The sequence below is a fragment of the Trifolium pratense genome, linkage group LG5 (genome assembly GCF_020283565.1).
Source record: "Trifolium pratense cultivar HEN17-A07 linkage group LG5, ARS_RC_1.1, whole genome shotgun sequence".
NCBI classification, from domain to species: Eukaryota; Viridiplantae; Streptophyta; class Magnoliopsida; order Fabales; family Fabaceae; genus Trifolium; species Trifolium pratense.
The window spans coordinates 8,441,844-8,585,208 of record NC_060063.1 but is presented as its reverse complement, the minus strand read 5'-3'; the positions used below and the strand labels follow the sequence as shown (position 1 = coordinate 8,585,208).

At 33.2% G+C, this 143,365-nt stretch overlaps 8 protein-coding genes, 2 long non-coding RNA genes and 3 pseudogenes across 16 annotated transcripts; 9 read left to right on the top strand and 4 right to left on the bottom strand.

Annotated features, from left to right (window-relative positions):
* Positions 1-37,753: 37,753 nt before the first annotated feature.
* Positions 37,754-45,460, top strand: LOC123885039. 3 transcript variants are annotated; one of them, XM_045934260.1, is made up of 13 exons: positions 37,754-37,916; positions 38,045-38,172; positions 39,405-39,563; positions 39,658-39,788; positions 41,241-41,474; positions 41,811-41,989; positions 42,526-42,626; positions 43,412-43,564; positions 43,812-43,867; positions 43,982-44,039; positions 44,648-44,768; positions 44,838-44,951; positions 45,074-45,460. In XM_045934260.1, exons 1-13 carry the CDS (start codon positions 37,901-37,903, stop codon positions 45,166-45,168), a joined length of 1,545 nt encoding a protein of 514 aa, XP_045790216.1. In that variant the 5' UTR covers positions 37,754-37,900; the 3' UTR covers positions 45,169-45,460. The 3 variants fall into 3 exon arrangements, with proteins under 3 accessions (XP_045790216.1, XP_045790218.1, XP_045790217.1); XM_045934262.1 differs by having other exon boundaries at positions 37,789-37,916; positions 39,411-39,563; XM_045934261.1 differs by having other exon boundaries at positions 37,789-37,916; positions 44,838-44,948.
* Positions 45,461-57,251: 11,791 nt separating this feature from the next.
* On the top strand, positions 57,252-58,025 carry LOC123885984. Its single transcript, XM_045935323.1, has one exon. The coding sequence runs from the start codon at positions 57,252-57,254 to the stop codon at positions 58,023-58,025; it is 774 nt and encodes a 257-aa protein (XP_045791279.1).
* A 150-nt stretch (positions 58,026-58,175) lies between these two features.
* LOC123885189 (peroxidase 7-like) lies at positions 58,176-60,791 on the bottom strand. The gene is made up of 3 exons (XM_045934455.1): positions 60,439-60,791; positions 59,505-59,847; positions 58,176-58,710 (listed from the first exon to the last, which is right to left on the bottom strand). Exons 1-3 carry the CDS (start codon positions 60,721-60,723, stop codon positions 58,304-58,306), a joined length of 1,035 nt encoding a protein of 344 aa, XP_045790411.1. The 5' UTR covers positions 60,724-60,791; the 3' UTR covers positions 58,176-58,303.
* A 13,994-nt stretch (positions 60,792-74,785) lies between these two features.
* On the top strand, positions 74,786-80,191 carry LOC123887437 (LRR receptor-like serine/threonine-protein kinase GSO1). Its single transcript, XM_045936753.1, has 2 exons — positions 74,786-78,836; positions 79,435-80,191. Exons 1-2 carry the CDS (start codon positions 75,440-75,442, stop codon positions 79,806-79,808), a joined length of 3,771 nt encoding a protein of 1,256 aa, XP_045792709.1. The 5' UTR covers positions 74,786-75,439; the 3' UTR covers positions 79,809-80,191.
* A 787-nt stretch (positions 80,192-80,978) lies between these two features.
* On the bottom strand, positions 80,979-81,731 carry LOC123887436. Its single transcript, XR_006801490.1, has 3 exons — positions 81,517-81,731; positions 81,218-81,290; positions 80,979-81,018 (listed from the first exon to the last, which is right to left on the bottom strand). It is a non-coding gene; the product is annotated as an uncharacterized LOC123887436 (long non-coding RNA).
* A 256-nt stretch (positions 81,732-81,987) lies between these two features.
* LOC123885650 (60S ribosomal export protein NMD3-like) lies at positions 81,988-84,350 on the top strand. Its single transcript, XM_045934951.1, has 2 exons — positions 81,988-82,089; positions 82,511-84,350. The coding sequence occupies exon 2, from the start codon at positions 82,523-82,525 to the stop codon at positions 84,092-84,094; it is 1,572 nt and encodes a 523-aa protein (XP_045790907.1). The 5' UTR covers positions 81,988-82,089; positions 82,511-82,522; the 3' UTR covers positions 84,095-84,350.
* Positions 84,351-90,434: 6,084 nt separating this feature from the next.
* LOC123885603 (putative uncharacterized protein DDB_G0292292) lies at positions 90,435-95,491 on the top strand. 4 transcript variants are annotated; one of them, XM_045934888.1, is made up of 8 exons: positions 90,435-90,682; positions 90,935-92,165; positions 92,436-92,557; positions 92,775-93,365; positions 93,484-94,009; positions 94,100-94,244; positions 94,914-95,007; positions 95,104-95,491. In XM_045934888.1, exons 2-8 carry the CDS (start codon positions 91,014-91,016, stop codon positions 95,219-95,221), a joined length of 2,748 nt encoding a protein of 915 aa, XP_045790844.1. In that variant the 5' UTR covers positions 90,435-90,682; positions 90,935-91,013; the 3' UTR covers positions 95,222-95,491. The 4 variants fall into 4 exon arrangements, with proteins under 4 accessions (XP_045790844.1, XP_045790842.1, XP_045790846.1 ...); XM_045934886.1 differs by having other exon boundaries at positions 90,918-92,165; positions 95,104-95,464; XM_045934890.1 differs by having other exon boundaries at positions 94,100-94,234; positions 95,104-95,242.
* Positions 95,492-98,708: 3,217 nt separating this feature from the next.
* On the bottom strand, positions 98,709-100,299 carry LOC123887021 (fasciclin-like arabinogalactan protein 4). The gene has a single exon (XM_045936293.1). It carries the CDS (start codon positions 100,060-100,062, stop codon positions 98,842-98,844), a length of 1,221 nt encoding a protein of 406 aa, XP_045792249.1. The 5' UTR covers positions 100,063-100,299; the 3' UTR covers positions 98,709-98,841.
* A 4,619-nt stretch (positions 100,300-104,918) lies between these two features.
* LOC123885543 lies at positions 104,919-108,384 on the top strand. Its single transcript, XM_045934823.1, has 3 exons — positions 104,919-105,046; positions 106,386-107,802; positions 108,205-108,384. The coding sequence occupies exons 1-2, from the start codon at positions 104,952-104,954 to the stop codon at positions 107,359-107,361; spliced, it is 1,071 nt and encodes a 356-aa protein (XP_045790779.1). The 5' UTR covers positions 104,919-104,951; the 3' UTR covers positions 107,362-107,802; positions 108,205-108,384.
* A 1,108-nt stretch (positions 108,385-109,492) lies between these two features.
* On the top strand, positions 109,493-110,428 carry LOC123885544 (annotated as a pseudogene).
* A 1,057-nt stretch (positions 110,429-111,485) lies between these two features.
* Positions 111,486-113,865, bottom strand: LOC123885542. 2 transcript variants are annotated; one of them, XR_006801183.1, is made up of 4 exons: positions 113,366-113,865; positions 113,082-113,242; positions 112,858-112,999; positions 111,486-111,711 (listed from the first exon to the last, which is right to left on the bottom strand). It is a non-coding gene; the product is annotated as an uncharacterized LOC123885542 (long non-coding RNA). The 2 variants fall into 2 exon arrangements; XR_006801182.1 differs by having other exon boundaries at positions 113,082-113,862.
* Positions 113,866-114,972: 1,107 nt separating this feature from the next.
* On the top strand, positions 114,973-116,161 carry LOC123883377 (annotated as a pseudogene).
* A 26,362-nt stretch (positions 116,162-142,523) lies between these two features.
* The window catches only part of LOC123884218, a 9,670-nt pseudogene continuing 8,828 nt past the window's right edge, over positions 142,524-143,365 (top strand).

The window sequence follows — 143,365 nt, the reverse complement described above, 5'->3', positions numbered from 1 at the left end:
GTGCAAAACATCAAAGAGGAATTGTGGGAAGTTTTGCAGCAGCAAGATTTCAAGTTAATTGATCAAGATCACGTGTCTCACTCCTTGAAGAAAATCTTGAATGCTGGTTCAAGAATGCTCTGAGAACATTCTACAGTTTATGCTTCATTCTCTCCAAGAACGAGCTTCATAGCAAAAGTACTTATTTCTTTAAGTCAACTCTGTTCAAGACTAAGAAGCACTTTTATCTTGGTTTTAACTCACAAGATCACAACAGTTTATGATCAATTAAGGCAAGGAATATTTGGGAGAAAAGTGACTTTCCCCTTTGGCCATAGTTAAGGATCAAGCATGTGCAACATGATAAATTCTCAAGGCAAGATCTCATCAGGTGTCTCAAGTGTGTTTAGACAAAGTTTACATAGACCAATGAGAATGGGACAACACATCTTCAACTCATAGTTGTCATGTACTTTCAATTTGATTATTAAATGAACATTCTCCAAAGAGATTAATTTTTAATCAAGAATGAAAGTACTTGGAAAGGACATCATGAACAGTTCCAAGAAGGACAATACAGCTGCTTCCTCTACATATTACAGCTGGTTTCTGTCATGCATTAAATCTGCTTCAAAAGAACAAAGTCATATATTACCCAGTCTGGAGAACACTCTGAGAACGATGCTGAGAATGACTGTCCTTTACATTTGAAGATGCAAACTCATCTACAGCTGGCCAAAACGTGTTTAAATGATTTGTAACGGCTATACTTGGTGGAAAAGCAATGGACAACTATCTACAACTCACTGCAAGCTGTCAATACTGGCTCTTTTATTTGAAAAGTTGAAGAACTGCCTGGAGAACATTCTGAGAAAGAACAGTCAGCACTTATCTCTTCAACAAATCATCATGAGCTATCTTATTTGAAGAAACTAGCCGTTAGAGACTTCCTTTGGGACCAAGGAACTGAAGACACAACCTCAACTTTAAATAGAAGACATTGGTGCCTTTGAAGAGCAAGAGTTGAAGCTACAAATCATCAATCACTTGTTTTTGTCTACAAGTCATAAAACTCTTCTTTTATCACTCACACTCAAGATCTACATTCTCATCATACTTCTGAGTTTAGAGTGTTTTTATTTGCTTCTCAAACTAACCTTTGAGTTTCTAAAAGCAAATAACTCAAGAGACCATTTTTCAACATAACCCATTTTTAAGTGGTTACATCTTTGTCTCTTTATTTAAATCTCTCTCACTCCAAACATTGTAATCTCAATACTAGGATCAGTATATCATTTGAGTGAACTGAGAGTTTTTTCCATTGTAACAAGCTTCTCAATTGTTTGAGTTTTTGTAAAAGCTTGAAGATCCAAACCATCATCATTTGTAAAAGATTGGCTCAAGTCAATACGTAACTATTGATTGAGTGACACCTTATAAAGTCTGGAGGACTTAGGTAGATCAAGCGAGTGAAGCTTGGAAGATTATGATCTTGGACTAGATCAAGGAAGAAGTGTAATATGAGATCGGTAGTATCTCATAGTGGATAATCTCACAGGAGCGTGAGGACTGGAGTAGCCCATACTATTAGGGGGTGAACCAGGATAATTGTTTGTGTGTTGTTTCTCTTCCTTATTCTCTTTTATTTACTGTAAACACACATCACACAAAGCACTTCATTATATTTAATTTGAATTGTCACGCGGTAGAGAACGTTCCCAGAACAATCTATTTTATAGTAAAGAACGTTCTCAGACCAAGCTGTTCTATAATTCACTAACATTTATCCAAGTATACACTTGAGATCAATTTTGTAGAATGCAGGATTAATTTTTAAAAAGGGTCACAATTCAAACCCCCCCTTTCTTGTGACTATTTCTTCCACTTCAGTTTTACCCCCCTGAATTGACAACATGGATTTGGAATCTTAATTTTGCTGACATGACAACCATACGTGGTTTTTTTTTTACACATGGCTTTTTTTTTTTTACTGTTTTTATTTATTTAATTTTTATTTTGCCACATATTAAGCTATGTCATTTAAAAAAAATAAAAAACAAAAAAGGGGAAAAACAAACAGCAAGAAACATCAACAATCTTCACCACTCTCATAGGAAGAACAAACAACAACGAACTTCATCTTCAATCTTAAATTTCATCTCATCAATTCAATCTCAAACCCATAAATCCAAAACCATAAAAAACTCATAAGTTTCTCAAAACATAAAATCTCACAGTTCATTCTCCACCACCAGCCACCACCACCGTCGTCCATCTCTCTTTCCCACCAATTGCATCTCTCTTCCTTGCAACATCACTCTCAATTTTGTTGTTTGTTGATTTTCCAAAAAATTAAAATTAAATCAGAATTAATGATGTTTGGAGAACATGTGTTGTTGTTATTTTTCTTGAACTTGTAATTGCTAACCCAACCCATATCCTTCACCAAGATCAAAGGAATGAACACGTGAGAGGTAGAGACCAGGAAGGAGAGGGATGAAGGAGTTGATTATGTTAGGGTTGTTGGTGGTGGTGGTTGAAGGGAAATCGTACTTATAGAAAACAGCGGAATTTAAAATTTTTTGGATTTCCTTTCCTTAGATCATTACGAACTTGGAATGAATCAGTGATAGAATTGTTACCTTGGTGAAACAGAAACAGCAAACTCTTTGCTTTGGTTAACGATCACAAGCACCACACGATGGCAGCACCTCTAGCCGGTACACACGAACAGCTTCCTTCAACCTTCAGTGCTAGCTACTATAAGATGAAGGCTTTTGGGAGTGCGGTTTAGGGTTTCAGAGAACTAGGGTTATTCTCTAAAATTCGGCTGTGAAGGAGCAGTCTTACAATTGAACTACACAAGCTTCTATTTATAGAGTTTCTTGTGTGGTCAATTGGGTCACACGGTTTTGGTCTTCATAAGCCCAATAACCGCCTTTTACTAATCGCACCCTTTCTAATAAGTCTTACTTATTTCTCCCGTCTTAATTGTCCTTATGTGTGTGACCCTGTAGGTTCTTATGACGTTGGCAATAATATTAATCTTAATATTATAAACAGTGAGCGGTATCTAGCAACACATCACTGCTACCCAAGTCACAAGAATGTCACGTGATTTGACAAACCTTTTTCCGTGATAAATATCTTGTGTATAATTACCCTTTTGCCCCTATGTCTATATTAAACACAAGGCATACACTGTGTCACCCTTGTTCGATTCAATATTGGGCCCTTAGACATTTATCCTGTTATGCAGGACGGGCAAATTCCATCTAGGTCACTCATGTCCCTAAGCATGCTTTGTGAAGTACCCATTAACTGTCTTTATGGTTATCCTGTTACGGACAACGTTTGATCAGCAACAAAGTACCTGACTCTACATTTAGGGTCCATAGTGGTTTCAGGTCGGAGGGTGGTATACACCACTATCACCATGAGAGCAACTTATGACATCTTGCATAACATTATATGTAGTACTCTCATAGCGGGTCAATCCAGTATAAATATTACTCCTAATATTTATACCTATGTCAAGACTTGATAACTCCTTATCCTATGATCCATGAGATGTGATCATCAGTCTATCTTCATAATAGTCTCTATGTTTTATTATTATCCCAATTCATAATAAAACTCGACTACGGATACTTTAAGAATAGTTAAATGGATTCAACTATTCTAGGGACTTTATCATTTTGGACATACAAACATAATAAAGAAATGCCTTTTAATATATATTAAATATATATATATATATATAAATCAAAGTCATCATACAAAAGACGATTCTATCAAAATAGATTGGCTTTTAGGGCTTACTCCAACAATCTCCCACTAGCACTTAAAGCCAATCAGAATTTAACTCAACATCTATTGGACTAGTGTCATCATCAAGCATCTTCTATGCAAGATTTTCTATTAGTGGATAAGGAACTCTTTCCTATGTTGGTACCCGATACATCTTCCAATTTACATTTTTGATCTTCTATCAAAAGGAAATAAAATGTCAAAACTTGTATTTGAATCATTGGTGAGATCTGGTTTTCCGTTGCTTGCAAGATTAAACCATTACCATCTTTAATGAGGTCAAGGGAATCTGCAACGTAAGGAAAAAACAATTTTCTTCCTCATCTTATGAGACAAACGATTCAAATCATATATTTGACATTTGTAATAGATATATCAATCTTCTGAAGCTTGTAAGCTTACAGAGTTGACATCCGAGCATAAAGTTTATTCCAGACTACAATTTCGGTATACTGTTCTTCGATTTGGAAAATCAGTATCATTGTAACTCATTTACAATGATCCTTTCCAGATCCTATCAAGAAGCCATCATTAGTCCTTTTAAGATATCCATGGATATTCTTGATGGTGATCTAATGACAATCACTAGAAATAATTTGGTACATGTTGTTTATGCTAATAACATATAGTACATCTGGTCTAGTACATATCATGATGTACATGATCAATCCAATTGCCAAAGTATTTGGATACTTCTCATGCATCCCTTTCTCATCTAATGAGGTTGGATATTGTCTTTGAGACAAAATATATCATGTGACGTATGCAATAATTTCAATAAAATTAAGCACACGAGGTGTCTGTATACTTCATCAAATATGTATGTAGGCTAAGGATGAGATATGTCAACAATCTATCTCTATAGATTTTGATTCCTAAATTTTAGGAAGTCTCACCTAAGCATTTCATCAAGAAATAATTACCTAATCATGTCTTACATGTGTAGTGTATGAAAATTGTCTTGATGATCAGTATGTCATCCACATATAATACCAGATTAATTTAAATACTCCCACTGAATTTCTTGTGTGCACAAGATTTCCTTTATTAATCTTAGTTTTCATAAAACTTGATCAACAAAACCGATAATTCAACTTTGAGAAATTTGAACAAATTCATAAATGAATTTTGTAATTTTTACACTTTCTAGCATCCTTTAGATTAACGAAACCCCATCCATATGTCAAATATATATGTAAGGTCATTCCAATTAAGGAATGTAACCTCGTTGTCCATCTGTCAGAACTCGTAGTAAAAGATACAACAATTGCAAGTGAAATCAAATGAGTTTAAGTACTATGATTGAAATAAAGGTTTCATCATTTGTGTGAAACTTTTCACATCCAATCACACCTTAAAGGTATTCACAACCATCCATGTGAGTAGGCATGGCAATGGGTACCCGCGGGTACGGTTTTTACCTTCCCCGTTCCCCATACCCGAATCATTGATAAATAACCGTTCCCCGCCCATTACTCGACGGGGATGAAAAATTGAACCCAAACCCCATCCCAAATGGGTTCGGGTTTACCCAAATGGGTTCGGGTATCCCCGAACCTTGCCCTGTCCTGCTGAACCTTACCCGAACCCAAAATTTTCCCGAACACTGACATACATACAATACAAAAAATTTCAAATAATAAAGTACAAACCAAAATTTCAATGCATTAAACATACAAATGAAATGATATTCCAAAATATCAAACCAAAATTATCAAAACCATAAATGAAACATAGCAATATAAGATGTGTAGAACTTGAAAAGTTTGGAATGGAATTGAGAGAGAAGGAATCATTACTGCTTGTTGGGAAGTGAAATTATTGGAAGTGAGAAAGAGAATTAGGTGGAGGTGGGAAGTGGCAAAGACGTGAAGTGGGAATTGGGAAGCGAGAAGATGAGTCATGGTAAAACCATGTCTCTCAACCGTGTGATATGACATATCCGACTTATATAGGTCTAGTGCTACTCGAATTGGTGATCCAATAACAACCCTTGTGGAACTGATTCCATGTTCATTCTCAAAAGATATGTATTTTGTGGTACTTGAATTTACTCAAGTTCTACATTACTCCTACTATCTCTTCTAGAGACACATTCCTTCTAAAGGAATATTTTAGTTTTAGTAACAAAACAACTTTTGTCATAGTGAGCATTGTAGAATTAGTATTCCTAAGTTTCTTTAGGATACCTCCACAAATACACATTCATCCAAGTCGGAATTAAGTTTATCTAATAAACCTTACAATCCAAACTATCATAAAGTCGAACTAGGTACTCTTACCTCCATATCAAATATGGTGTTTTTATGATTTCTTTAATTGGAACTTTTGTGGGTAAAGAATAACTCTAATTAAAATAAATTTTCGAAAGAGTCGCCGGAGATATAAACGAACTATCTTATTTGTAATCATGTCGAACATGGTGTAATATAAATAGTTGTTACTATACTCCTTATCTAAGTATTTACCACTACGACTTGTTCGTATGGTCTTGATACTTTTCAAAATTATTCCTTTACTTCATTCATAAATTCTTTGAACAATTTCAAAGAATCATACTTTGTGTCAACCACACATATTCACATCTACTAAGCTAATTAGTAATGTAAATGAAGTAAAAGAAATAAAATTATATCTAGCAAATAATTAGTTTAGTGGTTCATATACATCTCATATGTATATATTTCAAATAGATCAAATGTCACTTTGCCTTAGTTGGTAATTGACATACTGAACTAATTTCAAAAGTGGAACTTACACCCTTCAAATGATATAAATCAAATGAGTCCAAAATTTCTATCTATGGAATCTAGAAATGTGTGTCTCACTTATTAGTACTAAACAATATTAATTGCCACTAATTTACAAGGTTCAAATCTTATTTGATCCTTATTCATCATTGTTATAGATAAGGTTATCAAGTTGATGGAACTCAATTCCATTACTCAATTAGAACACTAGAATAGAAAACATTATTTGGATAATGAAACAACACTTGTCTATTATACAAACAAGTAGTCCTTTTTCTTGTCAATACAAGGTTTAGGTCCAATGTTTCTATTATTAAATGAAACTTAATAACAATTATTTGGTTCCATGTCAAACTCAACTTCTACGATCAATGAAACTATTTCATTCTAAACGTAGGTTGACTTTATCTATAGTCAAATTTTCACTTCTTTAAAACAACTTTCAATATTTCAACAAATATGAAATTAACATCTAGTATCATATACCTAAGTTAAAAAGTGGATAATTTAACTTTCTATAACAAGGTCTATGAAGAAGTCTTACTTCTTTTTCAACTTTAACTCTTTCAAAATCATTAGTAGTTTTTCTCGTATTTGAGAGAACGATTCTCAATACATGTACCAATTCAGAAACTCCTTTCTGAACCTTCTGTCCTTCCTAAGGACATTTTACAGTAAAATATAAAATATATGCCAAATATATCTAACTACGAAAATAAGAATATTTGTATCATGATTAAAACATATTTAACTAGGCCTTTAATTAAATACGCTCCCACTATTTTATTCAAAACAAATGACCCTCATCATTTGATTCGGAAAATCCCGTTGGAAGATCTTCTAATGGATCGAGATCCATATTTCACTATGTCTTGAGTCAGCGTTGGCTGATCACCCAAAACATAGTTATTTAGGTAGGAACTCCTTCCAATTGTATCTTATACAATTCTCGAATATTTCAATTGGGTGAATAACTCCTTATTCTAATCCATCTTATGGATCATTCCCAATTCTTGCTTCTAAACATATATAATCTCATTATATTTTAGCTTAGTTAAGTTCGACCCGATATTTTAGAAATTGGATATTACTTTTATCCCATCGCGCCTTACTAATGTAAAACATGCACTTCACGTTGGACGAACCCACAATATTTGACACTAGTCTTGACGAGTTCTAAAATACGGAAAGCATAAACTTAATATTAACCTTGAGGGAATTTTAATTAGTTTGATCTCACCTCACCACGTCTTATATATCACATATATTCGCACTCCAATCATTCAAGCATGCATAACAATTATACAAAGTAAAAGTGACATGATTATGGCCCCTAACGCAATGATTTTCTCAAGCCAATGAGAAAATCTTAAACTAACCCTAGGAACGACCTTGCTTCTCCAAGCTTGACTTCCATGGTTGCTTTAACGTCACTTGTCCTATTGTCTCCTTGTCATTCTAATTACATTACATAAATAAGAAACTCGTTTTACATACGAGGGATTGGATGAGAAGAGAATGTACATATAGAATAGAAGAGAGAGGCACGACACACATGCCGTATTTTAAAATTCCAAAATTTAAAATAAAAGACTAAGGCCATAATCATTTACCAAAACAATAACAATAACAACAAACATACTTCATTATTATTATTATTATTATTAGCACTTCTTAATTAAATAAATAAAATTAAAACTTGGCATTATTAGATTTCAAGTAAATTAAAAGGTTAGCAAATCAAATATTTGCTAAAATAATATCTTTTAAAACAATTTTAAAGATAATCTCGATCTTTTAATTTAAGAGGAAATCTTGTCCATATTCTTGGCTTTATTATTTCCAAAACAAATAAAGCTAAAATTATGCAAATCTTTTATATAAATTCAAAAGATCATATCTGATATTGAAACTATTTCAAATCATAATCTTTTAAACTTAAAATTAAATCTGGTCCAAATTTTAGCTTTATTATTTCCAAAACAAATAAAGCTAAAATTATGCAAATCTTTTATATAAATTCAAAAGATCATATCTGATATTTAAACTATTTCAAATCATAATCTTTTAAACCTAAAATTAAATCTGGTCCAAATTTTGGCTTTATTATTTCCAAAACAAATAAAGCTAAAATTATGCAAATCTTTTATATAAATTCAAAAGATCATATCTGATATTGAAACTATTTCAAATCATAATCTTTTAAATTTAAAAGGAAATCTTGCAAACCCTAATCGGTACCTCATAACGGCACAACACTTGCACCATAATGAGCCCTAATGTGACTGAGCGTTCATCCTCTCAATAGTACGGTGATTGTGTAATCGTTATGGTGATTTAGTGGATGCTTCACCAGATACGGTTCCGAAGTATCAAACACTAATCATCACAACATATACCAAGCACATGACTATTTAATTAGATGATTGTTCATCATATCAACATTTGATATAATCACATCACAATTATATATATCATATATATATATTCATGACCGATTGATCATGTTACTACCATAGCAACATTTAATATTATCATATTAGAATTATATATATTGTATATATAAATATAGGACCCATTAATCATGTTACTATTTGTACAGATAATCACCCATTCGTGATGCTTCACCAGATACGGTTCCGAAGCTCAACAAAATTGGATCATCATTAACAAAACAAACACGATGCCAATTTTAATTTACTTGATTATTTAATTGATTCAAATATGTTTAAACAGAATCGCAATTTAATCATAAACATGTTTAAACAATTTAAACATAAGTAAACAAAACAATCCGATTCAAGGTTTCGTAATTGGCTCTGATACCACTGAAGGGAAATCGTACTTATAGAAAACAGCGGAATTTAAAAATTTTTGGATTTCCTTTCCTTAGATCATTACGAACTTGGAATGAATCAGTGATAGAATTGTTACCTTGGTGAAACAGAAACAGCAAACTCTTTGCTTTGGTTAACGATCACAAGCACCACACGATGGCAGCACCTCTAGCCGGTACACACGAACAGCTTCCTTCAACCTTCAGTGCTAGCTGCTATAAGATGAAGGCTTTTGGGAGTACGGTTTAGGGTTTCAGAGAACTAGGGTTATTCTCTAAAATTCGGTTGTGAAGGAGCAGTCTTACAATTGAACTACACAAGCTTCTATTTATAGAGTTTCTTGTGTGGTCAATTGGGTCACACGGTTTTGGTCTTCATAAGCCCAATAACCGTCTTTTACTAATCGCACCCTTTCTAATAAGTCTTACTTATTTCTCCCGTCTTAACTGTCCTTATGTGTGTGACCCTGTAGGTTCTTATGACGTTGGCAATAATATTAATCTTAATATTATAAACAGTGAGCGGTATCTAGCAACACATCACTGCTACCCAAGTCACAAGAATTTCACGTGATCTGACAAACCTTTTTCCGTGATAAATATCTTGTGTATAATTACCCTTTTGCCCCTATGTCTATATTAAACACAAGGCATACACTGTGTCACCCTTGTTCGATTCAATATTGGGCCCTTAGACATTTATCATGTTATGCAGGACGGGCAAATTCCATCTAGGTCACTCATGTCCCTAAGCATGCTTTGTGAAGACCCATTAACTGTCTTTATGGTTATCCTGTTACGGACAACGTTTGATCAGCAACAAAGTACCTGACTCTACATTTAGGGTCCATAGTGGTTTCAGGTCGGAGGGTGGTATACACCACTATCACCATGAGAGCAACTTATGACATCTTGCATAACATTATATGTAGTACTCTCATAGCGGGTCAATCCAGTATAAATATTACTCCTAATATTTATACCTATGTCAAGACTTGATAACTCCTTATCCTATGATCCATGAGATGTGATCATCAGTCTATCTTCATAATAGTCTCTATGTTTTATTATTATCCCAATTCATAATAAAACTCGACTACGGATACTTTAAGAATAGTTAAATGGATTCAACTATTCTAGGGACTTTATCATTTTGGACATACAAACATAATAAAGAAATGCCTTTTAATATATATTAAATATATATATATATAAATCAAAGTCATCATACAAAAGACGATTCTATCAAAATAGATTGGCTTTTAGGGCTTACTCCAACAGTGGTGGTTATGGAGGAGGTGGAGGAAGAGTTTGAATTGGAGGAATTGTGGAGATGATGATTTTTTATTTTTTTTTTTATTTAGGGATTTGAGATGAAAGTTGCTTCCTGAGATTTGATATGAAGGTTGTTTTTTGGAAAAAAAATTTGTGGGATTTGAGATGAAGATTTTTTTATTTTTTTTTATTTTAAATAACAACGATTTGGAATAATTTCGCCTGAGGCACAGAAACTTCCGCCCTAGGCGGCAAAACAGCAGCAGGAAAGCTTTTGCAGTGAAATTTTCGCCTCAGGCACAGAAATTTCGCCTGAGGTGGCAAAACAGAGAATTTGGCTAATTTTTTCCTGCATTCTTCAGCTACTTTCTTCCTTTGCATATATCTTCAAACTAGTGCATTATTCCTCCATGAAATAGGTTACAATTCTTCTATAAACACTTGAAATTGGTCTTATTTTCATGTAATGATGCATGTCATCACCCTTGTGTGGTGGCAAACCCTAATCCTTGCATTTACATCTCTACTCTCTTGAGTTGCTCTCTTATTTTTCTATGAATAAAGCACTCCCTATTTATAGAAAAATATATGTCAAAAAATTAGTAACAAATCTGTTTTAAAATAAAACAAATCCAAATCAGAGTGTCTTTCAAGAAAATATGTTTTTTTCCCAAAAAAATCATCAAAACATCAAAGATGCAAAAAGATTCAACAAAGATTTTTCTGACTTTTTGTAACTGAAATTTCAAGGCATATCCAACAGACTTCTTGAATCAAATGACGGGCATGGAGAAAGTGAGTTCAAGGGGAATTGCAGGAATTATATTTGGGATCTTTTGCATATAAAAGATGATTTCAATGTTATTGATGGAATGACATATGACTTCGGGTAATTAAATTAGTGATTTCACTTTTGTCAAATTACTCTGTTAATTTTGTTAATTTGTCGTCTTAATAACATATTTTGGATGATTTTGAATGAGTGACTTTATTATTATAGCAACAAATGAACCACCACTTCCTCATATGTAATGCTATTAATTAGTAATTACTTATTGTGTTACATTATATATATTTGATGTTTTATGTTGTGTTATTGGTATTATGCTTCAGGGTGTACTACCGTATCTTTTGCTTTTGAGGAATGATGGACTCTTTTCACATTGGATCATTCACCTACAGATGTTAATGTAAGTTTTGTATTTCTACATCATTTTATTCTATTTATTTCGAGTTGAATCATTTTAAAAACTTGGATGTTCACTTTAAAAACTCCCTATAGTTTATTTTTGATAGATTAGGTAACCATATGCAATGAGCAGGATGGACTTACACATAAATGCAGATTGTATAATTATGTTCATCACCATTGGACCTAGGTTTGAAGTGAGAACCATGACAACAAAAATTGTAGTTGGCAGTAGTATATGTTGTACATAAAATAGAAGTGGGATAACAAACATAATAATGGTAGTTCATATCTTTTGAGAAAAAATTGATTTATTGGTGTGTTGTTCATTTTGCTGGTGCAGGGGCTGTGTTGTATGCAGTAAAATATGTTAACTTCTTTTGTTTCATTGATGCAAGACATTATTTAATGTTGTCTTCCCAATGACATTGTAAAAATAATGTTTATTTCTATTTCTTTTTCTTAATTACACATGTTTTTATCATTTTTTATAAAATTTGTCCCACTATTGCTAAGTTCTTTTTTTAAAATTTTCCATTTATTTTAAGATTTAAGTTCTTTTATTATGTGAATTTGTTTTCCTTTAAAATGTTGATAATTATTTGGCGACGAAAATGGTCAAATAGATGATACGGCGAGTTAAAGTGGACAAAACCAAAGGCCAACAAAACAGAAAATAGTAGAATAAAAATAGAATTTGGACAGGTGGTCGGCGAAGTGTTGTGGAGACACTCTGAGGTGGTGGTTGATGAAGTGTTGTGGAGACACTCCGTGAGGTAGTTGTCGAGAATTTTTATTTCAGCTTATATGTATTTTGGTCTATGAAAATTAAGCATGTGTTTGTGCTAGAGAGTTCTTCATTTTTGTTTAAAACCTGAGCAAAGTTCTAGGATGTCTTAAGTTTAGCGTAGTCTTTTGTATGTTCTTACTTGATTTCTTCCCTCTATATATTCTTTTTTCTCATAAGTAGCAACCACATGGCAATGATTCTACCAACATATTCAATGAAATCCTTTGTTGCAGATTCCTAATATAGGGTTTCATCATCATCATCGTCATCATCGTGTCGTCGTCTCTTTCAACTCGGCAATAGCTCTATTTTGTTGTTTTACCATGATTGTGCTGAGCTATTTCAGGTATATGATTTGATATATGATAACTGTCTCTTAAACAATCCTCAAAGTTTTTTACTAGGGTGGCCTTCAATTCTTTGCTAGGATGTGCATACCAAACATATTCAACATAAAATATCTTAGATGATAAAATGTGGGATTGTTAAAGGGAATCTTTTAAGCAACTTAGTTGAAGCAAAACCAAATGGCCTCTATCCATTAATGTCTGATGAGGTGAGAATATGGTTGAGACTTTAGATAAGGCTACATTTTTTAATTAAGAGTTTAGAAAAGTTAGTGTGAACAACCTATAATTGCTCCATCAAGAGTTTTGAAAAGTCATTGATGTAAATCAGATTCTTATATAATGGTAAGTATGAAACAAATTGGTTTGTCAACAAAGCAATAATGTTATGTTTCGACTTTGTTGTGTGTCGATTTCTAACTATTGTGACCTTCGAAAAAATAATATATTACTTTCAGCTGACCATTCATGTCCCAGAGAAAGAAACAAAACTAGCACATGATTTTCAAGAAATTGAAAAATATATTGGGATCAGATAAATGAAAGAATTGAATTGTTCAATGGTTTGGAATACACTATATTTAATTCAAACCTTCAATTTGGTATTCAATAGTCCACTGCAGTCTTAAGGAATATGAACTAGAATGGAATTGTGGTGTTTTGGCTGCAAATCTTCCTCACTACCTAATATGAACTTTCTCTAATAAATTCAGACAAGGAAACACAATAAGACATCCTATAATAAGCAGACATACATAATGTATTTATAGACCAGCTAAGAAGCGAAATGGGAAATAAGAAGAGTTAACTACAATTTCTTAGTTGGAATGATTTTATTTTGTGTTAACCCTGACATGAATGATGTTTATCATCAATTTTGTTAGCAAGTTTAACATTTTTTTATATAAAAAATAGAGTTTGTGTGTATGATGTAAATTTTTACGAAATTATTAAATAATCACGTTAACTTGTGCTTTAAGGGCACTAGATAAAGTATCTAAATATAGAAATTTTGTATAAAACACTAGAGTAAAAAAATTTAATTTAAAAAAAGTTGAATGCACAAATTTCAAAAGATTATTTCTACTTTTGGCTTCTTAGAGGCATATGGTATATAGGTGTATGAGTCAAATATTGCATTTCAAATTATATATAAGTCGTTTTGACCATTCCATACAAATTAAAAAAATGTAATTAATTTTGTATGAAAAAAAAATTATGAGTTTATTTGACAAGATTATCGTTCCTTTATGATATAAGAAAGATGAATTAAATAATTAAAAGAAGATGAAGTAAATTAAACATAGGGTAGGCGTTTTTTAATTCATCTTTCGAAACTCTTGATGTAAATCATATATTCCTATAAGAAGATATGTCTTTTAAGGATTTATCTATCATGTGCAAATTTACATATGTTAAGAAGTTTAAAATAGTAAAGTTGTATTGGAACTTGTGCATTTTATATTAAATTTATAATATTTTAATAAATAATTATTGTTTTTTAATAAGAAGTTACTACTTATAGTTATCTTAACATGTGCAATGTTGCACATGTTAGACAAACCCGTCTTTTAAAGATGAATTAAGAATTAATAGATTGAAAACACACATGTAAATCTTCTCTCGGTAAGTTTAAAAGATTTTTCTTTTACAATCCGGAATAATAAATCAATATAAACAAAAGTCATGATTGAATACCACAAGATTTTATCATAAACAAAAAGTCCTAACTAAGTCCCTTATTTTGCTTTTATAAAAAATAATCGAATACCACGAGATTTTTTTTGTTGGCGCAGCTTAGGCTTAGCACAAATCACTTTGGCCTGCACAGGCTTGGCAAGCAGGCAAGAACACACGCGCGCGCTGCACTGTCACTTGGTTTCGCCAATGAGCACAGATGCAGGATCTACTGTTCTTGCTGCAACAATGGCGTTTGAATGGAAAGAATGAAAGGCTTTTGTGTAATTGAAGAAGAAGATGATTATAGGGGAAAATAGCTCAGATTTTATTCATCCACTTTTGGGAAAATTAGTTAGTTACACACACTAATATGAGCCAAGCTCTTTTTATACTAGATCACCACAAAGTTGGTGATTCTCTTAGGCTCTAACCAACTAATAACTTCCTAACACACTCTAACAACCTAGGTAGAACAAAATCTAACTGACTCTAACAACCTTCACTAACAAACTTCACTAACAAACTAACTAACTTGCTTTAGAAGCAATTAGTTACACTTTCACATTTGTTGCTTGCACACCAAGCCAACTTATTAACAATATGAATTAGCTCATTAGAATCATTTGGATTTAACACTTCCCCTTAATTCATGTTGTCCACTGTCTCAATTCCCATTTCACTTCTCAATTTTTCAAACACCTGCACTGTTACAGCCTTGGTTAACAAGTCTGCAACTTGCTCATCACTTCTGCAGTACATTAGAGCCAAGTTGCCATTGCTTACCTGCTCTCTTAAGTAATGGAACCTCAGCTCTATATGCTTGCTTCTTCCATGAGCAATAGGGTTCTTTGCAAGATTGATAGCAGACACATTATCAATCTTCAAAGTAACTGTTTCACACCTGTCTTGACTGATTTCTTCAATTAGGTTTTTCAACCAAATGGCTTGACAGGTGCTGAGTGATGCTGCTATATACTCTGCTTCACAGGAGGATAGGGCCACTACAGGTTCCTTCTTTGAACACCATGATATTGGTGATCCACCATAGAAAAACATATAACCAGCAGTTGATTTTCTATCTTCATAATCACCACACCAATTTGAATCTGTATAACCCACTAGCTTGCATTCTTTGTCTCTGTCACTTGCAGGGAACATAATACCATAGTTTATAGTCCCTTTCACATATCTAAGTATCCTTTTCACTGCAATCAAGTGTGAACCTTTAGGCCTTTCCATGAACCTGCTAGCAATCCCTACACTGTAAGCCAAGTCAGGCCTTGTATTGCACAAATACCTCAGAGAACCAATCAGCTTTCTATAGAATGTAGGGTCTACATCCTCTTCTTCTGCACACTTTGTTAGCTGTGATCTTGGCTCAGCAGGTGACAATGCAACATTGCATTTGTCCATCTCAAACTTCTTCAAAATCTCTGATGCATATCTAGTCTGGTGCATTAAGATTCCTTGCTCATTCCTCAGAAACTCAATGCCTAGAAAATATGTCATGAGGCCTAAATCTGTCATTTCAAACTCTTCCTTCAAGTCACCCTTGAACTCACTAGTATAAGATTCATTGCTTCCTGTGATAAGCAAATCATCTACATATAGACAAATTATAATAACTCCTTTTGCAGCATCTTTCTTGACATACACTCCATGTTCTGTGACACATTTCTTAAACCCTATTTCATTTAAGAACTTGTCAATCCTTTTGTTCCAGGCTCTTGGAGCTTGTTTCAGACCATAGAGTGCTTTCTTAAGCTTGTACACCTTAAGCTCTTGACCTTTCACTTCATAACCAGGTGGCTGGGCAACATACACTTTGTAACACCCAAACCCGTTATTTAATTAACTCTGCCTTTATAAAATCTTTTTCGAAAATACGCAGCGGAAAAATTGAAAATATGATTATAAAGCGCTGGTTTGAATACTACAAGCTTCATTCAAAGATAATACTAATACAATTAATTAGTAAAATGTTTGAATAAACAACACAAATCTTCGCATCGACACGATGCGTCATTAGTCATACAAAACGGATACATTTTCAAAATGAAACTAAACCAAACAGAGTGTTCTCAAAGGACTCTATATATATATAAAACCCCATTTTCCCGTGTCTCAATCAGAGCAGAGCTTCACCATTGCACTCGGACGAGGCTAACACATAACCTGTCAACCTGGACCCCCAAAGGTCCAGCAATTAACACAAAGCAGAGAGTTAGAAAACATAAACATAAATATAAGTGTGAGTAGTATACTACACACTTCACACGCTATCATACATTTCTAACTCACGCACATACATCGTCAAATACGACTACCAATTAATCATCCATTTACAAACACACCAATCATATAGTTTCACGTCTTCTCGGACACTACCAAAGTATTCGTTTTATAGTCATGACGGACTCTACGCTTGTTCATTTTATAGTCATGACGGACTCTACTCTTGTTCATTTTATAGCCATGACGGACTCTACTCTTGTTCATTTTATAGTCATGACGGACTCTGCTCACATACCAAGACATGGCAACAATCACGGTATTAAACAATTAGTAAATACCAAAGCTTAACACATACGGAAAACACATTACAATCCAATCAGATATTGTCACATAACAATTATCAAATACATGTGCATTTACCCTAATGCATCTAATGCCAATTATCCAATGTCATGTCATCCCTAGACACGACTAATGCATGTGGTACCAATTGCCTTTTACCCCTCATGGATAAGTTAAACAGTTTTACATCTTGCCGGATTGTTCGGAACTTACCAAACCTTCATATCCCTCATGGATAAGTTAAACAGTTTTATATCCTGCTGGATAGCAGCTCTAGATCTTATGGATTCATCTAATCCGATCCTCGGCTTCCTTATGGACTCAAAAATCCATTTAAATCTATTGGAACCCAAGTTTCCAATTTCAACATATATATACATGAATGCATGTATGTTTGCACATATCATCAATATGATATTTCTAGCTTGAAGCTACTCATTATGAATGCGGGAACACAATTCCAACATCTAACACATTAGGATAACACAATATCCTATCATTCCAATCATAATTATTCACATGATAATTATCTGCATAACCATTTTTATACACATAAGGTTTCATTTACACTTATGTCATAAAACACACATCATTTCCTTAACATTGCAAATTAATGCTAAAATATCTCATTGCTCACTTTAAGCTACAACTTATTGCATACACGTTTATCAATCATATAACGATTAACAATAAGCATTAATAGTATCAACATGTATCAACAATCATGTAAGGATACCCTTAAACCATGTTACAAGTGCCTAATCACACTTACAAACATCAACAAAAATTGCTGTCACAGAGGCCTTCGCTAAGCGAGGGCTTAGCGAGACATGGCGAACCTCACCAGGAAGTCACCTGCTCATGGCGAGCTTTGGCGAGCTTCAGCGAACATGTTCGCTACAGCGAACTCCTGGTCGCTTAGCGAACTACACCAGAAAGAAAATATCTGTTCTTGAGTTTCTAAGGCGGTTTAACCTTGAATCCACTCAAAAATCCATCTAGACATGTTATAAATTCTTATAAACAGCTAATTCAAGCATATATGGTATCAAGGAACATTAATCATCCCTTCTAAACATCCAAATACATCAAACAATCAAAATCATGCCAATTTCTTGCAAAATAAGCAAAGTTGCATAAACATGCAAATCATTGATCAAACATCTACATATTCCCATTTTCAACTCCCCAAAGTTGTTTACGTCATCTACCATGAGTTCACTACACATGTTAGGATCAAAAGAATCCATTTTTCATTAAGAAAATCACCCACAAAACCCACAAGAAAATAGAGTGGAAAGAGTTTGGGAATGGAGGAATCGACATCCTCCCCTCTTTCGAATCACTCACGAATATGTAATCTAACTCTCGTACCTTAGCTCGACGAATCCACAAGCTTGCTCTTCTCTTTCTCTCCCACGAGCTCCTCTCTTCCTCATGAGCTCCTTGCCCTAGCTAAGCTCTTGAACTTCTCATGGATTTGTAACTTATGAGACTATTCACCCAAACTTATGCTACTTATAGAGCTCCCATTGTTCTCATGGATCCAAGCCCACTTGGCTTAGGCCCAATGCCTATCCCACGCCCAAAGGCCCAACAACATAACTTCTCGCTCATTAACTTACGTTCTCGCTAAATGATTATTCGCCGCTTAATAATTTAATTATAAATCACGCCCTCGCGTAATAAAATAATTAAATAACGAATACTAAATTTTGGGTCGTTACAACTCTACCCCCCTTAAAAGATTTTCGCCCTCGAAAATTACCCGACTAAAACACAACTCCGGATAAACTCCCTCATCCGACTTTCTAATTCCCAACTTGCATTCTAACCAACGGGTTTTCTAGTCATAATACCTTAACCGATACGGTCTCTCACACAAACTCCGATTCAAAATCACACTTCTTCCGAATTCGTACCGACAAAACATACAAACTCCAAACCAAACCAAGTTTGACAAAATCAGTCAATCCCAATCGACACAATCTCGCCTACTCATCAACAATAGATCAAGGACAGCTAATCCCTTGATTTGTCGATAGATAGTCAACAATCGTGATGATGGCATAAACCATTCTCATCAAACTACTTAAAATTTTAACTTAACCTCTTACGGTACTCGCAGCACTACTCCAAAACAAAACCACTCCACTCGAAATACTCCGAAAGACCCTTCCGTTGCATACTTCACAACTTTTCAAACTCCATAAGTTCTTAACTGCGTCGAATCTCACTCCAACCATTCATTCGGTAGCACAACTTCTACACTCATTTGTTGTCCAACTTCTCAAAGTTCTTAACACCTTCCAAAAATATATTATCTCCAACCGTCAAATTCTTTTCCTTCGCAATTCCCAAATCGTTGCGTCGAACCCCATCATAACTGTTTTATTTTCCAAACAATCTCTTATCCAAATTCTGACTTCCTTAACATGACCTTCCCGATATCATTTCCCGTCGAAATATTCTTATCCAAAATATTACCTTAAGTCACTCGTCGACTAACTATCATTTCATCGTCCATGATGAAGATATCCAAAATATTTTATTTCCTTACCACATAGTATTACTATACTACTCCAACATATACGATGTTCCCAACATCACTTAGTCTCCACCGACTTTTTCCATTACATAAAAAAATTTTCCAATTGCTACAAAACATCTCTGATACTTACTTCAAGCATCACTTCCAAATTCTCAACACACATTTTCCTAACACAACAATCACTTATGTGTGAGATAGTCCTTTCCGCAAATTCTTACTTGACATAAGTCACTTTCTTACGTCTCTCTAATACTCGTGCTCGACACGTTTCCAAGGGCTAACTTTCTTATTCCCAAACATCCAAAGGTAACACTTCGCACTTAGCTTCTCAAATCCTTCCAAGAAATGACTACTCGGTTCAAACATACTCAACCTTTATAAATCCTTCCTAGGCTCTTCTTGATCACCTAGTAATTCTGTATTTAAATCTCAGCTACTAACAAAAGTTGATTTCCAAACAACCATGATCTCTGTCTTGTTGATTCCAACACAACTCTCATTAGATTCCTCTGAAAACTTTTCATCAACAAAGCTTCCACTGAAAACTTTTCATCAACAAAGCTTCCATCTTTATCACTCTTCCTCCTCTTTGAGGATGAACCATCAAGTGAAAGACAACCAAACAATGGAACATTCTTGCTACGAGTTCCGCTAGAAACACCACCAGTCCCACTTATCGTAATCGGGTTTTCAGTTCCCTAACCACACCTTCCATCCTTGACATCAATCTCCCTCTTAACTTAACCCTCAAGGTATCCAACATTCGCATACTCGTCGTATGATCATCACTAGGTTTTCTTACCCTCGACGCACACGTCTTCTCCGTTTCCCAGCAACGGTTTTCACTTAACATTCAATCTGCTCCATCGTTCCCCAATGGCCACATTCTCCCTACGGCTAAACAACTTCATTCCGACTCACTCCGAAATGATCATCCGATACTTCCTCCAAGATATTCTCCAAATAAGAACTCCACTTCGAACAACACTACTCAATCTTAAACAATCCACTTCAAGAACATCTCTATTCGTCCTTACTTCTCGCGTTCAAAACATCTTGGAGAGACAGAATCTTCTCCCCCACTTATCTCAAACCCACCTTTACACTTCCACTAGAACATTCGGTGTAAGCACCTAACCGTCCTATCGATTCCAAATTTATTCCTCCCAAGAGAAATCTAATACCGACAGCATTCACATGCATGTCGTATGCAAAGGGTAAACATAAGGTAAGATATCTAAGCATCTACTCAAAACCCCGGTGCAGTCCTCTTGACATACACACCACTACAAAATACATAAACACACTATTCCCATCTATGCTAATGTAACAACCTACGTAACAACTAGCATACATAATTACTACCACATGTCTATACATATATTTATAACTAAACTATATGTAAGACAATGAAACATCCATGTACACAAGACATCGAGTCAAGTACATGCATTACATTTCATATCACTCACAGATATGAATCCCACAAAATCAATTCAAACATGTATATATATATACATATAGAATATAGCATGCTTTCAACAACTTCTCAACACGAGAATACATTCACACTTAAGTAAACACTCAAGCTATAAACATAATAATACACAACAAAAACAGACAGACACAACTGGCACACATGCTCACTCGATCTGAATGCACAGACCGGCTCTGATTGACACCTAACCTCACAGTCCGAAGACGACCTGCTCTGATACCACTTTGTAACACCCAAACCCGTTATTTAATTAACTCTGCCTTTATAAAATCTTTTTCGAAAATACGCAGCGGAAAAATTGAAAATATGATTATAAAGCGCTGGTTTGAATACTACAAGCTTCATTCAAAGATAATACTAATACAATTAATTAGTAAAATGTTTGAATAAACAACACAAATCTTCGCATCGACACGATGCGTCATTAGTCATACAAAACGGATACATTTTCAAAATGAAACTAAACCAAACAGAGTGTTCTCAAAGGACTCTATATATATATAAAACCCCATTTTCCCGTGTCTCAATCAGAGCAGAGCTTCACCATTGCACTCGGACGAGGCTAACACATAACCTGTCAACCTGGACCCCCAAAGGTCCAGCAATTAACACAAAGCAGAGAGTTAGAAAACATAAACATAAATATAAGTGTGAGTAGTATACTACACACTTCACACGCTATCATACATTTCTAACTCACGCACATACATCGTCAAATACGACTACCAATTAATCATCCATTTACAAACACACCAATCATATAGTTTCACGTCTTCTCGGACACTACCAAAGTATTCGTTTTATAGTCATGACGGACTCTACGCTTGTTCATTTTATAGTCATGACGGACTCTACTCTTGTTCATTTTATAGCCATGACGGACTCTACTCTTGTTCATTTTATAGTCATGACGGACTCTGCTCACATACCAAGACATGGCAACAATCACGGTATTAAACAATTAGTAAATACCAAAGCTTAACACATACGGAAAACACATTACAATCCAATCAGATATTGTCACATAACAATTATCAAATACATGTGCATTTACCCTAATGCATCTAATGCCAATTATCCAATGTCATGTCATCCCTAGACACGACTAATGCATGTGGTACCAATTGCCTTTTACCCCTCATGGATAAGTTAAACAGTTTTACATCTTGCCGGATTGTTCGGAACTTACCAAACCTTCATATCCCTCATGGATAAGTTAAACAGTTTTATATCCTGCTGGATAGCAGCTCTAGATCTTATGGATTCATCTAATCCGATCCTCGGCTTCCTTATGGACTCAAAAATCCATTTAAATCTATTGGAACCCAAGTTTCCAATTTCAACATATATATACATGAATGCATGTATGTTTGCACATATCATCAATATGATATTTCTAGCTTGAAGCTACTCATTATGAATGCGGGAACACAATTCCAACATCTAACACATTAGGATAACACAATATCCTATCATTCCAATCATAATTATTCACATGATAATTATCTGCATAACCATTTTTATACACATAAGGTTTCATTTACACTTATGTCATAAAACACACATCATTTCCTTAACATTGCAAATTAATGCTAAAATATCTCATTGCTCACTTTAAGCTACAACTTATTGCATACACGTTTATCAATCATATAACGATTAACAATAAGCATTAATAGTATCAACATGTATCAACAATCATGTAAGGATACCCTTAAACCATGTTACAAGTGCCTAATCACACTTACAAACATCAACAAAAATTGCTGTCACAGAGGCCTTCGCTAAGCGAGGGCTTAGCGAGACATGGCGAACCTCACCAGGAAGTCACCTGCTCATGGCGAGCTTTGGCGAGCTTCAGCGAACATGTTCGCTACAGCGAACTCCTGGTCGCTTAGCGAACTACACCAGAAAGAAAATATCTGTTCTTGAGTTTCTAAGGCGGTTTAACCTTGAATCCACTCAAAAATCCATCTAGACATGTTATAAATTCTTATAAACAGCTAATTCAAGCATATATGGTATCAAGGAACATTAATCATCCCTTCTAAACATCCAAATACATCAAACAATCAAAATCATGCCAATTTCTTGCAAAATAAGCAAAGTTGCATAAACATGCAAATCATTGATCAAACATCTACATATTCCCATTTTCAACTCCCCAAAGTTGTTTACGTCATCTACCATGAGTTCACTACACATGTTAGGATCAAAAGAATCCATTTTTCATTAAGAAAATCACCCACAAAACCCACAAGAAAATAGAGTGGAAAGAGTTTGGGAATGGAGGAATCGACATCCTCCCCTCTTTCGAATCACTCACGAATATGTAATCTAACTCTCGTACCTTAGCTCGACGAATCCACAAGCTTGCTCTTCTCTTTCTCTCCCACGAGCTCCTCTCTTCCTCATGAGCTCCTTGCCCTAGCTAAGCTCTTGAACTTCTCATGGATTTGTAACTTATGAGACTATTCACCCAAACTTATGCTACTTATAGAGCTCCCATTGTTCTCATGGATCCAAGCCCACTTGGCTTAGGCCCAATGCCTATCCCACGCCCAAAGGCCCAACAACATAACTTCTCGCTCATTAACTTACGTTCTCGCTAAATGATTATTCGCCGCTTAATAATTTAATTATAAATCACGCCCTCGCGTAATAAAATAATTAAATAACGAATACTAAATTTTGGGTCGTTACACACTTCCTCTTCTATAGGACCATTCAGAAATGCTGACTTCACATCCATTTGATACATTGGCCAATCATTTAGGTTAGCAATAGCAGTTACTAACCTAATTGTTTCCATTCTAGTAACAGGTGCAAACACTTCATCATAGTCAATACCTTCTTTCTGAAGAAATCCCTTTGCCACTAGTCTTGCTTTATATCTGGTTATTTCACCCTTTGAGTTCACTTTCAGCTTGTAAACCCACTTCACATCTATTGCCTTCTTTCTCTGTGGAAGATCCACCAGCTCCCATGTTTGATTGCTTTCAATTGAATCCAATTCTTCTTTCATAGCACATCTCCACTTTTCACTTTGTAGAGCACTATGCACATCAATTGGTTCAGATTCAGCCATGAATGCTAAATGGATCAACTCACCATCATTGTTCACTTGACCATCTGAGTTCATTTCACACTCTTGTAATCTTGCTGGTAGAACTCTAGGCCTATTTGATCTTCTCACCTCAGGCACTGGCTGATTTACTTGTTCTTCACTAACTTCTTCAATCATTACACTAGTTGACTTCTTTCTGTCATTAGTGTTCCAGTCCCATTCCTTGAGTTCATCAATTATTACATCTCTACTGATCACCACATTGTTGTTGATTGGATCATAGAGTTTGTAACCTCTAGTTGAGTGATAACCAACCAATATCATCATTGTTGATTTATCATCCAGCTTCTTTCTCAATTGATCTGGTGTGTGTCTAAAAGCTAGTGAACCAAACACTCTCATATGATTCACATTTGGCTTGTGTCCTGACCAACATTCTTCTGGTGTGATACCCTTCAATCTCTTTGTAGGGCATCTGTTCAATGTGTAAGTAGCAGTAGACACTGCTTCACCCCATAACTCCTTAGGTAAATGCTTCCCCTTCAGCATACACCTCACCATATCCATTATTGTTCTATTCTTCCTTTCAGCAGTCCCATTTTGCTGTGGAGTATATGGTGGGACTATGTCATACACAATGCCTTCATTGTCACAGAATTTTGCTAATTCATGTGATACATACTCTCCACCCCCATCTGTTCTTAGGGTTTTGAGTCTCTTACCACTTTGTCTCTCAACTGTAGCTTTAAATTTCTTAAAAATTTCAAACACATCACTTTTCTTACTTATCAAGTAAGTCCATAGTTTTCTGCTAAAGTCATCTATGAAACTTACAAAGTACCTGTTACCTCCATTTGAATTCACTTGCATTGGACCACATACATCTGAATACACCACTTCAAGTACACTATTAGTTCTACTTGCTGCATGTTTGCTGAAACTCCCTCTGTGCTGCTTTGACTGTACACACTCTTCACAAATCTCTTCAGGAATTTGCAGGCTTGGCAAGCCTGTCACCATCTTTGATTTTTGCAGCAAGCTGAGGTCCTTGAAATTCAAGTGCCCCATTCTATAGTGCCATCTCCATTCTTCTCTGCTTGATGCAGTCATCAAGCACTTGTGATTCAGAACATTGAGCCCAATCTTGAATGTCCTATTCTTTGACATTTCAGTTTTTAACATCAAGTTACCTTTAGTGTTGTACACTTTCAGCAACCTATTCTCCATTACAATTCTATAATCTTTCTCTAGCAATTGGCCTATGCTGAGTAGATTACATTTCATACCTGGTATGTACAATACACCAGAAATCACTGAACACTTGCCATCCTTTCTTTTGATGGTTACATCACCAATAGCTTGTACTGCAAGGCTGCTATTGTCTGCAAACTTTACATTGTGATTCTGAGTAGCTTTTAGGCTTGTGAACCAGTCTTTCCTCCCTGTCATGTGTGTTGTACATCCAGTATCAAGATACCATTTCTCTTGAAGGTCACTTTCATCTTTTGTAGTTACAAGAAGCATCACTGAGCCTTCATCATCATCATCATTTCTAGCCATTTTGGCTTCAGCATCACTTGATTCCTCTCTGAATCTACATTCATCTGCAAAATGACCATAATTTTGGCAATTATAGCATTGGATGTGTTTCTTGTCAAATTTTCCTCTTCCACCTCTGCCACCTCTTCCACCTCTTCCACCTCCATTGTAACCACCTCTACCACCATTGAACTGTTTCTTCTGATTTCCACCTCCTTTGGTATCTTGATTCTCTTTTCCATTTCCATTTCCATTCTGATAACTATCTTTTCCCTTATTGCCTTGCCATTTTCCCTTTCCTTTCTTATTCTTATTACCCTGCTGAACTTGTAATGCTATCTCCCCATTGGATTTATCAGAATTTCTCTGATTCATCCTTTGTTCATGTGCTTCTAAAGAACCTTGCAGTTCCTCAACCTTGATACTGTCAAGATCCTTAGATTCTTCTATAGCAGCTACCACATAGTCAAACTTAGGAGTTAAAGATCTCAATATCTTTTCTACTCTCATTGTACCAGACACAATTTCTCCACAAGCTTTCATTTCATTAACTAATTTTGCAATTTTAGTGAAGAATTCACTTACAGTTTCTTTCTCTTCCATTTGTAGCTGTGCAAACTTGCTTCTTAGGGTTTGTAACTTCACTTTCTTCACCTTCTGATCTCCAGCATAAGTTGTAGCCAAGATATCCCAAGCTTGCTTAGCTGATTCACAATCTCCAACCTTTTCAAAGATATCAGGACTTACACTTTGATGAATTATGAACAATGCCTTGTAGTCTTTCTTCTTCAATTCTTTGTGTTGTGTTCTTTGAACCTCTGTTGCACCTTCTGAGAGTGGTTCAACACCACTAATCACTTGTTCCATCACATCTTGATAATTGAACAAAACTTTCATCTGTTTGCTCCAATTATCATAATTCTTTCCATCCAAAATTGGTAGATTCGCAGGGAATTGACCATTGTTAAAGGTTGCCATGGTTAAAGCACGAACCAGGCTCTTGATGCCAGATGTTGGCGCAGCTTAGGCTTAGCACAAATCACTTTGGCCTGCACAGGCTTGGCAAGCAGGCAAGAACACACGCGCGCTGCATTGTCACTTGGTCTCGCCAATGAGCACAGATGCAGGATCTACTGTTCTTGCTGCAACAATGGCGTTTGAATGGAAAGAATGAAAGGCTTTTGTGTAATTGAAGAAGAAGATGATTATAGGGGAAAATAGCTCAGATTTTATTCATCCACTTTTGGGAAAATTAGTTAGTTACACACACTAATATGAGCCAAGCTCTTTTTATACTAGATCACCACAAAGTTGGTGATTCTCTTAGGCTCTAACCAACTAATAACTTCCTAACACACTCTAACAACCTAGGTAGAACAAAATCTAACTGACTCTAACAACCTTCACTAACAAACTAACTAACTTGCTTTAGAAGCAATTAGTTACACTTTCACATTTGTTGCTTGCACACCAAGCCAACTTATTAACAATATGAATTAGCTCATTAGAAACATTTGGATTTAACAATATGAACTAGTACACCGTGTAAAACTCCATCTTTCCCATTCATCTCTTTGTCTCTTTGACCATCGCACTTTCATGAGCAGTCACACGTCAGTTATTCTTTTATGTGCAAGTCTAAGAGATTTTCATCATGCAAATTCAGGTATTAACACACTGACAATTCTGAAAAGACATAAAAAATATTCAACTTGATAATAAACAAAGTAACATAAGGATGAAACATAGGAGATTGTCACTAGACGACATTCATGACCGACTCTTTTTTTTTTTTTTTTTTTTGAAAAAATTAAAGACTGAAAAAAATAAAAACATATCTGATGGGTTGCCTCCCATTAAGCGCTTCTTTACAGTCATTAGCTTGACTCATCACCAATCGTTAGGGTGGCATATATGACAAAAAGAACACATCATCCTTCTTCTTCCTCTTGTTTGGTAGGAATTCCATGAACTTGACATAAAGAGTCAAGTGCTCCCATCCTCTAACATTCAAGCCTTGGTAATATGTGCTCTTCCACTTTAGAGAAGAATAATGCTCCTTTTTCAAGTGACATTCCTTTTTACTTTCCATTGGTGGAGACTCACATGTCGCATAGAGATCAACATTCTTCACTCTTGAATTCTTTTTCATGCCATTATTTTTGTTTTTTGAATTTTCTTCTTCTACCACAATAGCATGATGTTTCATCTCCATCTCAACCAACTTCTTCTCACACTCATTTGCTTTCTCCATGAGATTATCACATTGCACTTCAAATCTATCAAAGGAAACTTGATTGGACCTCCAGAATTCATCCAGAATACTTTCGAGTTGTGAATTGTAATTAATCATGATCACTTGTGGCTCTTCATCTTTACTACAAGGTTTTTTATTATATTCGCAATCATGATTTTGATCACAATAAACACACCTCTCCTTTAGCTTCTTTATATCTATTTCCCTGTATTTTTCCTCAAGTCTTGATCTCAATAATTGATAACGAAGAATGCCTATTTCTTCACTATCGATCAATATATTCTCATACCATACTCCTGTCATTACTACAAAACTCAAGGAAACTTTTCAGTAGCAGAGCACAATGAAATAAACATGAAGTGTAAAAGATTTTTTATATACAAAATAAAATAAAAATAACAGAAAAAAATTAAATAAAAATCCTATATACAATAAATTGTTTAGTCAAAATTAATCAACAATCCCCGGCAACGGCGCCAAAAACTTGATGACAATTTTAGCAAGTGAACTAAATTCGTCGTTAAGTAATAAAATTTATAAGATTCGTATCCACAGGGATTGTTCTTATTTCAACGAAACAATTCAATGAATTTAGGATTAATTAATAAATTGCAAAGGGGGGTTTTTAGATTGATTTGTAGTAACAATGACAATAATTAAAATTGCAAGAAAGTTGAAAAGTGAACTTTTATGAGAGAAAGACGATTAGGAATTATTTTGAATCATCTCTTTGTCCCTATCTGGTACTCTAGGTTCTAGCCCTCAACAATGAAATTCTTATAATTACGACAATATAACAAAATAGACCGAGTCCAATTCCTTGGCTCATCGATCCCATTTATCTAATAAAGTACCCTAATTCCTTAGGCGAAACTAATATTATCAAAAGCTTTAACGAATGTTATATTAACAATCATGCCAATTAATTCTATATTCCTATAGCAATTACGATTGACAAACAATTAATCTAGTTCCAGTATAAACCCTAGGGTCAATAGTGATTTATAACTTAAAATCAATTCGAAAGTGATCAATTAACGAAAAGCAATAAACACAAAATTAACTGAATAATTATAAGTTTTCATTGAATAAACTAGAACACGTAGTTACATGGTTCAGATAGTTTCAAAGAGAATCATCTATAATTCCTAATCTAATGAGATTAGTTACTCATAATAATAATTGACATAACAAAAGAGTTAAGAAAATTATACATGAATAACCGATGAAGACCGCGACGACGAAACCCTTGAATTTTCTTCTCTTCACTGCCGCTGCCGCACGTATTTTTTTCTCCCCCAGAAGTTATGCGTGATTCTCCTCTGGTTTCTCCCAAGTCTGCGTTCCTTCCTGGTTTCTAGGTTAAAGAGAGCTGCTTTTTATATCCTCCAAAGAGGGATAAATCGTTCCACTAATGAAGGCATCCAGCCTGTAGCATTGTGACACATCATCAAAGAATAAAAAAACAAATTGCACGTGTCACTATGGCACACGTCATTATCATGTAATGAAATTCAAATCGCGCCACATAGAACTTGTACAGTGCTGCGAAAAATACAAGAAGTGCAGGCTTAATTGAGCTTCAAAACTTGTATCTTTCTAAGTCTTTTTTTTTTCTCCTTTAGTCTTTAGGCTTCAAACTCTTTTACATGTTAATTTCTTCCTAAATTCTTCTCTTTGACTATGCAATTCTACTAAAAACTAATTAAAATACTTAAAATAATAATAAAAAATACTCAAATGATCGAATGTCATCACAACCCCAAACTTAAACTGTTACTTGTCCTCAAGTGACATGCCTGTCAAAACAAAACTGTCAGGGAATTAACAAATTAATTTGAATGATAAAAATCTCATAAACCTTTTTCTCTTCATCCGGCAATAGAACTACCGGTGTTAACTTCAGTGATCCTGCTCAATCAACACTTTGGCTTCCAAGACTTGAATCAAATTTGGTCCGATGATCGTTCCACACAATGTACAAGGTTCAACCTTATCTCTCACTCACTAATTCACTCAATTTTTGATAGGGTATTCACTCCATCAACATGCAAATGTTATTTTACCATAAGCTTGAAAAAATTCTAAATGTCAATCAAGGTAAATACATCGCACACATTTTTGAGGTCTTGAGGGTTATAACTTGGCTTGGGTAAACGGTGGGATAATTTTGGAAAAAGTAGGCTAAATTGGAGTTAGATATCCACTATTATTCCTTGTTGAAGCATTACCATTATCGGGGCTCAATTCATTGTTAATAAGGTACTTAGAGAACTTATCTTTCAAATTTTTTTTTTCTCTTTTTTTTTTTTCTTTTGAAGATGCCACTATTTTTCATGATTAATGGCTCTTTATTTTTTTGAAGAAAACTCAATTATTTTGGTGAGTCTCTTGTTATTATTATCATCATTTTTTTTTTGTTCTCTAGTACCCCTACCCCAAACTTAAGATGTTGCTAATTCCATAAGCAACCCCAAACTTAAAATGATGTCATGACAAGGAAATTTAAAGCTTCTACCTAACTCCAAGGAGGGCAAACAGATAAAAATTTTCAGGTCTTAAAGGCTTATAATTTGGTATGTCACCGAAAGAAAGGGGAATATTTTTTTTTTTTTTGGCTCAAAATGGTTTAGCAACGGATAAATAATAAACATGGTAGCTTGAAAAGGCTCAGAGTACCAAACAAATGTGCCTCTATGTGTGAAAATGTAAAACCAATCAACAATAAAGAATAGTCGCAAGTTCTAGAAAATATACAAATCATGGATACTCTAATAAGATGTGAAAGAAAAAGTATACCGTGGAATTTCTTTGGCTCAATATGCTCACCAGCTGAGGTATCTGAAGATTGAACTAGTACACCGTGTAAAACTCCATCTTTCCCATTCATCTCTTTGTCTCTTTGACCATCGCACTTTCATGAGCAGTCACACGTCAGTTATTCTTTTATGTGCAAGTCTAAGAGATTTTCATCATGCAAATTCAGGTATTAACACACTGACAATTCTGAAAAGACATAAAAAATATTCAACTTGATAATAAACAAAGTAACATAAGGATGAAACATAGGAGATTGTCACTAGACGACATTCATGACCGACTCTTTTTTTTTTTTTTTTTTTTGAAAAAATTAAAGACTGAAAAAAATAAAAACATATCTGATGGGTTGCCTCCCATTAAGCGCTTCTTTACAGTCATTAGCTTGACTCATCACCAATCGTTAGGGTGGCATATATGACAAAAAGAACACATCATCCTTCTTCTTCCTCTTGTTTGGTAGGAATTCCATGAACTTGACATAAAGAGTCAAGTGCTCCCATCCTCTAACATTCAAGCCTTGGTAATATGTGCTCTTCCACTTTAGAGAAGAATAATGCTCCTTTTTCAAGTGACATTCCTTTTTACTTTCCATTGGTGGAGACTCACATGTCGCATAGAGATCAACATTCTTCACTCTTGAATTCTTTTTCATGCCATTATTTTTGTTTTTTGAATTTTCTTCTTCTACCACAATAGCATGATGTTTCATCTCCATCTCAACCAACTTCTTCTCACACTCATTTGCTTTCTCCATGAGATTATCACATTGCACTTCAAATCTATCAAAGGAAACTTGATTGGACCTCCAGAATTCATCCAGAATACTTTCGAGTTGTGAATTGTAATTAATCATGATCACTTGTGGCTCTTCATCTTTACTACAAGGTTTTTTATTATATTCGCAATCATGATTTTGATCACAATAAACACACCTCTCCTTTAGCTTCTTTATATCTATTTCCCTGTATTTTTCCTCAAGTCTTGATCTCAATAATTGATAACGAAGAATGCCTATTTCTTCACTATCGATCAATATATTCTCATACCATACTCCTGTCATTACTACAAAACTCAAGGAAACTTTTCAGTAGCAGAGCACAATGAAATAAACATGAAGTGTAAAAGATTTTTTATATACAAAATAAAATAAAAATAACAGAAAAAAATTAAATAAAAATCCTATATACAATAAATTGTTTAGTCAAAATTAATCAACAATCCCCGGCAACGGCGCCAAAAACTTGATGACAATTTTAGCAAGTGAACTAAATTCGTCGTTAAGTAATAAAATTTATAAGATTCGTATCCACAGGGATTGTTCTTATTTCAACGAAACAATTCAATGAATTTAGGATTAATTAATAAATTGCAAAGGGGGGTTTTTAGATTGATTTGTAGTAACAATGACAATAATTAAAATTGCAAGAAAGTTGAAAAGTGAACTTTTATGAGAGAAAGACGATTAGGAATTATTTTGAATCATCTCTTTGTCCCTATCTGGTACTCTAGGTTCTAGCCCTCAACAATGAAATTCTTATAATTACGACAATATAACAAAATAGACCGAGTCCAATTCCTTGGCTCATCGATCCCATTTATCTAATAAAGTACCCTAATTCCTTAGGCGAAACTAATATTATCAAAAGCTTTAACGAATGTTATATTAACAATCATGCCAATTAATTCTATATTCCTATAGCAATTACGATTGACAAACAATTAATCTAGTTCCAGTATAAACCCTAGGGTCAATAGTGATTTATAACTTAAAATCAATTCGAAAGTGATCAATTAACGAAAAGCAATAAACACAAAATTAACTGAATAATTATAAGTTTTCATTGAATAAACTAGAACACGTAGTTACATGGTTCAGATAGTTTCAAAGAGAATCATCTATAATTCCTAATCTAATGAGATTAGTTACTCATAATAATAATTGACATAACAAAAGAGTTAAGAAAATTATACATGAATAACCGATGAAGACCGCGACGACGAAACCCTTGAATTTTCTTCTCTTCACTGCCGCTGCCGCACGTATTTTTTTCTCCCCCAGAAGTTATGCGTGATTCTCCTCTGGTTTCTCCCAAGTCTGCGTTCCTTCCTGGTTTCTAGGTTAAAGAGAGCTGCTTTTTATATCCTCCAAAGAGGGATAAATCGTTCCACTAATGAAGGCATCCAGCCTGTAGCATTGTGACACATCATCAAAGAATAAAAAAACAAATTGCACGTGTCACTATGGCACACGTCATTATCATGTAATGAAATTCAAATCGCGCCACTATAGAACTTGTACAGTGCTGCGAAAAATACAAGAAGTGCAGGCTTAATTGAGCTTCAAAACTTGTATCTTTCTAAGTCTTTTTTTTTTCTCCTTTAGTCTTTAGGCTTCAAACTCTTTTACATGTTAATTTCTTCCTAAATTCTTCTCTTTGACTATGCAATTCTACTAAAAACTAATTAAAATACTTAAAATAATAATAAAAAATACTCAAATGATCGAATGTCATCAGCAGGTGACAATGCAACATTGCATTTGTCCATCTCAAACTTCTTCAAAATCTCTGATGCATATCTAGTCTGGTGCATTAAGATTCCTTGCTCATTCCTCAGAAACTCAATGCCTAGAAAATATGTCATGAGGCCTAAATCTGTCATTTCAAACTCTTCCTTCAAGTCACCCTTGAACTCACTAGTATAAGATTCATTGCTTCCTGTGATAAGCAAATCATCTACATATAGACAAATTATAATAACTCCTTTTGCAGCATCTTTCTTGACATACACTCCATGTTCTGTGACACATTTCTTAAACCCTATTTCATTTAAGAACTTGTCAATCCTTTTGTTCCAGGCTCTTGGAGCTTGTTTCAGACCATAGAGTGCTTTCTTAAGCTTGTACACCTTAAGCTCTTGACCTTTCACTTCATAACCAGGTGGCTGGGCAACATACACTTCCTCTTCTATAGGACCATTCAGAAATGCTGACTTCACATCCATTTGATACATTGGCCAATCATTTAGGTTAGCAATAGCAGTTACTAACCTAATTGTTTCCATTCTAGTAACAGGTGCAAACACTTCATCATAGTCAATACCTTCTTTCTGAAGAAATCCCTTTGCCACTAGTCTTGCTTTATATCTGGTTATTTCACCCTTTGAGTTCACTTTCAGCTTGTAAACCCACTTCACATCTATTGCCTTCTTTCTCTGTGGAAGATCCACCAGCTCCCATGTTTGATTGCTTTCAATTGAATCCAATTCTTCTTTCATAGCACATCTCCACTTTTCACTTTGTAGAGCACTATGCACATCAATTGGTTCAGATTCAGCCATGAATGCTAAATGGATCAACTCACCATCATTGTTCACTTGACCATCTGAGTTCATTTCACACTCTTGTAATCTTGCTGGTAGAACTCTAGGCCTATTTGATCTTCTCACCTCAGGCACTGGCTGATTTACTTGTTCTTCACTAACTTCTTCAATCATTACACTAGTTGACTTCTTTCTGTCATTAGTGTTCCAGTCCCATTCCTTGAGTTCATCAATTATTACATCTCTACTGATCACCACATTGTTGTTGATTGGATCATAGAGTTTGTAACCTCCAGTTGAGTGATAACCAACCAATATCATCATTGTTGATTTATCATCCAGCTTCTTTCTCAATTGATCTGGTGTGTGTCTAAAAGCTAGTGAACCAAACACTCTCATATGATTCACATTTGGCTTGTGTCCTGACCAACATTCTTCTGGTGTGATACCCTTCAATCTCTTTGTAGGGCATCTGTTCAATGTGTAAGTAGCAGTAGACACTGCTTCACCCCATAACTCCTTAGGTAAATGCTTCCCCTTCAGCATACACCTCACCATATCCATTATTGTTCTATTCTTCCTTTCAGCAGTCCCATTTTGCTGTGGAGTATATGGTGGGACTATGTCATACACAATGCCTTCATTGTCACAGAATTTTGCTAATTCATGTGATACATACTCTCCACCCCCATCTGTTCTTAGGGTTTTGAGTCTCTTACCACTTTGTCTCTCAACTGTAGCTTTAAATTTCTTAAAAATTTCAAACACATCACTTTTCTTACTTATCAAGTAAGTCCATAGTTTTCTGCTAAAGTCATCTATGAAACTTACAAAGTACCTGTTACCTCCATTTGAATTCACTTGCATTGGACCACATACATCTGAATACACCACTTCAAGTACACTATTAGTTCTACTTGCTGCATGTTTGCTGAAACTCCCTCTGTGCTGCTTTGACTGTACACACTCTTCACAAATCTCTTCAGGAATTTGCAGGCTTGGCAAGCCTGTCACCATCTTTGATTTTTGCAGCAAGCTGAGGTCCTTGAAATTCAAGTGCCCCATTCTATAGTGCCATCTCCATTCTTCTCTGCTTGATGCAGTCATCAAGCACTTGTGATTCAGAACATTGAGCCCAATCTTGAATGTCCTATTCTTTGACATTTCAGTTTTTAACATCAAGTTACCTTTAGTGTTGTACACTTTCAGCAACCTATTCTCCATTACAATTCTATAATCTTTCTCTAGCAATTGGCCTATGCTGAGTAGATTACATTTCATACCTGGTATGTACAATACACCAGAAATCACTGAACACTTGCCATCCTTTCTTTTGATGGTTACATCACCAATAGCTTGTACTGCAAGGCTGCTATTGTCTGCAAACTTTACATTGTGATTCTGAGTAGCTTTTAGGCTTGTGAACCAGTCTTTCCTCCCTGTCATGTGTGTTGTACATCCAGTATCAAGATACCATTTCTCTTGAAGGTCACTTTCATCTTTTGTAGTTACAAGAAGCATCACTGAGCCTTCATCATCATCATCATTTCTAGCCATTTTGGCTTCAGCATCACTTGATTCCTCTCTGAATCTACATTCATCTGCAAAATGACCATAATTTTGGCAATTATAGCATTGGATGTGTTTCTTGTCAAATTTTCCTCTTCCACCTCTGCCACCTCTTCCACCTCTTCCACCTCCATTGTAACCACCTCTACCACCATTGAACTGTTTCTTCTGATTTCCACCTCCTTTGGTATCTTGATTCTCTTTTCCATTTCCATTTCCATTCTGATAACTATCTTTTCCCTTATTGCCTTGCCATTTTCCCTTTCCTTTCTTATTCTTATTACCCTGCTGAACTTGTAATGCTATCTCCCCATTGGATTTATCAGAATTTCTCTGATTCATCCTTTGTTCATGTGCTTCTAAAGAACCTTGCAGTTCCTCAACCTTGATACTGTCAAGATCCTTAGATTCTTCTATAGCAGCTACCACATAGTCAAACTTAGGAGTTAAAGATCTCAATATCTTTTCTACTCTCATTGTACCAGACACAATTTCTCCACAAGCTTTCATTTCATTAACTAATTTTGCAATTTTAGTGAAGAATTCACTTACAGTTTCTTTCTCTTCCATTTGTAGCTGTGCAAACTTGCTTCTTAGGGTTTGTAACTTCACTTTCTTCACCTTCTGATCTCCAGCATAAGTTGTAGCCAAGATATCCCAAGCTTGCTTAGCTGATTCACAATCTCCAACCTTTTCAAAGATATCAGGACTTACACTTTGATGAATTATGAACAATGCCTTGTAGTCTTTCTTCTTCAATTCTTTGTGTTGTGTTCTTTGAACCTCTGTTGCACCTTCTGAGAGTGGTTCAACACCACTAATCACTTGTTCCATCACATCTTGATAATTGAACAAAACTTTCATCTGTTTGCTCCAATTATCATAATTCTTTCCATCCAAAATTGGTAGATTCGCAGGGAATTGACCATTGTTAAAGGTTGCCATGGTTAAAGCACGAACCAGGCTCTTGATGCCAGATGTTGGCGCAGCTTAGGCTTAGCACAAATCACTTTGGCCTGCACAGGCTTGGCAAGCAGGCAAGAACACACGCGCGCTGCATTGTCACTTGGTCTCGCCAATGAGCACAGATGCAGGATCTACTGTTCTTGCTACAACAATGGCGTTTGAATGGAAAGAATGAAAGGCTTTTGTGTAATTGAAGAAGAAGATGATTATAGGGGAAAATAGCTCAGATTTTATTCATCCACTTTTGGGAAAATTAGTTAGTTACACACACTAATATGAGCCAAGCTCTTTTTATACTAGATCACCACAAAGTTGGTGATTCTCTTAGGCTCTAACCAACTAATAACTTCCTAACACACTCTAACAACCTAGGTAGAACAAAATCTAACTGACTCTAACAACCTTCACTAACAAACTAACTAACTTGCTTTAGAAGCAATTAGTTACACTTTCACATTTGTTGCTTGCACACCAAGCCAACTTATTAACAATATGAATTAGCTCATTAGAATCATTTGGATTTAACATTTTTAACGTAAAAAAAGTGTTTTAAAATCCTTTAAATAACATATTTTCACATTTGGTTTAGGACACAAGCATGGTTCACAAAAATAAAACTTTGATCATTTTATTCTAAAAACCGATCTTTGAGTAGTAAATTATTTATTTTTGGAATTTTGAATCATTTTTAATGATATGGAATAACATTTTTTTATTGGCATTATTATTCATATTTTATGTGATAATTTTTATTTTGTCAAAAAAAATATATTTATTTTTACTCACATATTTTATCCGTACTTGGCACAGGTTCGGATACCGAAATAAAGAGACCCAACTAGTTTGGCATCATAATTTAATACGGTTGTGTAAAAAAATAGAGTTTTACACAGTTAATAAAAAAAAAAAAATAGAGTTTTACACTGTGGCTTGTAAATAAATTAGAAAACCAAACAAAAATCAATAAACAATAGTAAAATTCATAAGATCATCAACATTTTCCAGACCTAAATCCCACTGAAACACCCTTCGCTCGCTTTTTCTCTGGTTTCTGCGGCGACGACGACGACGACGACGACATGCCACCAGCACGAGGTGAAACAATTTCTTCCATATACATATATCTGCAAAACTTTTGTTTATTGTTTTTGTTTTTCTAATAATGTTTAATTAACAATGATTATTAATGCTAATTAACTAATGATTATTGTTTTTTGAGACAGAGCTTCCGGGGTTCTACTTTGACCCAGAGAAGAACAGGTATTTTCCGATCAAAGGTCCCATTCCTGGCTCTTCTTCTTCTAAAACCAAAATCACCACTCCAAACCCTTCCCAAACCTCTTCCTCTCAGGTATATTATTATATGCTTTATAGAATTTAATTAATAGGTATACATTATCAATATAAACTAGTTTTGCACTAATATCCGATTGAATTTCCTTTTGGATTCTTCATGTCATACCATTAATATTTTTTTTGTCGGGTAGCCTAGTGGCTAGAATTTTAGGTTTTTAAGGTGAAGAAGTGGGAGTACAGGGTTTGAACCTCGGTCATGCATATCACATGCAATGTCCCCGCCAAGCGCCAACTTAGTTATGCTTACGGGGACACTTGTATTTTATCATATCATTAATTTTAAAATGAGTAAATCACCACATTTGTGTGCTCTCGAATAAGTACATGACTTTATGGATATGTCAATAAAAACAAAAAAAAAAAAAACAGTTTGACTCTGTCAAATTTTACTCATATAATAACATATTTGTCATTCTCAGGATATGCTAGGGACTAAATTGATTGTAATGAATAAAGTTAATGACTGAAATGTTAGTAAGTTGTTGAAGTATATGAACTTAATTGATAGTAAGTGGTTGGTTGAAATATATGGACTTTTTTTGAAAATTGATAGTAAGTGGTTAAATATAGGGACCATTTTTACGGTTTAATAGAGTCAGACACCTTTTTGAAATATTTATAAAGTCAGGGATCTATTTGAGAGCGTGTTACAAATTTATGGTATAATTTGGTGGTTTACTCATTTTATTTAGTCGTTAAAGTGGGGTGATGTGTGTAAATGATGAATTTTGATTGGATGTTAGTGTAAAATTGATTTACATTGGCAATGCATATCATTGAAATCATAATATATATGAGTGGGGATCAGCTTACTCCATGAGTAACTCTTGATATAGTTAGTTAGTCTGCTTTATTACTCACTTCATTGAATTTCAATAATCCAATCGTCAAGTTCATGAATTTTCAAAACTATTTCATACTTCAAAAAAAACTTCAACTGAATGCATGATACTTTTTTTGTTTGAAAAATATACGAGTAAATATTGACTCTTAAGATAAGATTAGTCATGAATGTCGATTTTTTCCTAAAATTTGGTTTGCATGATGATTAATATACTATGAACATATTCAATGGTTGGATTATGAAATTTAGTGTCTACGGTGATTTATTTAGAGGAATAATTATACCAAAAGTTACTTTGTGTATAATACATAAATGTTTTGGTGTTGTCCTTTTGCATGTTTGCATAAAACTTTGAATTGATTATAAAGTTTGAATGATTTTAGTTACAGGAAAAGAATAGAAGTTCTTGTAGGAAGCTTAGAAACAGAACGTCTAAACTGCTTCAGATTAGAGAGTTAGATGGTCGTCATGTTAATGCTTCACACTATTGCAAGTGTAACTTCACGGAGGAATTTCGGAAAATACAAACATCTCAACCTAATGTATGTTTATTTCTTCGACGATTTTGGTTCCATTTATTTTGCAAATGTGGTTTGTTGTGTTTGAGTCGAGTCTAATGTAAGATTGGGTTTACAGGTTTGGAAGTATCAGGGAACTGATAGGATAGGTATTAGTGCTTTGGAACATTTAAATGTTGATGTGCAGACAGTAGATGGTAGATTTCGAACTGATGTTTTATTGAATGGAAGCATAAATGGATCACTGAGGTAATTTATAGTTTTTATTTCATTTGTGTTTGTGTTAGTTTGCACTTTTTGAAAAATTCTAGGAAATTGGAGAGAATATCTAATCTAACCATTGAATTGTGTCTTATATGAGCAATTCTTGAATTTTGATATTTGAGTTTTCACATTGTAATTTTATTAGTGATGGAATGAAGATATGCGTGTGAGAGTATTACGATCCTCGTTAATTCAGTGCCGTTTTTAGATTCTGAAATGGTATTATGTTTTGATAGAGCTTCCGAAATGCTTTACATATTCCTCAATGCATTACGTTTTCTGTTCCCCTGCCATGTTAAACTGTGAATCAGTTTGGCCCTGTTTTAGGCTTCTAGAAAGAAGAGTAGCTTTTGCAAAGAAGAGTAGCATAAGTAGTAATGGTATAAGTTTTCGGATTTGTGTCATCTTATGTTGTAACTTGTAATAAGTAGTGTGATTTCACATTAAACTAGCCTTGTATGCATTAGCTTATACCTTTGAATAACTTTTCAATTGAAATAAATATCTTGTTTCTGTTATAAACTAAATATATAAATGGAGGTTGATCCAGTTTGCTAGAAGTTGGCTCATACCCCGTGAGGGCGTAGGTTCAACTCTTGCTGCCTGCCAGTGTGAGGAACTCGTTCGTGGATAATCTGTATGTTCCTCTGTCAGCTCTCTTTGAGCCTTGGGGTTTGCCCTGACTTTGGCAATCCCCTGAGACCTAACTCACCTTTTTTTTTTTTTTTAATTTTTATAAAACTAAATAAATATAGAAAATGACACTACGAGATAAACTAAGATACCCTCACTCTCACATAATATCAAGATATTATAAGATATATTTTATTACATTTCTAACAACTATTTCATTAAAATGTAGAAAATAATAAATTCATTCCATTGCACAAAAGCATCCGTGCTTGTTATTTTGGATAAACCCTTCCAAGTTAAAAATATACTTGTCTGAACTGAAAGCAGAAAAAACTCTTAATACAATAAGGAATACACGATCTTCAGTTATTATCCTAGGGAAAGAGGATATAGATACACTTTCACTGCATAAACAATATTGAGAGATGGTTTTGTAGCTTTTAAGTTGATCACCTACCCTACTAATAAAACCACTGATGGTTAAATATGTTCGGTGTTAATCATTCAGTTTGTATTTTTTCATCTTTACATTAATATTATTCACTACCAGTTTCCATTTTGCTTTGATCTTCTTTTTCCAACATTATCATATAACTCTTAAGTGACAACAAATGTCAATATATACCTCCAAATGTTTTGAATACTTTGATGATCCTACAAATTGATTGGATCAAATTGGTTGGACTTGAACTTTTGAACCTAAAACCATGTTTACTTTTAAATTGATTCTGGTGATGGTGAACTATGATTTATAATGTTGATTACTATTTACTAGTTGTTGCTTGTGAAGTTCGGTACACACAGTTTTTCTGAAGTTGGAAGGATTGGGCATAATTTTGATGATGGGGTAAAGTGGATGCCAGATTGTGTGAAGAGTCATATTAAAGGGGATACAAATGTGCATAACGAGGTGCCAGGGCCGCTTTTCAGACCTAATGGAGCTTCACTGATTATGTCGTCCAGAATATCTTGTATAAGATTGGGTCCAAATTTATCCCCTCATGCTCCAAATGATAGTCCAATTGTTGGAAATGTGTTGTATCCTTTAATTTATTTATTTTTTAAAAAATTTATCATTCATTATTTAGGGTTTACATTTTGCTATTGCCCCGTAAGCATTACTTATATATAAACATTCAATTATGCATGCATTATCAAGTTTAAAATATAAAACCATGGGACCTTCAACATCTAATCTTAAACGATCAATGAGATTGAATTGTCAAAATTAGCACTTCTCACTTTTAGTTTTAAACTTTTAATAATATACCATTTTCTTGTATAATCCTGTCTATCATGGATATTGGGACATCCAATTCCGCTTATTTTGGATAAGATTGCACGTGAACATAAAGATCTTAACATGCAAAATAGATTTACTACACTGGGATCAGAAACATCAGGTGGATCTGTTTATACCCTCAGTCTTGTTGAGCCAATAGATCTTGGACAAGGAATACTTAATACATGGAGTCGACTAGAGGAAATAACTTCTTTCAAGTGTACCCTTTGGACAGCTGAGTATGACTATAACCGACATCGGGCTATAATTGGTAAGTTTTATACTGCTTTACTTTTTCTTTACTCTCTCTTTCCTTATCTCTCTTTTACACATACACATGCTAAGTTGCATGTGCTTATGCCAAATTATATTAAATTCAGAGACAGCCCCATGTCATTTTGAACATAATTTGGACCTGTTAGAGTTAACTCATTGCCATACTAATATAGTATTTGTTGTGTTCTCTTGTTAGCACTTTCCTTCCCTGTATAGGTTCCAAATTTCCAAACCCAGATGAGTTTTGATTAAGAGATATTCATTTTAGGCAGTAACGTGCATACTTTTCTTAGTGGCTTAGCATGAATTCTAGATTATTGAGATACAATGTATGTTTATGTTTGCTGCACAGATTCATCATATTTTGGTAGTGAAAAATGGGCCATTATTTGATTTAATAACTAGAAGTCTTGATAGTTCTGAAAGATGACAATTGCGATATATACCCTCTTCCTTAAGAAATATCCCGTGTTAATTTTATATCTAATCTTTTGTGAGATATTCATTTGTGTTACTCTTTATCTTTCTTAGGTACTAATCAGGGAGGTGTTTCGGTGGATCTGGAAAGTGGGACAAGGTCATGGTTTTTACGTTGTAAAAGTGATGTTTTTGCACAACAGATTGTTGATTCAGTAAGTTGCCGCTAATAAAAATATTGTCTGGTACATCTTCATTAACCTATTATTGTTATTAAATTTACATTATTATTGTGTCTTGGTGAAAATTTTATTGAGTGTGATTAGTGAATATGATTAGTTTTGCTATTAAATTTACCACAAAATGCAAACAGACAGAATTATTTAACTACTAGTGACTCTTTGAAAAAGATTATTAACAAGGTTCAAAAGAAAATGCTGTGCCGGATGTAGCCAATATCTACTAAGTGGGATAAAGTTTGGTGGTTGTTGTTGTCATTATTTTTGTTGTTGGATGTAAAAAAGGACCCATTTGTAGCAGTTAGATAATGTATTTGTGTTAAAGATGAGGATCCTCGGTAATTTTCCTTTCAGAGGTTTACATAAAGATGAGTCTTATGTATATATATTTTTCCTGGTCTTATTTCAAGGGAGTATTTTCTTCCATTGATGATCATATTTATTTTTTCGTTATGTTCATTTTATATTGGTTTGATCATATAAATATCTTTCCTCCCGCTTAATTTTATTTCATCTTTCCTCTCTTTAATATTTTTTTTTTTTTTTTTTTTTTTTTTTTGATAAGCTTCCTCTCTTTAATATAATTTGGTCTATCATTTTTTATTGTTTCAGTTTTTATTTTTTTCATAGTATATGGTTTTAGCTTTCTAACAAAACCATATGATAGTTTTTTATATATATATTTTCAGGTTGTAACTTCTAAAATATATTATAAATTATTTTTTTTTTTTTATGGTATGAATTATTTATTGTTGTTGCAGGGAAATGTGATTTTATGTGGACTCAGAAATGGGGCAGTTATTTCTGTAGATTTTCGAGAGAAAAGATTGCTTTCTAGTAGACTTACCTTGCATAGGATACCACACACATCTTCCGAAAAGAAAGCTGGAAATTCTAACAAAGATTGGTTTAAGGTATTTTCTAAATTAAGAATGAAAGACTCGGTAGATTTCAAGAAATAATCAAAATTTACCATTATAAAATATTGGAAAGAGATACAGTCTGTATAAAAATTGTTCACTTTTATTTTATTTCTGTGGAGCTTGTTATATTTTGTTCTATGATGGTATTCTGCGATCTTCAATAACCTCACTTTGTGAATGTTTTCGCTATTAGCTGTAACTATTGTTGATATGCTTATGTCCCCCTCTCGTTTTGCAGCTTGAAGGAAGCATCTATCCTTCGCATACCATTAAGATGCCTTCATCTATATCCTGGTTAGTAAGCCTTTTCCTTCTAAGTTGTCTACTTGACTTATAATCTTAATTGATTTGATTTCTATTGATTCTGACTGACTGATTTCTGTTTTTTTTTTGTGGGTTTGATACTAGTTTGGCATCGCTTAAGTTTGACGATCAGTACTTCTTGGCAAGCTCCATGGATGGATCGGTTAGTTTATTATTCAGGAAACTTCTACTTAGATTTATTGTTAATGTCACATTTACATGGCATATAATACTGATAATTCACCGCAGAATCTCATGTATAGCCATTTCTGTGAACTCGTCGTCTATTCCTTATATTTACATTGAAGAGAATTTTTTGGTATTTAAAGTGAACAAACCAAGTCTAATATAATAGATTCTATATAGTTGAGTGTATATTTCCACGGGGAATCATAGAATTTAAGTTAGGGTATAATTCAACCCCTATATAATTTGGTTGCAAGGTGAGGACTACCCACCACTTATAAACATATTTTCGGGCTTTATTTCATCCAATGTGAGATTCTTAAAACATCCCTCACACCCACGACTAGGCATCTCGAGCGTGAGCCTAGTGCACTGATAGTGGGTGACCCAATGAATTTTGTCTTGGATAGGTTCTAATAGCATCTTATATTTTGAGTTTGGGCCTAACTCTTTCTGATGAAACCATTACAAGCACAAACCAAGTCACTCTTTCTGATGCATCACCTTATCTGTAGCAATTATTTATTGCTGACTTTATATAATGAAAGAAATTACATCTTAATTACTGGTTCTTTTCTTTTTTAGATAAAGCTATATGACCGTCGCATGCTCCAGAGGGGTGCTGTTCAATCATATGAAGGACACGTGAATTCCCATACTCAAATACAACTCGGTGTTGACCCAGATGAAAGATATGTTATGTCAGGTAGATGTTATTTCAATGAAGTTATTTCTTTAGCATTTTTGTTTGAAAATTCTGACTTAGTCATCTCAGGTGGAGAGGATTGCAAGCTACGGATATGGAGTATCAAGTCTGGCGAATTGCTTTTGGAGGATAAGTTCTCTAATTCAGTTCTCTCCACCGTATGCTATCAAACATTTAAAAGTAGTAAGCACGCATGATTTTACCCTTTTCTGCTTTCAATTTTATATATTCTCCTGTGTTGTTGGCAGCACTTTTAGGGTCGTTTTCTTGTAACTGATGTTAGCATGTGTTATTTTGGCGTCTAGAATTTGAAGCAGAGGAAGAAACTCAATACACACACAACTCTTCGGGTGCATGGCTTGGATCACATGAAGGGCTATTTTATATGCGCTGGTTATGAGTGTAAAAGGTCTTGATACCACAGCCTGTAGCTGCTGCAGGTCTAACCCGGTCTTAGCATGAGGTGATTAAAATTAAATAGCTTGTAGATATGCTGATTTTGTTTAATTCCCTCTTAAAGTTTTTTTGTTTGATTAGAGCTAGAATTTTGATATAGCATGTAGCAGAGACGGCGAATTACTTTCTAATATAAGTATTGATATTTATTTAGTATTTACAAATGCACACAATGAAAAGGAAAGAGAAGGAAAAAAACATAAAAATATAGTATTGCTGTGGCTTTTTGGCACCAAGGTTGTTTCTATGTTAGACCATTTTGTTCATGTAATTTGAGATTCATGATTCATCATTTATGTGGGCCAGCCATTGCTGTAGTGGAAACAATTGTGTTGTTCGCCGCAACTGCATTCGCTGAGCGACTGACTGTGTGAATGCAGGGGATCTCTCTCTGACTTACGGAATTTGGATTTTGTTAACTAGCTCATTATATTTTGTTGTGCTTATGGAAGGTCTGATTTTTTACCTTTTAATTTTTTACAACAACCGGGTTGAATAAAAAGGAGCAGCAAATAAAATATGTTTTGTACCGGTGTTAAAAATTATGATCCACAATAGACTTGTTTAAATCTGTTGGATTCTATGGTGATGAAAATTGATTTTGATTAAAACTTGAAAGTGACTTGAATGTAAAATTTTTTATATTTGGATGAATTTACGGAAAACTACTCTTGAGCTGAGTGTGTAATCATGAAATCGAAATAGTTTTAACATGTATATAAAACATTGTAAAAAGTTAGAATTAATTGAACCTCAATATAATTTATTCTACTTAGACTTGATTCTAAAATTAAAATTACTTCTCAAGATAGGAACAAAAAATCAACCATTTTTGACTATTGCAAACTCAAGTTGGGGGACTTTCCACTGCAGGTTGGGACAGTTTTTCATCTACATGAAAACCTTATTTCAATTTCTTGTTCACCTGTCTTGACCACTTGATTTGCATACATGTTATAATAATCCTGAGGGGTTGGTTAGGTGGTAGTTGGCATGGAAATAACTTACATGATCAATGAAAGAAAATATTCCTAGCCAAAATCATCCTTTTAGACTTTAGATATACTAAAATTTCATGTGATTGTGTTTGTCTTGGTCGGTTTAGTTCAGTTTGTTAGGGATATCACATGTATTTTGCAGGAGTCGGGATTCGAATCTTGTGCACTCAACTTATTCACTTTTAAGGTAGAATTTTTAGTCACGGGAAAAAAAATTCATGTGATTGATATATATTTTTCATGGTGTAACAATGACAGAAAATAATCCTAGCCAAAATCATCCTTTTGTGAAATCAAAACCCAAGAAAATCACAGAAAAAGAAAAACCAATCTTGAAAAGAGATAAGGAATAATTAAAAAGGAAACCTAAATAACCAAATAAAGAAAACAGTATTCGTTAAAAGGAAAGCTGTCAAGGCACTTTGGTTGCTTTTGTCAAAGCAGCAAATAACAGTTCTTTTAATATCTTTTTTTTGTTTGAAAAAAACATTCTCTAGCCATACTCTTACAAAGCAATTTTTAGTTGAGTCTTGGTAACAAAGTAAAGTATTAGACAAGACCCCTTAAAATCAAAGGTGTAGGCAAAATCATGTACAACTATTGTTATCCACCCCTCTTTTATTAGCTCCACTTTCAAATATAAACCTCTGTATTTTCATTATTATTTAAAAAAAAATTATTTTGATACACTATCAAGTTAAAAAAAAAAAAAGTAAACAAAATTAATTTTTTTGACGGTGTAATTTTATGGATGTGACTTCATAGTGACAATGATCAGACAACTATGATTAATTGACGGTGTAATTTTTTTACACTATATGAATTAAACTCTATTTAAAATAGATGGGAATATGAATTAAACTCTATTTAAAATAGATGGGAATAGAAGAAATATGATTTGGTGAAAAATATTAATCGATAAATTTAACTTTTTTTTTATCATATCATATACATACTAAGTTTTCGCTCTTAGTAGTTACTAATGAATTAGAGATCGAAGTCCCAAATTTGTTACTACTCGAATCAATCTATTACTGATTAAATTTAACATTTGAATTTAGTAAGTAGTACCTTGACACAGCTTTTCTAATGTGAATGTTTTTCATTTCATAGAATGCTAATAAAGAATATTATATGATGATTAACAATAAGAATCTTTGTAGCTAAAAATCCCAAAATTTTAAATGATGACCAAAGTTGTCACCAATAATAGGGCAAATAAAACAAAGAACTTGAATATTTCATAGTAATTACTCCAAATCGGGTAATTAAAAGAGGAAAGAGACAGTGGATATGAACTTTATAAAAAATATTGAGTCAGCTTGTAATGTTTTGTTTGGGTTTAAAGTAAAGAGACAAAGTGATGAGGATATTTTGGGTAATTGAGGAAGAAGGATATTGACCCTTCAAACACTGCTTTGAATGCCAAATTGATGTAAACTTTTTCACGCAAAACAATGGTGGATGAAGAGATTATTTTTAACTCAAATTCACATTTCATTATTGTGTTCAGATAGTAACTCCTCGTCATGAACAAAAGCTTTCACTAAAAATATTTGAAATCATTGGGTCACTTCCCCAAGTGATTTTTACTTTGGATCCTTGCCAATAGGAAGATGGATGTCCTTTCACAAAACCAAAGTACTCATTTGAAGAGTTTTTCTTCAAATGAATGTAATTTGGATAAAAAGAGTTTTTCTTTTCGCACTCTCACTGTTTTTTACGGGCCCTTTGAAATGATCACAATACCCCTTCATTATTTAGGTATGAACTCGGTTCGCATTCTACGTAGTGAGTTACAATTTTATTTTTTTACTCAACCCTGACGTCTGCACCCTACACGCCCCAATGAATGAAAATATTATGAAGAAACACAGTTCGCTAGAGCGCTAACTCAAATACAGTTCGCTACCTAGTGTACGAACTGAAACACAGTTCGCGTTTAACTAGTGATCCTTATAAAAATACGGTCACCGTCCATAACCATATTTTGATTGCCTATTTAAGCGGTTGTGATAGTACCGACCAATATCACACACACATACACACACCTTACAATTCTATAAATTAAAACCTTTTTATTTTCTTTTCATTTTTTAATCACTAGCTCATACACCGTTTCAAAATATTTTCATGAAAGTGAACGAAGGGTACACACTTTAATTTGCGAACCGTGTCTCATTCGAAATTGTCATGGGAGGTGGGAGAAGGATAAAGAAGATTAAAAAAAATTGATTTTTATAAGGTCTGCATTCTAATATACGAACTCAGTTCGCATCCTAGAATGCGAACTGTTTTTTTCCTTAGTTTTTATTATTTACACACTCACATCCTACGTTGCAATGAGGTAAAATTGAAAGGTCGGTCGGGAGTACGTGAAAGACTCGAGGGACACAAAAGAACTCTCGATAAAAACTAGTATACCATAATATTTTGAAGTTTTAATAAGATTACTGTGTCACTATAATTTTGTCAAATTTATATTAGTGTCATATTTATAATATTTATTTTTCATATATATTACTTTTCATTTTAAATATCAATGAAATATTAATTACTGTTTTATCTAATACTAATTATTTCTTAATCTATACCTTATTAATCCAGTAGCTTCTTAAGTACTAAAAGTATTTTAGTCAAAATGAAGCTTATCTTATCATATGAAAATAAGTGATTAAAGAAAATCATGAAAAATATTAGACTTAATAAAATATTAAAGACGTATACATAATCTTAAACAACACATAATATGAGACAGAGGAAGTGTAAATAGATAGAAAAATATGATATTCACTAGCCTTTGTTATATTTGAGGATCCAGAACTTATCCTTATAATAAGGAGAATTAAGTCGATCAGATGATCTCTTCCATGTATGATAAATAAATGTGAAAAGCAACAACCAAAAATATATACATTTTTTAGGTAAATTAAGAGCATTAAGAGACATCATAGAGACTAATAGACATCAGAGAGACATCTAGTAGACTAATCCTATACCTCTTTGCTCATATATAATAATCTCTTTGCTCATAGAGAGAAAGTCCAAAATACATCTGTCAAGATGGGACTAATGCCTATGAAGTGAATTACTTATGATGGTAACCCAACCTAAAAGACCGGAGATCCCAAGAATTAGGTTCCAATGGGTAAACAACAAGTTGTGAGTAATATGAGATGAACATGCAAATTAAGAGGCATGAATCCTGTAATGATAAAGGTTGAGTTAGCAAAACTCTTAATGAAATCTATACTCTATAGGAGTGGAGTACATCAGGAGTACTCTTGATAGAATCACCTATATGAATGTGGAACTGAGGCCGGTTCCTCTGGAATTTCGGGGCGAATTCCTAGAGCATTCATGAAACTGGGATAGACGTGCAGGGCCATTAATGCACGGGCCTTAGAAAACACCTTAAGAAAGGTTGTGTGCTGGTTTGAGGAAAATCTGAGATAGAGTTCCAAGACTAAACGTCACTCTTGCTTAATCAGGCTCTTACTGGCTACGTGAAGGTTCCAAGACTTAGCTCACCTTCGCTTATGCACAATCTTACTGAAACGTTTAACGTTATGACTGAAACAACTTTTTTAAATTCAAGTGGGGGATTGTTGGAACATGATGAAAGAATTTGGAGGGAACTTGGTATTGAAATAAACACAAGTGCAAGAACCATGTGTAGTGTGAATTGAAAAAAAAAGACTCTTTGAGTCCCACATTGGAAAAATCACACCACTTGGTAGTGTTTATATATCACAAGTTGGCAACCAAGGGTGTGCCCTTGGGGTACCCACTTTTGTAAGAAAGGGAGACCACACACAATGTCGAATATCACACACGCGCGCGCCGCCGCCGCCGACCGGCTCGGCTCGGGCCGGGCTTGGGCTTGGGCGATATATTAATTTTTTAATACTAAGGAAAAAAAGAAATTTTGAATTTAAATTTCTTTTAAGTGTGTCCCTTAATTCGCACATGTTAAATGTGCTGAGACCAAGTCTGAAACAGATTTTCGAATCTGTTAACGGTCAAAAACGTGTCCCTAATTTTTAGCCACGTATTGAGATTTGACTGAGCTTTAAACGGTCAAAAACGTGCTCCTGAAATTGCTCTGATTCCAGCTCCCTACTTGCCTATAAATACCACTTATTTTCTTCAGTTTTTTCTCACTTCTTTTTCTCTGCATTCTGAGAAAACTGCTTTTTTCCTTCTCTCATTTTCTTCTTCGAAATTAATTTTTGTTGTTTCAAAATTTGAACGGTTGTTGCCGTAGAATTGATATTCGTATATCAATTAGAGTGGTTCGAAATTTTCGACCATACTTGGTGTTATTCTGGCCGATACTACAGTGCAGTTGTTTATCGGTATTTTCATTGAAAACGACTGTTTTATCCTGGGGACTTCGCGGTTGATATACTACAGTGCACTTCTTCGAGTAGTTCCGCGAAACGTCTTAAAGAAAGCGACCTAGTACGCGACTCAGCCAATAATTTGTTTCGTTGCCAATTTTTGAAAATTCGTTTTTCTGTTTTTTATAAAGTCAGTAAACCGTTTTACAACAGTTATATTTGAGGATCCAGAACTTATCCTTATAATAAGGAGAATTAAGTCGATCAGATGATCTCTTCCATGTATGATAAATAAATGTGAAAAGCAACAACCAAAAATATATACATTTTTTAGGTAAATTAAGAGCATTAAGAGACATCATAGAGACCAGTAGACATCAGAGAGACATCTAGTAGACTAATCCTATACCTCTTTGCTCATATATAATATATAAAAAAAGGGGAAACTATACAAAGTGGGGGGACCAAACCTTACCCAGATAAAAAGCAAAAGAAAGATAAATAAAAGAACAAAAATAACAAAAGCAAAAACAAAAAAAAGGAACAAAAACAAATCCAAAATTAGGGAGACTATCCCTAAACTAGTCCTTAAAGAGGACATGAGGCAAGGTTTCCCCCCGAAAGAAAACCTCTAGATCGATCGAACCCAAGAGAAGTTGACTAGCCATACTTCCATGTTTGACTAGAAAACCAAAAATATATACATATATGATAAATAAATGATGACTAGAAATAGAATCTCATATACACAAATCCTCAAGTTTAAATGATTGGTACGTACGTGCGGCGGTTTCATGACAATAATAAAATAAATGGACAACAAAATAATAATACAACAAAATAATAATAATGATTGACTAGAAATTCCATTTTTTTAGTCCCTGGATAGATATAGCACCCCAAATCCCAAATCAATTCTATGCATAAATGGACAACAAAAAATGTACAACAAAATAATAATATAAAATATTACAAAATTAAGGGAACACAACATAAATACTCCCTCCGGATATAAATATAAACAAAATTGCATTTTTCAGATTCAATATATAATTTATGTATTTGGTCTGTATTATAAACCAAATACATCAAATATTCATTGAATCTAAAAAAACAATTTTGCGATAGATAGTCGGAGTGAATAAATTACAAACCAAATTTATCTTCTATATTATTCCCTCTCTCTTCTACAATATCATATTGAATAATATTTACCTGTTTGAAATGGGGTTTGGACCACTAGGAACTTCATGTTCACTAGCATTGAAGATCTTGTTTTTCCATTGAAATAGAGGCCTTGAAGCTCTAGAGTTTCTTCCTTTAGGAGTACCCTTTTGAAGATTAGGAACATGGTTACTTTTAGTGGTTTGTTTTGGTATGATATTGGTCTTGTAATTTTGTGAAGTAGTTACCATGTTGTTTTTCTTCTTAGCATCATCTTTTGTTAAAGTGTGTTCTTGGATAGCCATAGTAAAGTGAAAAGCTAAGAGCAAAGAAAAGAAGAGGGTCATGCAAGTAATATTAGAAGGAGGAAATGTTGGATCACAAGCCATGCAAAACTAAGTAGTGGCTTGTAAAAATCATCCAAGAAATAATAATTATTTGGTTTGTAAATAAAACATAAATAAAAGGGAAATGGGTTGAATATGAATATGCATGAGGATTTTTTTTTTTTTTTTGAAAGATGGAGATGACAAGGTAAAGAAGTGTTCTTGGTAAATATGTCCTATGTGAATAGGGTTTGATTATATTATAATCATAAAGAGAAAAGGAGAGAGAGAGAGAGAGAGAGAGAGAGAGAGAGAGAGAGAGAGAGTCTAAATATGAAAAGGAGAGGGGAGATTGGTGAAGTCTTCTTTTTTTATTGATTTGAACTCCTCCTTTTGATTATTAGGTATACAGCTTTATATATCAATATCTTTTTTTTGGTTACAACTTTATATATCAATATGTTGTGTCGTATCAAGCACGATGTACATATTACTATAGCAATTAAATTACCAATTAAAATTTATGAATTTACAATTCCCTATATATAATATACTGCTGGGATAAATTTTGATGATATAAAATAATTCAAGTGTAATCTCTATTTAGAGCTGAAGTTCGAATCCCGACCCATATCACTACTAAAATAATTAAATTTAAGGGTACATTTTTGTCATTAAGGTCAAGAAGTTGATATGGTTTTTTGTTTTTTTGTATTGCGGAATTTGGTGAGATATAAATTTAGGGAGAAAACCATCTCTCCTCAAATATAGGGTTATATGAAGAATACTAAAGTTCTTATTTTATTCATTATGCTTATGGCTCTATATATAGAGCTATATAAAAACAAATTATATATTTTTAAAACAAAACTAATCCTATAATAAATTCTAAACAAATCTTAAATATTCTAAATAGAAATATAAATCATAAAACCTAATATTATCATATTTTAAATATAAATCTAAATAATATTTAAGTATAAAATTTTCCAAAAAAGATATTTAGGCATTATTCCCAACACTTCTCCTTGACTGAATATCTTTTTTGTTGTATCCAATCTGAGATTTGCACTGAAATTTTATTGTATTTTTTTGTTTATCAAGCCTCTCCTCTTTGACCGAATATCTTTGTGTTGTATCCGACCTGAGATTTGAGTTGAAAAAACTTTTTTGAACACTCCTCTTCGACTGAATATCTTTGTCTTGTATCCGGCGTGAGATTCATGTTGATTTTTGTTTTTGTTTTTGTTTTTGTTGTTGTCTTCTTTTATTCATCTACATTCTTTACGAATGATTATGTTTCTTGTAACAATAGGATGTTACCCATGGATGTTGTTATTTTCTACATTTTCATATGAGACTTGAGCTTTTTTCATGTATTTGTTATGGTTATGGGTTATATAATACATGAAACTATCTCGCATATAACATATGAAAGATGCAGGTTATGGTTATGGTTTTTCTACAACTTCATATGAGACTTGAGCTTTTTTCATGTATTTGTTATGGTTATGGGTTATATAATACATGTGTAAGTATCATACTTTTCATGTATTGATTTTGGTTTTGGTTATGGGTTATTACATGTGCATATTTCATGTAACACATAAAGATGTAGTTGTGGTTATGATTTTTTGTTATGGGTTTTTGTTGATTTTTTCATCTTCTTCTTCATCATCTTCATCTTCTCCTTCTTCCATCTTTACGGGTCCTTGTGAACGACGACGCTCTGATACCACTGATATGGTTTTTTGTTTTTTTGTATTGCGGAATTTGGTGAGATATAAATTTAGGGAGAAAACTCTCCTCAAATATAGGGTTATATGAAGAATACTAAAGTTCTTATTTTATTCATTATGCTTATGGCTCTATATATAGAGCTACATAAAAACAAATCATATATTTTTAAAACAAAACTAATCCTATAATAAATTCTAAACAAATCTTAAATATTCTAAATAGAAATATAAATCATAAAACCTAATATTATCATATTTTAAATATAAATCTAAATAATATTTAAGTATAAAATTTTCCAAAAAAGATATTTAGGCATTATTCCCAACAGAAATTCCATCAGAAACAACTTTAGTGATAGATTTAGTGACAATACTAAATCCGTAGTAAAAAATGGCGTTGCAAAATATCAGTGAGGGAATCTCAAATTGCGACAGAAGATATTTGTCACAATACATTATGTTCCGTTGCTAATAGTGAATGAAATTTTGACTCGTTAGAATTGATTTTCTTTCTCCATTTTTTAATTTTCAACTACATTATTTATTTTCAAACTTTGTGGTTAAGTTTGTTAAGCGACAAACGAATATGATTGCTCATACGCTTGCTAGGGCGGCCATTTCTTGGTCTAGTCGCAATATCTTTGATATGTTATAACCTCATTGTATTACTACTTTATTGCTTAATGAAATAGTTTGAGTTGTTGGTTGTCAAAAAAAAACTACATTATTTATTTATGGCTTAAATATGTCATTAGTCCCTGCAATTACACCAAATTTTGGTATTGGTCCCTGCACTTTTTTTTGTTGGGTTTAGGTCCTTGCAATTACATTGAGTTTTGGTATTAGTCCTTACTGTTAGTTGACAGTTACAAAAATGTTAAAAGTTAACGGAGTGCCACGTGGCCCAATCAATATATGCCACGTGGCACTGTAAAAGGCTCTTTTTTTTTGTTACAATTCACATTTATTGTTTTTACTTTTACCATAGTATTTACTATTAATTATTATTATTATTGGCTCTCTCTCTAAATATTTTTATCTTCCCTCTCTCTAAGCAAATACCGCCCACCACCAACAACTCCGCCCTGCTCCGCCGTAAAATCCAAATCTGGCCGGCAAACATGTAGATCCTTGCTCTTGGTGGTGCGATCGGGTCTGTTGACATCGCGACACCAACCTCTAACCCGGTTGGGTCTTGCTCCAAATGGTGGTCTATTGTACTCTGTGAGAGCTCGCCGTCGTCATTGCTATTCGCCATCGTTGTTTCTGGGTTCTTCTTGTTCGCGTTTCTGGGGTGTTGGCTCTGTTGCTGTGTTCTTCTAATAATAGTAATTACAAACTAACGCAACATATTCAAGGTTGTTGGTTGTTGTTGATGAAGATGAAGTTATTTGTTGGTTGTTGATGAAGAACATAAATTGGTATTTGACTATGTCATGGTGGTTTCATGTGTAGAAGAAGATGGGTGTGACGTGAATACGTGATCCTTTGACACCTATATGTTTGTTTTTAATTTAATTTTGGAGTTATTTTTTATTAATAATAGTAATTAATGGTAGAAATAACGGTAAAAGAAAAACAAACAAAAAATGAGCCTTCTACGGTGCCAAGTGGCATAAATTGATTGGGCTATGTGGCACTCCGTTAACTTTTAATATTTTTGTAACTGTCAACTAATAGTAAGGACTAATACCAAAACTCAATGTAATTGCAAGGACCTAAACCCAACAAAAAAAAGTGCAGGGACCAATACCAAAATGTGGTGTAATTGCAGGGACTAATGACATATTTAAGCCTTTATTTATTTATTAACATATTTCTAATAATGTTGGATTTTTTTTGCAACCTGTAATAAATATTTTAATAAACTCTCATAAAAAACATAAATTATAATATACGCATAAACAAATTATCTCCCCTATACAGTAAACTATCATAATTTACTGGCCAATGACTCATTATTATTTGTATTTATTGATAGAATGATAAATACCCAAAAAAATCATACACGTAAATGAAAAATTCCAAGTGCAAATAAACACCACATATATCTAACTTAATAATTTCGATATTTTCTATTTTGGGACGAACATATTAATTTTAGTTATCACAATAGATAACTCTTACTAACATAAAAAAAGAATTTATCATTTTTTTTTTTGCAATGGCAAAAGGAAGAAGCTCTCATACAAACTAAGCTGAACTAAGCATCTATACAACAGACAAAACAACTTAGAAAAGAGTAAAAGAAGCACAACATAGCAGCATATTTTCAACACACCCAAATGATACTCCTGACTATGTTTGGATTGATGATACAAAACGGAATGAAGCGGAATGAAACATAACGGAATGAAGTGGAACGGAGCGGAATGGAGTAAAGATACCATTCCATAGTTTGGATATATTTTATAAATATTTATTTCATTGCATACACCCCAATTTGGAGGGGAAAGAAAAATAGAAGATTGGATGGTATGCGATGAAATGCAACTTAGTTACCACCCCATTCATTTTCTGCAAATCCAAACAATAGAACTTAGTTAGTTACCACTTCACTCCATTTCATTCCATCCTTTACCACCAATCCAAACATAAGTATCTTGAACATCAATACAAACACAAAGAATTTATCATATTGAATCAAATACTCAATTCTTTTCTCGTATATTAGTGTAAATTCATGTAATATTTTCCCTAAAAAAAGCATGGGAAACACTTGGGAGGAACCTAGTGAATGATTAATTCGTTTTGGTGAGGGTCCAACAAAGCATCTGATGGGTTCGTGTATGAAATATATGAATGAAAACAGTAATATGAATGGAATTGAAATGAAAATACTGTAATTGTATTAGAATGGATGAACAATTACAAGAGAAAAAGTAATGGAAAAGATAAACTGATAACAATAGCTATCAGCCCCAAGAGCTCAAAGGCTCCCCCAATCACCAAGATGGTGACCCATTCTTTCAAACAAAATCCTTCGATGATTTATTTTCTCTCTATGGAACAACTTATATAGCCATGCTCTCCATATCTTAGGTTTGGGCCTAAAGTCAAGGCCCACTTCATGATCCATGTTTCTATCAGCATCCGGAAGAGGAATTAATTGGTTAAGATGGAAAAATTTGGTTATGAAGAAAGATCATGGAGGATTGGGTTTTCGTCATTTTTATGGGGTCAACTTAGACATGCTAGGGAAGCAAGGTTGAAAGCTTTTGACCAATCATGATACATTGATACTATATTATCAAAGATCTTCAAAGCTAAATATTATCCGAAAGCGGGATTTCTTGATGCAACTTTGGATCATAATCTAAGTTATGTGTGGCGTAGTATCCATGCTTCGCAGGTAGTGGTTAGAAGAGGCTTGAGATGGCGGATTGATGATGGCTCGAAAATTAATGTATGGCACTTTCAATGGCTTAGGGACAATGACAACCCTTGTGTTACATCGATGACAGTGGCAGATTATGAAGGGATGCGAGTTTCAGAATTGATGCAGCCTAATGAGAGGAAATGGAACGAAGCTTTGATTCATCAATTATTCAATTTGAGAGATGCAGCAGAAATTTTAAAAATACCAATCAGCTGTATGCAAGATGAAGATGTTCCGATTTGGAGGTTTAGCAAGAACGGCATCTACTCGGTTCGTTCAGCATATTACCAACTCATGGAGGCTATAATAGACAACACTCATCTCAGAGTCGAAGGGGACTCAATGAAGATATGGAGAACACTTGGAGGTTGCTTGCCGGTTCGGTTGCTTCAGAAAGGAGTTCAATGTGAACCAAACTGTCCTTGTTGTGCTTCAGCCACTGAAAATGAATGTCACTGTTTTATTGGTTGTGATGTAGCTCAAGAGGTTTGGAGAGAAATGGGAGATAGGGAGACAATGGAGCAATATGTATGGAATGCACAAGGGCATGTAGAGCTGTTTTTTACATTATTGCAGGACCTGGACAGCGAAAGAATGGCACGAAATGTCATGACGTTATGGATGATTTGGTGGAGACGCAATCAAAAATGTTGGCATGACAATCTACACTCAACCTCTGAAGTTAAACAACGAGCTACAGAGTCTCTAGACGATTGGTTGCGCGTGCATTGTCGACAAGAACACAGCAGCTTAAACGCTAGCAGAGTTGTGCAGCAAAATTGGACAAAGCCACAGCAAGGAAGCTTTAAATGTAATATGTGGATGAATCTAACTGAATTTGGTAGCTCGTGAGTTAGCTCAAGTGGCTCGATCTTATGCTAGTCACTATGTCTTTGATTATTGTCTACCTTGTATTGAAACTAAATTGATTAATGAAATGAAATAAGTTTTTTTGTATCGAAAAAAAAAATACAGGAAACAAGAAAAACAAAAAAGGGCAAATCAATTGACATAAACAAATTCAAGTATTAATATTATATAATCCCCGAGATAAGAAAGTGTGACATAACAATATTAAATTACAATTAAAAATTGTTGAAATTTAAGCAAACAAAGTAATTAGTAGTAAATCAATAAGCATTAACAAAATTGCAATTGGTCCTGATTTCTCCTTCATCCTCGTCAGTAAGAACATCAATGACACCAAATTTTGACATTGAAGCAGAAAATTGATGTTCAAAAACTGATGGTGATGTAGTCAATGCTGAAACCAATGGAGAAGTTCTTGGATCAGATTGTAACAATTGATCTGTTGATAACAAACCCATGTTCTTTTTGAGATTTAAATAGTACATTCTATCAAAGGTTTTTGGTGTTGTTCCATCAAGATCAACATATTCTGAGGCCCATCTACATTTCCTTTGCAAAAAGTTTAAGTATTTTGGATCAATTGATGGGTCTGGTTTGCCTGTTCCTTTGTAGTTGTATAGTCTGTATTGAATTGAGCCACATGTAGTCCTTCCAATAGTATGTGCCCCTAAATAACAAACAATTGGTTTAAATGTATCTTTTTTTCATAAATAATTGAAAATTTAGATTAGAGGAGATTCATTTTGTTTTTTTAGTAGCATAGTGACTAGACGCACACATTATAAGTGTGAAAATATTGAATGGCTTATATTGAATGACTTATACTCATTGTTGAGAGACTAATGAAGAAGCGTGAGAATGAGAGAATCAAGATTCCTCCAATAATGCTCTTAGTAGCTACCAACTGAACTACACACGTGAAATTCATTCTATCTCGGGTTAAAACGAACCACCAACTTTATACATTATGATACATACACTCAAATTGTATCAAAATGCCATTTGTTATAGGTATGAGTTTCCACCGCCGTTTAGCAGTGATTAATCTCCGTTGCAGAAATTATGGGGCACACAAGATGAATTCTCTCTTTCGAACCAAATCTTTTCTATAAGCCGAAGTCAAAAACTGAATCCTGACTATCTGCTTAAGGTCGAATTCAAGTATTTACTACTTGACCAATTCACCGTTGTATGTATAATAAAAGTTTTACACACGATAGAACCAATTTTCGGTTAAAGAAGTCTTTTGTTTTTTGTTAGGTAGCCTAGTTGTTAGAAATTCTACCATTAAAGTGGATAAGTGGGGTGTCAGAGGTTTGAACCTCGTCCCTGCATATAAAATGCGATATTCCTACTAACTGAGCTAAGCTCTCGGGACCGGTTAAAGAAATCTTTATTAACACAAAAAACTAAAAATAACCATAAAACAATGAACATATTAGTTGGATTAAATTTATTTACCTGAGAGAACAACCAAGTCAAGAACAGTCAAGCCTTTGGATTGGAAAAACTCAACCAACGAAGTAATGTTCTCATGACCCTTAGGAATCATTTCAGCTTCATAGTCAAAAGAGATTGTCCCATCTTTCCTACCATAAGGGACTGTCCAATATGGTCCACCCACTTCAACTGTGGCATCCCTTGCAGCAGTTGTTAGAATGTCAGCACAAGACACTTTCTTAGGACAATGTTTCTCTAACTCTGCCTTTATATCATCAATAACTTCAAAACCTCTTAATGTCTTGCTTGCTTGTGCTGCCCTTTCACTTCCTTCATGTTTCAATAGAATGGAGCCATCACATCCCTTAAGAAATACAACAACAAAAATGTTCAAATGAGTGCATACTAACAAGTGGGTTTGGATTCCTACAAAAACTCAATGCATCCGTAGTGCACGTTTTAAATTGTGATGAGTTTGATGAAATTACGGTGACACTATAATTTTGTTGAAGTTTTCAAATGTATTTTTTGTCAAAATTGCAGCAGAAGGTTGTGATTTTGACAAATTGTTCGTTAGTCCAAATATGTACTAAGATCAATTGGTCTAGTCTTCATGTTTGGTAACTTATATTAAGAAAATATATTTATATCTAAATCTACACTTTTTGTGAGACGTCCGATCAAATTTGATTTCAAAGCACAAATTTCTTGACTATAGGATTCCCCGACTAGAATAGAAAATCCAAATCCATGAGAAATCAAGTAAAAGAATATGGATACGTGGATAACAAATTCTCTGTAATCTAGATAACCATGTATTCACATGGTCAGTAATCTTAGTCGTTAAAACGACTCACATTTTGGCTTAGAAAAAACGAAAACACCAAGTAAAAATAGAAATAGTCTTAACAAGAAAGATTTATAGCTGCAAATTATAACTATATTATTTACCCACCCTAACAGAGCAATCATGGAAATGCAACCTTAGGAGACTAGCTGCTAAAGTGTCATCCTTCTTAATCCATTCTTTGACTTTGTTATGCAAAATGGACTCAAATTGAGGACAACTTTTATGGTAGTAACCAAAGGATAAGAGATTATCCAAGTTGTTTTCCTCTAATGTTGGGACTTGTAGAGTGAACACAGCTTCACCATAGTTTCCCTCATAAGGTTGAGCTGAATTAGCTGAAATTATGTAAAGAACCAACAGAAGCAACAATTGGAGGTAAGAATTGGACATTTTCAAGTCTAAATTTTTATGACACCCCAAATTGAACCTTATAATTAATATAAATCTAATATATGATTAGAGACTTTGATGTGTGAGATTATATAGATTTAGTAGGGAGGGAAATTTATACATATATAAAAGAGAGGAAGTAGACTTTGATATTGTGAATATGTTATTAAGATGGAACAAACGTGGGACGCACCTAATGACATGCTAGCATGTTGTTTCATTTTGTTTGTAGCAAAATCTATTAGGACTCTTCTTTATTTGATTTTTCTCTCATGTCATTAGGGAACAACTTCATAAAATAAAATAAAGTATTAATCATAATTTGGGTGCATACCCCTTTGAGCAAATTGATTGAACATATTTGTTGTGATTGATATATTGTTTCAAACATTCTACTAGATCTATAGTTACATCAATATCAATACACATATATAAAAGAATCCTCAACATTTATCAAAAAAAAAAAAAAATCCTCAACAAACTCGATTAAAATAATAAAAATAAAATAGACAAAATTACACATGTGGGTCTTTAACTTAAATTCAGGTAATAATTTAGTCATTATCTTCTTTTCTTATTTCATTTTCGCCTTTAAGTCTACTTGTCGCCGGCTCGTGCGTTGCATGGATTCGGCGGAACACCAAGTATATCTCAATCATGGATGTTGTTTTAAATTAACGGTATGATATGAGGTAATTAATTATAAGTAACTGGTCTAAACATAAACATTTTGAAAATATAAGAAACTAAAGAGAATATTTGGCGCAAATTTTTATCAGGAATAAAAATTATCATCCTCCCCTAAATTATAAATTTTCATCAGTAATAATTTTTAATAGTGATTTTAAAAGTTTTATCAGCGATCAAAATTGTCATCTTTGCGTAAATTATAAATTTTTATTAATAGTACAATACAAAAGTGAACCGCATCAAATTTTATAGTGGAGCATTCAAAGACCCGTGACATGTATAAAATTTAATTTTACCCTTTTTCTTGCGCAATTAATATGTATAAAATTTAATTATCATCTTTCTTAGAATTATAAATTTTTATCAGTAATAACTTTTAATATATTGATGATCAAAAATTTATTAGCGATAAAAAATGTCATTTCCCCGTCAATTATAAATTTTTATCAATAATAAATTATAATAGCCATTTTAAAACTTTTATCAATGCTAAAAATTGTCATCTCCAAGTGAATTATAAATTTTTATCGGTAATAACTTGTAATAGTGATTTTAAAAGTTTTATGGACGATCAAAATTCTCATTTTCCCGTGAATTATATATTTTCATTAGTAATAACTTATAATAGTGATTTTAATTTTTTTTTATCATAATAAGTACAATACAAATGTAAACCACACATCAAATTTTATAATGGAGCATTCAAAGACCTGTGACATGTATAAAATTTAATTTTTACCCTTTTTCTGCATAATTAATATGTATAAAATTTAATTATCATCTTCTTGTGAATTATACATTTTTATCAGTAATATCTTGGAATAGTGATTTTAAAATTTTATCAGTGCTAAAAATTGTCGTCTCCCCGTGAATTGTAAATTTTTATCAGTAATAACTTGTTATAGTGATATTAAAAGTTTTATCGACGATCAAAATTGTCTTCTTCCCATGAATTATAATTTTTCATCTATAATAACTTATAGTGATTTTAAAACTTTTATCATAATAAGTTCAATACAAAAGTGAACCACACATCAAATTTTATAGTGAAGCATTCAAAGACCCGTGACATGTATAAAATTTAATTATTTTTCCTTTTTTTGCGCAATTAATATGTATAAAATTTAATTATCATCTGTCTGAGAATTATAAATTTTATCAGTAATAACTTGTAATATAGTGATGATAAAAATTTATTAGCGATAGAAAATGTCATTTTCCCGTCAATTATAAATGTTTATCAATAATAAATTATAATAGTCATTTTAAAACTTTTATGAGTGCTAAAAGTTGTCATCTCCCCTTGAATTATAAATTTTTATGAGTAATAACTTGGAATAGTGATTTTAAAAGTTTTACCGGCGATCAAAATTGTTATCTTCCCGTGAATTATAAATTTTCATCAGTAATAACTTATAATAGTGATTTTAAATTTTTTATCTATAATCTATAACAATAACAAAGGGAAAACTTTTGTTTGGTGTAGCCTATTTTCTTTCTTATTCTACCCTTGGGTTATTTGTAATTATTCCAAAAAAAAAAAAAAAAGGTATTAAAGACTATGATAACGGGTTTCAGGCCGTGGTGTACTAAGACGTCCTCTTAGCCTTTCGCAACTGTTTTTGTACCATATATTTTGGGACAGAGGAAATACTTCTAAATCCATCAAGGTGTTTCTTTCAATGTTTTAAAAACCGGACAGGACCGGCCGGTCCGACCGCGAACCGGTGCCCTCAGCAGTCCGGACGACTAGCAAGAACCGCTAGTCAGTGGAACCGGTCAAAAACCGGTGTGAACCGGGAAACCGGAAAAACCGGCCGGTTTTTCTCTCACTTAAAAAAAAAAACTGATTTTTTTAAGGACAAAACTTACATGTATTTCCATACATGCATTTCTTACTTTTTCACTCACAAAGAGGTGGTTATTTGTGTTTTTTCATTTTGAAAAAATAAAAGAAAATTATTTTTTAATAAAAAAAACTACCTCTTTGTGAGAGGAAAAATAAGAAATGCATGTATGAAAATGCATGTAAGTTTTGTCCTTTTTTTAATAAAAAAAAAAAAAAAAAAAAACGATGGATTGAAAGGTTTTTTTTTTGACAACACGATGGATTGAAAGGTTAAACAATCAAAAACCTTTCCTTTCCAACCATAGACTCAAACACGTGAAAAAATAAACCCTAACGTTGCTCTCTTCCCCGGTAGTGCCGTCGCCAAGCTGCTCCTCCACCGGTAAGATTTCTCTTCTTATTATTATTCTTCTTCTTATTTATTACAGAAAAATAGTCTTCTTCTTCATTTGGACCTATTTTGAAACAGTTTTTATACTTTGTTTTGCAAATAAAAATAGGCTTCTTTTTTGATTAAAAAAAAAAGCTTCTTTTTTTTTGGTTCTGTTTTAAAGATAAATTTGTTACTTTGTTTGTTTAGTTTCTAATTTGTTACTTGTTTGTTTTAAAGATAAATTTGTTACTTTGTTTGTTTAGTTTCTAATTTGTTACTTGTTTGGTTAGTTTCTAATTTGTTACTTTGTTTGTTTTAGACAGTTTCATTCTAACCTATTTACAAATTCAACGTACTATTTTCTATTTTCAGAAAATCATGTCTACATCAGGTTTTGTTGCTCAATCTTCACAAGCAGCTACATCACAATCCATACCATCAGCTTCATTGCAAGCATCACTGCAATCATCTCGACGAAAGACAGATCCTGCTTGGGACCATGTGACATATACTGAAGAGGGAAGGAAGAAAACCTATACATGTATGTTTTGCTTGAAAGTTTTTAAAGGTGGAGGAATCCATAGAGTTAAAGAACATCTTGCTGGAGTAGTTGGTGAAGTTAAAAGTTGTCCGGACGTGGATGAAGATACTCGGTTTAGAATGCAAGAGAGTTTGAATGAAACTGCAACAAAGAAGAAGAAAGTTGCAGAGATGGCTGAGAGGTTTGATAACGAAAATCCTTTTGGTCCTAATGTTGTGGATTTGGCCAATGACACTAGTGAAATACCAGCAGCTGTTGTGCCATCATCCTCTCGACCAACAAAAAAGAGAGCAACTGCATCTCAATCTCAAGGATTGGGTAAAAGTTTCTTTGCTCCAAGAACTACGCCTGGTGCTCAACCAAAAATTAAGAGTGTGCTTGCAGGTAAAAAAGTTGTGCATAATGTTGATATTGCTATTGCAACTTTTTTCTTTGAAAATTGTATCCCTATGAATGCTTTGAATTCAAGTTCTTATCAGCCAATGATTGATGCAATTGCTTCTATTGGGGGTGGATATAAAGGGCCAAATTATCATGCTATGAGAACTGTATTATTATCTGATATGACAAAAAATGTTCAATTGCTAGTTGATAGTTGTCGTAGTCAATGGGCAGAATGAAAATACAATTTGATAGTTTTCTTTACCTATTATGTTGATCAATGCACATAAAATACAATTTTTATTTAAATGAAAACTAAAAGTAGCAAAAATTGAATTGAATGAAAATCAAATTTTTAGTAAAATCATTATTTACAATTTATATATACGTTATTAAAATAGAAAATGTGGACCACACAAACGGGCACGGTGCCCGTTTGGCCACTAGTCATAATAAGTACAATACAAAAGTGAACCACACATCAAATTTTATAGTGGAGCATTCAAAGACCCGTTACATGTATACAATTTAATTTTGACCCTTTTTCTTCGTAACTATTATGTATAAAATTTAATTATCATCTCCCTATGAATTATACATTTTTAACACTAATAACTTGGAATAGTGATCTTGTCAAAAAAATAAAAACTTGGAATAGTGATCTTAAAACTTTTATCAATAATAACTTGTAATAGTGATTTTAAAACTTTTATCAGCGATCAAAATTATCTTCTCCCTATGAGTAATAATTTTTTATCAACAATAAATTGTAATAGCAAATTTTAAAAGTTTTATCAACGATCAAAATTGTCATCCTCCCGTGAATTTTAAATTTTTATTAGTAATTGATGGTGGTTCTGCAAGTGCACAGAATCGCAACCAAATAATAAAGTGATAAGTTTATCGTTCTCCACAGGATTGTGCCAAAATTACTAGTCTCGCTTAGGAATATAGATAGTTGTATTCGCTTTGTTTGTTTGAAAGGTATATTTGCGGATAATAGTAAATGACAGGAAATTAAAGAACATAAAGTAAATGACAGAAAAATAAATGTTGTGTGTGTGACCACACAGGGTGGTTAAGTGTGGTCGAATCCCTCCCTTACTCCTGCTTGGTGGTTAATTCCCTTGTTTCCCTCTATTAAGATTAGTCTTCTAAAATAGGTTCGGAAGCACTCGTTCCCTATTTCTATTACAAACTGTTCAGAGCCTAGTTTAGGTTACCCTTACTTTGTTTAAGTATCCTTGCCCAAGGTTCCACTTTTTTGTTACAAACGTTGGTATCATTACCTTTAAGGGTCAATGTGTCACAAGTTGTCATGTGTGCCTAAACTAGTCCTAACTCTGCCTCAGGTAGAAATTATCGTTCTAGACTAAGCTTTTAATCCTATACTATGATCTCGGATACTTAATTTAATATCCTTAGCATACCGTCCTTCGTTCGGGATAACTAGCTTCGTTTCCTATTCAATATCCACTAGCTCCTTAGATTTTATTCTAATGTGATCAGTATTAAAATAAATATAAAACCGGACAATAAAAGAGTTTGCAATAAAAAACAATTGAATTTATACCCAAATTATACAAAATCAAGAATTCGTAAGGGAGTTCCTCGACTCCACCTAAGCTAGAAAAAATAAATTACAAAGACAGAAAGAAAAGAACCTTATTGGCCTTGGAGTTTCTTGGCCTCCTTGCCTCCTCCTTAGAGTTATCCTAACTCTAGAGTGAATATTCAATGTCTCTGAATATTTCTAAATGAGTAATAGTGGAGGAGGAAGGCTCTATTTATAGTTTTTCAGCTGGGTTTTGGGCTTTTCTGCGCGTCCATCGCACCCATCATGGCCACGATGGCGTGTAATTTTGCTTCGTCGTGGCCACGATGGATCATATTGTGGTTCGATGGAAGATTTCCTCAAGATTTTCTGCGTGCTTTTGCCGTCATCATCGTGCCACGATGACAAGTCATCGTGGTACGATGGAAAATATTTGTTGCAGATTTTCTTCAATTTAAACCGCCTTCTCATCGCGCCAGTCATCGTTGTTTTTACCTTTTTATAGATAAATAATTGTAATCTTATCTCCTTTTGCTTGTACATAAAGAAAGAAAGAAAGAAAAAATGGCTACCATTCCATGAAGAAACTAATTAATAGTCTATATATATTGTTAGTGTTACCTAACTCCTCATGATATGCTATCTGAAATATTATGAAGCAACATCGATGAGATTGTTTTTTTGACGGAACATCGATGAGATTGTTGTTGATTTAATTGTTATGTTTTCCATTATGTAACAATGGCTGGTATCCGTTGTGGATACACTCAGAAAATTGGTACCTGTGACTCTTTACATGCTGCAATGTAAGGCTGAATCTCATTTTATGATTTAAAAACCCTTAATATTTTTTTTGACAAATAAAAGCCCTTTAATTAAGACTAAAGGAGAAAACAAAAAGAGAAGAAGGGATGTATTCAAATGATAGTGGAATGAAAGGATGTGTAGCGTTGGAAGATAATATAAGCAGTTAACATAATTTTTTTGAAATGGTAACCGATATAGGATTTGATTTTTGAATATTTAAAATGAAAATTTACAAGGGTATTTTGGGATTTTTAAAAAGAGGCTACAGCAAAAAAAAATGTTTCACATAATTCAAAAGTAAATTATCAGATTTTGTGCAGAATTTTGGGGGACATACCTTCACTAAAACCGTAATTAATCTCTTTTTGTAAGTAACTCCAAATTTAGTGGGATTTGATTCTGTGGAAAGATAACTCGATTACGGTCATTTCGATATCCGTTTGGTGAATTATTGATCCAAATTGAGTTGTGTGCGAAACTTTGAAGTTGTGACTCGAAAGCAGAAATTTAGGGGGGCAAAATCCAAAAAATTATACAACAGGGGGGTAAAAGTCCGCGTTTTAAAACATCGGGGGGTAAAATTCCGATTTAATCAAAACAGGGGGGAATACTGCATTTAAGCTTAAATAAAATTAATAAATTATATACTTTTTTATAATATAATATAAATTAAATTATATTTATTATTATATTTACAAAAATAGGATTTTATAACTAAATTATATTTTAGATTTACTTTTTCTTGTTTATCTACTTTTAGAATTTTAATATGGTGAATTCTTTGATACACGTTTTATTTAGATGTGTACCGATACATCTGTTGAGGTGTACAATTACGATTGGTTCACAAATAATGTTTGTTACTTTTTATATTAAACATTATGTGTGGACCTATCGTAATTATCCACATCAGTGTTATATCGGTACATATCCAAATAAGATGTGTACGAGAGTGTTCACCCATAAATATAATAGATTATCCTTAAATATCTCATCAACTAATTCGCATAAACTAAGTTGTAATGTTTTTTTTTTACAGAGAATTAAGTTGTAATATTAATTGATACTTGTTTTTTCTTCAAATTTTTTCTTCAAATTAACTCTTCCTACTCTTTTTTAAAGAAAATTCTTCATACTATTTATTTGTTGGAAAAAATTCTTTTTTGAAAATATTTTTATTTTTGCATTGCTTATTTGTTTGTTACATACACAAGTTTAAAAATAATTAAAGATTTGTATGAAAAAATAATACTCCATTCATAGGACTCCTTTTTACCAAAAAATAAAAAGTCTCTAAATATATGACCCTAAAAAGGAAAATTCTATGGTGCATTCTTTATTTGGACTGTTTTGATACATTTTTAATTTGGCCAATGAGAATGCAGTATTGACTAACTTTGAATTATATGGTACACACCATTTATATAGTACTTACCATGTGTCTTTATATCTATTAATATTTCAACTAAACCCCTACCATATTAAAAGTAATAAAATTACCTCAATTATTAAATTGTTTTTAATTTTAATTGTGATTGTAAAAAAATTAAAACAATTTCACCGAGCAACTAAAAAAAAATCACAACATCATGGTTCTTGATCTCTTCATCAACGTAGCAGTATAAATCCAAGCTCAAAACTTGAGAGAAACTCAGATCTAAAACCCATAATCTTCTTCTCCGTTTTTCTTTTTTTGAACATTCAGATTTTTATGATTTCCCCTTCACCCCTTCATTTTTTTATTATTTTTTTTCAATTGACAGTTTTCAAATTTTACCATTGTTATTTTCATATGAATTTTGCAATGGAGTTGAAGGTTCTACATCCCTTTTGATTTCTTTCATTATTTAAATAAATAAAAACACACATATTTGACACAAACTCATCCAAACATGTTGAGAATTTTAATTTTAGGTCTTTTGTTTTAGACTATTTGAATCAATACTAAAATAAAAATGTATTGTAAATGGTTTTTGTGATGTTTATGGATAATTAATTGTTATTTTTTAGTTTAAATCGACTTGAAACTGTCGGGAAATTATCGGATTTCGCGTTGGTATTGCGTGTCTGAAACTGGGTTGAAGTGACCCGGCTGAAGGTTGAAGATGATGACAAGAATCAGCCACTTTAAAATACCGGGAAAAAAAGAGAAGAAAATGGGCGATTTTGGCAAAACCTAGATTCGAAGTAGGGACCGTAAAACAGCCACTTTAATATGTATAGTACGTGTTATTTTCTTCCATATTTATTTTTAAAAAAATTTGAAAGGATGCAGTGATGTTTTTTTTGGAGGATATTTTTTTTTTAGGATTTCATACTATGCCGATTTGTGTTTTTAATTTTTATTTTTATTCTCTAGTTTTTTATCTTAAAAAGGTAAAAAAAAAAAAAAGGTAAGAAAGAGAATACAAATAGTCTCCCGTAAAAAGTAAAATAAGAAAATATCAAAAGTTTGATTTTTATTTGGTAAGCTCCCCAAATCATGACATTTATTGTTATAAAAAACAATTATGGCATTATGAGAGTGTATTGGAAAGATTTCAAATACTCCCTCCGTCCCAAAAAGAATGACCCATTTTGAATATATGCACTATTCATATATATTGTTTTGACCATATTTTTCTACTAATAAATAAAAATAAATATTAACATATAAGATGTTGTTAGATTCGTCTCGATGAGTATTTTCAAAATATCAATTTTTTATAATTTTTACTATTATACAATTAAAGATATTAGTCGCCAAAGTTATGCATTGGCATGCGTGTTTCGGTCAACTGGGTCATTCTTTTTGGGACGGAGGGAGTAGTAATTAATTGTTTTAATGAACAATTTTTATTTTTTTCTTTCATTTAATGTGACTGTAAAGTCAAAAAAAAAAAAAAGGTTTTTCAGAAGTTGGGTCGTGATTTTCAAAAACAGGTCTCGAATTCGATCCGGGTACCCGGAATTTTAGGTTGATGAACAAACTCGCGCTGCTAGTCTGCTACTACGATTCCACCGTGTATTTTCACAGAAATTCCGGTCGCGCCCACCAAAAAAAATTATTCTTGTCATTATCAAGCACGTCAAAGGGTACTAAGATCGTGAATTAATTGATTAACATGACATGAGTTTTTATTGTTGCTGCAGCGAAAGAATAAGAACCATTGATTTTTGGCTATGGCTTGCCTCTTCAGGAAAAAAAATCTAAACAAACCAAATTTTGAAACCTCTTTGAATGAGAAAAATAAAATAATCATCACAAAGCGATTAACAAATTAAAAAAGGGCATAAAAGAACATAGAAATCAAATATTAAACTCAGAACTCAAAAACAAGTTTGATGCAAAACCCAGAAAAATCAAACCACTTTGTTGTTGTTATTAAGAATCTTCATCTACTTGTAGTTCTTTAATGGAGTTGAAGAAATTTTGAGGAGTTGATGAAGTCACAATTAGTTTTGGGGACATGAATATTTGTTTATAGGTTTTGAGAAAGTGAAGATTATGAAGGATGAATATTTGATTTCTTGATTTTGGTTGGTGATGATGATGGGTGATGGTGAGTTTGGGATGATAATATTTGTTTTTGAAAATATGATTTAAATCCAAATGAAAAAAATAAGTTTTAATTATTAAAATAATTTTAACTAATAAAAGGACTTTTTGTAAAAAAAACTAATAAAAGGACTTATATGCAATAAGTAAAAGTTTCATAAGGCTCACCATAGACTTGCACTAATGTTAAAATTAAATTGAATTCTATTGGTCAAAAAAATGGACTGCATCAAAACAGTCCAAAAAGGGACTGCACCATAGAATCTCCCTAATAAAAAATGGCTACCATTCCATGAAGAAACTAATTAATAGTCTATGTATATTGTTAGTGTTACCTAACTCCTCATGATATGCTAGCTGAAATATTATGAAGCAACATCGATGAGATTGTTTTTTTGACGAACATCGACGAGATTGTTGTTGATTTAATTGTTATGCTTTCCATTATGTAATCAACAAGATTATTATTGACTTGAAATCTCAAAAAATTTATAGATCATAAAAGGATATCTGTATTTTCAACGAGGTTTCAAGCCAATAATAATCTTAATGATATTATGTATATTTTCTGGCTAAATTCAGAATTTCAAGGTTCATGTTTTGGATGATGAAGTAGTTCCTGAAATAGGTTTGAAATCGGTTAGTTATTTGAACATTATATATGTTATTGCTCATAATATGTATTTGTATCATAGATTACCATGCACTTTTTTCTTTAAACTGATGAGAACTTTGCATAATTGTTGTGTTTGATGATTATTTTATGCTTAAATGAGAATATGATATTTTTCCACACCATCGTTTTTTAGAGTTCTCGGGCTGGAGACTCATCCGAGAGGAGGATTCAATACCTTTGTTCATCAAATTTAATGTATTCTTTCTCAAATTTATTTGCTCTGAATCTTGTTATTATGAGTAGCTAAGTCTTTTATTGATTATGTTTATTAAATGATTGTTGATTTTTATTACTTAAAGATAACTTAGACTACCCACAATGGTTTCAACACCAAAAAATATTCAACACCCACTTTTTCACTCCACATCATTTTCTCTTTCTTCCACCTAATTATTCAACACACATTCAACTTTTACCCTCTCCAATGGTTTTTAAATTCAACACCATACCCCATCACTTTCTCTACCTCACCACTTTCTATTTCATATTCTTATTTAAATTTTAATTTTTGTTTTTATGATTAAATAACATTATAATTATCGATTAAAATTAAATTAAAATAATACACTTAACAAAATTTATTTAAATTTTTTTTTTTATTTTCTTAATTTAAAATGCAATACATCATACAAATAACGTAATTAATACGATACAAATTAACTTAAAATGCAATACAACACACAAGTTAATTAGAAGAATTGTTGGGATCCATTTCACTAAAAAAAAATTAAAACTTCAAAAGAAAGACTAATTAGAAAGTTAATAATAGATTAAGATAGTGAAAAATTTGATTTTTTTTTTCTGTGTCCAAATGAAATGAACCAAGTCTCTATTTGTAGAGAAAAAAAAATCACGAATTTTGGTATAAAAATTAAAAATTAAAAAATTAATTTTCAATGAAATAATTGAGTTCAAAGGATAAAAATCATAAAAATCCACCGGACAAATCAGCAGCAGCCACGTGGCTGCCTTTTATCCAAATTCAGTTTCTCTCTCCGCATTCCCTGCCTTCCACTCTCCCTGTCCGCGCGTGTTTCACACGCGCCAGTCTTGGCCAACGAAAATTCGCCACGCGTCCCCCTCATGTCAGGATTCAACATGTTGAAAGAATTCATCTTCTCCCTCCGCCAGCAAGGTTTCAACAGGTTCCCTCCAATGGTTTCAACAGTTGAAACACACATTCAACACCCTTTTTTCTTTCCATTGCACATGGTCTTAGTATACTTGCTAATTTTGTCATTAAATTTTTGGCGCCAGCGCCGGAGATTGCTCAATTATTTTAGTGAGGCAATTTTGTTGCGTTTAAGATTTTATTGTTATTCATTTTTCAAAAAAATAGAAGTTATTTTTATTTGTTAATTATTTATTATTTTTTTGAAAAATTTATTTGTTATTAACTTATTATTGTTATCTTTTAATATATATATATATATATATATATATATATATATATATATATATATATATATATATATATATATATATATATATATATATATATATATATATCTGTTAGTGTTGAAAGATTATGCTTATCTACAAATTGTGGAACGATTTGGTTTGTTAAGTTGTTAGATTAATCTCCGGTGTTTATCTTTTAGTGGTGAAAAAGAAAAAAAAAACTTATTTCGATTAAGTTTTGTTTTATTGTGAAAAGAATCTGATTCATTTTTCTGTCTATTATTATTACAATAAAAAAAAAAGAGATTTGTTCCGATTATTATTATACTAGCGGGCCAGGTAGACGCGTTTCGCGTCTGCTTGTGTCTAACTCAAGAAGGGGGGGTTGAATTGTGTTTTAGTATTTTAAAACTTTCTCGAGTTAGCAGCGGATAAAACTAAAGCACAATATAAAAGGTAAGAGGGTAGAGAAGAACACACAGGAATTTATACTGGTTCCTCTCACAAATCGAGAGTAGTCCAGTCCTCTTGCACTTCCAAGAGAGTTTCACTAAAATAATCACCAAGATTACAACCACTTGCTCGAGTTAAACTAACAAGAGACTTCCTACTCAAATGCTCAAGTTACCTAAACAAGAGAATTCGAAAACCGCAAAGGTTTACAAATGAAAGTATAGAAATACACCTAAGACTTAAATAAACACAAGTATGATAAGTTACAAGCGTTTAAAGAACTATCAGAGTATGACAGAACAAGAGCTTCAGAGCTTTAAGTCTTTTGTGCAGAGATTCTTTCAATTCGATTGCGCGCGTAGGATTGTTATATGCAGCAATGCAATTCGTCTTGTATTTATATGCCAAAGAAATTATAGACGCTGCAAATGACCGCTGATGAAGATAAGATTGTCAGCTTGAACTTGTCTTGACATGAATTTGAATAGCAACCAAATCTGAACAAGAGTTTCAACTACTTTGGCTTGATGCAGAGAAGACTTTCCATTCTTAGCTAAGAAGACAGACAAACCACGTTCTTTCCTTAAGACTAGGGATTATGTCAGAAGACTATCCTGAACCACTTGTGAAGTCGCTTTCTTCATTGATAAAAGTGTTGATGCAATGATTCAAACTTCATAACCCAGTCTTCACAAAGATCAAGATCAATCCAGAGGTTTATCATCTTATGACCTATCAACTGTTGAGGCTTCCAACCTCCGAGGCTTACATCTTCTGACGTTGATATCCTATGAGCTTTAAGAACTTATGAATGGTCTTCTTCTAGCATATTTTCAGAACTTATCTTCAAAATAATTCTGCATACTTAATAAATTTTAGTATCTCCAATTGTACATTTAATACCTTGTTATCATCAAAACTTTAATAATCACAAGGGGAACATATAAATCTCAATTTTGTTCCAACATTTATTATAACGAGAAAGAAAAACGATTTGGAGGGATGATTTCAGGTCAAAATTGACCTTAAATCACACCCCTCTTTGACAAACTAAGAAGAAAAAGAAAAGTTGTGACAGGCAGGGTTAAAAGAGTAGAATCTTCTTTTTAATTATGCAGTGCTACGTACTGAGGTATTTGCTACTTGTGTAGGTTAGGTAGAGTGACAAAACGAGATGAGTGAAAATCTGCCACCCTCCTAGGCAAACTACGGGAGATTACTGCAAATCCGCCACCACCTCCAAATCATTAGCGTTATTATTATTAACAATCTTCTCAGCTAAATTGTCCATCGAAGTCTCATCTGCATTAGGAATGGTAACAATAGGAAACTGAATGTTATTATTATTCTCTCCCTCATTAAAAACAAACTACCTCTCATTATTAGTTGTCGGATTATTACTTTTAGTCACACGGATAATAGGAACAACATCATCAACACAAACAATATCTTTGTCATGGTCAATATGGATAGTAGCAAAGATAAGCTATAAATTATAAGATCATTTTACAAAAAATATTATTTTTATTTTATATATAAGACTCTCTATAAAATTTTGAATATATTTATTACTCGTTTTTTAAACATACAATTTGTCTTCAAATATGAAAAATCAACCAAAAATCAAACTTATACACAAAAAGTGATTTAGTAATTAGTAGTAATACTCGCACTTTAAAACAAAATTATTATTACTTTAAATTATTTTTTTAATATCCGTGATTTTTGTATACGTTTAAAATTTCACATTTGACATCACTCAAAAGATTTAAAAGGGAAAACGAACTGCTTGCTTTATGATTGGGAAAATCAAACAAAACAAAACAAAACCCATTTAGTAATTTATCTCCAACAGTTCACCCAACCACTGTACATCATCCTTTTCTCATCTCATCACTCCACATCTTCATGACTTCATTCATCTACCAAATTCAATCTCTGACTTTAGCATAATCAAAACCACTACAAAATCTTCTCTCATATTTATTGCCTCATTTTCCTTTTTCTTATATATACTCCCTATGCTCACTATTAATTTGACTTCCTCAAAACACTCAACCTCATCTCTTCCACATTAAATCACCAAACATTAATATCCTACACATGCATATCTATCATACATCATACTCCATGTAACATCATTCAAACACCATGCATCATAAACCAAATTAACCAATCAATCTTTACTTTCACAGCAAGCCATGTGAAATTTAAGAATATGAATATCCCAATGCATGCATGCAGAGTGCTGTGAATGGATCATTACTCTTAATTTTCTGCACCACGCGTCTTCTCACAATCCAAGAACAACCACCACCGCATTCCAAACTCTTCAACCAACTCAATTAATTCAAATTTTGTCTTCATTCTTTTTTTTTCCCCTTATTATACCAAAGAGTTCATTTTTACTAAATTTGTGAGCTTTTTACAAAAACTGCTATTACACCCAAAAATGGCATCAACAATGAAAATATTAACACTTTTTCTCTTATGCTTCTTCTCTTCTATTCTATCAGTCTTTTGTAATGAAAATCAAATAAGCACTTTGAAAGTGCTTTTAGAAGTGAAATCTTCTTTTGTGAATGACCCTGAAAATGTTCTCATTGATTGGTCACAAAACAACACTGATTATTGTACTTGGAAAGGCATTTCATGTGACTCGGTGAATGTTGTGGTTGGACTCAACTTGTCCTACTCGTCACTCACTGGGTCAATTTCACCATCAATTGGTCTTTTACAAAACCTGCTCCACCTTGATCTTTCTTCTAACCATATTGGGGGTCCCATTCCACCTTCTATTTCTAACCTCACTAAATTAGAATCTTTGCTTCTCTTTTCCAACCAACTCACAAACCACATTCCACACGAGTTAGGCTCGTTACTGAGTCTCCGTGTTTTACGACTCGGTGACAATGAACTCAGTGGCGAAATTCCTTCTTCTTTAGGCAATTTGGTCAACCTTGTCAGCCTTGGTTTAGCTTCATGCAATCTCACCGGTTCAATTCCGAGTCAACTCGGTCAACTCACGATGTTACAGAATTTGATCCTGCAATATAACGAGTTAACAGGTCCGATTCCGGCCGAGTTAGGAAACTGTTCAAGCCTTGTAATCTTCACTGCAGCTGACAACAAACTCAATGGAACAATCCCAACTCAACTGAGTCAACTCATAAACCTCCAAGTTCTCAACTTTGCCAACAACACCTTAACAGGGGAAATTCCGAGTCAACTCGGTCAAATGAATGAACTTAATTATCTCAATTTAATGGAAAACAAACTTGTGGGTCACATTCCTTCATCATTATCTCAATTGGGTAACCTTCAAAATCTTGACTTGTCAATGAACAGATTCAGTGGTGGAATTCCAAAAGAATTTACAAACATGCATCAGTTGAAATACTTAGTTCTTTCTGGTAACCCTTTACATGGAACAATTCCACCAACTTTATGTTCCAATGCAACAAATTTGGAACATTTAATGATATCTACGAGTGAACTTTATGGTGAAATTCCATCTGAATTGAGTCAATGTAAATCATTGAAGCAAATAGTTTTATCAAACAATTCTCTCAATGGAACAATACCACTTGAGATTTATAGTTTGGTGAATTTAACTGATCTTATGCTTCATAACAATAGTTTAATTGGTTCAATTTCACCTAACATAGGTAATTTAACCAACATGCAAACACTTGCATTGTTTCATAATAAGTTACAAGGTGTTTTGCCTAAAGAAATTGGAAGGCTTGGAAAGTTGGAAATTTTGTATCTTTATGATAATCAATTTTCTGGTGAGATACCTTGGGAAATTGGTAATTGTTCAAGATTACAAATGGTTGATTTTTTTGATAACAATTTTGGTGGAAGAATTCCAATTAGTATTGGAAGGTTGAAAGATTTGAATTTTCTTCATCTTAGGCGAAATGAGTTTGTTGGTGAAATTCCATCTACACTTGGGAACTGTCATAAGCTGAATGTTCTTGATTTGGGAGATAATAATCTCTCGGGTGGAATTCCTGCAACATTTGGTTATCTTAAAGATTTGAAGCAGTTTATGCTTTATAATAATTTTCTTGAAGGTGGTATTCCTCGACAAATGGCGAATGTTGCAAACTTGACAAGAGTTAATCTTTCGAAGAATAAGTTGAATGGAAGTTTGGTTCCATTGTGTAGCTCTAGAGAGTTTCTTTCTTTTGATGTTACAGGTAATGAATTTGATGGTGAAATTCCTTCAAATTTGGGAAACTCTTTGTCTCTTGAGAGGTTAAGATTAGGAGGTAACAAATTTTCTGGTGAAATTCCGAGGACATTTGGAAAAATCGCTGATTTGTCATTGTTAGATCTTTCGGGAAATTCGCTCATTGGACCAATACCAGGTGAATTATCTTTGTGTGGTAAACTAACTTCTGTTGATTTAAGCAATAATCTTCTTTTTGGTCATATACCATCATGGCTTGGAAATTTACCTAAGTTAGGAAAACTTAATCTTGCTTATAATCAATTTTCTGGTCCTTTTCCACTGAGATTATTCAAATTACCTATGTTGTTGATTCTTTCCTTGAATAACAATTCTCTTAATGGTAGTTTACCAAATGGTATCGGCGATCTTGAATCGCTTAATGTCCTAAGACTTGACCATAATAATTTTAGTGGACCAATCCCTCATGCAATAGGTAAGTTGAGAAATCTTTATGAGCTGAATCTCTCTAGAAATGTTTTCAGTGGTGACATACCGAATGAGATCGGAAATCTTCAAAATCTTCAGGTTGTTTTAGACCTCAGTTACAATAATCTCTCTGGTCAGGTTCCATTTTCTATTGGTACATTGGCGAAATTGGAAGCACTTGATCTATCCCACAATCAACTCGCCGGTGTAGTTCCTCCAAACATTGGCGAAATGATTAGCTTGGAAAAGTTCAATATCTCTTATAATAGCTTACAAGGTACACTGGATAAGAAGTTTTCTCGCTGGCCATACGATGCGTTTGTAGGTAACCTTCGTCTTTGTGGAGCCTCTCTCGGTAGCTGCCACCGCAGTGGAGCTTCCCGAAATAAGCTATCACGATTAAGTGAGACATCAGTTGTCGTAATCTCTGCCATTTCAACTCTAGCTGCAATTGCACTGCTTATTCTTGCAGTAAAAATCTACTTGAGAAATAAACGAGATTTTCTGAACAAAGACAGCGAATTGGCCTGTGTTTTCTCCTCTTCTTCGTCAAAAGCGCAGAAACGGCCATTGTTCCCTTTAAGTACAGGTGGACGGCGAGAATTCAGGTGGGAAGACATCATGGAAGCTACAAACAATTTGAGTGATGAATTCATAATCGGTTCCGGAGGTTCAGGCACAGTCTACAGAGTTGAATTGCCTACCGGCGAAACCGTAGCTGCCAAGAAAATTTCATTGAAAGATGAATATTTGTTACATAAAAGCTTTCTAAGAGAAGTGAAGACATTAGGGAGAATTAAGCATAGACATTTGGTGAAACTGGTCGGTTGTTGTAGCAATCGAAACAAAGGAAATGGTTGTAACTTACTGATATATGAGTATATGGAAAATGGAAGTGTTTGGGATTGGTTACATGGAAATGCTCTAAAGTTAAAGAAAAACCTTGATTGGGAAACAAGGTTCAAAATTGCTTTAGGGTTAGCTCAAGGAATGGAGTACCTTCATCATGATTGTGTGCCAAAGATCATTCATAGGGACATCAAATCTAGCAACATATTGTTAGATTCTAATATGGATGCACATTTGGGAGATTTTGGATTGGCAAAAGCTATCATTGAGAATCATGATTCTAATACTGAGTCTACTTCTTGCTTTGCAGGATCTTATGGTTACATTGCTCCAGGTATATGTTTTTCGTCTATACAAATATACCATTTTTTGTTTTTAATCCTCCTAAAAAATATGTTTTTGATCTTTGCGAATATACAACTTTATGCTTTTTTTGTCCTTGCTATTTTGTTTTAGTCGGTGCAATATTAATTCCTATATTGAAATTGGTCCATATAATAAACAAAAATTATATACTTTTACGATGACTAAAAGCAAAAAATGGTATGTTTGTAGGGACAATATATTTAAACCAATTGTTTTTGTTCTATTATCATTTGAGTTTAATTTTGATACACCGTTAGTATAAAATGTTTTACGTTTTCAACGAATTACAACCATCTAACGATTACAATTGATTGATAGTATAAAAATCATTACGCTAGTCACCATGCAAAAATGTGTTGAATTTGATTCAAAACTATAAGGTCGGTTATGTTAGATGGCAACCAAATTGGGTGGCCCATGAGTTAGCTCAGGTGGCTCAATCTTATGCTACTCACAATGTTTTTGATTAGTGTCCACCTTGTATTGAAATTATTGTGATGAATTATATTTGATTTTAATTTTTAGCTTAACTATTAATACATGATTCATATTTGCTTATTTTTCAGAATTTGGATATTCTCTAAAGTCAACAGAGAAAAGTGATGTTTACAGCATGGGAATTGTGCTTATGGAACTTGTTAGTGGTAAATTACCAACTGATGCATTATTTAGAGGAGGTATAGACATTGTAAGATGGGTGCAGATGCACATTGACATGAAAGGAACTGAAAAAAATGAAGAACTTATAGATCCTGAGCTTAAACCACTTTTACCTTGTGAAGAATTTGCTGCATTTCAAGTTCTTGAGATAGCTTTACAATGCACAAAAACTTTACCACAAGAGAGGCCATCATCAAGACAAGTTTGTGATCTTCTTCTACATGTGTCCAAGAACAAAAAAGTGGAGTTTAAGAAAATGAATTTGGATTCCTACAACTGAAAATATTTCCAAGTGATTGAAGTTGAAGATTAAGAGTTTTTTTTTGGCTTTTACTATCTTTTATTTTAATTAATATATGCCTCATGTTCTTCATTTCAATTAGTGGTTGTAGTATTTTAATATGCAAGCTTTATTTCAAGATTAATTACTTCAATATGGAAGATTAATGAATGTTAGAAAGTTTACCTAATATTTCATGTTTGCATCCTTTTAACAATTTTGTGTGCAGAAGAGACTTATTAACTCTATTAAAATTTGAGGAATATGTAATATTTCTTGATTTTCTTTTAAGAAATTTCAACATAGATCCATGATAATTGATACTTAAAATATTGAAATATTGTTCATGTAGTTTCCATGCAAAAACCTATTACTTATTCATAGATGATTGTTTGCTCTGTTAATCTGCTATCTATTATTGTTAATAAACAACTATGATTTTATAATTGGTTAAGCTATGTCATGATTATATATTAACATATGAAGCAGACACCTCTAGGATTAGGTGTCGTCCCGCATTTGGCACGCGTCACTGTCCTATATCCGTATGATATTCGTGCAACACGTTTTTGAAAACTCAGATAATTAAGTACTATCTCGAAAAACATTAAATTTGTTATTTGCTTCGACATTCACATCTCAACATATCTACGAGGATTAACAATGTGTCGAAGCATTGATGATCAATGTTAAAGACATTAAATTCAATTTTGATGCACAAATATATATTTTTTGATTTTCAATGTAGATATTTTATAAATAATGTTCATACTTTATTTAATCATAATAAACATGTAACTGTGGCAGTATTTGTCATCTTCATGTGAAGTTTTAGAGAGAATGAGGAAACTCTAATTATCATTACTTTGGGAAAGAAGAGATTACAAGCATATATGCCAAGTTAGAAAAGCTAATTGAGTTGCACACGTGGCATAACAAACTAAAGGAACAAAACTGAAACTTAACTAACTCTAACTATCACTAAGATATGACTTTACTTGTTGAGAAAGAAAGTAACTCATTTGTTCTCTTATGTTGTTAAGAGCATGGAAAGGACCAGGATGAGAAGCCTTCGTGAAGATATCGCCCACTTGAGATGCAGAAGGCACCGACAAGACAACATGCGCATGGGTTTGGTGGAATGTCTACGAGAGGTGTGTTAAGTTGGAGCTTGAGTTGAATTAGGGTATAAGGATCAAAGATATCTAGACTGTCATGAATAACAGAATCAGTGTCATTGAAGGTGAATGTCAGTAATATGTTCTTTAGGGTTTAACAGAAGTAGTGGAAAAGGGAAGCCAAATGACCTAGCCTCAAATGCCATAATGTACTACTACTATTTGTACTGACAGAATGTATATATATACTAGTATCTGACAGAATGTATATATACTAGTATATGAATATACCTGTTGTGGGCTTCAAGTAGTATAATCCATCCAATTTCTTAGCCAAATCAATCTTCCTAATAGTTCCCTTTACCTGTATAATACAAGAATCATTTTCAAAAGACAGAAAACAATTGTTTCCTTTAGCTAGTCTTAACACAAATATCAAATTGACATTGAAATATGGTAAATAACAAACTAATGAATGGAATTGCATATATATATATATATATGATCAGTTGCACCTATGTCTAGAATCTAAGCGTAATTATAATTATTATTTTTAGGTTTGAGATTATGATCATGATCATGATGATTACCTTTTACTCCTGCAAAATAGCAGTGACTAGTTTATCCCTCACAATGTTAGGCTTGCATAGGCCTGAATTGATCAAAGTTCTTCCCACATTGCACACATCTCAATGTTTGAAATTAGAAGAAATTTCTTGATACAAAGTTGCTACATGCACGAACTATGTTAAGTACCTTTCTTTGAGATCGTTCTAAACATTTATCACATTTTCAATGTACACCACAATTTCTGGGTTCATTGAATTGAACAACCATGAGTGAACAAGATTTTTGCATCTTTTCCACTCAATTTTACATTCTATTAATTTCATAAAAATGTCATCAAATTGTTGCTTTATTAAGGGTTTTATTATGGACCCTGTTTTATATGGTATTGGTTTCGGTAGCGGGTAGTGGGTCGGAGCTGCGCGTTTTTCTGAAGGGGTAAGTAAAAGGACGGTTTTACCTTTAATATTTGAAGGGTATTTGTGGAATTTCGTTGAGCTCTAAACCCTAATTCTCTTCTCTCTTCTGTACGACACAAAACCTTCCTCTCTCTCTTTCTCTCTCTCTTCTTCTTGACTCCTATCTTCTCATCACTGGTTTGTCTCTCTTCCTCTCTAACCTGTTGTTATTTTATTTTTTTGACTGTTTCTTCTATCTCTGTTTCTTATATAAGCTACAATAAGCTGTTTATCCAAACAGGCCCTGAGTTGATTCTATTGAATTAAAATATTGGTTTAGGTATGAGATTTGTTTATGGTTGTTTTCCCTGACTATTTGTAAATATTTGTAGTCTATCTCGGTACACATTGTGCTGATGATTCTGTTTTTATTAATATATGTATCTCATTTTGGCTTATTAAAAAAAAAAAATTAGGTTTGTATTTATGTATGTAAATCTGATGCACATTTTTTTACCTCTGATGCATACTTATCTTTTTTAATTTGATTTTTATTTTTTGCTATATGCTTTGTGACCGTCGAATACTGAACATTATTTTCTGTTCTATACCATGTTAGGTATTATTAGGCATGATGGCACAAGATGCTGGTATGTTCACGGTTCACCAAACAATTGGCAGTGTTTTGTGTTGCAAATGTGGGATACGAATGCAACCAAATGCAGCCAATATGTGTGTTAAGTGTTTGCGCTCTGAAGTTGATATTACTGAAGGGTTACTGAAGCGTCTGGTGCTTGTTCATTGCCCCGAGTGTGAAAGTTACTTGCAGCCACCGAGAACTTGGGTCAAACTACAGTTAGAATCAAAGGAGCTGCTGACATTTTGCTTGAAAAAATTGCAGAAGAATATGAATATCAATAAAGTGAAGTTAGTAAATGCTGAATTTATTTGGACGGAGCCCCATTCCAAGAGGGTGAAAGTCAAAGTCAGTGTTCAGAAGGAGGTTTATAACGGCGCAATTCTCGAACAGTCTTACCTAATTGAGTATGTTCAACAGGATCACATGTGTGAATCTTGTTCCAGGGTTGCAGCTAACCCTGATCAGTGGGTTGCTGCTGTGCAACTCAGGCAGCATGTATCTCACAGGCGTACTTTCTTTTATTTGGAGCAGCTAATCTTGAGGCATGGTGCTGCTGCTCGTGCTGTTAGAATCAAACAAATGGATCACGGGATTGACTTCTATTTCTCTAATCGAAGTCATGGTAACAAGTTTGTTGAATTTATAGGGAAAGTAGCTCCTGTAAAGAGTCGCAGTGATAAGCAACTTGTTTCTCATGATTCAAAGAGTAATAACTACAATTATAAATACACATTTTCTGTTGAAATCAGCCCCATTTGCCGTGAGGATTTGATCTGTTTGCCTCCTAAAGCTGCTGCAATTTTGGGAAATATTGGTCCTATTGTGATTTGCACCAAAGTTACTAACAGCATTGCTTTGCTTGATCCACTTACCTTGAAGTTCGGTTTCTTAGATGCTGAGCAGTATTGGAGGACATCCTTTAAGTCTTTACTTACTAGCAGACAGTTAGTGGAATATATAGTGTTAGATATTGAAGCTGTTTCATCTGAGATTACTGTTGGTGGCATGAAATATGTTTTAGCTGATGCTCAAGTGGCTCGTGTGTCCGATTTTGGAAAGAATGACACACAGTTTTCTATCAGAACTCATTTGGGCCATCTTTTAAAGCCTGGTGACCTTGCTCTTGGTTATGACTTGTATGGTGCTAATAGTAATGACATGGAATTGGACAGGTACAAAGGATATATTCCTGAAGTGGTTTTAATAAAGAAGAGTTATGAAGAGAAACGCCAGAAGAGACGTGGGAAGCCTCGGTCATGGAAGCTTAAATCACTTAACATGGAGGTTGATGATAAGATTAAAGTTAATGAAGATAAGAATGATGCAGAATATGAAAATTTCTTAAAAGATCTAGAAGAAAACCCTGAACTGCGGTTCAACATATCATTATACCAAAATAAAGACTATCAGCCATCAGAGGTGGCATCTGTAACTGAGGATGATGGTGAACCAATACCCTCTGTTCCAGATGATGAGTTGCTGGCTGCTGATTTGCTGGCTGCTGAGTTTGACGATCTTGATCTGATCGAGGATGGTGATGGGGAGGATGACATGGCAGAATAAGCAAAAGTCACTTCTATCCTGAAATAGAAATTTATATGTTGAATCTCAGTTTTGTTGATGTCTTCATGGGTACTCCTTTTTTGTTTGTGTTGTTTTAATTTTCAATCTGTTTTTATTTGCTGCATGAATGACAGAATGGTTGTTTTTCAGATATTGTAACAATTCATATAATTATTTTATTGTGTTAGCTGTTAACTCTTACCAATCTGGAATCAGTGAAACACTACTTACTTGGCCTGGTTTTTTCTGTTTCTAACTTGTTTTGCAGTATTTTAGTTTTGAATAATTTATTCTTTTGTTTTTAAAATTAAAGACAAAAAAGCCCATGTTTCTCATGGAATGGACTGGAGGAATACCTTAATAATGCTTAGCCTGAAGGTTAATCAATTAATCTTTGTGCAACCATTTTTGGCATGCAGTTTATAATTCAATTTGTGCTGTCTGCATCTTTGTCACGTCTATAATTCAGTTTGTATAATTTTCATTACATGGCAAAAAAACAGATAGATAGTACTAATATGCAGAGAAAATAGATAAAACCAAATTTCGTTTGTTTTAATAAAAAAATGGTGATGCATCAATTGTGTTGAAGTTAATGTATGACTTCTCTTGATACACCAATAATCTGTCTTTAATCCTCTGTTTAGGAACAGTCCAATCATCATCTAGCTTTTTCAAAATTATCATAGTCTATTTCAGCTTGCATAGCATCAACCTGTCTAGGATCTCTGATGGCTAAGGAGTATGATGTAGATTCAGTATCACTAGTAAGTTATAAACCATATGTGAGATGTGATTGTGAAGGTGAGAGATTGGTGTGTAGTTGATGTAAGATGTTATAGGATAAGGTGAAGATGTGGTTGAATGACAGACATAGTCATTATTCAAATAACTTGGTTTGTGTTTGGGTTTGGTGGAATGGCTACGAGAGGTGTGTTGAGTTGTAGCTTGATTTGAAGATAATAGAATCACTGTCATTGAAGCACTCATCAAGGTGAATGTCAGTAATACGTTCTTTGGGGTTTAATAGCCGCGGCTTAGGAGGAATTGTATAATTTGAGGACTTGGGAAAAATCAAGTTCTGTACATTTCTGGTGCACATTTCTGGAGATAGATATGCTTCTAGAGTGCAAATCAAGTATGACAAAATCTTTCATTCCTTGCTTATAACCAAGAAAAATACCTTTGTTGGCGCTCTTGGATCAATCTTGTGTCTATTAACGGTCAAAGTAGATGCATAGCACATTAAGATCATGTTTAATGCCATATAAAACTTCAACAGAAGATTTGTCTGCAAGTAACTTGGTGGGAGTCCTATTCCTATTAATGAGAAATATTGCATGTTGAACTGCATATGACCAGTAAAATTTAGGAAGATTAGATTGAAACATCAGAGCCCTGCTGATGTTTAAAATGTGTTGATGCCTCCTCTCAACTTCTTAGCAAAATCAATCTTCCTCATAGTTCTTTTTGCCTGTATAATGCAGGAATCATTTTCAAAAGATAGAACACAATTGTTTCCTTTAGCTAGTCTTGACACATCAAATTGACATTGAAATATGGTAAATAACAATACTCTTTTCATAATCAACTCATCATGTAACTTGACTTTACCAATTATATGTATGTTCTTAAATACAATTACCATTTGGCAGACCAACAGAAATAGGAGGAACTACTTCATTATATGGAACAAACCAATTATATGTATGTGCTTAAATACAATTACCATGAAACAAACCAATGAATGGAATTGCATATATGACCAGTTGCACCTATGTCTAGAATCCAACTGCAATTATCATTATTATTTTTAGGCTTGAGATTATGATCATGATGATTACCTGCTATTCCTGCAAAATAGCAGTGACTGGTTTCTCCCTTCATCATGTTAGTTGAATGCTTCGTGCCATCCATAGTGTTCCTTTTGAGTAAGGCCAATAAAAATAGTATAGCCACTAGACTATTTGATAGGAAAAAAACAATATCATAAAAATAAAGAGGAGTGCTAGCAACACACTCTTTAATAAACACACTCTAACACACTCTCTTCTATTGGTTAAAATTTATATGGGTCCCATAAAAGTTATATGGATCCACATTTTTTTATGGGACCCTTTATGGGACCTATGTGAATTTCAACCAATAAAAAAGAGTGTGTTAGAGTGTGTTTGTTAAAACAATAGCCTAAACATGGACTTGAATTAAGTGCAATCATCATCTCAAAAATGCACGTAGTTAGTAAGATTAAGATCATTCGATCAAAATCAATAAATTCAAATTTAAAAGTTGAAATTAAATCAAAACTAAATGAAATTTAAAAGGTAGTAGGATTTTTTTTTTTGCTTATAAAAAAAAAAAGTAGTAGGTTTTTTTTTTTTTTATCTGGCCCTTAAATAGGGTGGATTGTTTTTGTGATCAAACTCAAAACATCAACTAATCTAGTGGGATCGACCCATTTTTTCATGAGTTCTTCATTTTCCGCCCCAAAAATGACCAAAATAACCCCTCACTATCTATGTATCAAACTCAATTCGCACAAGCAATTTTTTTACTCAACCCTAACGTTTGCACCTTTCACGCATCTATGAATGAAAATATTATCAAAAAATAGAGTTCACTACTTAAAGTGCGAACTCAAACACAGTTCGCTACTTAGAGTGTGAACTCAGTTTGCACTTTAACTAGTGAACCTTATAAAAATTTGCCCACGACCCAAGACCATATTTTTGGCCACTGGAGCGTTGTGACAGTATCGACCAATCACACACACACACACACAAACCGTAGAATTCTATAAATCGAAACCTCTTTTTCATTTTTTAATCACTCGTTCATACAATGTTTCATTCAAAATATTTTCTTGGGGGTTAAGGAAGGGTTCGCACTTTAACTTGCGAACGGTGTTTCATTCATGAAACAATGAGATGAGGAAATGGTGAATAGGACAAAAAAATATTGATTTTTATAATGTTCGCTTCACTACTTATGCAGCGAAATGTTTTTTTAAAAAAAAATAAAAATTTGTTATTTTACACATTCGTTACTTAAACTGCAAATGGAATAAAATTGAAAGTTCAAAAAAACACTGAAGAAGCTCGGGGCACGAAAACAAATACTCCCTCCGATCCTTTTTATAAGGAACGCTTTGAGAAAAAAATTTGGTCATTTTTATAAGAAACTTTGACAAATTTTCAAATGTTTTAAATATTTAATTTTACTTATGCCCTTATTATATGAGAGAAAATATTAAAAATAAGTAAGTTGATTGAATTAAGAATAATTAAATAAGAGTATACATGAAATAAATTTAAATTTATAAGAGTATTAAATAAAAATAACTATGTAAAATGCGCTTCTTTGATCTGTGTAATTTTTTAAAAATGTTCCTTAACGAAAAGTACTTGTTTTTCACTTCTAAATATGGCCGTTAAACGCATCAAAATTCAAAATGTAACACTTCTTTTATTGTTGACAAAACTATAAATGTTTGATTTGAAAGAAAATTTGCTGAATGCATGTGATTAGTTAGTGTTGTTTTTCCTTTTCGGTAACCACGTGATAACGGTTATTAATGATCAACGAATATATAATTATAATGTTGTTTAATCTATAAAAGCTGCCATAAATGATGTAGCTTGTGGCACACTCCACACACTAAAGCTAACAATTTAAAAGGGAAAACATAATCGTCTAACGGTTCTTAAAACATGAGTAAACTGAGTTTACTCAAGAACAGTTGGTGGAAATGGATTCAAAGGAGTTTATTTTTTTATCTTTTAGTCAATGGATTCAAAGGAGTTAAAACACGAGTTTAGTTTTGTCCAAAAAACAAAAAAATGAGTTTAGTTTTTATTTTACTTTTTATAGTGAAAATGCAGAGCCATTTCATTCATCATGATAATATTATCGATATTGTCAAAAAAAAAAATATTATCGATACAATTGAATATATCACAAAAATTATGAAAATTAAGAAAAAATGTGTTAATTTATATACATTGAACTCATTTGGGTTGATCTAGTGGTGTTGGTTTGGATCTTTAGAGTATACTTCTCTCAAATTTTGGCGGGTTAATCTATACAGAGCAAAAAACTCTGACTTTAAATGGGTCCCGTAAGTGGACGACGTAATTGATCCCCTTGAATTAGTCGATTCTAAGATCGGATACTGAGTTTTAAAAAAATTATATACTTTGATTTTTCAAAAAAAAAAATGTTTTACATGTATTTTTTTTTTTTTGACGTAATGTTTTACATGTATATCTAGTGGTATATTATTACGTTATTAGGTTAAAATATTTTATGGTTAATATAAATATCTCAAGTTTTGTTTTTTATCTCTAGAATTATATACATTCCTTAAATCTTTTGTCATGACTTTTAGTCCTCACTTTTAACTCAACTCATGTATATTCTTTAAAATTTTGAATTATATGATAGAATTTTTTTTACAAGGGATTAATTAATGTGAATTTTTAAGTTCTTGATGTTTATAAAATTCATATTTAATTAGTCTAATGTTAAAAAATTCAAAATTTTTGTGATACAAATTTTTATAATATTAAAACATGAATACAAAATTGCAAATTTATTCAAAAATATGAAAATTACATATAAATTGACTTAAAAATAGAGACTAAAAGTCATTATATTTGAAACATATAAAATAGTAAAAAATAAGACTAAATTAAATAAAAAAGTAGTAATATAAAAATAAAAATCGAAAAATAATAGCTCAACTGGTTAAGCTAGTTGAGCTAAGGGTTAAGGAGTTAGAGGTTCATGGTTCAAGTCTTGACAAAGAGAAAAATTAACATAACATTGTACTTCATCTGTCCCAAAATAAATGATCTATTTGACCACCTTTACATTTGCCAATGCATAACTTTGATATTTAATATTTTCAATTTTTGATTATTAAAAATTATAAAAATTGTATATTTTGAAAATACTCATCGAGACAAATCAAACAACATATCATATGTTAATATTTGCATGTATATATTAGTAGAAAAATATAGTCAAACTAGATTATGTCATTTATTTTAGGACGGGGGGAGTAATATACTAACAATTTGCTTATAAAAAAAATGGCTTAATTACATTTTTGGTCCCTTATCTTTATTTTAAGTTTCAGGTTAATCCCTTATCTTTTAAAAGTTTCATGTTGGTCCCTCCCGTCAAATTTTTCACTATTACCGTTAATTTTGGACACGTGGCAAACAGAAACCACACTTGAAAAGATGACACGTGTCCAAATTTAACGGTAATAGTGAAAAATTTGACGAAATGGATCAACTTGAAACCAGTAGAAAAGATAAGGGAACAACTTGAAACTTTTAAAAGATAAATGACCAACTTGAAACCTATAATAAAGATAAGGGATCAAAAGTGCAATTAAGCCTAAAAAAAAAATCAAACTAATAAAAATATAAATAATACACCTTCTGGTCCTATGTATAAGAAACATTTCACTTTTTAGATTCATTGTAGAATGAATGTATTTAGACTATATTAATGTCTAGATACATCAATTTCACAATGAATCTAAAAAGTCAACTTTTTCTTATATATAGGACCGGATGGAGTATATCCAACCCAATCCTTCGGGTTTCACAAGTGGATTAGCTTCATACTATTTTTTATTTATTTATTTTATCGGATTTCGATTGTAATTTGAACTGGTTTGAATTTTTTTGTTAGATAGTTTGGAAGCTAGAAAATCATCTTTTAAGGTAAATAAGTGAATGTATCAAGTTCGAACCTTGCTCTGCATATTACATGCAAACCAATTTGAATTTAAACACCCATATTTATTTATTTTTAGTCCAAATACATTCATTGAAATCCGTATTTTTCTTTTTTCCCATTTTCTTTCTCTCAAACCAATGGGGAGGGAAATGGAGGAAAGGGAAGGAAAGATATTTTAAATAGATAAGTAGAGTGATCGAGATTCGAACTCAACTTCTATGTATAAAATTTGATATCTCAATCTACTAAGCTAAACTGATCAACACTCATATTCATGATGCATATAGCTAAAGGAAAAACAAATTAGGCCTTGTATTTTTTTTGGTGGTGAAAATGGTAACGCCATCCCTCATCAACAAATTAATGCAAATAATAAAGTAGAAAGTGATCCATAACACAGATATTTAAGTGAATATTAAGGTACACACAAACACGCTCTCTTTTGATGCAGTAATTTCTCTTTTCCTTTATTATTACTTAACAACCCCACAATCTCAACGGCTCAAAACATAACGTCTCCAAAACTATCTCTCATCATAATACACAATTACATAATACACATACATCTTGCACCGTTCTTAGAACCTCACACCTTTGTTTTCATTCTTTTTTTCCATTCTCCAAATCAAACGCTTGTTCCATTTTTAGCCACACTACATTTTCTCTCATTTCCAACTTTAGATAAAACCAAAAAAATAAGAAAGAAAAAACAACAAACAACGTTGAAAAAAAACAAAAACATAAAAAAGAAACTACCTTATTTTTGTGTGTGATTCATTGTTCGTATCTGTTACGTTATTAGCTCTAATTATAGACAAAGAAAACGAGAATGAGGTAATGTTGATTTGTTTAGCATTTACTATAATCTTTAAACATGTCCTCTTTTTTTCCCTGTAATAACGATTCTTTTGTTTTTTCGTTTTTTGTTTCTCCTCCTCTGTTTCACATTGCTCTGTTTGTTTCCTCTGTTTTTTGAGTGTTTTTGAAGAAGAGAAAATCATGTATATGATGATAATGAATTTCGTGAGATTTCAATGTTTTATATATCTTTATCCCTTTATATGAAAAGGGTTGTTTTGATTTCAGGTTAAAGAAAACCGAAGTTACTAAACCCTCTTGAAAGTTTGAAGAGAAAACAGAGAAACAAAGAAAAAAAAGTGAAAATATGGCAAGTTCTGGTGTTGAAATTGCTTCTTCTGCACCGTTTGGTTGTGTTTTAAGGGACCGTAATCATCGTGATGTATGCAGAGAAAGTAGCAAAGTTAAGGCTACACATGTTGCTTTTCAGAGAAACATTAAGAATTTTGTCATGGATCATTTTAACACGAGCTTTTCCATGGCTGATTCTTCAACAACAAATGAAAACAACATCAATAGCAGCAGAAACAACAGCAACAACAACAATAACAACAATGAAAGTCAAATGAATAACAACAATCTTGCAAAGATTCGTTTGACAAGAAACAATCACAACTATGATGTCAATAACAACAATAATAAGGGTGATAAAGATGAATCACCTTTGGCTTCATTGATTAGCGCGAAAAATTCGCGCCTTCTTGATCGATGGGCTGCGAAACAAGCTCGTGAGATGGTTTCAACATTGCAGAATGAAGCTGAGTTGTTGTCTATTGATAACAACATTCCTGTATCTTCGGAGACATCGAGTATTATCTCGGACGAATGCTCTTCGGACATATCGAACCTTGGTGCATCTTCCCTTGTTCAGCTATGGGAAAAGAGGCTTAACAATTCAAGTGGATCAAAACCAAGCACTCCAATGGAGAAAACAAGTCCAAATGATGGTACAACAAATGCTACTTGCAACAATGAGAATGTGTATGTTGTTGAAGAACAAAGAGGGTTGGAATTAGGAGAGTGTTTTGAAGGACAAGAATCATTTTCAATTTCTTCGTTCCCTGATTGGGAATCGGATAAGACAGGTGATCAAAGTAGGTCTTGTTCAAGAGATCAAAGTAGGTGGTGTTCAGCGGAGAGTGATAGAGTCAGTGTTGCTGATATCATCAAGAAACTCACTGCTACTAGTCAAATGCAGAGTCCACCTCCATATTTTGCCGATGAAAATGACCATGAAGTGGGTGGTAGTAGCACTACGGCAAGCTCTCCTTGTAGAGATTTTGTGCCAGAACTTCCAGATCAAAGAGCTTTTCCTCAGGTAACTTGTTTACCAAGAATTAGAGGGCGCCAAGCATTTAAAGATTTACTTATGCAGTTGGAGAATGATAGGCATAGGGAGCTTAAGAACCTGGCTGAGCGTGGAACGGTCTCCAAGTTCGCCCAAAGAGGACGCATTCAGGTAAAAATAAAAGGGATTCTTATTTTTCTTATGCACCTTTTTTTGTAATGTTAGTGCTTGTGTCGAAGGTTCTAAATTTGTGATCGTTTCGTGATTCTTTATATTGCAGAGAATTGTGATCGAATATAACTAATATGGTCTCAATTGTTGTGGCAACATAAAAAATTCTGTTGTCATGGCCTGAATAACGGGCATGAACCTTTTTTTCTAAAACCTCGCTTGTGTGCGGTTTCTTTAACTCATTTTGTGTTATCTTGTGCATGAATGCAGGCAGTACTTCGACTTAGATTATTACAACGTGGCGTAGCAGCCAATAATCTATTACAGAAATCAACATCATCTGAAGTAAACAGACAAGTACAACCACATGGATCTGCAATTATGCAACTAAGGTTTGTTAATTTCTATACAAATTTCTTATTTCTGTCATGGTTGATAGAATACCTTGTTGGACAAGTTTTGTTATAGACAGAGAGATGTCTAATTGTTCACAGTCTTACATTTGTCAACTTATCTGGTATTAGTTTCAATAACATGAACACAGAAGCATTCATCGTAAATTCAAAATTAATTACGGGCATTGAATCTCTTACATCTTTATAAAAGCAGGGAAAAATTTAGCACTGTCGTTGAACAAAAAAGCACAGTCAAGACAGAAGTAGCTAACACACGAAGTCCTCGTAAGGAGGCAGTGAACACCATCACACAATTGGAAAACTCTTCCGTTGCTGCTCAAATCAGCAAAGACACAAGCAGCCAGGTTCCTCATGGTACTGCCAGTCAATCCTTTGAATCGACACAAAAGTCGGTGTCTCAAACTAGAGAAGAAGATGGTCCAAGTTCAAATGTCATGTCTCAAGAAACATGTTTTAAAGCTCAGCATGATTACTTCAAGGAAACTGCTGAACCAACTACTTCAATGACTGATTCAAATGCTAATGAGAAAGCTGTAGAGGAAAATAACCAGCAATGTGATGAAACCAGTTATGATTGTGCATTAGAAGAGGAAGGAAGTAACCATAATTATGCTGAAAGCAGTTATGAAGAGATAGTGGAAGAGATTTATGATGAAAATCATCATGACTGGATCAGTGAAATTTCTCGACCGAGGAGCTTTTGGGAAGAGAAAAGGCAAGCATGGTATAGAGAAATCCTTGACAATGGTTCTCGAAATAAGGATATTCAAGTGCTTCTTCAAAGGTATAAAATACTTGCAATTTTTTTCACTCTTTTCCTTTGTATATGTATAAGTGCTTCTTCAAATGATTTTATATATACTTTTAACATTGATCCTAATATAAGTAAATTATGTTTACAGAAGAACAGTGTCAACTTTCCTTTCTAGCGACTTCCGCGAAAAAATGGATAGAATGTTGCAATCTCATAAAGGAACACAAACACATATAGTGAATACTTATGATGATGACGAAGACAATGAAGGGTTGATGGCATTTTTCCTAGAACGCCTGCATTCTGCAAGAACTTCTCAAGAAAATGGAATAGAGAGAATGGTAGACGAAGAAAAGGATAGGGTAAATGAGGAAGACAAAGACGAAGAAGAGGAGGATGATAACGAGGAGGAGGACGACGAGGAAGATGATGATGATGATGATGATGAGGAGGAGGAGGAGCGTGAAGAGGAGCAGGGGGGGAAGAGTTTGGCAAGTAGTTTGTATCATGAAGTTGGAGACTATTCTAATCAATCCTCACCATGGAGTTATAGAGACAATGAAGCTGGTGATGATTTTGATAGAGTTGCTTCTACATCTTCACTACCTTATCAATCTCCGTCTTTCTATCACGATAGTCGGCGAAACTCCCCATCTACAAATCAACATTCAATTGTGAGTTTATCAATCAAATGTTACCTTAAATATGTTTAGCGCATGATTATTTTATATCTTTTGTTAATTACAAAATGCTTGTGCTTACAGGAAATGGATATCATATATGATATGAGAGGCCATATGGAGCAACTTCATCAAGAGATGACTGAACTAAGGAAATCAATAAAGAGTTGCTTGGATATGCAGATGCAGATGCAGTTACAACAATCCAATAACCAAAGGGTGCAAACAGGTTTTTATTTATTACTATATACTTTAACTGTGTCAATAAGATATTCATACTGCAAAATTGTCAATGCATCATTAGGAATTTCAGGTTCTTCATTAAGTTAATGAAATTCCAAAACAAAGAAGATATAATTAACTAGTTATTGCAGACTAGCTATGTGTTTTAAAAATCAAATCGGAGATCGAACCACCTAGACCTCTAGGTCATGGTTCGACTATTTAAATCAATACCGAACCATAGACTGTGTCAGTTCAAGTTTCTACCAGTTGAACTATTTGATTAAGTTTTGTTTTTAAGATATTGACTTAAATTTCTTGATTACAAAAATAAGCTTCTTACTCTGTAGTGCATGACAAATTAAATTTCTAACATGAATACTATGCTAGTTGAAATTCAATCAATCTGCAAGCTCAGAAAAGAAGAATTTTGCTTCACCCAAAAGGAAAATCAAATAAAATTTTCTCATACAAGTTTTCTCCATAGGTCACAAATGCATCTACAAATTTACTTTTCACTTTCTCAACAATCCTTTACTATTTCAACAAACTTCTCTGTGATAAAGCTGAATATGTGTCTAGTAGATTAAGCTCTCTGATATATTTATGCTTGTTGTCCTTTTTTGCATCCTCTTAATACCTCATGAAATGTATTGAATATATAACACTTTTACAGTTGAAAAAGAAGAAAAGAAGTCACATAACAAGGCTGGTAAGAAAGGAAACTGCTGCATTTGCTATAAGATGAAAGTTGACTCAGTCCTATACAGGTATATATCTGCTTCTAAAAGAACTTAATATTAAATTATTTATTTCCAATCTTCAGAACAAAGTAGCATTCATGTTGTCAACAACATTTTTTGCAGGTGCGGACACATGTGTGCATGTCTGAAATGTGCAAATGAGTTACAATGGAACAGTGGAAAATGTCCAATATGTAAAGCTAAAATAGACGATGTTGTTCGAGTTTATGCCGATGCTTAGACTGTCTCGGTTGGAAGATTATCTTACTTTAGAGGATCAAATCCTTAGTCGTAAAACTTAGTGAACTGCTAATAGAATCTAACATCATACTTGATATTCTCCTTTTCACATATACTTTTCAAGTATATGATTTTTTTAGGAGAATGTCAGTTGATAAAATCATTGTACATTTATAGTTTTAATCTAACCTTTTCTTTCTGCTAATGTATATGTGTTGTGTTCAGTACTACAACTTAAAGTCAAATTTTCATGTCACAATGATTTGAAAAACTACAAGAAAATCAAACTAGGATTAGAAACTACACACGATTCTAGAAGTATACTTTCAGTAGCTAACGCGGTTCTCTACTTAAGTAGAGAGCATTGTAAAATTCTAAAAAGTTTATGTATATGAGGTGTCAGCTAGTTAAGTAATGAATTGCTCGCTACTTAACTCAGAGGGCGCGCAAATAAGCTCTCCTAGATATGTACTTCCAAAGTGATTTTCAGTGGAAAAAGATTGGGCTTTTTTTTCTCTTGAAGGAGAGAACAGTAGAATCTTAGAATGGATTTGAATCCATCCATCTTTCTTTAATGCTTTAATTACAAGCAAGAAAACTCTGCAGCATATAGACTTGCAGAAGAGGATACGATTGCCCAAAAATGTACACCATAAATAAGAAAAAAGCAAACAATCAATGACAATAAAAGAGGATGCTGCAATAGTAGAGTACATAACTTACCAAGTGCAAACTAGCTTTGGGTGAGAATGTACTATTCAGTTGTACGTAAGTCTTTTATTGTCAATGAATGGCTGCTCCTATTGACTATTGTCCATCAAACGGTCCAAGAAAGAAATTCAAACTCCATAAAATAGTTTAACTTATACAATACTTGAATTGGTTGCAATTATTGCAGTTGTAACCAACACAGCAAATTCACAGCTAGCAGGTTCCATAATGTGAGTCACCTATGTGAGCTGGTTTGTAAACACATTCTTCACGTTTGCTGGTTTTGATTTGATTGTTTTCCAAAAGTTATTGTACGTTTTAAGTGCATATTCATGCACATTATACATGTAATTGTCCTTAAATTTAAGTTGTTTTAGCTCCATTATTAAGAGTTAAGCTGGGAAAGGAGCAAAATCCCTCCGAATAGCCAATTTAGCAACCTCCCCAAAATGGAGGGATTTGGAGAGCAAATAATAATATTCTTTCCACATTTGGACTTAACTTAAATTCCTTTTTATATAATTAATGTAATCTTACATACTACAGAAATGTGATTTTATATTTTTTTTTCCATTAAAATCTCTCTCAGCCCTCTTCGAACCAACCACAAAATTTTAAAATTTCTCTCCTTCCCTCTCTTCGTTGAACTAAATAGACCCTTAAACATGACTGTACTATATCTCTAGAGTTTCTTAAAAGGTAGTCATGTAAGTTTGGTCAATTTAACTATCTTTTTCTCTTGCTGAGAACATCACCCTACCATAAAAATGACATTGCCAACTCCAGCTGGTACCCGGCTTGGTATATCAAACAAACAAAAGGTTGTCTCACTGATATTATTATAATAACTACTGTATATAATAATGCCAGTTATTTCATAATATTCAGCAATCGGCAATTAGTTATTATCAATCACAATCATGTTCTTGTAAGCATTCAATGAACAATGCTCAACACAACTTCTTTGTTTTATAATAGCAGAACATCATTCAATTTCAAGAGTTATAGATATTTTGCAGTAGCAGAACATCAATATTCAATATCAAGACAACAGTTTCCTTGGTTTGCAGTAGCAGAAACAAACAAACAAACAAACAAAAAGCAAAACCTACTTTTAAAGAGAGAAGACATGACTAGAGGCAAGAGTTGCAACTAGGTCTCACAGCAATGACATCAAATCATTCAATTATTGAAAGGAATAATTGCAAAACCTTTCATTTTAAGCTTTCTATCTTACCCTTCTTCTATTTCTCTCCTAAATTATGTAATGTAATGGGTGGAAACCAACCTACATACAATTAAATGATCCACCCAATAATATTGGCAACATAAATACTCCAAAGTCCAAAGAGAAATAGTCAAAGAAGCTCACAGAAGCTTTCAAGTTGCACGTATGGTGATCCCAACTGTCTAAATCAGTTTCAATAATCTTTTCAACAACACTTTAGAAAAAGAAATGTTGAAAATGATATACCAATGACTACGTCAAAAAAAAATTTCCCTTATGCTAAAACCAGCTTCTGCATAGCAATTTCTCAAGAATTTCTTTTCTATCATCTAATTTTCTCCATAAACACCGATATCCAGATCTCACATAACTGGCCTAATATCATCTCCACATGTTTTTCAATATTTTTAGATAAGGATAAGGGCAACATCATACTCAATAAGACTCTAAAATTCTGCTTGCATTGCAAGAATTCTATCTATCTTGTGCCTTTACTTGGGACAAGCATGAACTCCCTTGAACTCTCTAAACATTAAATTTCTCAATCTATATCACCCTAGATTTGCAAAATAGTAAATAATGAAAGACAGAAGTTAATTAAACAGGAAAATAGGATCATTGATCAGAAAGAGTAATATAATATGTTTAACAACATATAAAGCTGGAAGTGTGATCCAAATTTCCAATGTCATAACATGTCAATTCTATTTAATGATCTAATATACAAGTTGTTGACTAATCTATATGAAATCAGAATAATTGCAGATTGTTCTTTTATAGAAAATAGCATTCCATGATTAAGTTGTTAAAAGAAGAAAGAGTGATTACCATAAGATATGAAAAAGCAGAACAAGATAATCACAACTCAACTCAGAAAAGCAGCAAATCCCTTTTTCTTAAGAGAGTGCATACAATATACATATTACCAGGTAGATTTGTTTTCAAAAGATTTATCTGTTCTTATGAATAAAATATTCAATTTAACTTGGCCAGTGATGATTTATTTTCAGATTTGCAGCCAAACTTATAGATCAATATAGACTAATACTTACAAAATCCAGAATTGTAGATCAGTAAAGAAAAAACTACCTGATACTGATAGTCATCTAAGAAAATCAATCAAGCTGCACAAACTCCGGCGCCAAATGGAATTGGCCACTCTTCAAGCCACACCAACAGCGGAGCTTTTGATCAAGACGTTCTCGACTCCCTGTTTGGGCTCTGGCTCAAATCGGAACCTTTACGCACTATCAGCATAAAGTCACGTGTAAAACACCAGGTAAGTATGAATTAAGCAAAAACGGTTTCAATAGCAATACAGAAAATGGGTTCGTTGCAACACGCAACCAAACCTTGCAATCCTGTGCAAAAAAGGAAATAATGTCTATAACAAGAAAAATGTTGATTAAATTAATCAGAATACAAAGAGAAGGAAAAACTACATCAATTAAACTGAACAATATCACTATCACTAACTATTATAGAACAATTGTGCAACTAATAGTTATGATTCTATAAAAAGGTGTCAAGAAGATGATGACAGAGGCAATAAAAAATAGACTGCATTTGCAACCTAACTAATAACAATAATGCAATTAACGTGTACATAAGGTGGAGAAAATCAAAACAAAACCCCACAAAAAAATAATAATACAATGAGAGAAAGAAAAAAAACAATTACTCTATATGATTAAATACAAATTTATACAACAAAGAACAAAAACAAAGAACTCGGAGCAATAAACACTAGCAACATTTGAGCTCAAATCTTGGCCTAACACGGACGGCGAACTAGCATCATAATAGGGAGGTGGAGCAGCAATGTCAACAGGGGATTCCATTGGATTCTTCCCAAAAATCTCTCTTGGCAATAAAACTTTATTAACACCAAAAATAGCAATTGGATTCTGATCAAAAACAGTTTGAGTAATTACTCCCTGAACAATGCCGGTGTTAATTGCAACCGAGCCATTAAACGTCGAAATGTTCAACGTGAAACTTCCGGCGCCCATTGATTCCGTGGCAAGAGTAGGTTGTAATGGATTTGCAGTGGATTGAAGTGAACCGAGAGGGTAATAAGCACGAAGAACATGAGCTTTGAGAACAACGATTTTCTCAGCCGCCGCAAGTGATTGAAGTGCAACTGAAGAAGGTAATTCAGCGAAAGCCTTATCTACCGGAACAAATAACGTGATACCGGAACCACCTTCACCGGCTTCGATTTCATTAACAACACCAGAAGCAGAAAGCATTGAAGAAATGATATTGAAATTATGAGCATCAAGTAATGTTTTACTAATGTTAAGACGAATACTCGGTCGAGTTTCCGATGCCATTAGATCGAAACCGTAAGGGATTAAGAGAGAATTAACGGTGAAGATTGTGACGTTGTAAGGTAGGGTTTTGATTTGTGAAATTAGGGTTGCGTTTGAAGAAGAATAAGGTGCAGGTGAATGGATCGAAACGAGATTAGAGTGAGGATCGTGAGTGATGTTAACGGAACCGAAATTATTGGTGGCGCGACCGGTGGTTTGGAAGAGAGTGGTGACGAGTTTACCGGAGGGAGGGAGGGAGTGGAGGTCGGACCATGAGAAGAATTGGAGGAGGACGTGGTAGCGGAGGATGTCGGTGAGAGCGGAGGAGGAGAGTTGGTGGTGGGAGAGATTGGGGTCAGTTGAGAGAAATGAGTTAGGTACGGCGAGGAGAGAGAGGGAATTACGGTGGGAGAGATCGGCGGTTAGGGAAGTTGCGGCGGAGAGAAGGGCGGTGAATTGAGATAAGTCGGGGTAAGTGGAGAGGAGAGCGGTGATGTTTAGAGAGGAAGATGGTTTTGGGGATAAGATTAGTAAATAGAAGATAAATGTGAGGGTAATTTGGGGATGTAAAATGAAAGATTTAGACATTGTTAATGTTAATGGTACTCAATTTATGGAATGTTTGAGTTAACTAAGCTTTTTGTTCTTCAAATTCAATGATGGTGAATCTGAATAAGGATTTGGTGTTCTTTGTTTTGTTTTTTTTTCTTCAGTTGTGTGTGTTGTTGATGATGAGTGAGGTAGATGAGTGAAGTGAAGTGAAGTGAAGTGTAGTGAGTGGAAGGGAAAGAAAGTGTGAGCTGTGTTTTGTGTTTGTGTGATCTGTGAATGTCTGAATATGATGAAAAGAGCACCATGGTGATGCAATCGTGATGTAGACTGTTTTTCTTTAAATTCTCTTCTTTTTCATTTTCTTTTCTCAATAGATTTGTCATTTATGTGCATTTTTACCATTTATTCTCTCCGCACCATAATATATACTGTATTACTTTAGGAAAAAAAAAATTGTACCACAATATATGTTGCTTTATATTACTAATGAAGGATTTAATGTTATTTTTCCTATTATACCTTTAACTATTTATTACTCTCTCTTCTTTCAATTTTTCAATTTATTTTTTTCATACCATAAATAAAGGACAATTTTGTAAATCAACTCATAATCTCTCTTTTCCATACAACATTAATTACCTTTCTTAATATGTGTAAAAATGTCAGAGCGACATATATCGTGGTACGGAGGGAGTAATTTCTTGTCACACTTACAATTTTTTTTCTTTCTTATTATCCACCTTTACTCCATCCGAACATACCACATCTAATAATTTTTACGGATTTGGATTCTGTTCAATTTTTCTCTCATGTTTTCTCTCTTTTTCTTAATCCAATGATTGACAAATGACAAAGAATAAAAAAAAAAACTCTCTCATTTATCAACTTGAATTAGAAAAATGAGAAAAACCATGAGGAAAAAATAGAGGAAAATCCAAATCCTACAATTTTTACGTAGCACCACCAATGTGAGCTCCCTTGAACTTCACACATGCTGCTTTGAACATACTTGCAAACTTGTTGTCTTGAAAATGCAAAAAAGCCAAAAGTCGTTACCTTCTTATGTGGCCATGCAATTTGAATTAACGACGTTTAAATTCTCATATCGGTAGTATGAACTCATTGATTGGGTTGAATCAGAGTCATCAAGCATAACGGTATAACAAGTTAAAACTTAAAGACTTATATATTATCTGAAAAACTTAAAATACCTAACTGTTACAAACACAAAACTTAAAACCATAGATGCATTTATTCTTTAATCTTTATAATATGTTTGATCAAATTCTCCAATGATAGGAAACTTTTGATCTGACTCAAATAAAATAGGTTCCTTTCAAAATTTCAAAAATAAGGATCAAACTTATGTACAGTTCCATATACACAGTTCTTATTGTGCTAGATACATGGGGGAAAGTTATTTTCATATAAAAACAATTTTTTTTAATTAAAAAATATAAATAACTATCTTTTTGTGAGAGGAACAGGAAAAACTGCATCTAAAGAAATGCATATAAGTTTTGTCCTTTCATAAATATATTGTTACCACATTTATATCCAAAAAAAAAAATATAAGATGAAATCATGAAACCAAAAATATATTACCGTACATACTTATGAATGAAGCGCATACACGAATAAGGGTATCAGATACGATATGTATTCGATACGGGATACTCATGATCTTGACATTTATTACATGTAGAATTTTTGACTTCTTCTAATTCCACTTTTGTGTCATTAGCCATACTTTCTAGTTTTAAAATAGTTTTCTTTTGATTTGAATATTTTCTAGAAAGTTTCAAAAATGCATCATATAATTCATTAAAGGCACTTTGTAATTCATCATATGAATGTCTATTATCAATTTCATGATCACTAACCTCATTTTCTTCATCGCTTGAATGATGTGATGCCATCAAAGCAATGTTTGCTTCTTCATCTGATGATGAACTTATTTCATTTTCATCCCATGCTACATATGCTTTCTTCGGCTTTTTGTACTTCTTGCTTTTGAAGTTTTTATTATTCTTTTCAAGTGTCGGACATTTACTTTTAACATGTCCTCTTTCTCCACATTCAAAGCATGTAACCTTCCTTCTTGGTGCTTCTTTCATACTCATTTCTTTTGCTCTTTCCTTCTTTAAAAACTTTTCAAATTTCTTGATTAATTCACCATCTCTAAAAACAGGTTGTGCGGAAGTCATTCTGGATCTTCAAGAACAAGTTACTTGAACCTGGTCTGATGCCAATTGTAAGTTTAAGAGTGCAACCTAATAGGTGGGAAAATTAGGTTTTATGATTTTTTTTGGTTATTTTAGAGATGTTTTGGATTCCTTTTATTTTTCTTGAAAGTTATGATGAAGGTAATAACAATATGCTAAAAAATAAAAGAGAGAAGGGAAAGAGAAAATCGACACAAGAGAATTATAGTGGTTCCCCTATTGGTACGTCCACTCCCTTCACACCCCGCGAAGGAATTCACTATGTTAGAATCTTTGTTACAAGCAATCTTACCCCAAGACCCCCTAACAATCTTTCTAACATACACAAGATAGCACCCCCACTATCTTTAACCACAAGAATCTTCACCAAACCCTATGGTGAAATTCTCATACAACAACACAAGATAGCATCCCACTATCTTAAACAACACTTGTTTCCACAACGTTGGAAAACAAGCCACAATACAAAGTTACAATGAAGAAAACTATGTATGACTGTTATCAAATCAATATCACTTTAATAATGTATATATCTTAGTGCTCAGAAACTTTTATGGATATGAAAATATAGGCAAAGTTTCACAAGATATATGTTTAAAAGTTTATGAGAAAAAGTGATATTAATAACTTAGAAATATTGTGAATATGAAAGTTGTTATTAATTGTAATGATCACAAATATATTTATAGAGGCTTTAGAAAATGTCCATGAAGTAAGACAACTCTTCAAAAAATCTTATAATAAAAAGTTATGTTTAAAAATCACAATGGTTTATAAAAAGTGTATTCTGTCCAGGATATATTAAATCGGTTGTTACGGACAGCCAATTTAAAAAGTTATGTTTTCAAAATTCAATCGTTGCACTGTATGGGATTCCAAACAGCAGCAACATATCTTTTTAACTCGGTTAACGACCGGACAGATTTAAAAGGTCCTGACACTTATTTTTCAAAATCAGCTTTTTATAATTTTAATGGCTTTCTTCGTATAGACTTTTATATTTAACTTAGAAACTTTATTTTTAATTAATTTATAAAATAATTTCTGAGCATTCTAAGTTATATAATTATTGAAAATGATAAATCAAAGATAAGGACCATACTTATAATTAATTTAAATTAAAAATCCTAAGACTTGGTCTTCATCTTGTTTCATCTTGTTGAGCCTCCATAACATTTCTTCTTTTGTAATGAGAGTTTGTTATCATCAAAACCCAGCCAAGTTCAAGAAGGAAATCTTCTTCACACGGACGGCTTAAACAAATGCAGTCAATAAATAAGTTTTTAAATCATAACCGTCTGATCTTGATCAGACGGCTGTAGATGACCTGAATGCACGACTGCATCAAAAAAGTGACTGCACGGAATCCGGGTCCGAAGAAATGAGTAAATGGATTAACCAAAAAAATAAAAACAAAAAGAGATGGGTAAATAGAAAGGTAAGTACTATCAACCAAAAAAAAAGTAAGTATATACGCGGGAAAAAAATTAAAAGCCCGACATAAAAAAAATGAACAATCATGTGTCGCCACTGTATCAGATTTTTTTATTTTAAAAAAATAAATTCAGTTACTTCTTCGATACGTATTAACGACGTATGGACATACAATTTGAAAGCCATATTGAAATATCAGTGCTTCAGATAGGGGTGCTCAAATTCAAACCAATCCAAATAAAAACCGCAAAAATCCGAATATTTTTGGATGTGTTTGGATTTTCTTTTGTGAAAACCGCTGGATCGGATCTGATTTCGGATAAATTTTTCAAAACTGATTAAAACCGAACTAAACCGCATACATATATTTTAATCCTTATTTATCTTTTTATTAATATGAATATATATTGCATTGCCCTATTTTTTTTTGTTCATTTTAAATTTTGTTAATACTATTTGTTAGTTAAATTTATTTTATTTTTTACCTTTTGATATGCTTCAAATATAATTGACAATTGCCATTTCAAAATATTAATTTTTAATATATTATATGTTATATCTTACATCAAATTTAATATTTATTTCGTTAAAAAAGTCAAACTATTATTTTATATTGTTTTTTTGTAGTATTAATATTTAATAAAAAAATTACAATTTATAATTTGGATATTCAAAAACCGATCCAAATTAAATCGCATAAAATTGGATCGGACTGGATTTCTTTTTTATTTGTCATCCAAAACCGAACCGAACCGCAAATAAATTTATTTTTGGATCGAATGAATTTTTGCCTCTAAATCGATCCAAATCGAAGTGCGAGCACCAATATACTTTTATAGCACATATATATACATACATACATATTTGCTTTCGGTCAATAAATTTAGTGACCAAAAATAAATTTTATAGTCAAATCCTCAAAAACTTGATACTAACCCAAAAAAATTAATAAATCATTTGTTTTTTTACGAATAAATCAAATTTTGTTGAATATGAGATTTGAACTAAAATCATATATATTATTTATAATTTACAATTAAATAAAAAAAATATATATTAGGTATTCTTTTGCCGGGAAAGGACCTGTAAAAAATCATACCTCCCTCCCTCACTCACTTGTTTTTTGAAGCCACAATTGAGGCCACATCAGTTCATCTTTCCCACGCTGAAATCTGTGATAGTCTCACTCCCACAGTTCCACCTCGCCGCCCACCACATCGCCGCCGCCCGCCGCTTAAGTCAGTGATCGTACTTTATGGCTTCATCATGGTCACAATGATTGGATTTCACAAAGGCCTTACCTCAACTAATGTGCGCCGCTCAACACTCCATTTTCACCGTCTTCAATTTTACCACCATTGGTAATATCTTGCATCTCTCTCAATTCTCATATTCACTCATCTTCTATGTTCCATAGAATTTCTAACTTTATCACCGTTGTGGGGATTATTTATACTCTGTGAGGTTTTGCTTATAATCTGTTTGATGAAATGTTTCAATCATCAGAAACTTTTAGTTTGATTCAAATAAATTATATTCATTTTGCCAACAATAGATTGGTCCAAAGTGGTAAGAGAGTTGGGCCCTTAAGCTAGAGGTCAGGGGTTCGATTCCTAACTCTTGCTTGTGGAGAAAATTGGGCCGGGAAGGGAGAATTCAAACTTCGTACCTATAAGTCTATAACATAGCAAGCGAAAACAAAAGAAATCCTTTTAAAAATTGGGAAACAATTTCATAAATAGGCAGTTAAAACATTATTATACGAAGAAAAAAAAAGTTGTATTTTTACATTAGGTTCTGTTTGGATAAACAACTTAATTAAGTGCTTATATATAAGCTATTTATATATTAAAAAAAAAAGTCGAACTGTTTTCATATAAGCTATCTGGTGTATTCATAAGTTATCATGGAGAGCTTGTGGCAATAAGCTGAAAATGGCTTATGGAGGACTTTTTTTTTTAATATATAAATAGCTTATATATAAGCACTTAATTAAGTTGTTTATCCAAACAGAACCTAATGTAAAAATACAACTTTTTTTTTTCTTCGTATAATAATGTTTTAACTGCCTATTTATGAAATTGTTTCCCAATTTTTAAAAGGATTTCTTTTGTTTTCGCTTGCTATGTTATAGACTTATAGGTACGAAGTTTGAATTCTCCCTTCCCGGCCCAATTTTCTCCACAAGCAAGAGTTAGGAATCGAACCCCTGACCTCTAGCTTAAGGGCCCAACTCTCTTACCACTTTGGACCAATCTATTGTTGGCAAAATGAATATAATTTATTTGAATCAAACTAAAAGTTTCTGATGATTGAAACATTTCATCAAACAGATTATAAGCAAAACCTCACAGCCTCCTGAACAGTTTAACAAATGTTTATTCTGTAGACAAATTCAAATAAGTCAACCCAGATAGACTCTTAAATAAGTTATCTAACATTATCACCTAATTGTCTACAACTCACTGTTTTACACTTTGGCATAATGCTGGGAATCTAAAAGATTAAACGGTCAAGAACTAGTTCTTTATGAACAAATTAAATATGAAATAAAAAATATATACCTGGCCAATGATCAAAGAAAGACCAGCATGATTATCTTGAGTGTTGTTCTTTTAAATGTTATTTTTGTATTTTGCTAAGTATTAGTTGCTGCCTAGTTTATATGTACAGAAAGTGATCCTTTTTCTTCTTTAACAGTGGCAAAATTGATTCCTCATTATATGTTGCTTGGGTGCAACATTTCAAGCACATAAGTAGTTGTTACAAGGGTGCACTTGTTACATATATGGTTAATAAGAGAGTTTTAAGTCGCAACTCCAGTAGCCATGTTCTTGATTCTAAAAAATTTGGTAATGGTGGTGGCATGTTGAAATTCACATCTGAGGAAAAACACTCTGTCCTTGAAGCTCCCAGCCTCCAGCACTGGTTTAAAAACTGGCAGACACTTAGGAAACAAAAGTTGACAGCTAGTACTTTTGCTGCTGCCATTGGATTTTGGCGTCGGCAAAGATCTCAGCTATGGTTAGAAAAGATTGGTGCCATAGAACCATTTTCTGGAAACCTTGCCACATGTTGGAACAATATCAAAGAGGAGGAAGCACTTGCAAGATACAAACTGATAACCGGAAATGCTGTGTTGTTTCCTGAATTTCAGGTCTACACCGCAAAACCAGAAGATAGCTGGCTAGCTGCTTCACCTGATGGTATATTTGACAGGATGGTATATGAATTGCCTTCTCGTGGTGTGCTGGAGGTAAAGTGTCCGTATTTCGGTGGAGACATGAGTAAAGCTTTCCCTTGGTCTCGAATTCCAGTTCACTATATTCCTCAAGCTCAGGGTTTAATGGAGATTCTAGGAATGGATTGGATGGATTTTTATGTCTGGACAGTTAATGGTAGTAGTCTATTTAGGTTACACCGTGATGAAGAGTATTGGGATGTAATGAAAATTGCACTTTCTGAATTCTGGTGGAAGCATGTTCAGCCAGCAAGAGAGTTGTATAGTAGTGGTGTTATAACTGATCCCTTTTTTCAATTAAAATCACTATCACCAGCCCCTAGACATGAATTATGTCGTGATATAGTTTATAAAAGTAAACTTATTGTTGACAATTCTAAGTTGTTGATCCGGGAGATACATGGTAAAATGACAAATGATTTATCCAGCCGTTAGAGCAGAGTCATTAGTTTAGTTAAAAACATTGTTTTTGCTGTAGATTCCATATATCGCTGATTTTAAGTATAGAATCATTTACAAAAAGTGTTGCAAATTTTAAAAATTAATATTCAATATGATTATTTACTGCTAGAGAGTGCAGAAAGACAAACTTAGCTGCATGTAGAACGTTAAAAATTTGAGACAGTTGATACTGTGAAAACTGTACGTTGGCTGATTCGTGCCACGAAGATTTAATGAAGTGTTACATTTGTTATTGATTGTTTAACACATATCTCCTCTTTTTTCAATGCTTGAGACCAGTTCTGTTGTGCAACATTGTCAGAGTTAGATTATCTCAGATCCTAAATGTGAACGTATTTTTTCCTCTTTGAGGTGTACGAGATATTAAACCATTCACATACCATCAGCAGCACAACTTAATCTTTTTGGAGGAAGGTTGGTTCATGACATGGTATTACCAAATTTGATTATGCTTAATATGGTTTGAAACTATGGTGATTGTCAAAGATATATTAACAAAGTTCTGATTATAGTTGATAACTTACACATTACCAGTTTTCCACTGGTTGAGTAATATATTTTTATTTAGCTAGCAGTCTTAATTGAACCACTTGGAAAAATTCCATTTGTATTCATTACTAAAGCTCTCATTATTCAAGAAGTCTTACGAGACTATGGTTTGATAACTTAGTTGCATGTTTAGAAAAATGTTGGATTGTGATCTGTATCTGTATTCGATAGTTACAATCCCTGCTCATTGTAATTTATTCTTGTCAGTTGCATCTTAGATGTGATTTTTGGTTATCTTATATTTATAAGTTTTACTGATGATCTCAGGGAATTGTGTCTTTTGGTGAATTTTAATAGCATGTGCTGAAGAAAAAAATGCAAGCTGAGGCGGAAATCTCGACTGATTAGAACACTGAACTTCATTCTAAGACTGCTGTTTCTGTTCAAAATGGGGATCTTGTGTTTCAGCATCTTTTGCAATGTCATCATGCCTCAGCAGCCAGGTCCATTTTTGACACTTAACTTTTATTCGTTTGATTTTGTAGAAGTTTTTGGTATGTCAAGACTAGGGACATGTTAATGATTTTACACTTGCCTGTCTTTTATTTATATATAGTTCAAAAAAAACCAAAAAGGCAATGGTCTTCTTGGACTCATCAAGAGGAGGAAAGCTTCATCACCGCATTACAGCAAGTTGGGAAGGTACACTTATCTTTTATTAACTTATTATTACCTTTGATGTTTTTATTTATTTTGGCACCATAAAACTGCTTATTGCAATATTTATTCATAATAATAGTTTTTTTTTTTAATGATTTGATTTGGTGTAATTAGGGTATCATGATGTGCAGTCCATCTTTTATATCTTGCTGACAAGATATTCTATTATTTCTTGCTGATTCTTTTTATTCTTTTTTTGTGTGGGTTGAAATCGCAAAACTCTTCGTTGTCCTGTTTTTGATCATCCTACCCTTTTCTAAATTGCTGCCTCATGAATTATTATATATGAAGTATGAGCATTAGCTATTGTTGCTTAAACAAATCAGTTTGAACAAGCGTTTTTCCTGACTATCAATTTTATTCAGTAGGGAAACTGGGGCTGGGGGAGGGAGCGGATAAATTGAAAATAAATGTCAGGGAAAGCTACCTCAGCAACTATTATAATTATACTGTTGTAGGGTGTTATCCTATTTGTTCTTCCCACATATTTGAAATGGTATGGAAATTGTTTCATTTTCTAAACTGGTAGGACTGCTCCAACAGTCTCATAGGTACCAAAGAGTTTAAACCATTGAAGCGTCAAGATCAGCGTTGCGTATTGTCTTTGAGGGGTTCACAGCTATTTTTAATAAGGCAAGGGATAAGAAAAAGACAGGTACAATCCCGAGTCACCAGGAAAGTCTGCTACTGAACCTCATACAAAACCTGCATTAGATCCTGGCAAACCTCATGGTTTAAGATGCTGTTTAGCTTATACATATATAAAACTGGCGCACAGACGCACCACTGTTATTGTAGGATGTGATTGGAAAAACTATTTTAGTTAAGCACTTCCATAATTTATTTCGATCGGAAGGACATTACATTTCCATCGATTTGGAGAGAAAATAGAGAAATGTCACGAGAAACGGTGTACGTCAAACAATGTAAAGGCGTTAATGGGTTAGAGAAGATCATTCAAATCGTGGATTCTCTGCTGAGGTGTATCTATATGGAGGGCAAGTTACATCCTGGAAAAATGAACTTGGAGAAGAATTGCTATTTGTAAGTAGTAAGGCTAATTTTAATCCTCCGAGATCTATACGCCGAGGCATTCCATTATGTTTTCCTCAATTCTCAAATCTTGGTTCTCTTGAACATCATGGATTTGCAAGGAACAAGTTGTGGACCGTAGATCCTAATCCTCCTCCATTTCCAACAAATAGCAAGAGTAGAGCTTTCGTTGATTTGCTTCTTAAAAACTCTGAAGATGATTCAAAGAATTGGCCTCACAGATATGAGTTTCACCTAAGGATAGCTTTGGGACCTACAGGAGATTTGATGTTGACATCCCGTATTCGAAATACAAATACAGATGGAAAGTCGTTTACCTTCACATTTGCCTATCATACATACCTCTATGTTACCGATATCAGTGAAGTTCGAATAGAGGGACTAGAGACATTAGATTATCTAGACAACTTGAAGAATAGGGAACGATATACAGAACAAGGAGATGCTATAACATTTGAATCTGAAGTGGACAAAGTATGTAAGCACTCCCACAAAAATCGCTATTATAGACCATGAAAGGAAGAGAACTTTTGAAATACGAAAAGATGGACTTCCTGATGCTGTGGTAGGGGACCCACGGGACAAGAAAGCAAAGACCATAACTGATATGGGGGATCATGAGTACAAACATATGTTGGGTGTTCAGCCTGCTTGTGTAGAAAAAGCAATTACTCTCAAACCTGGTGAAGAATGGAAGGGAAAACAAGAAATATCTGCAGTTCCTTCAAGTTATTGTAGTGCTCAACTAGATCCAGGAAAAGTACTTCTCCATTTTTAGAAGATGAAGTGGACTATTGGAAAAGAACTTGATTATTGTAGATTTTGCACAACTTTTGCAATAGCTGATTATTTGAGATTTGCACAACTTTTCTATTTAGAATATAGAACACAGCACCTTTGTATACATATAATCATATTTTATTTTAAGATATAGCAAATAATAATGAGTGTCTTAAGGAAATTGTTTAACTTGTCTAATAATGCAAGTTCTTGTAAGTTGGGTTATTAATACATTGGAAATAAATATATTTAACTTTTTGATGAAAAAAAAAACTTATGGACATCTCATGAGTTATCAGCTTCTCTCAAACTCAGATTTTTCTTCGTCAAACTCAGATTCAAGATTTAATCGTTCCTTCTTCACCCTCAAACTCAGATTCAAACCCGTTCAACATTTCTCCTTCGTTGAGATTCATCTTCGTCTTCAGATTCGTCCTTCTTTGAGATTCAAACTCGTGCATTCAACCTACGCTTCATATTCGTTCAATATTCTGCTTCAGCTTCGTTCAACCTTCAATCAAGCTTCAAAAGCTTCAAAATCCAGGTTCAGTTTCTCATTTTTCATCATTTGGTTTCATAAATTGGTAATTATGTATATGAAATTAGTTTACATAATTTGGTAATTAAAATTATATTTACATTAAAGAAATTATATTTATGAAACTCAAATGCTAGTTAGTTCAATATTGTGTGCTTGAATTGATGAGAAAATGTTGTGTTGTTTGTCTATAATTTGGAGGGGATAAGTGTTGCTAGCTTGTATTATCTGGAGTTTTAATTTGGTAATTAAAATTATATTTACATTAAAGAAATTATATTTATGACACTAGGTGGATGTAAAACTTGGACTTGATAAACTGAATAAACTGTTGTTGCAGGTGAGGGCTGGAGGTCTTATTGTAATTGATAATGTCCTTTGTAATTGATAATGTCCTTATGATCATAACACATACACATCCCCTCGTATTTAGTGGAAGTAAATACTATTACTTCCCACTTTTCATGGTAGGTATAACACCCCACATCGATTTATCTAGAATATCGATAAGAGCGCACATAACTGAATCTGGATAGATTAAATTACATTACAATTCGTCCAAATACATACTGAGGATTACATTATCCAAAGAATAAATACTAAATTGAGCTAACAATACTGAACATAACTAACTAAATCTTATGCAAAAATAAGATAAACAACATGACATCAGCTCAAATAGTGTAATCCCAATATCTGAACTTCATGCTTCAAGGCCTCGACAACTCGATCAACCTGTTTATCTGGAAAAAATTGAAAGTCGTGGGATGAGACTACTAAGCCTCAGTGAGTTCCTACTACCCAACTAATGGTGACTACACCGGGGGCAACTGAACTAATAGTTTCTATCCCCGACTTAATCCTGATACATAATCCTGATAACATAATTTCATAATATACAATGAATAAATGGTGTAACACACAAATTATTATCTTGTTCATTTTATCCTTTAGGTCACCCCGAGGTGAGTATCTTGGAATGCCTACTTACCCATCTGCGATAATAGTGTACGTCGCCACGGTCATACCTCACATTTATTAATCATTAACATTCTTGGATTCCTAATAATATACGGGAATCAATCATAACATGATTTGTAGTGCAACGCATCCACAACATAACTGATCAACTTCGTAATCATAAGTTGTTTTGTTAACCATCATAACCCAACCCGGGGAAACCTAATGGATCCACATGATCCATGCATAACAAATACTAAGTTCTTGTTCAATTTCACCTAAGTTTGTTGGTCCATGAATCTTTGGGGAATTTATAACTAAATCCAATCATTCCCAACATTAGGTACTGATTTAATAATTTCTAGGTGTCTTGAAATAGCTAAAACTACGCTTAAGAGATGCAAACATTATGTAAATTAATTTGATGATCAATTGGAACTTAAAACGAGTGTTTTTCAGTGTCAAAAATAGTAAGAATCCATTCCCTAATCATACTTAAAAACAGACTCGCGAACCGATCCAAAACAGTCGAAAGAGTGCAGTTTTTCCAGCTTCCGACAGTGGCCGATCGATTGACCAGACCAGAGGGTCCCTGCCAATCGATTGGTGCATTTTTTTTAGCCAAAAACGAAATTAAAGACATCACCTAAAATCCCAATTCATCACAATCATATTTTGCAACTCTTATACATAATTTTAACACATTGATGAGCCTAAGGGATTGAAGCATCATCACACACCACTTAATCCAACTACATAGTAAGCAAGGGGAAAAGGGTTAAGCTTATCTATGCATAACCATGTTCATCAAACATTATTGATGACCGGGAAAGCTAATACTCCAATGTAAATGTATCTAGGACTTGGTTACTAATTAAACTACTTAATGGCCAATTAAATAGGTAATGCTAATACCTAAAGGAACCCACCTGTGATGTCCAGCAATTCCAAGCTGTTCCACACGCTCTTAAACATCCGTTCGTGTCGCTCAAATACACAACTTCTGTGACTGATTTTTCTGCATAATCAGCTTCAGACCTCCAACTTTAAACGCGTCCACAGAGCTCATCCCTAATCCAAAATTTACAAATACGTCAGATTTCCATAGAAATAGACGGCATCTCAATTGGAATTACAGAGAAAGAGCAGTTACCTTTTTAGTGAGGGTCTATCCCCAAATACGGGTTTTCACTTAAACTCTTCCAAAAATCACCAATCCAATCTTTAAGCCTCAAACCCAAACTCAGACCTTTAAGCTTCGTATTCCTCTTCAAATCCTTGTTTTTCCAGTTCCATTATACTTATCAAAAGTTGCTGGTTCCATTCAAATTCACATGCAAATACCCAAAAATATTAGTAATTGATTTTAGAAGGCTCTCAAGTATGAAAGGAGAATGAAACAACCATAGAAAGAAGATATGGTTTAGAAATCTTTACTTTATCTCCATAACAGAATGAGATGGGGTTAAAGACATTGGATTGTACATGCATCACAGATCAATTATTTGCAGAGATTGAAATTGGGGTTTTAAAAAGGGCAAATCAAGCTGAAATTTACCTTTGTGTGGTTTCTATTGAAGATGGGTTGAAGGAATAGCACAAATGCAAGCTTGGTTTGGTAAGTAATTTGCAAAGGATTTGAAACTGATGTTTTATGGTGGTGAAAAGCTGAAAACGTCAAAGGGAAAAGAGTTGAAACAATTGATTTCCCTTACCTTGTTTCTATAAGACTTGTGAGGATGGATTTTATTTTGAATGCAATATTGTTCCTTCAATTTGTTCATGATGGGTTAAGCTTGTTATGAAGGACATTAGTGAGGGTATTAGACGAGAGAGTGTTAAGAATCATAGGATCATAGCGTCATATACAATACGATAGAAAGAGAGCATAGTCATGCTCATGAGGTAAAAATTCATAAAAGTTCATATTTGATTGATAAAAGATAGTGAAATGTGTACATTATGCTTCTATTTATAGGACTCAATTGACTAACCAAATAACCAATTGAGTAACTAACTTCTAACTAATTTCTAACTAACCTACCAGCACTAATAGAATTGACTATTTTAACAGAGAGAGAGAGAGAGAGATGTGAGAAGAGCTGATTGTTTAAGCTTCTCTTTTGCAGCAGCAAAAATGAATTTGCACTTGTCCCTTTTGTCCATATATAGTGGTGTGGGTCCTATTAGCTAGTGCATGTTCACTTTTCCAATACTATCAGAAAACCTTATATTGGAAGGTTTTTCATTTGGCCTTGGCGGTACTGTTCATCACTGGTTGAATGACACATGGCCTTCTAAAAGTGCTAGAATCGCTTAGAAACGCCGGAAAGCAAAAGTTGTGTTTGAAACAACTTTGAAAATTTTCGTAGGGGGTGTCCCACTTTGGCGGTGGGCCCCTCGCAGTAGGTGTTCCCGTTTGTTTATTTTATGATTTTGAAAATTAAGAAAAACAAAAGTTTGGAAGTGAAAAAAAAAAAAAAAGCAGAGGCCCGTGAAATCCATTGGCATCGCTTCTTCTCAATGACATGGATCTATTTCCCCTTTGTAAGGGGGGTGTATTGGATTAAGATTTCATAAGACAATTTTAGAAGAAAAAAATCTTGAAGATTTTAAAAAACTTTGTGAGATAGTATTGATTTTATGAGATTTTAGAAGACTTTTTGAATGACTTTTTCAATCAAGATTCTTAACACAAGAATTTGTGAGACTTTATGACACAGACTTTTGAGATTTTGAAGTACTTTATAGACTTTTAATATCTTTTATATTATAAGCTTGTATACATAAGCAAACTCTAAACCCTAATTTGTTTTTCATGTTTTCCCTCCATTTTATCTTGCAATTTTTATTAAAAAATAATACAATTTTGTCTTGACTAAGATTCGAACCCGCAACCCTTCAGTGCAAGACAATATTTCCAACCACTACGGCAAGTATACTAATTGTGATTAAAATTATGTGCAATAATTGATAAGCACCATCAATTTTAAAAGTATATCATATCAAAATTATTGTTGACTATATTATTCATCACGAAATATTTGTCGGCATGTGAAGCTGCTTGGAGGATATTTTCTTTTGATATACACTATAGAGAACCTACGGTTGAGCGGCTTAATTATCATCTTGAAGATGAGCACACTGTTTTATTTGAAGATAACGAGCGTATTGAAGACGTTTTAAACTAACCAAATAGTCGCACATCAAAATTTTTGGCATGGATGGATGCAAACAAGAAATTTCCAGAGGCAAAAAAATTAACATATAGTCAATTCCCAACTAAGTTTGTGTGGAAAGAAAATTTGCATCAGTGGGCTCCAAGACAAAGAGGTTTTTCAATCGGAAGAGTTTACTTTGCACCACCTGGTGCGGGTGAAAGATTTTATTTGAGGACGTTGTTAAACTACGTCAAAGGGCCTACTTCTTTTGATGAATTAAAAACAGTGGATAATTTCAAATATGATAGTTTAAAGGAAGCCTATATTGCAAGGGGTTTGCTAGATGATGATAAGAAGTATATAAAGGCAATAAAAGAGACAAGCCACTGGGGTTCAGGGACTTTTTTTATGGATAATGTTTGCAACATTATTGGTGTCAGATCAGATGACCAGACCATAAATAGTTTGGACAAATACTTCACATATTTTGATTGATGACATTTTGCACAAACAGAGACTCTTGCTTGGTGCTCCAGGCATAAAATATTTTCACCTGTTTCTATAAAACCATACTTATTAGTTGTTTATTTTTTTACTCATGTAATCTTGCTTTTATCACTTTTTAAATTATTTATTATGCAGTTTATTAAATTGTAGTTTTTTTAAATTGGAAAAAGAATTTTGTCAAATAAAAAAAGGAAAAAGAATTGATATTTTTATAAATACCCTTTATTTTTACGTTAATGTATCCAAACATAAATCAATTATGTTTAACTCGATCATTTTTAACCAAAATCAAATCTATCAAACTCAATTATGCTAAATCAATTTTTATTGCAATACAACCAAACACAACCATAGTCATGTCACTAATCACATTCATTATTTTGATTTTAACATTGCAGATTTAATATTAACCGACGATCAATTGATACAATATGCACTACCGGATATTGAGATGATGTTACATAGTTGTGGGTAGAGTTTAAAAAATTATCCTCCAATGCCTAGAGCAGACACGTAATTAGTTTTTGATATACAAAATAGTTTAATACACGACGAATTGAATTATAACAGACAATCACTATTAAGGAATTTGAATCAAAAATTAGGATTATGCAATGGAACAAGACTTATTATTACGATATTGGGAAAACGTGCTCTTGAAGGAAAAATTATTTCAGAAAGTAATATTGGTGATCAAGTTTTCATACCTAGATTTTCTCTGACACCATCTCACGTGATAATTCCTTTTAAATTTCAACGGAGACAATTTCCTATAATGATTTCTTTTGCGATGACTATTAATAAGAGTCAGAGACAATCTTTAAACCATGTTGAGATATATCTTCCGTCGCCAGTGTTTTCACATGGTCAGTTGTATGTTGCAATTTCAAGAGTTACTTCTAGAAAAAGATTAAAAATATTGATTATCCATGACGACGGTGAAGATACGAGTAAGACTTCGAATGTGGTCTATAAGGAAGTCTTCCGTAATATAACATAATTTTCTTTGTATGTATATTTTTCCAAAATTATTGTTGAACTATCGTTTAATGTTACTCAAATTTTTTCATATACTTTACATTATTGGAATTATCATATCTTATTTAATCATTATATATCTTACAGCTAATCAGACCCGTGCACCGCAAGGGTCGATGTTCTAGTTTAAATGAGTCAATAAATTCGATATAAATTCTTTCTAAAATAATAATGAATCAATCAATGAAAATTAATCATTCCTTAAAAAAAATCAATAATCATTAAAATAATAAAAAAAATCAATGAATAAAATTCTACAAAAAAAATCAATGAATAAACAAAAAAAACAATTTATCACTACACAGCTTCAAGTCTTGTCCAATGCATATATCAACGCCCATAAGTATAGCTCATTGTAAACTAGCTAGCTTGAACCAAATTGATAGAAATGGTCAAAAAAAATGAACAAGGTTTGTTGTTGTTGTTGAAACATGTTGTTTTATATATTTTCAATGTCTATATCCTATAATGAATCGTGACACTATTTATGGTAGCAGGACAACCATGAAGAGGAAACGTGATAGAGAGGTAGGGAGAAAATATAAGCGATTATAAAAAAACATGAGATAATCAGGAAACATAGAAACATGAGGAAAGGTGAAAGAAATTAAAAAAAAATGAAAATCCATCAAAATCTCATGATATGAGGAAAGACTTTTTGTAGCTCAAAATTCACTAAAAAGTCCATCAAAATCCATTAAAATCATATTTTTTAAACAATCCATCGAAATTAGAATACTTTTGAATACCACAAGACTTTTTGTAAGTTGTAAAGAGTCTTGATTGAATATCATTAGACTTTTTTAAAGTCTTTTAAAATCCTAATTGAATACCACTAGACTTTTTTAAAGTCTTTTAAAATCCTAATTGAATACCGCAAGATTTTAACATCATAAAAAAGTCTTTTAAAATCCATTAAAATCCTAATTGAATACACCCCCCTAAATCTGCAGGCCATCGCCTTTCTTTATGGATGTGTGTCGTTTGTAGTATCGATTTATGTTTTCGACAAATTCCGAACGGGTCATCCGAAATTGTTATCTTCTTCTTAAATTAAATACAATTTGCAATTTTGTTTTTGAGTTTTTTGCAGCAGACGAGCGACCAAGTTTTTTTAAATGGCGGGAATTGAAGGTCTCTAGGTTAAGCGAAGGTTTGAAAAGTCTGTGTATTTAGTTGAATATTGTGTTTTGAATAATTTTTCTTTTTGTTTTTAAATTTTTGTCTTTTATTTGAGATTGTGCTTGATGTGGTTTATTAGGAAGAAACAAAATTTATTTATAGTGTAGTGTTTGTTTTAAGTGCTTAGTTGTTTTCTTTCTTCGTTTGTCTTCTTTCTCGCCGAATTTTCCTGTTTGAGTTGATTTGTTGAGGGTGACATATCTAACATTAATGAGTAACAAACAAAACTAATTATTTTTCTTCAGCTGTTCCTTTGGATCACTCGCTTTACTTTGTGTATAAATATAGCTTTCGAGTTAGTTGTTTTCAACATTCTGGGTTAGCTTAATTGATATAGCAGTAAAGAGTTTCCCTGAGTAAGTTTTGTGTGATGGACAAAGCATTTGATACCGTTGGTTCTGTTAGTCCCGGTAGACAATCTTGGCGATTCAAGGTTCGTGTGCTTCGTTTGTGGAATGTTTACACTTTTAGGAAACCTGATCAAGTGAATTCCATTGAGATGGTACTCATTGATGAAAAGGTATATGCATGTTATGTTTTATGTTTTAAAATTAACTATCATATTTATTGGATATCATATTTATTGGATTGCATTTAAAAAAATAATGGGGGATAATCATACGTGTCATATTAAAACATTTAGGAATTGTTATAAAAAAATAAATAAAAGATATTTAGGAAATAATAATAGAGAGTTTATTGGTTACGATAGAGAAAACAATAATAATAATAATAATAATAATAATAATAATAATAATAATAATAATAATAATAATAATTGTTTCAAAATAATAATAATAATAATAATAATAATAATAATAATAATAATAATAATAATAATAATAATAATAATAGAGAGTTTGTGTGTGTCTGTGAAAAAGCAAGTGATTCAATAATAGAGAATCTCTGTGAAAGTGAAAAAGCATAAGTTTACCGTCACAACTTCACTTAACAGGGAATCTCTGTGAAAACCTTGCTTAATGTAAAAAGGATGTTAAAGTTTGTGAGTGGAGTGAAAACCTTTTCATGTGTATATCTTTTCAACTTCTCACCCATCTATATATATACATATCTCCCTTCATTAAGCATATATCTCCCTTCAGCAAAGTAAAATTGAAACTCTGCAAACTGATCGCTCTTTTTAACAATGTCGAAAATCATCATCACCGTTATCTTCATAATCTTATCATCATCAACACCATCATCTTCATCATCCTATTTTAACATTCCCAAAATCTTGTTGCTGTCTCACGATTTCAAATTAGCTTCTCATGAATTTCTTTCCGCTAACATTACCGATATCAACTCCAAAACTGAATTAACTGTTTTTGTCCCGGAGGATCACGCTTTTGGGGATGCTTCCAGGTACAAAACCCTTCCGATCGAGAACAAGTACTTCGTGCTCCAATGCCATATGGTAAGTGACTATCTATCTCCTTCCCTCCTTCTCCAAACTGCAAAAGTGTCGCACTTGGAAGCCACGATGGGAACATCAATCACGGGGAATAACAAATATATGATGAATATCACTCTCCAAGGTAACGGCTCCATTGCAGTCAGCAACCAGTTCGTCCGAGGTTTAGTAACTCGGACGAACTGGTTGTTGACTTCAATGGAGCCGTTACCTTGGAGAGTGATATTCATCATATATTTTTTATTCCCCATGATTTCTGTTCCCATCGTGGCTTCCAAGTGCCACACTTTTGCAGTTTGGAGAAGGTGGGAAGGAGATAGATAATCACTTACCATATGGCATTGGCGCACGAAGTACTTGTTCTCCATCGGAAGGGTTTTATACCTGGAAGCATCCTCAAAAGCGTGATCCTCCGGGACAAAAACAGTTAATTCAGTTTTGGAGTTGATTTTAGTATATTTTTAGTATATTTGTGAAAATGGATGTAAGAACAAACCACTCATTTTTTATTTATTTGGTTCAAAATACTTCATTTGTTGTTCTGTTCATTCTTAATCTTTACCAAGTGTGAGGTGGTCTTGGGGTCAAAGATGTTAGAGTAATGAATTTGAGTTATTTAACACACGTGCGAGTGAATGCCAAGCATGTACATACACACACTAAGTATAATTGTATTGTGCATAATGCAGCAAGAAGTGATGGAGAATAATGGAGATTTTGGTGTAGTACAAAGTAATTGGTGGTGGGAGAGACTTTGTGAGAGTGGTAGCTATGTACTGTGGCGTGATGCTTCGTAATTCTAGAGGAAACAACTTTTTCATAAGATGCTTTGTTGTTAATCCTGAGTTGTATGTGAATCACTTCCCACTATGTACACATGCTTTAATTTGCTATATAATCAGTTCCAATCCATATCACCAGGTGTAAGTATTCCTTAACATAATAATGCCGATCATCAAAATCATTTTCATCATCTCATTATCATTTTCATTATCATCATCATCACCATCACCATCACCACCCTCTTCTTCTAACTTCAACCTCACCCAAATTCTAACCAACGACCCTTCCCACTCCTTCGATATAGCTTCGTCGGAGTTTCATTCTCTGAAAATTGACACAGAGATTAACCCTAACGGTCCACTAACCATCTTTGTTCCCGAAGACTCCGCATTCACGGATGTTGCGGGTTACATAGTTCTCCCCGTGGAGAACAAATATTTTACCTAGCAATGCCACATGCTAAGTGGCTACTTCAGCACCTCCGTCCTCCGCCAAACTGCCAAAGATTGGCCTTGAAAGTTATAATCTTTTTTATAATTTTTAATTTTTCATAAGAGTTTAAGTCTATTTTAAAATTTAATTATAATAACTATATAATTTATTTATTTTAACACACGTGCGCGCACGCACGCACGCACGCACGTGCGAGTGGATGCCAAGCATGTACATACACACACTAAGTATAATTGTATTGTGCATAAAGCAGCGAGAAGTGATGGAGAATAATGGAGATTTTGGTGTAGTACAAAGTAATTGGCGGTGACAGAAGGATCAGGCAATAACTTGATGATAGCTGCAATTGTGCAGACAAGAATAATGGTGGTAATTATAAGGGATGTGAATAAGAATGTTTTTTGTGATAGTTTTGCCATTATTCTTAAGAAGGAGAACAGAGCTTAAAGAAAGTATCTTAAGAAGGAGAACAGAGCTTAAGAAGGAGAACAGAGCTTAAGAAATTTCAAAATCAAAATAGTGTTAAAAGATCAAGTGTGGAGGAAAGAAGAAGCCAAGTATCGAGGGGTAATTATGCATTGAAGGGAAACTATGAACTTATGATTTAAGGCTCTCTCACCTCGTTAATCACTTAATTATATATACCTATGAAAGGAAACTATGAATTTATGAGTATAGTTTAAGCCATCTAATAGTTAAGGGTAATATCAGTTTTGGTCTAAACACGAAATGGTAAGACCACTTATCATTTTAGCAACTTATCTTTATTTACATTTTCAGTATACCATGCAAAGAATCGCATCAAATACTATTTAATTTTAAAGTAAAGTTTAAGCATAAAAATAGAAATAGCACTAATATTTTCTCAAAAAAAGAAAGAGCACTAATATGTAGTATACTAGTATGTATGTATGTATGTATGTATGTATGTATGTATGTATGTATGTATGTATGTATGTATGTATGTATGTATGTATGTATGTATGTATGTATGTATGTATGTATGTATGTATGTATGTATGTATGTATGTATGTATGTATGTATGTATGTATGTATGTATACAAGTCCTTTTTGACTTATGCATAAGCTAATAATCCCTTAATTTCATTAATCCCCTTCAAGTTTGCAAACAAAGAGTAGAAAAAAAGTTTTCCTATTTTTTCATTTTTTCACATCAAAGGGATCGATGTGTGCGAAATACAATTATTGGCTGGCAACAAGTGCATGCATATGTGAAACCGAGTTTTATCAAAACTGTAAAACATAAAATTTGTATATTTTTTTCATTTCTATTACTCATAATAGTAATATTGAAATTTTTAACGAAAAAATGTGAAAAGAAAATAGTTTAATGTTTATAAATAATGTTTATATATATTGCAAATATGATAGTTCAAAACACTCTAATAGCTTACGATTGATGGACAAATACTTATATAGCGTTGAAATTATCGGGCTACCCGTGGGATATATGGGCGTGCCCATATTTTAAATGGGTTTTTTAAGTCAAGGCTAAAAAAGTATTTGAAAAATTCAAACTAGATGATTTTAAGTCACAAGCCCTACATTTTGTCTGACTTGGCGGACTGGTCCATGACATCTCTAGATATATAACGTTGTTTTCTAGAATAATAGTTGTCTCATGTAAACAATCGCACGCTCCAAATAATTAATGTGTAGGTAGCTGTAAGTAATGCAGTTGCAATGTTATAATTGTGAAGGTCGAGAAATATCTTGTTCAGCTTCAGATGCCTGATGGTTTTTCCATTTTCTGTTACACTACCATGTTCGGTGACAGAAGCATCAGGCAATAACTTGATGATAGCTGCAATTGTGCAGACAAGAATAATGGTGGTAATTATAAGGGATGTGAAGAGAGTTTTTTGTGATAGTTTTGCCATTATTCTTAAGAAGGAGAACATAGCTTAAAGTATAGTTTAAGGTAGAAGAAATTTCAATGAAATGAACAGAGGTAGGAAATTTCAATGAAATGAACAAGGTATGCGGTTAGTGTTTCAAAGAAGTGGAAGAACTGAAGTTATTTAACACACACGCACGCACGCACGCACGCACGCACATGCGAGTGAATGCTAAGCATGTACATACACACACCAAGTGTAATTTTATTGTGCATAAATAAGCAAGAAGTGATGGAGAATAATGGAGATTTTGGTGTAGTACAAAGTAATTGATGGTGGGAGAGACTTTGTGAGAGTGGTAGCTATGTATTGTGGTGTGATGCTTCGTAATTCTAGAGGAAACAACTTTTTCATAAGATGCTTTGTTGTTAATCCTGAGTTGTATGTGAATCACTTCCCACTATGTACACATGCTTTAATTTGCTATATAATCAGTTCCAATCCATATCACCAGGTGTAAGTATTCCTTAACATAATAATGCCGATCATCAAAATCATTTTCATCATCTCATTATCATTTTCATTATCAACATCATCACCATCACCATCACCACCCTCTTCTTCTAACTTCAACCTCACCCAAATTCTAACCAACGACCCTTCCCACTCCTTCGATATAGCTTCGTCGGAGTTTCATTCTCTGAAAATTGACACAGAGATTAACCCTAACGGTCCACTAACCATCTTTGTTCCCGAAGACTCCGCATTCACGGATGTTGCGGGTTACATAGTTCTCCCCGTGGAGAACAAATATTTTACCTAGCAATGCCACATGCTAAGTGGCTACTTCAGCACCTCCGTCCTCCGCCAAACTGCCAAAGATTGGCCTTGCAAGTTATAATCTTTTTTATAATTTTTAATTTTTCATAAGAGTTTAAGTCTATTTTAAAATTTAATTATAATAACTATATAATTTATTTATTTTAACACACGTGCGCGCACGCACGCACGCACGCACGCACGTGCGAGTGGATGCCAAGCATGTACATACACACACTAAGTATAATTGTATTGTGCATAAAGCAGCGAGAAGTGATGGAGAATAATGGAGATTTTGGTGTAGTACAAAGTAATTGGCGGTGACAGAAGGATCAGGCAATAACTTGATGATAGCTGCAATTGTGCAGACAAGAATAATGGTGGTAATTATAAGGGATGTGAATAAGAATGTTTTTTGTGATAGTTTTGCCATTATTCTTAAGAAGGAGAACAGAGCTTAAAGAAAGTATCTTAAGAAGGAGAACAGAGCTTAAGAAGGAGAACAGAGCTTAAGAAATTTCAAAATCAAAATAGTGTTAAAAGATCAAGTGTGGAGGAAAGAAGAAGCCAAGTATCGAGGGGTAATTATGCATTGAAGGGAAACTATGAACTTATGATTTAAGGCTCTCTCACCTCGTTAATCACTTAATTATATATACCTATGAAAGGAAACTATGAATTTATGAGTATAGTTTAAGCCATCTAATAGTTAAGGGTAATATCAGTTTTGGTCTAAACACGAAATGGTAAGACCACTTATCATTTTAGCAACTTATCTTTATTTACATTTTCAGTATACCATGCAAAGAATCGCATCAAATACTATTTAATTTTAAAGTAAAGTTTAAGCATAAAAATAGAAATAACACTAATATTTTCTCAAAAAAAGAAAGAGCACTAATATGTAGTATACTAGTATGTATCTATGTATGTATGTATGTATGTATGTATGTATGTATGTATGTATGTATGTATGTATGTATGTATGTATGTATGTATGTATGTATGTATGTATGTATGTATGTATGTATGTATGTATACAAGTCCTTTTTGACTTATGCATAAGCTAATAATCCCTTAATTTCATTAATCCCCTTCAAGTTTGCAAACAAAGAGTAGAAAAAAAGTTTTCCTATTTTTTCATTTTTTCACATCAAAGGGATCGATGTGTGCGAAATACAATTATTGGCTGGCAACAAGTGCATGCATATGTGAAACCGAGTTTTATCAAAACTGTAAAACATAAAATTTGTATATTTTTTTCATTTCTATTACTCATAATAGTAATATTGAAATTTTTAACGAAAAAATGTGAAAAGAAAATAGTTTAATGTTTATAAATAATGTTTATATATATTGCAAATATGATAGTTCAAAACACTCTAATAGCTTACGATTGATGGACAAATACTTATATAGCGTTGAAATTATCGGGCTACCCGTGGGATATATGGGCGTGCCCATATTTTAAATGGGTTTTTTAAGTCAAGGCTAAAAAAGTATTTGAAAAATTCAAACTAGATGATTTTAAGTCACAAGCCCTACATTTTGTCTGACTTGGCGGACTGGTCCATGACATCTCTAGATATATAACGTTGTTTTCTAGAATAATAGTTGTCTCATGTAAACAATCGCACGCTCCAAATAATTAATGTGTAGGTAGCTGTAAGTAATGCAGTTGCAATGTTATAATTGTGAAGGTCGAGAAATATCTTGTTCAGCTTCAGATGCCTGATGGTTTTTCCATTTTCTGTTACACTACCATGTTCGGTGACAGAAGCATCAGGCAATAACTTGATGATAGCTGCAATTGTGCAGACAAGAATAATGGTGGTAATTATAAGGGATGTGAAGAGAGTTTTTTGTGATAGTTTTGCCATTATTCTTAAGAAGGAGAACATAGCTTAAAGTATAGTTTAAGGTAGAAGAAATTTCAATGAAATGAACAGAGGTAGGAAATTTCAATGAAATGAACAAGGTATGCGGTTAGTGTTTCAAAGAAGTGGAAGAACTGAAGTTATTTAACACACACGCACGCACGCACGCACGCACGCACATGCGAGTGAATGCTAAGCATGTACATACACACACCAAGTGTAATTTTATTGTGCATAAATAAGCAAGAAGTGATGGAGAATAATGGAGATTTTGGTGTAGTACAAAGTAATTGATGGTGGGAGAGACTTTGTGAGAGTGGTAGCTATGTATTGTGGTGTGATGCTTCGTAATTCTAGAGGAAACAACTTTTTCATAAGATGCTTTGTTGTTAATCCTGAGTTGTATGTGAATCACTTCCCACTATGTACACATGCTTTAATTTGCTATATAATCAGTTCCAATCCATATCACCAGGTGTAAGTATTCCTTAACATAATAATGTCGATCATCAAAATCATTTTCATCATCTCATTATCATTTTCATTATCAACATCAACATCATCACCATCACCATCACCACCCTCTTCTTCTAACTTCAACCTCACCCAAATTCTAACCAACGACCCTTCCCACTCCTTCGATATAGCTTCGTCGGAGTTTCATTCTCTGAAAATTGACACAGAGATTAACCCTAACGGTCCACTAACCATCTTTGTTCCCGAAGACTCCGCATTCACGGATGTTGCGGGTTACATAGTTCTCCCCGTGGAGAACAAATATTTTACCTAGCAATGCCACATGCTAAGTGGCTACTTCAGCACCTCCGTCCTCCGCCAAACTGCCAAAGATTGGCCTTGCAAGTTATAATCTTTTTTATAATTTTTAATTTTTCATAAGAACTTAAGTCTATTTTAAAATTTAATTATAATAACTATATAATTTATTTATTTTAACACACGTGCGCGCACGCACGCACGCACGCACGCACGTGCGAGTGGATGCCAAGCATGTACATACACACACTAAGTATAATTGTATTGTGCATAAAGCAGCGAGAAGTGATGGAGAATAATGGAGATTTTGGTGTAGTACAAAGTAATTGGCGGTGACAGAAGGATCAGGCAATAACTTGATGATAGCTGCAATTGTGCAGACAAGAATAATGGTGGTAATTATAAGGGATGTGAATAAGAATGTTTTTTGTGATAGTTTTGCCATTATTCTTAAGAAGGAGAACAGAGCTTAAAGAAAGTATCTTAAGAAGGAGAACAGAGCTTAAGAAGGAGAACAGAGCTTAAGAAATTTCAAAATCAAAATAGTGTTAAAAGATCAAGTGTGGAGGAAAGAAGAAGCCAAGTATCGAGGGGTAATTATGCATTGAAGGGAAACTATGAACTTATGATTTAAGGCTCTCTCACCTCGTTAATCACTTAATTATATATACCTATGAAAGGAAACTATGAATTTATGAGTATAGTTTAAGCCATCTAATAGTTAAGGGTAATATCAGTTTTGGTCTAAACACGAAATGGTAAGACCACTTATCATTTTAGCAACTTATCTTTATTTACATTTTCAGTATACCATGCAAAGAATCGCATCAAATACTATTTAATTTTAAAGTAAAGTTTAAGCATAAAAATAGAAATAGCACTAATATTTTCTCAAAAAAAGAAAGAGCACTAATATGTAGTATACTAGTATGTATGTATGTATGTATGTATGTATGTATGTATGTATGTATGTATGTATGTATGTATGTATGTATGTATGTATGTATGTATGTATGTATGTATGTATGTATGTATGTATGTATGTATGTATGTATGTATGTATGTATACAAGTCCTTTTTGACTTATGCATAAGCTAATAATCCCTTAATTTCATTAATCCCCTTCAAGTTTGCAAACAAAGAGTAGAAAAAAAGTTTTCCTATTTTTTCATTTTTTCACATCAAAGGGATCGATGTGTGCGAAATACAATTATTGGCTGGCAACAAGTGCATGCATATGTGAAACCGAGTTTTATCAAAACTGTAAAACATAAAATTTGTATATTTTTTTCATTTCTATTACTCATAATAGTAATATTGAAATTTTTAACGAAAAAATGTGAAAAGAAAATAGTTTAATGTTTATAAATAATGTTTATATATATTGCAAATATGATAGTTCAAAACACTCTAATAGCTTACGATTGATGGACAAATACTTATATAGCGTTGAAATTATCGGGCTACCCGTGGGATATATGGGCGTGCCCATATTTTAAATGGGTTTTTTAAGTCAAGGCTAAAAAAGTATTTGAAAAATTCAAACTAGATGATTTTAAGTCACAAGCCCTACATTTTGTCTGACTTGGCGGACTGGTCCATGACATCTCTAGATATATAACGTTGTTTTCTAGAATAATAGTTGTCTCATGTAAACAATCGCACGCTCCAAATAATTAATGTGTAGGTAGCTGTAAGTAATGCAGTTGCAATGTTATAATTGTGAAGGTCGAGAAATATCTTGTTCAGCTTCAGATGCCTGATGGTTTTTCCATTTTCTGTTACACTACCATGTTCGGTGACAGAAGCATCAGGCAATAACTTGATGATAGCTGCAATTGTGCAGACAAGAATAATGGTGGTAATTATAAGGGATGTGAAGAGAGTTTTTTGTGATAGTTTTGCCATTATTCTTAAGAAGGAGAACATAGCTTAAAGTATAGTTTAAGGTAGAAGAAATTTCAATGAAATGAACAGAGGTAGGAAATTTCAATGAAATGAACAAGGTATGCGGTTAGTGTTTCAAAGAAGTGGAAGAACTGAAGTTATTTAACACACACGCACGCACGCACGCACGCACGCACATGCGAGTGAATGCTAAGCATGTACATACACACACCAAGTGTAATTTTATTGTGCATAAATAAGCAAGAAGTGATGGAGAATAATGGAGATTTTGGTGTAGTACAAAGTAATTGATGGTGGGAGAGACTTTGTGAGAGTGGTAGCTATGTATTGTGGTGTGATGCTTCGTAATTCTAGAGGAAACAACTTTTTCATAAGATGCTTTGTTGTTAATCCTGAGTTGTATGTGAATCACTTCCCACTATGTACACATGCTTTAATTTGCTATATAATCAGTTCCAATCCATATCACCAGGTGTAAGTATTCCTTAACATAATAATGCCGATCATCAAAATCATTTTCATCATCTCATTATCATTTTCATTATCATCATCATCACCATCACCATCACCATCCTCTTCTTCTAACTTCAACCTCACCCAAATTCTAACCAACGACCCTTCCCACTCCTTCGATATAGCTTCGTCGGAGTTTCATTCTCTGAAAATTGACACAGAGATTAACCCTAACGGTCCACTAACCATCTTTGTTCCCGAAGACTCCGCATTCACGGATGCTGCGGGTTACATAGTTCTCCCCGTGGAGAACAAATATTTTACCTAGCAGTGCCACATGCTAAGTGGCTACTTCAGCACCTCCGTCCTCCGCCAAACTGCCAAAGATTGGCCTTGCAAGTTATAATCTTTTTTATAATTTTTAATTTTTCATAAGAGTTTAAGTCTATTTTAAAATTTAATTATAATAACTATATAATTTATTTATTTTAACACACGTGTGCGCACGCACGCACGCACGCACGCACGCACGTGCGAGTGGATGCCAAGCATGTACATACACACACTAAGTATAATTGTATTGTGCATAAAGTAGCGAGAAGTGATGGAGAATAATGGAGATTTTGGTGTAGTACAAAGTAATTGGTGGTGGCAGAGACTTTGTGTGAGTGGTAGCTATATATTGTGGTGTGATGCTTTGCTAGTTATAGTGTATATTTCCTTTGATGATTTGCAGGAGTATGTGTGGGAATTGTAGAAAAAAAATGAGACTTGCAAATGAGAAGAAGGATATAAAGAAAGTAGTGTGAGTGAGAGTAGAATCACTACTCAAATTAAAGAGGATAAAGGACCACCCATAATTAATTATGAGATGAGATTATTATTTTGCGGTTAGTGTGAGTGTGAGTGGTATGCTTAATTTGACGTACATCTTAATTAACCTTATTCCTTTTTTGAAGTACACACATGCGCTTTGATCAGGAGAATTTTTTTTTCTGACGAGAGTGACTGAATTTCAACCGAAGGAGGTAATCTTGTAAAGGATTGGTCATTCGGCAAGAAGAAAGTTAACCCAAAGTGGCTTTTAAGGTCTTCCAGCTCTTTAAGCCATCAATGATTGTGGATACAGCTGTATTTAAAGGACAAAAGCAATAACAAACCCTAAATTATTCTCAAGTACTATGACGTCACTAACTCTAGAATCTTCTTGTGACTGCCACGTAAAGGTTTAATTCAATTCACAGTCTTCCAACCTCTTAGGGAGTTTGATAATTCTCTTGGGCCTTCCTTCCACATGGTCCACAGTAGATGTGCTAGGCCCATTTATAGTCACAACATCAGGCCCAGCTATAGGTGGATTCATAACACATTTTCTGTTACACCACCATGTTCGGTGACAGAAGGATCAGGCAATAACTTGATGATAGCTGCAATTGTGCAGACAAGAATAATGGTGGTAATTATAAGGGATGTGAATAAGAATGTTTTTTGTGATAGTTTTGCCATTATTCTTAAGAAGGAGAACAGAGCTTAAAGAAAGTATCTTAAGAAGGAGAACAGAGCTTAAGAAGGAGAACAGAGCTTAAGAAATTTCAAAATCAAAATAGTGTTAAAAGATCAAGTGTGGAGGAAAGAAGAAGCCAAGTATCGAGGGGTAATTATGCATTGAAGGGAAACTATGAACTTATGATTTAAGGCTCTCTCACCTCGTTAATCACTTAATTATATATACCTATGAAAGGAAACAATGAACTTATGAGTATAGTTTAAGCCATCTAAAAGTTAAGGGTAATATCAGTTTTGGTCTAAACACGAAATGGTAAGACCACTTATCATTTTAGCAACTTATCTTTATTTACATTTTCAGTATACCATGCAAAGAATCGCATCAAATACTATTTAATTTTAAAGTAAAGTTTAAGCATAAAAATAGAAATAGCACTAATATTTTCTCAAAAAAAGAAAGAGCACTAATATGTAGTATACTAGTATGTATGTATGTATGTATGTATGTATGTATGTATGTATGTATACAAGTCCTTTTTGACTTATGCATAAGCTAATAATCCCTTAATTTCATTAATCCCCTTCAAGTTTGCAAACAAAGAGTAGAAAAAAAGTTTTCCTATTTTTTCATTTTTTCACATCAAAGGGATCGATGTGTGCGAAATACAATTATTGGCTAGCAACAAGTGCATGCATATGTGAAACCGAGTTTTATCAAAACTGTAAAACATAAAATTTGTATATTTTTTTCATTTCTATTACTCATAATAGTAATATTGAAATTTTTAACGAAAAAATGTGAAAAGAAAATAGTTTAATGTTTATAAATAATGTTTATATATATTGCAAATATGATAGTTCAAAACACTCTAATAGCTTACGATTGATGGACAAATACTTATATAGCGTTGAAATTATCGGGCTACCCGTGGGATATATGGGCGTGCCCATATTTTAAATGGGTTTTTTAAGTCAAGGCTAAAAAAGTATTTGAAAAATTCAAACTAGATGATTTTAAGTCACAAGCCCTACATTTTGTCTGACTTGGCGGACTGGTCCATGACATCTCTAGATATATAACGTTGTTTTCTAGAATAATAGTTGTCTCATGTAAACAATCGCACGCTCCAAATAATTAATGTGTAGGTAGCTGTAAGTAATGCAGTTGCAATGTTATAATTGTGAAGGTCGAGAAATATCTTGTTCAGCTTCAGATGCCTGATGGTTTTTCCATTTTCTGTTACACTACCATGTTCGGTGACAGAAGCATCAGGCAATAACTTGATGATAGCTGCAATTGTGCAGACAAGAATAATGGTGGTAATTATAAGGGATGTGAAGAGAGTTTTTTGTGATAGTTTTGCCATTATTCTTAAGAAGGAGAACATAGCTTAAAGTATAGTTTAAGGTAGAAGAAATTTCAATGAAATGAACAGAGGTAGGAAATTTCAATGAAATGAACAAGGTATGCGGTTAGTGTTTCAAAGAAGTGGAAGAACTGAAGTTATTTAACACACACGCACGCACGCACGCACGCACGCACGCACATGCGAGTGAATGCTAAGCATGTACATACACACACCAAGTGTAATTTTATTGTGCATAAATAAGCAAGAAGTGATGGAGAATAATGGAGATTTTGGTGTAGTACAAAGTAATTGATGGTGGGAGAGACTTTGTGAGAGTGGTAGCTATGTATTGTGGTGTGATGCTTCGTAATTCTAGAGGAAACAACTTTTTCATAAGATGCTTTGTTGTTAATCCTGAGTTGTATGTGAATCACTTCCCACTATGTACACATGCTTTAATTTGCTATATAATCAGTTCCAATCCATATCACCAGGTGTAAGTATTCCTTAACATAATAATGCCGATCATCAAAATCATTTTCATCATCTCATTATCATTTTCATTATCATCATCATCACCATCACCATCACCACCCTCTTCTTCTAACTTCAACCTCACCCAAATTCTAACCAACGACCCTTCCCACTCCTTCGATATAGCTTCGTCGGAGTTTCATTCTCTGAAAATTGACACAGAGATTAACCCTAACGGTCCACTAACCATCTTTGTTCCCGAAGACTCCGCATTCACGGATGCTGCGGGTTACATAGTTCTCCCCGTGGAGAACAAATATTTTACCTAGCAATGCCACATGCTAAGTGGCTACTTCAGCACCTCCGTCCTCCGCCAAACTGCCAAAGATTGGCCTTGCAAGTTATAATCTTTTTTATAATTTTTAATTTTTCATAAGAGTTTAAGTCTATTTTAAAATTTAATTATAATAACTATATAATTTATTTATTTTAACACACGTGCGCGCACGCACGCACGCACGCACGTGCGAGTGGATGCCAAGCATGTACATACACACACTAAGTATAATTGTATTGTGCATAAAGCAGCGAGAAGTGATGGAGAATAATGGAGATTTTGGTGTAGTACAAAGTAATTGGTGGTGGCAGAGACTTTGTGTGAGTGGTAGCTATATATTGTGGTGTGATGCTTTGCTAGTTATAGTGTATATTTCCTTTGATGATTTGCAGGAGTATGTGTGGGAATTGTAGAAAAAAAATGAGACTTGCAAATGAGAAGAAGGATATAAAGAAAGTAGTGTGAGTGAGAGTAGAATCACTACTCAAATTAAAGAGGATAAAGGACCACCCATAATTAATTATGAGATGAGATTATTATTTTGCGGTTAGTGTGAGTGTGAGTGGTATGCTTAATTTGACGTACATCTTAATTAACCTTATTCCTTTTTTGAAGTACACACATGCGCTTTGATCAGGAGAATTTTTTTTCTGACGAGAGTGACGGAATTTCAACCGAAGGAGGTAATCTTGTAAAGGATTGGTCATTCGGCAAGAAGAAAGTTAACCCAAAGTGGCTTTTAAGGTCTTCCAGCTCTTTAAGCCATCAATGATTGTGGATACAGCTGTATTTAAAGGACAAAAGCAATAACAAACCCTAAATTATTCTCAAGTACTATGACGTCACTAACTCTAGAATCTTCTTGTGACTGCCACGTAAAGGTTTAATTCAATTCACAGTCTTCCAACCTCTTAGGGAGTTTGATAATTCTCTTGGGCCTTCCTTCCACATGGTCCACAGTAGATGTGCTAGGCCCATTTATAGTCACAACATCAGGCCCAGCTATAGGTGGATTCATAACACATTTTCTGTTACACCACCATGTTCGGTGACAGAAGGATCAGGCAATAACTTGATGATAGCTGCAATTGTGCAGACAAGAATAATGGTGGTAATTATAAGGGATGTGAATAAGAATGTTTTTTGTGATAGTTTTGCCATTATTCTTAAGAAGGAGAACAGAGCTTAAAGAAAGTATCTTAAGAAGGAGAACAGAGCTTAAGAAGGAGAACAGAGCTTAAGAAATTTCAAAATCAAAATAGTGTTAAAAGATCAAGTGTGGAGGAAAGAAGAAGCCAAGTATCGAGGGGTAATTATGCATTGAAGGGAAACTATGAACTTATGATTTAAGGCTCTCTCACCTCGTTAATCACTTAATTATATATACCTATGAAAGGAAACAATGAACTTATGAGTATAGTTTAAGCCATCTAAAAGTTAAGGGTAATATCAGTTTTGGTCTAAACACAAAATGGTAAGACCACTTATCATTTTAGCAACTTATCTTTATTTACATTTTCAGTATACCATGCAAAGAATCGCATCAAATACTATTTAATTTTAAAGTAAAGTTTAAGCATAAAAATAGAAATAGCACTAATATTTTCTCAAAAAAAGAAAGAGCACTAATATGTAGTATACTAGTATGTATGTATGTATGTATGAATGTATGTATGTATGTATGTATGTATGTATGTATGTATGTATGTATGTATGTATGTATGTATGTATGTATGTATGTATGTATGTATGTATGTATGTATGTATGTATGTATGTATGTATGTATGTATGTATGTATGTATGTATGTATGTATGTATACAAGTCCTTTTTGACTTATGCATAAGCTAATAATCCCTTAATTTCATTAATCCCCTTCAAGTTTGCAAACAAAGAGTAGAAAAAAAGTTTTCCTATTTTTTCACATCAAAGGGATCGATGTGTGCGAAATATAATTATTGGCTGGCAACAAGTGCATGCATATGTGAAACCGAGTTTTATCAAAACTGTAAAACATAAAATTTGTATATTTTTTTCATTTCTATTACTCATAATAGTAATATTGAAATTTTTAACGAAAAAATGTGAAAAGAAAATAGTTTAATGTTTATAAATAATGTTTATATATATTGCAAATATGATAGTTCAAAACACTCTAATAGCTTACGATTGATGGACAAATACTTATATAGCGTTGAAATTATCGGGCTACCCGTGGGATATATGGGCGTGCCCATATTTTAAATGGGTTTTTTAAGTCAAGGCTAAAAAAGTATTTGAAAAATTCAAACTAGATGATTTTAAGTCACAAGCCCTACATTTTGTCTGACTTGGCGGACTGGTCCATGACATCTCTAGATATATAACGTTGTTTTCTAGAATAATAGTTGTCTCATGTAAACAATCGCACGCTCCAAATAATTAATGTGTAGGTAGCTGTAAGTAATGCAGTTGCAATGTTATAATTGTGAAGGTCGAGAAATATCTTGTTCAGCTTCAGATGCCTGATGGTTTTTCCATTTTCTGTTACACTACCATGTTCGGTGACAGAAGCATCAGGCAATAACTTGATGATAGCTGCAATTGTGCAGACAAGAATAATGGTGGTAATTATAAGGGATGTGAAGAGAGTTTTTTGTGATAGTTTTGCCATTATTCTTAAGAAGGAGAACATAGCTTAAAGTATAGTTTACGGTAGAAGAAATTTCAATGAAATGAACAGAGGTAGGGAATTTCAATGAAATGAACAAGGTATGCGGTTAGTGTTTCAAAGAAGTGGAAGAACTGAAGTTATTTAACACACACGCACGCACGCACGCACGCACGCACGCACATGCGAGTGAATGCTAAGCATGTACATACACACACCAAGTGTAATTTTATTGTGCATAAATAAGCAAGAAGTGATGGAGAATAATGGAGATTTTGGTGTAGTACAAAGTAATTGATGGTGGGAGAGACTTTGTGAGAGTGGTAGCTATGTATTGTGGTGTGATGCTTCGTAATTCTAGAGGAAACAACTTTTTCATAAGATGCTTTGTTGTTAATCCTGAGTTGTATGTGAATCACTTCCCACTATGTACACATGCTTTAATTTGCTATATAATCAGTTCCAATCCATATCACCAGGTGTAAGTATTCCTTAACATAATAATGCCGATCATCAAAATCATTTTCATCATCTCATTATCATTTTCATTATCATCATCATCACCATCACCATCACCACCCTCTTCTTCTAACTTCAACCTCACCCAAATTCTAACCAACGACCCTTCCCACTCCTTCGATATAGCTTCGTCGGAGTTTCATTCTCTGAAAATTCACACAGAGATTAACCCTAACGGTCCACTAACCATCTTTGTTCCCGAAGACTCCGCATTCACGGATGCTGCGGGTTACATAGTTCTCCCCATGGAGAACAAATATTTTACCTAGCAATGCCACATGCTGAGTGGCTACTTCAGCACCTCCGTCCTCCGCCAAACTGCCAAAGATTGGCCTTGCAAGTTATAATCTTTTTCATAATTTTTAATTTTTCATAAGAGTTTAAGTCTATTTTAAAATTTAATTATAATAACTATATAATTTATTTATTTTAACACACGTGCGCGCACGCACGCACGCACGTGCGAGTGAATGCCAAGCATGTACATACACACACTAAGTATAATTGTATTGTGCATAAAGCAGCGAGAAGTGATGGAGAATAATGGAGATTTTGGTGTAGTACAAAGTAATTGGTGGTGGGAGAGACTTTGTGTGAGTGGTAGCTATGTATTGTGGTGTGATGCTTTGCTAGTTATAATGTATATTTCCTTTGATGATTTGCAGGAGTATGTGTGGGAATTGTAGAAAAAAAATGAGACTTGCAAATGAGAAGAATGATATAAAGAAAGTAGTGTGAGTGAGAGTAGAATCACTACTCAAATTAAAGAGGATAAAGGACCACCCATAATTAATTATGAGATGAGATTATTATTTTGCTGTTAGTGTGAGTGTGAGTGGTATGCTTAATTTGACGTACATCTTAATTAACCTCATTCCTTTTTTGAAGTACACACATGAGCTTTGATCAGAAGAAAGTTAACCCAAAGTGGCTTTTAAGGTCTTCCAGCTCTTTAAGAAATCCGGTAGCTGTAAGTAATGCAGTTGCAATGTTATAATTGTGAAGGTCGAGAAATATCTTGTTCAGCTTCAGATGCTTGATGGTTTTTTCATTTTCTGTTACACTACCATGTTCGGTGACAAAAGCATCAGGCAATAACTTGATGATAGCTGCAATTGTGCAGACAAGAATAATGGTGGTAATTATAAGGGATGTGAAGAGAGTTTTTTGTGATAGTTTTGCCATTATTCTTAAGAAGGAGAACAGAGCTTAAAGTATAGTTTAAGCTAGAAGAAATTTCAATGAAATGAACAGAGGTAGGAAATTTCAATGAAATGAACAAGGTATGCGGTTAGTGTTTCAAAGAAGTGAAAGAACTGAAGTTATTTAACACGCACGCACGCACGTGCGAGTGAATGCTAAGCATCAGTGGCGTATTCAGGAACCTGGAACAAGGGGTTCAAACTATTTTACTTTAAATAATATTTTGTTTAAAGTGTCTCTTATATTCTAGTTAATTAGCCATTGTTTTTTTGAATTGGCAAATTTTATTGAAAACTGCTTAAATTAACACTTTTTTTTAAAAAAATATTTTCAAAAAAATTATCCTAATGTTAAATTTTTCCAAAAAAACGTTCTACCAAAATTAATGCTTAGGTTAGTACTTTGCAAAAGTGTTAGTTAACGATATAATTTTTTACATAGTTAGTTAACTGTATAATATAATTGTCTTTATATAATGAATGAGTCAAACCTATGATATACAAATGAGACAAGTCACCATGACACATTTATTTTCACCATTATATCAATAAATCTCATCATTGGATCAAATAAAATATGATGAAACATATAAAATAGTATACTTGTGTATTCTTTAGATTTAGAAAAATAGTACAGGATTTATTTATTTTTACAGTGTAGGATGCAATTTTTTCTAGTTGTTATAAATGTTGTTTAGGGATGCAACAAATGTTTATTTTTAATTAATGCAATTAGACACAAAATACCAGATGGGCCACATGGTAAAAGCCCAAATTTGAACATAGAAGGCACCTAGAAAAGTCCAAAACGTTAAAGAAAACCTAAAGACATTGATTAGTCATCTTCCCACCGCCGCTACTCTGCTGTTTATGTTTCTTTCTGCACTGTCAATTAGTTATTCCTTCTTCTTTGTTAGCAACTATTCTCTTCTCTATTTTCTTCATCTCCGGTGTTTTCTTCTTCTCTTCAGTGGGTTCTTAGTGGGTTCAAAGTTAAATTTTTAGGGGATTCAAAGTGCAAAATATACAAATATATACATGCAATTTTTTCAAGCTCAGGGGTTCAGTTGAACCCCCTCACTACAACGTAGCGACGCCCCTGCTAAGCATGTACATACACACACCAAGTGTAATTGTATTGTGCATAAATAAGCAAGAAGTGATGGAGAATAATGGAGATTTTGGTGTAGTACAAAGTAACTGATGGTGGGAGAGACTTTGTGAGAGTGGTAGCTATGTTTTGTGGTGTGATGCTTTGCTAGTTATAGCGTATATTTCCTTTGATGATTTGCAGGAGTGTGTGTGGGAAAAAACAAGACTTGCAAAAGAGAAGAAGGATATAAAAAAAGTAGTGTGAGTGAGAGTAGAATCACTACTCAAATTAAAGAGAATAAAGGACCACCCATAATTAATTATGAGATGGAATGAAACCAATTAGGTTTGAAATCTGATTTATAGTATTATTATGATACTGGAATATTCTATAACTTGTACAATTTTTTTGTGATATTATGAACTGGGCTGTTCTGCTTTATACATCACATTGCACCGGGAATGGATTCTCTCAAGTGTAATTTACACTTGAGAGAATAAAGTGTGGTTTGTTACCATTGATCAAGAGAGAGAAACATATAAAAATTTAGAGAAAATGAATTTAGGTGGTGTTAGATTACACTTTATTCTCTCAAGTGTAAATCACACTTGAGAGAATCCATTCCCCATTGCACCAGTCAACTTATAAACTCGTCTTAGCTACGAACCTTGTTTTTGTGTGAAACCAAATGGATTTGAAAGAAGTCATGTACTAGTTCCTTCATATTAAATTTCATTATTTTATAATGTACTAGTAATTGAGGATGTTGACTAGGATAAAAGATATGCCATTGAATGATCGATGCCTCAATTGTGCATTTTATGAAGAGTCAATAAGTTTTAAATTACCAACATTTAGTTGTAGAGTGTGTTGAGCAGTTAGGCCGCATGTTTAAGGTTTGTATTTTGATAATCAAGTGAGAGTAGTTTGTTTTGAAAGTGAAAAGAGCAAATTTTGATGATTAGATCTTACATGCTATGGTACACATAAGATCATATGAAAATTTACATGGTCATTATGTTATATATTTAAGTAACTTTGATATCGTCCATAATATTGAATATGGAAAATACGGAGTTGATGGTGTTTGCAATGGATATATATATATATACATCAGCATATTTGGTTAAAATTGACCTTTTGCAAAAGGGGGTAAATATAGGGGGCCCGCCAAAATTGCAACTTTTCAAAACTTAAGGGCCAAAAGTGCAATTTAGCCTAAAAAATAATTGTAAATTCTATACTAATTTTCAAATGAATATTAACATACTTTAATCATTGTCCCACAAAGAAGCAATCTTCACGCATTAACGTCAAATGAAAAAATCTATGTATGGATCTTCACTCACATTGATAAATTAGCATTCCCGAAATGGTTCGAACGAAGGTTTATGGAAAGTTTAAAATTGGAATTATAAAAACAATTCCATAGGTTAATTATAAAAAAATTAAAATTATAGTAATTTATTTTAGGTTTCCCATGGATTTTATCAGCCGGATGTAATCTAGTGAAAGTGCGTTGGACACAAAATATGGAAAAATTTCCGTAGTCGAAATTAAAATTTTAATTAGTCAATGTGTATTTATAATAGTAGAGTGGTAAGTGTTTCCCGTTTCCTATGATATATATACCAATGAGAGATTCTCTATCTATCTCTATCTCAATTTCCATCTCTTTTCCATCGCTATTACATGACTCTATAGAGACTCCATCAACATAAAACAATTGTTAATTCTATATTAATTTTTTAAAAAATAAATATCAATAAAATTATCGTGCTCAGTTATCACTATCTTTTACTTACACTTTTTATTATTGGGTCACTTTTCATCGTGCTAAATAAAATATGAAATATGAAATTTTGAAATATGAACTCAATGTGTAATTTTAAGAGTCGGGTGGGAAAAACTCCTTGTTTTCCATTTTACACCTCTCTCTCTCTCTCTCTCTCTCTCTCTCTCTCTCTCTCTCTCTATATATATATATATATATATATATATATATATATATATATATATATATATATATCCCTCTTCCGTCTCCGTTATAGGACTCTATAGCTGCGCTATGAAAAAAAATAGTTGTTAATTCTTTATTTTTTTTTAATGAATATCAATTAAATTTTAATGTTTAGTTCTCACTATCATTTACACACACTTTTCGTCATGAGGATCACTTTTCGTAGAACATAGGACACGTATCCAACCATGGGGATCGTTTTCCTAATGAACATAATTTTTTCTTTAAAATAAAATATGTTTACATAGAACATATAACTTTGTATAAGTTTAGTTGTTAATATAACATAGAACATAACTTATATATATATATATATATATATATATATATATATATATATATATATATATATATATATATATATATATATATATATATATATATATATATATATATATATATATATATCCAATTAATCAAGTGGTTCATGTGGTGCATCATGCACAAGTCTCGGATAACATTATAATGAATACGAATTTTACAAAATCAACCGTTTGATTGAAAGATTATATCATATAGATCATCCGTAAAAAAAATTTGAAAAATTGAAAATAATTTGATATGTTATTGAGACCTATCAAAATTAACGGTATTTAATGAAACTCATAAACCGTTAATTTTGATGGATTTCAAAAATAATATCAAATGATTTTCAATTTTTCTAAAAATTTCTATGGATGATCTATATGATATAATCTTTCAATCCAATGGTCGATTTTGTAAAATTCGTATTCGTTATAATGTTATTCGAGACTTATCCATGATGCACCACATGAATCACTTATTCATGTTAGAAAAAACCTATTTTCGTCGATATAAATTAATTTGACACTACTAAAGCACAATAGAAATTCTCTATTTTTCCAAGTAGCACCATCAAGTCGGTCCTTTGAATTTTGATGACATGAGCGAATAAAGAGACCGTGCCCTTGTGGGCCAAAGCTTTAATTTGCCTGGCAGTAATGTGGTTTTGGAGGAGGGTGCAGTTAGCAATCAGGATTTTCTCTGGTAACAATCTTGGACCTGGAATTTCTCTGGTGCAGCAGCAAAAGGGAAGTGTGCAGAAGCATTTCTTGTCTAGCAATTTTTTTTGAGTTCACAATGAACCGTTCTAGCCTCATCATTTTAGGACGAGGGCATCAAGCTTGAGACTCATTACTAAGAATAATTTAGTGCGGCTTATATTTTGAATTCTAATACCCTTTTATGTTCAAGTGGATGAAGAAAGAAAAAAAATTTAGGGTCTGGTACTCTGTTTGATTCCCTTCTCAAAAATATAGTTTTTAAAAATTAAAAATTTTAAAAACTTGATTGGTAATCTAATTTTACAATATAGTGTTTTCAAAAACTGTTTTCTGTTTATCAATTTTCAAAACTAAAATAGTAAAATAGGTTCAAGAAATTTTGTTTTTTTCTTCTTAAAAACTGTTTTCTAAAACACTTTTATAAAATACATTTTAAAAACTAAAACCAAAATGGTTTCAAACAAACAGGACACAAATATTATCCCCGATTAAGCAACTCTTCCAAAAATTAACTTTTAAACCCAAAGTTAATTCAAAACCACGGAGAATCGCCTTCAAAGTCCAAAGATTATCCACCGTAGCTTCACCGATGCAAAGCATGTCATCCGCATATTGAATGCGATACTAAAGGACCATCATTACGAATCCTAAACCCCTTAAACATATTAAGCTCTCCCACACATCTCATCGCACCCCCAAAACCCTCCGCCACCAAGAACAAGAACGGGGCTAAAGGATATTTAAAGTGGACAATTTCATACTAGAAGGTTAAATAAATAATATCAACCACTAATTAAAAAATAATTGCTTGACCAAAGAAATAATAAAAAATTATGAAAGGTAGATAGTAGAAACATCATAACCAATCACAAGCTTACTATGTTTGATTTTTTTCACATTACTATATCTTCTTAGTCATTTTATATGTGGTATCCAAATCAGTATGGTTAGTGAGAGTGGGAGGTGTGGAGAGCAATCAATTAAGAATAGTTGTTGTGGGCCTGAAGTGGTGAATGGGCATGTGGGCTAAAGCTTTAATTCGTCTGGCGGTAATGTGGTTTTGGAGGAGGGTACAGTTAGCAATCAGGATTTCTCTGGTAACAATCTTGGACCTGTGTTTTTAAGTCTAGGCTAGTACAGTACCAAAAAGGAAGTGTGCAGTCGCGCTAGCCTCGTCATTTTAGGACGAGGGCATCAAGCTTGAGAGTTGAGACTCATCACAAAGAATAATTTAGTGCGAGTGATATTTTGAATTCTAATACCCTTTTATGTTCAAGTGGATGAGAAAAGAAAAAAAATTTAGGGTATGATAATCTGTTTGATCAAAAAAAAAAAAAAACTGTTTTCTATTTATCAATTTTTAATACTAAAATAGTAAAACATGTTCAAGAAATTTTGTTTTTCTCTTCTTAAAAATTGTATCCTAAAACACTTTTATAAAATACATTTTAAAAACTAAAAATCAAAATGGTTTCAAACAAACGGGACACAAATTTTTTCCGCACTAACATAGCCATATGTGAATGCTTAATTTCAGAACAACGATCTTAATGGTCCATGTCACAGCGTCGATCAGGTTAGTGTTATGGCTCGAAAAAGTTTCGGGAGCTTCTACGGTGAATGTACCGGTATATTAAATCGGTAAATTGATAAATTAGCGATTGTTTTTGTGAATTAAAAAACTATTAACCGATTATTGTATTTTAGAAACAATAATACCACAAGAAAAAACATAATTACATTGTTTATAAGCATTACACTAATGTTTCTAATATTTTTTTAGAAAAAAATTTAATATTGACTATCAGAATAAAAGTTAAAAAAATATCAAATTTTATATTTAACGATAAGAAAAATATTGTAACAAAAATACTTACTTTTAGGGTGCGTGATCTGCTAAAATACAAGTGATTGGACTGGACAACTTTGTTGTATCCTGTTTGATTTGAAACTGATTATGAGATTGGATAAATTTGGTAGCACGGGACATGACAAAAACAAGATTTTTTGTTCTTCATTAAACCACAAAACAACTTTTTGTCCACAGTACAACTATAAAAAATACAAAAACACTCATTTTATTTTCAAATTTAAAAATATTACCACCATATATCTATCCGATTCAATTTTATGATGTCCTATATCGGATCATCATATATACATTTGCAAAAAGTTTCTACCTTCTCAAAAGTGCCACATCACAATCACAATTCTCACAAACGAAACTCCCTTTCTATCAATGCAGCACCATCACGCTTATAAAAATAAAAAAAAATAAAAAAAATGCAGCACCATCACATTCACCAACAAACCTCATTTGCAGAAAACTTCTCCTAGCAGCAGGTAATCAAATTCTATCTCCCTTGGCTTTTATTCGTTTTTTTTTGTTGCTCTCTTCATGTGTTTATGGGGTAAAATTTGAAACTTTGGTTGATTTGTGGTTTTGATTTGTGATTTTGGGGTTGTAGTTTAATGGGGTTCTGTCGTTAGAAGTGATTATTGAGTTTTAGCTCTGATGGGTTTTTGGGTGGAAAAATGGATGAATTAATTTCAATTTAGCACACACAATTTTCCGCAGCTGAGGAAAAAGGGATTTAGCTGAAAATAATTGATAGGAATAAGCACTTAAGATTCTTAAGTGCTTATAGTTAAGATAACAAAAGAACTTTTAACTGTTAATACTACTTCTGGATATTTGATGGATCCAGGTCTCTCCCAAGTTCCCAATTAGAAATGATATGATCCCCATAGACCTAATCATCTAACTCATATTTACAACAAGTAATCTTTTGTTTAACTTATTGCTTCCAACAACTAATAAAGCTACTATGTGTACCTACCAATAATCATAAAATTGTCTTTTATACTGCCAATATTTTCTTGTTTAACCTTTACAAGACAAGTAACTAATTAACCTTTAAATGTCACTGAACACAGCTTGTTCTCTTAGGTGATTCTGATGTTGGTAAAAGCTTTATTGTTCTACGATTTGTCCGTGGTCAGTTTGATCCAACATCTAAGGTAAGGATATTTT

Coding starts and splice junctions, on each gene's coding strand:
- LOC123885039 (XM_045934260.1), top strand. Junction 38,173..39,404: donor CCCAAACCTCTTCCTCTCAG/GTATATTATTAT, acceptor GAATGATTTTAG/TTACAGGAAAAGAATAGAAG. Junction 44,952..45,073: donor CTATCAAACATTTAAAAGTA/GTAAGCACGCAT, acceptor TTTGGCGTCTAG/AATTTGAAGCAGAGGAAGAA.
- LOC123885984 (XM_045935323.1), top strand. CDS start 57,252: ATGACAGTGGCAGATTATGAAGGGATGCGAGTTTCAGAATTGATGCAG.
- LOC123885189 (XM_045934455.1), bottom strand. CDS start 60,723: ATGTCCAATTCTTACCTCCAATTGTTGCTTCTGTTGGTTCTTTACATA. Junction 59,848..60,438: donor TCCATGATTGCTCTGTTAGG/GTGGGTAAATAA, acceptor GTATTTCTTAAG/GGATGTGATGGCTCCATTCT. Junction 58,711..59,504: donor TGACTTGGTTGTTCTCTCAG/GTAAATAAATTT, acceptor TTTGTTATTTAG/GGGCACATACTATTGGAAGG.
- LOC123887437 (XM_045936753.1), top strand. CDS start 75,440: ATGGCATCAACAATGAAAATATTAACACTTTTTCTCTTATGCTTCTTC. Junction 78,837..79,434: donor TTATGGTTACATTGCTCCAG/GTATATGTTTTT, acceptor CTTATTTTTCAG/AATTTGGATATTCTCTAAAG.
- LOC123885650 (XM_045934951.1), top strand. CDS start 82,523: ATGATGGCACAAGATGCTGGTATGTTCACGGTTCACCAAACAATTGGC.
- LOC123885603 (XM_045934888.1), top strand. CDS start 91,014: ATGGCAAGTTCTGGTGTTGAAATTGCTTCTTCTGCACCGTTTGGTTGT. Junction 92,558..92,774: donor TCTGCAATTATGCAACTAAG/GTTTGTTAATTT, acceptor TTATAAAAGCAG/GGAAAAATTTAGCACTGTCG. Junction 94,010..94,099: donor CTACAAATCAACATTCAATT/GTGAGTTTATCA, acceptor TTGTGCTTACAG/GAAATGGATATCATATATGA.
- LOC123887021 (XM_045936293.1), bottom strand. CDS start 100,062: ATGTCTAAATCTTTCATTTTACATCCCCAAATTACCCTCACATTTATC.
- LOC123885543 (XM_045934823.1), top strand. CDS start 104,952: ATGGTCACAATGATTGGATTTCACAAAGGCCTTACCTCAACTAATGTG. Junction 105,047..106,385: donor CTTCAATTTTACCACCATTG/GTAATATCTTGC, acceptor CTTCTTTAACAG/TGGCAAAATTGATTCCTCAT.